We start from the raw sequence: 122,308 nt of genomic DNA, 5'->3' as shown, positions 1-122,308 counted from the left end.
TTAAATAAAAAATATTCTAATATTTGAGGGGTGGTTTCACCCCCTTAGAATTCGAGTTTCGAAAAATCCCTTCTTATCGAACCTCTACACCCTAAAGCTGTGCCTAAAGTCAATCCGTTTTCCAAAAATCAACTTTTTACGTCAAGCGCTATAAACAAGATCGTGATTAATCAATGACCAGATCTTTCGAAACACCCTGTATACTTTTTTAAAAAATCTTAAAATATGTGAAAATAACACGTGAACAAAATATACGTGTTTAAGCGTTTTTTCGGAAACTTGACCGTTTTTTAAGTAAAAAATATTATAATATTTGAGGGGTGGTTTCACCCCCTTGGAACTGGAATTTCGAAAAACCTTTTTTATCGAACCTCTACACCCTAGAATCAACCTGTATGTAAATTGAGCTTCTGACATTACGCTGGCTTGAGCAGGATCGTGATTAATCAGTGAGTCACTTAAGGATTTTATATATTAGTATAGATTCTGCCCATCTAGTCAGGGAAGATTTCGACATCCAAAAATGACAGAAAATATAATTTACCTCTGAATCATAATGACAGACAATAACTGTCATTGTCATGTATTCTCTCGTTGGGCATACTTTATATAATAAACTTACTAGTGATACTAGTTCAAAACTATACTTTTTATGTGTTATTTCGCCTGGGAATGATCGCATCCTGCAAAAAATAACTATTTTTGTAGCCTCCTTTCAATGGTTCCCAATAATATGTCTCTAATTCAAGTCCTGACGCAATGTCTGTCCAGATTTGTACACTTTGTATTAAACCAATTATGAAATAAGCAAGAAATAATACAAAACAAAGAAAGAAAAGTGCAAAAACTAAGAAAAATTCAAATCTGTCAAGAAAAAAGCCAAATCAAACTGACAAAGGTGTTTTAATATGGCTATCATAAAATTAGTATTTGGTTTCTTTTTTCGTCATGTATTATGGAATTTTATTAAAAGTCGTAATGGTTTTTTGATGTTAATAAATTTGTTGATGTTTGAATTTATTTTATATGAACCTATAATCGTTTTTAAGTACTTGATATAGATTTAATATTCTTTTTTTGTTTACAGCTGCTTGCAGTAGCATGCATTGGTCTTCATCACAAGAGCTCTACTGGCGATTGGAATATTGACACTCTATCTGCAGCGACATTTGGTGGTTTTGTAATCATTCTTATTGGAGGATTTGCAGGTAAATTCATAATTGGGGTTTGATTCTTTTTTGTGTAATTCTTGCACTTAGTTCATCTCCTAACTACTAGCCAATCGTGATGAGCTGCATAGATAGTATTGCACTTTTTTAATAGATTTATACTAGAGGCAGTTTCTACATAGAAAATCTTTAAATAAAGGGTATTAGAAAAAACAAATTTAATGCAAATGAAACTTAAAAAAACAATATTTGCCTGATCAATAAATTAAAACAATGATTTTGGACAAATATCGTTAACAAGTTAACATAAATATGATTTAAAAAGTTACTAATGTTAACTTTAGATTCCCTTAGCCCCCAAGTAAAACAATTAACCCCAGATAAACCACTTTTGTTATTACGTCATATACAGGGTGTTTCAAAACAAATGCGAAAAACTTCAGGGGGTGATTCCTTCTTCAAAATAAAGGGGAGTTTGCTTTATAAACGTTGGGTCAAAAGTCAACCATTAGGGAGATATCGCGGTACAAAGATGGCGGAAAAATAATGTTTTTATTTTTTATCTTGAAAACGAAAAGAGATAGACTAATGAAATTTTATGGAAGCATTACTGTTATGAACACACTCACTGGTAATTTTTTCACTTTTTTAAAATGAGTGGAAGGGGTTGAAATAAACTACCTCTATCATACTTGTTAACGAAATTTAAAGAAAAATCTTATCGAACACATGCAAAAAAAAATTATTTGGATAGTTTAGTTTGTTTAGAAACTTTTTTATCTCTTGTGTTTTTTTGATAAAACTCACCAATTTGAAATTAAAAAATAAAATGTAAAGCATTACATGTCAGGACAAAAAACATTTTTAGATTAAGAATCTAGTTATAATAACGATAATAATAATCATCTAGATAATAACCTATTGCAGTAGAGTAATGGTCAAATAAAATAATATTTGAAACATCCTAAAAAGTAACAGCGGCCGACTAGATTTTTTCCTAAAAAGATTACAACAGCCCACTAGATTCTTTATCAGAAATTGTTTTTTGTCCTGACATGTAATGCTTTACATTTTATTTTTTAATTTCAAATCGGTGAGTTTTATCAATAAAATACAAGAGATAAAAAAGTTTCTAAACAAACTAAACTATCCAAATTAATTTTTTTGCATATGTTTGATAAGATTTTTCTTTAAATTTCGTTAACAAGAATGATAGGGGTAGTTTATTTCAACCCCTTCCACTCATTTTAAAAAAGTGAAAAAAATACCAGAAAGGGTGTTTTCGTAACAGTAATGCTTCCATAAAATTTCATTAGTCTATCTCTTTTCGTATTCAAGATAAAAAATAAAAACATTATTTTTCCGCCATCTTTGTACCGCGATATCTCCCTAATGGTTGACTTTTGACCCAACATTTATGAAGCAAACTACCCTTTATTTTGAACAAGGAATCACCCCCTGAAGTTTTTCGCATTTGTTTTGAAACACCCTGTATATTGTGCTATTTTAATGTTGATTGATTCCAAAAATACGTACTAGTTCTATGTCTACGGAATATTGGGACAGCCTGTATAAGATGTCGCTCGACTTTCTAGAATTACCACTATCCATTTCTATTATTAGAACTCTCAAACTTCCTTCTCAGATGTTTTCGATTAGGCACTTTTCACATTTCCTTGTCTTATTTATATGATTTTTTATACAAAGAAACGAACATAATGAACTTATATTGTAAAATTTAAAATATCTAACGTTGGATTCTTTTTTTACAAGATACAGAGACTGTCCCAAATAAATAAAAAATATCAAAGTTGTATTTTTTTAAGTGGAACACCCTGTATATTATTACGTTTTTAGTTTCTACGATTAAAATAAAGGTAAATTTGATTAGGGTTTATTACACTTAAACTTTACCGTTTAGAAATATTTTCAATTTTGTGAAACTGCAGTAAAAATTTTAAGGCTTCATTTCTCCAAGGGTATCAAAGTTTTTAATACTAAATATTTACTGAAGTTTATTTATTGATCAGTTATAGTGTTACAATAATAAAAATGATACTACGTTATACAGAGTGTCTAAAAAATTATTTTAAATAATTTCTAGCTTTAAACGGCAATAACTTGTTTAATTTAAATGGAACGCCCTGTATATTTTAGGAGAATCAGATGCACAATTTAATTGTCTATCAAATTGTATTATATCATTTTACCTATCCCTTCATGTTTTCGTAGAAAATGCATTTTCTTATGATTTAGACCTCATTTATCAATATACCCATGGAATATTGACATTTTAGATTGTTTTTAAAGCAACAAATGTACAAAATGTACAGGCTATTTGCTTTTGTATGTAAAAAGAAAACTATTTAAATCTTTATAAAAGAGTATACCATTAATTAACTATACTACCCATTATTTCCGCCCAAATACTAATTAATTACATACGTAATTGTGGTCGTCAATAAATTATTCTAAATAAATGTGGATTTGAATCAGAAATCAATATAACAGTTCTGAAAATGAACGTCTCAGTTTTATGATCAAGCGGATTTTGATTTTGACAATTAAAAACTTGCTACTTTGATCACGTTAATAACGGTTTATTGTACTCATTATTCTGAAGTTCCGTATTTTACCATATTCTTGTAAAACATATCGTTTCTTTAAGTGTCTCATTCATATAAAATACTTATATCTAGATTATAATACACCGCGTGCATTTTTATTAGGTCATTTTGCTTTTCAGTACGTGTTGAGTACACAACAGTTTCGATAGTTTTTTTTAAACGAAGCTGTAATGGAGCTCATTATCCGACTTGTTACATAATATAAGATAAGGTGACCAACTATACTCATTTACTGAGTTTTGTACTCTTTTTTCGCAAACCGTACTCTTTTCAAATCCTGTACTCTGAAAGTACTCATTTGTATAATTTTATACTCATTTGTATGGAAAGAAGTTAAAAATTTGTATAAAATTTGCTATGAATATATCTAAGAATGGATAGTGAACTTTAGAGCATTAAATTGTTTCAAATGGACCCTTCTAAATAGTAAAATTGAATGGAAAGAAGTTTCTTCAACAGTCGAATTTGTAATGATGGAAGTAAAAGATAGTGTTATTAATGACAATTTTCTCTTTGAAGAGTAAATTTATATATAAATGGAGAAAAATTGAAGAAATGGAACGATAAGAAAATAGAACTTGACAAAAGATGGGTAGAAATCTTTCAGCATTTTAGAGTAGAACATATAATATTATCCCAAATGAAAGTTTAAAAGTGTTAATAGAAATTTCCTTATGTTGTCCAGGCACTAATGCTGCTGTTGAAAGGGTATTTTCAATGTGGAATAATTATTGGAGGAATGAGAAGTCGCAACTTTTTGATAAAACATTATTTGCCGTCTTAACAGTCAAATTTAATATGTAAAATGAAAGTTGTTCGGATGTGGCTACATTAATTATTAGACGAACATCCTCATTTAGCAAAAAAAATCCACCCCGAAGAAAAATATGTTTTTAAAAGAAAAGAAAATTTGTATCGTTTTTTCTTCTTTTTTTTCACCTATGAAATACTTGCAAAGTGTACTCTTTTTAAACAAAAAATAATTGGTCACCTTATATAAGAGAATAATCTGCCTAATGAGAGGATACTTGACAGTGACAAGCCTTGCCTGTCATTTAATTGACATGTAAAATGTATTTTCTGTCCTTTTTAGATGTCATCTGTTCCTTAGAAATCATCCCTACTTGCTCGTTAGACAGACTTTATCTAGGTAGATATGGAGTTTTCTATGTAAATGATCGGCAGGCTGTTAGTCGGCAGGCTGGTTATGAATAGGCTGTGGTCCATACATTTCAAACTAAATGTATTAAAATTTCGTTTTTGTATATTGTTTAAAATATTATCTACATAATTTAATTTGTTTCGCTCGTAAATATAATGGACCTATCTTCTGAAACGTCATTTTCTAAAATTAGAGTAAAAAAGTTTTCTGATACACAACAATAAAACAGTTTATCTAATACATTGAAAGAAATAAATCTGAACAAACAGTAAATTATTATAGGTTAAAGCTTCATTCCGAACCTCGAAATTAGTAGAATAAATAAGTGGTTTCCATTAGCGTAAGTTTCTTCCTCTAATTTCAATGTAAGCATTGAAAACGTCAAAATTAGGGGTAGGCAAAAAGTTAACAAAATATTAATTTTTTCCACTAATTATACTTTGATTACCATCGGTCAAGAGAAATTGTGGTTAGAAATAAAATGTTTATTGTTATACAGGGTGGTTCGAACTGTATTCCGGAAACTTCGGTAGCATATTCTGCAAATAAAAATAAGTAAAAAAGTTCGTATAAATGTAACATTGCGATAAAAAAAAGTAGTACAAGAATTAATAGTCCCAGATAGAACTCCTGGTCTATAAGGATATCGAGAAGTGGATATCGTCGTCACTATGAAAACAATACAATTATGTCACCTAACTTTTTAGGCGTTACCATGAATTTAGTAATAATTGGTAGGTATACGTGGCGAAATAAAAGTATAAAAAATTTACCTGCCTTTTAAAAATGGTCAAGTTTTCAAGTTTTAAAAATATTTTATTATAGATCAGCAGATTAAATCATATTTTGTTGTAGGTACTACTTTTTTTTATTGCAATGGTATGTCCTAAAATGCTTAGTTTCGAAGATACAGGGTGTAGATGTAGATCATTTTTATTTCGAGTTTTTTAACATGAAAAATTTGATTTTGATGACCATTTTGATAACTCTTACTTGTAGAGGGCGTCACCTACATATTTTTTACTGGTTTGAAGACTAATAACTTTCCGTCCGTACCAGTATAAAACAACAAAAATATGCATTTAAGACTTTTTCTACGTTAAAAGTCTCTTTCATGCATCCGTTGTCCGACGATACGTTGATACGATATTAATTTTATTGGCTGTATTTAAAGGCTTCGATTGGTTAACCGTTTCTAACCAACCGAAGTCTTTAAATTCATCCAATAACATTAATATCGTATCATCGTATCGTCGGACAACGGATGCATGAAAATCAAGCTTAATGGTTCTCGAGTTATTTGGAATCGAAATTATCAGTACCTGTCATCATTGATATAAATTAAACATGTTGACAAAATAGTTATTAGACTGAAATCATAAATTTGAAATATTTTTGTGCCAAAAGTTCAACAGATACAACAAAATGTATGATTAATTTAAAAAAAAATTCAGTCAAATAACTATTTACCCAACATGTTTATTTTTTGTCAATAATGACATATATTAACTATTTCTATTCTGAATATCTTGAGAACGGTTGCTCGTAGCGATTTCTACCAAGAGATATTTTTTACGCATAAAATCACGGAAATATGTATTTTTTTCACTCAGTAGATTTATACAGGTACGGACGAAAAGTTATTACTCTTCAAAACAGTTAAAACACATGTAGATGGCGCCCCCTACAGATAGGAGTCATATTGACATCAATATCAAATTTCTCATGTCAAAAAACTCCCAGACACGAATTTACATCCAAATATTGATGTTACTTCAGAAATCATTTTGGAAAAATCGATCTAAAAATGAAACTTTTACACCCTGTATCTCCGAAACTAAGTATTTTAGAACACACATTTATACGAACTTTTTTACTTACTTTAATCTGCAGAATATGCTGCCGAAGTTTCCGGAACATCCTGTATAAACTAATTATTAGTAATGGAAATATATTTATAGCAGTTTTTAGGTATATAATAAAATTATATAAGAGTTTCTTGCCTTGAACTGCTAATATAGAAATTAATTCCACGCTGTGTTCGACATAATGTGGATCAAACTGCTCTCACTACCGGTTTCGGGGCCCTACCCCATCATCAGGTGAGCATTTCATGGTGAGTATTTCCACAATTCCAGCATCAGGTGAGTATTTCCACAATTTGTCGAGCACAGCGCAGAGTATATAAACACGACTTGTCGTAAATGATGATGGGGTAGGGCCCCGAAACCGATAGTGAGAGCACGTTGATCCACATTATGTCGAACACAGCGGGGAATTAATTTCTATATTAGCAGTTCAAGGCAAGAAACTCTTATATAATTTTATTATATACCTAAAGACTGCAAGAAATTTATTTTCCATTATATAATTTGGGCTAGCCGAAAAAAGCCTTTATTTACTATCGATAGTTCTGCCTCGGTGGTACGAAAGTACTACCATTGCACGCAGGCCGCTATTTTTTTCGGACTGGATGCCATTTTTTTTCGATCATACGGTACTATCATAAAAAACTTCAACGTTAAAGTTAATACTTAATATCAATCCAAGAAGATATTTCATTTTCTTTATCTTGCAGGTTACCTCGTCAGTGCACCGATCAGCAAGAAAATCGACATTTTCTACAGTTTGGCAGGCTGCGCCCTCTTTGTAACAGCCGGCGCACTAAACATCAAACACTACGAAGACAGCTGGACTAAGGGAGAATGGAGGGACTACGGTTTAGCAAAAGGCTCCCTTGCCATCATCAACGGAGCCTTATTTTTGCTTGACGGTTTGATCACCTGGCGTGGAGACTTCTAAACTGCTTCATCTCATACTTCACCACATTTGTACAATGAAAATAAATATTTATATAAGTTACCCGCTGTAAGGAGGTTTGAAAAAAATACTTGTCTTTAATTCGCTTCCATACAATGTTGTATCTCTTTGAAAAGTAACAATCATGATAATAAAAGTAGTCAAGTGTTCTTTTTTAGGACCTCCTAATAATAAGGTGGGTGATCGAAAATGTAATACAAGTCACAGAAAGTTTAGAAAACATGTCTAACTATGTATATCAGGGAAGAACTTGACTTCAGTTGATATCCCAACAATATTATTTTAAAAACTACATATTTATATTTTGAACCCCGCGTTCTGTCAAGAAATGTATAGATAGACATAGTCAAGCGCAACTTGAAACGTTACTTCTGTGCTTACTGTGACGGTTTTTTTTCGAACATATGGTATACATTAAGTAGTGATATTTTTTTTCTGTACTATACAACGAAACTAAATACCATATTAATACTTTATTACAAATTTATTTAACAAAGTATTATCTAAAACCACTAATAATAAATAAAGGGTTCCAAATTATGTAGGTATCTACATTATTATAACAGTAATGTCTATATTTGTATGAAAATAAATTCAACGATCATGTGCAGTACAAAAAAAAATATTACTATTAACAGTAGTTTTAAGTGTTGCATTTTCACTAAAACCACACATTTTTATATGTAAACCTGAAAAAAGCCTAGTTTATAGTAACTTTTAGATCGATGTATTTTTTTAAAACCAACAAATGTTGTTGCAAGCTTTAAATAGACCAAAATGACTCTAATATAAAAACACTAAAATATACCTCATCTCTGTGCATTATATATAACGTAGATTTATGATATACAGTGCCTGTTGTGCTATATATATTTTTGTTATACATATATCATTTCTCTTTTTAAAAAAGAAAACAGCCTAAAATATATACATTCTATACACAAAAATTAATATTTTTAAAAAGATGTATTTTGTATTTATTGAAATCTCTCTATTGCTATATATGTGTTATTTAGGCTTTAATATGATATTTTTATAGATATCTAGACAATATGATATACTCTATTTAATAAACGTTTTTTATAACAATATATTATATTTTAGCACAGTGTTTTTTTAAATTCTTTTTGTAACAGTGTTCGTGTATTTTTGTCTAGAAAACTAAAAATAAAATTTGATGTATAGTCGTTGTTTTAGTAAAAATATAACTTGGAGTCCTTTTATTTGTGCCAGTGCCAAATTTCATTTAAATCGGACGATTTTTTGAATTGATTCATTGATGATGGGGTTTCATAGTGCACAAAACGTTGTAAAAATATCATGAAAAGATGGAGCTATTCGAGCCCCATCTACATTCCGAATTTCAACCCCCTAGCTCACTTAGGGTCCGAGTTACGACGCTCCGTTTTAATATCCGATCGTTACCACTTTTCCTCTCGCGTCTCGTGTGTCACGTCCTTCAATTTTTACTATCTTCTCAGCAGTGATTTTATAACGAGTTATAACTCATTATACAGTCTCAGGGCTTTAACAAATACCAGTATCTGGACGGCTCCACAGAGGCCAGCTCTCCATCAGCCGTACCAAAGTTCATGGCACGAACGGTCGTCGTCTCGGCGCACTCAGTGATAAGGTGTTCTGGTGTTTCCCCATTTTCCCCACAGAATCTGCATTCGCCGTTGTTTCTCAGCTTCAACCTACTGAGGTGTTTGATGAGGAGACAGAGTGTTCTGTTAGAAACCCCGTGACAATCCGAAGATTGTTTTTACTTAAATCAAGGAAAACCTTTGATTTTTCTCGGTCGTAAGTTCCGAGGAACTTTTTCGAGTGTCTTAGACCGTTGGAGTTGGAGGACACCCGTTTCAGGTTACGGATGGAGTCTTCCAGATACTTCAGTTCCGCTTTCAGTTGGTTCCCGCATGGAAAACAGAACGGTTCTATCTGGTCCAGTTAGCGGAGTGTTCGCTCCTTTTCTAGCTAGATCATTTGCTTTTTCATTGCCTTCTAACCCTTCGTGAGCAGGCACCCAGAGTAGGAGGACTTTCTTTTTTTTGCTTAATTTGTTGAGCTTCTCTAGGCATTCTTTGACCAACCGAATTGATGATTACTGAGTTGATCGCGTTTAGTGCTGCTTGACTATTGGATAAGATGGTTATTTCCCGTTCGATAGTTCCAGTTTTTGATAGTTCTGCCTGAAGCTTGCTGGGGTAGGTGCTCATTGGTGCGGAGTATTTAGTTTTCGGCCTAAATACTCCTATCCCTGGCCCTGCTTTAGTTTTGGAAGCATCAGTATACCACGTTATGGTATGGTCTATTACATGCTGAGCAAACGTTTCTTCTTTCCAATCCTTTTTATTACTCAATACTACAGTGAGGTGTTTCCCAAAGTTGTAAATTCTTGGTATGTCATCCACTGGGAGTTGGAGAAGTGATATATTCTTTTTGAGGGTGCTCCAAGCCCCTTACCTGAAAATTCTCCCAGTATCCCCGCTTTCCGTCTATGACCATTCTAATCATTGTCGTATTGACAGAACTACCGACGAAAATGTGCAGTGGAGTTAGGTCTAAAATGACCTTCACTGCTGCTGTTGGACATGTTCTCATGGCACCTGTGATGCAGATACATGCCAGTCTCTGTACTTTGCAGATGTTCTGCCTTGCTGTACGTTGCTCTAGTTTTGTGTTCGAATAAGCAACTGCTCCATAAAGCCTTTGTGGCTTTGCTGATAATGTTCTTAATATGCCTGTTCCAGAGAAGTTTACTGTCCAGAGTTATTCCCATATATTTCACTTCCTGTGATGGCAGTATTTCCTTTCCATCTAGATGGATTCTTTAAAGATTTTCAAACTTCGTTTTCTGGTGAATGAAATTTTATCTGAGTTGATGCTCAGCCCGACAGTCCTGCACCATCTCTCAGCTGGTGTGGATAATATCACACAAGGTACCTTCATGTTTCCACCGTGCAATCATGACTGTCATCTGCATACCCTATGCAGTGTATTCCCGCTAGAGTTAATTCTTCTAGTAGTTCATCCACTACCAAGCTCCACAGTAGGGGGGAGGTCACTTCACCTTGTAGAGTTCCTTGCGTTGTTTTAACAACTACAGTTTTGGTACCTATCTCAGCCTCTGCTGTTCGTATTAAGAGCATTTCCCAAAACCAGCGAATTATCGTACTGTTCACCCCTCCTGTTTCCAGAGATCGCTTGACCACCTTGTGAGGTATATTGTCAAACGTCCCTGCAATGTCCAAGAAGGCACCAAGCGCTGTTTTTTTGCTATCCAGCCTGTATTAGCTCGGTTAACTGGTACATAGCAGTTTCTGTGGAACTGCCCGCTCTATATACATGCTGACTATCGTGCAGTGGTTTAACCTTTAGATGATTTACTCTAATATGGTTGTCGACTACTTTCTCCATCGTTTTTAATATGAACGATGTGAGAGAATGATATATGCATATAGACATAAATATGCCTAAATGATTTAGGGTTAGCCCAGTCGGTTTTGCCTATTTTGGGTATGAAGATTACTTTCGCTCTTCTCCAGATGGTTGGTATATATCGCATCGCTAAGCTGCTTCTTGTAATGTTTAATAAATGGTGTGTAACTATCTTCTTACTCTTTTTTAGAAGGGCAGGAAAAATCCCATCTAACTCCTACATCGCTGTTTTATAAGGCTGAAAGGTGTCAATAGCCTATTTCAGTTTTTCTTCTGTTATTACTAGCTTGGCCATCTTCCAGTCTTCCCTGCGAGGATTGTGGGGTTCCTATGGTGTAGCTTCCGTCGGGATTCTTAGTGCCATGTTGGGGATGGCTTCAATATAGACGATGGCTTGTTGGGAATCTTCAATATAGACGAAAGAATATTGTGGTTCCTGTTAACTAAAATCAAAGCAATCAAAACACGATTGTCGAGACAGTTGCCTAACTTAAGAGTATGCGAATGTCATATGCAAATGCCAGCACCAAGTGCACTGCTGTCAGACAAAGATTGACAGACACAACTGTCACTCTGTACCGTTGGACATACTTATTTAGGGTCTTTAGGTTATTAAGCTTTCTTTACTTTGATTTGTCCATATCTTATATGTAAGATCTGAATTTATAGATTGCTCAGTGACCCATCATTAATACAGTTTATAGTTGTTGCAGGTAATGAATAAAAAAACAATTTTATAAGAAAAAAATATTTAATATTTTTTCAAATTCGTTGTATTTACATCTTAAACGTACTAATGGACAATATATTTACACTCTGTGTTTACATCACCTGTGTAACTTACATAATTTATTATAAATAATTTAGATACAATTGAATTAACTAGTTTTTAGCGTAAAGTTGCGCTTTCCTCTTCCGACTAGCCAGCATGTCGTAGAAGGGGTTGTGACTTATGCTTTGCGTCAGTCGGTGGATCCATTCTCGCCTTTCTTCGTCACTGCTCGCCGACATCCGGTAAACCGTGTGTTTCCCCTCGACAACTTTGCCCTCTGAATCAGTCTTACACGCCTGAAACATGAAAAAAGAAAAAAAGTAGAGACGGGTTGTTATTTATACCATCCTGGACACTTCATCAGGGTGGTCTGTATTTTAATGCGTGCGACAGAGAGCCCAAATAAAAAGCACCATACAGTGTTGCCGGTTTTTACGATTGTAGCAATGAAAGAATACAAGGACTAGTAACGCCCATATACGGGCTGCAGCAGAATTTGTGACCTTAGACGCCATTTTTTTGGACATAACGAATGAGTCATCAGCTGGCCATCAGCAACAATTTTATCGATTTTTAATAGTTGGTTGTTTTAGTGAACTCTGTATAAACTGTATTATAACGGTAAATTGTTCAGCTTTCAAGTGTAAAAGGCGCAATGATAAGAAAGAGCCAGGAGTTACGTTTTATAGGGAAATAAACAGTCCACTACACCTTTTTAGCGTTTTTTTTATTGAATTCGATCATTATTTTTCTGATATTATATGTACTTGATATGTGCTATACGTCGATACTAGTTTTGTACCTTTTGTTACCATTTTAATACGTTTTTTTTCGTAATTAATTAGTATGATACCACCAGATTTGAAACATGAAAAAAGAAAAAAAGAGGCGTAGTGAAAATATTTTTCAAAAATATAAATATCGCTTCAAGCGGCTATGTTAAGAAAAACATGTGCCACGGTACTGTTTGGAAGAATGGTCACAGTTTGGTCTCGAGTGCTATTTGTATTCTTTAGTCATTGGTTTGTAGGAAAATGTGTGTAGAAAAAAAGTATTTTAAAAACTTTCATGTATACTACTGAAATGAAGATAATATATTTAAACTAAATAAAATCTATTACAGCTGTAGTAAAATGAGTAACTAATGGTGAAAAATAAGTTCCAACTCTAGATGCAACATATTGCGTAAACGCCGACTTGTGCAGTTTGAAAGTTTGATGCAAAATCAGGCAATACCGCATAGAAGAAATTTATCAATCCAACTTCTATCTATTTTTGATATATTTGATTTTCCATTAAGCTGCCGACTTCACTGTCTTAAACACGCTCTACACTATTCGGAGAATTCTACGAAATAGGTTAAGGTCGCGTTTCGTCGCCTAATTTTGGTGCATTTCGGTTTATTTCCAGTTGTCTTGACCCACTTCGGTTTGTCTCGACCTCCTTTCGATTCTTAAAAGCGACTGAAAACTACTCGAGAAATTGCGCAGAAGGGCGTGGAAGGATTTTTTTTGCGTTTCCTGTTGTCTTGTTCAATTTCGTTTCGTTTCGAACTGTTTCCAAAAGGTAGTGGTATGTGGACCCGAGGCAAAGCACTTTTTTTCATAAATCTCAGTGGAATAAGTAAACCTAGACGTTTCTTAAATATCCGTTGTTACGATGATATTTCGTTAATTACATCCCGTTTTATGTTGATATATAGGTTGTTAATTTGTTTATTACTCGCGGCAAGAGCTTTATGGTTAAAATATGGCAACCTCGGCCATATTCGCGAGCGCTCGTCGAGAGACGACGCGACATAGCGCGACGGGACGAGTCGGCAGCTAGCTTAGTACTCATTTGGAATGTAGGCAGTCTTGCCATTCTGTTCCCCAATAAGTAACCGTCCAGTTAACAATCTGTATATTCCACAAGATTAATATTTTCACTTAGTCTGCAGGAATATAATTACGATATTTTTATTATTGAATTTTATTATAATGAATTAGTAAGTATATAAAATTGTATACGTTATGTTTGTTTACGCGGCCTTAATTGATTAATATAACAGTAGTATTTCTTGACAAGTAACACTGGCAATATCATCATTATATCGACCTGATTGGGAAAATTATTGATTGACCCGATGTCAATAAAAGTATGATCCACGGACATTTTTAAAAAGCAATGTTCTCTTATTGTTTTAAAACTGTAAAAGATACTTTTATATACAGGGTGTCTCAGAAATAAGTGCAAATATTTTAACTGGTGGTATAGTTCAACCTCAGAAACACGCCTATGTGGTTTTTTCACAAAAATTTTTTTTTTGAAAATTCCAAATTTTCTTAGTTTTTAGTTAAAAAACATAATTTCTTGACAATATGGCAACATCGTTATTAGATTAAATTTACAAGAAAGAAAATCCAGAAAAGATCCAGTGGTTCTCAAAATTTTAGCAAAAAATATTTTTTTTGGAAATTTTCAAAGTAAAATAACTCCGTTATTTTGGACTTATTTGAAAAACAATAAAGAGAAAATATGTTTCTTTTATCGAGAACTACCACCCCTTAAAATATCTGCACTTATTTCTGGGACACCCTGTATAATATAATAACATGGTTCGATATAAATCCATTCCAAAAAATGAGATATAATTAGACGACTTTCTAGCCTAGAATATTCAAAGAAACCAGTCTTATTCAAGTATTTCAATTTGCTCGGATAATGTCGTTAAATCGGTATGGGCAACAGACTGTCCATTTTCCGCGATCAAATGCCGCCTTCGCTAAAACAAGCCTTAACTCACCTTAATAAAGTCCGCTCCGCCGCTGGCGTACAGCTCGAAGCAGAACTGTTTCTGTCTGTCCTGGCACTCCCGGATTGATATGTTCTCCAGCGGTATAATACCTCTGGGCTCCTTATCCGTCGTGTACTCGAAGTAGTACAGGCAGTTGTCATTGAGGATGAACCACCGTCGCTTCCAGCTCTTGTAGCGACCGCCCTGCTTCCAAAGCCAGCCCTCCTTGTCCGGGTTGAAGAAGGTGTGCATCAGATCGTTGCCGTCGTCTTCGGGGATTTTGAACGGCTCGGCCTTGATGCTCTCATATAAACTCTGTAAGAATGGAACGTCTATTAACCATATATATGTATAAAAGGTAGATTAAGAGTGTGTTCCGTTAATATAACAACAGATAAACTAATTGTAAAACATTTTCCGATTCAAAATTCATCACAGAACTTCAATACGCTGATGACTGCTCTCTAGTTGCAAATACGTTACAAAAATTACAAGAAATGTTGAACACATATACCTGGGCATACGAGGCTTTGGGCCTTAAGCTAAACATCGGCAAAACCAAAATCATGTGCACACCCCCGGAAGATCACAACAATGCTATAAAAATCGGAGAACTATTGGAATATGTGGCGGAATTCAATTACCTCGGCAGTTTGATTTCGGAAAGGGCCAATATTGACTCTGAAATTCAGTACAGGATTAGCAGCGCATCAAGAGCATTCATGACTTGAGTATACAAAAAAGTAGTGATGGGTTGTTATTTAACTATCTGTTATTTTATAACAATTATTTAGAAATAACATAACGCAACCGTTACTACTTCTAAAAAATAACAGATATAAAATAACGACACATAGAGATCGGCCGCTCGTGAAACGAAAAGCGAAGTCGGCGCTCAGCACCGCCACGAAATTCTATGCTGCTCGAAGCAATTCCAAAAAACAACTAGTATGGATGGAAAACATGTTATTTCGTCAACCATCGATACAGGCGGCGAGACAACGGACAACGGAGTGGGGAATGCGCTACGGTGAATGTAGCTGCTTCGGTCGATGCCGTCGACGGTGGTATTGGGCTTCCCACAAGAGCTTAAAAATAATAGGATATAAAAAGAAGCAGGTTTTTGAAACAGTTGCGGGCATAACGCCTGGCGGTCGAGATAACAGGAGTGGGAAAGGAACGCTGCTGCATCGGTCGATTGTCGATGGAGCCTCGCAACGGGTTGGAGAAGCAGTCATTTTAGATACGTTGTTTTTCAACCTGTTACGAGCATAACAGGGTGGCGGTCGAGATAATCGGAGTGGGAAAGGAACGCTGCTGCATCGGTCGATTGTCGATGGAAGTTCGAAACAGGTTGGAGAATAACGCATCAGTTGTTTTAGATATATTGTTTTTCAACCTGTTACGAGCATAACGGGCGGAGGTCGAGATATTATGGCGCTGTATGTTTCAGTACGTTATTAAGTTTCAATATTTAGGTATTTATTTATTCTGAAAAATTTTCAGAATAATATTTTAGATTTTTTAAAAATGTATACAGGGTGTTTTGAAAAATCTGGCCATTGAAATAATGATTAATCACGATCCTGCTTAAAGCCCTTGACGTAAAAAGCTGATTTTTGGAAAACGGATTGACTTTAGGGTGTAGAGGTTCGATAAGAAGGGATTTTTCGAAACTGGAATTCTAAGGGGGTGAAACCACCCTCAAATATTCAAATATTTTTTATTTAAAAACCGGTGAGTTTTTTGGAAAAACTCTTAAACACGTATATTTTATTTCGTTGTGTTACATACTTTAAGATTTTTTAAAAATATATACAGGGTGTTTCATAAAATATGACCATTGAGTAATCACGATTCTGCTTAAACTGCTTGACGTTTAAAGCTGATTTTTGGCAAACGGATTTACTGTGGGGCTGAGATTCGATAAGGAGGGGTTTCTCGAATCTCAAATTCCAAGAGGGTGAAAACGCGCCTCAAATATTACAATAATTGTTATTTAAAAAACGGTTAGACTTTCGGGAAAACACTTTCTTGGACACGCATAATTTATTTTGTTTTTTTACATATTTTGAAATTTTTTAAAAAATCATACAGGGTGTTCCAAAAAGCTGAGTAATTGATTAACTACGATACTGCTTAAACTGCTCGACGTTTAAAGCTTATTTTTGGCAAATGTGAGAAAATTTTATCCAGTTTGTATGTTAATAGAAATTCTTGCTTTGCTTTATCATCACCATTACAAATTATTAATTCAACGCGAACGAAGACGCAGGTACACGCTAGTTTAAGTGTAAAATTAATTCGAACTCTAGTGTGTAGTTGGTTTACTTATGAAGAATATACTACACATTTTTTTATATTGCTATTTTTTGACCGCAAATGGTAAAACTATAACTAAGAGCTTCTCGCCCGTCGAGAGAGATGGACCCTGTACACTGCTACGCAATTCAGGATCTACGCGGATCGAGGGGCATGGAATGTATAGGTATAGACGAGTGGCGGAATTTTGGCTTTTTTTATATCGCAATTTGTAAACAGCGCTTATTTGTAAACAACCACCGTTTTTAGAGAGGTATTTTAGATAACAATCGATATTTAGAAATGTTTTGACACCCTGGAAATACTACCACCGAGCACGTCATTGTTGCAACTTGCAACTGCGTTAATACGCCTGGCGGTGACCGCCTCATACTCTTTCAGATATTTAGCAGTAAAATAAAGAAACCTGTTATTTTAAGCTGTTTTTTATAAATAACTATAACAGTTTCAACTGTTATCTAAAAATAACAGTTTTGCCCATCACTATCAGCGAGTAATGGTAGTATGTATGTAGTATCAGTGGCGTAGCAAGGCGGGGGCGGTGGGGGCGGGTCGCCCCGGGCGGCGGCCTTCCAAGTACCTACGGGGCGACAAAAAATTGTTATAAAGGCGGCGGACTGATTCTGTAGGGGCGGCAAACCTCTCTCTTAGAGGCTCTTCGCCCTGGGCGCACCTAACCCACGCTACGCCATTGTGTAGTATGTATGTAAAACATTTTCCGATGCGCGTCTTCAATCACATCAAAATTGACACTAAAGCCTATAAACCTGACTAAATGAAAATTTGGCAAAAATGTTTAAATTTGTGGTATAATTTAAGATACAGAGCAGCTCTTCATTTTACTTTATAGGGTAAATGATTGTAACAGCTATTTTATTTAGATTAGAGCTGCAAAAATTAGTTTAAACCGAATTTTATTAGCGCCATGTTGGTCACATTGCGCCGTGTTCAGCAACGTTATCGTTATTATTTGACAACAATCATAATACCAGTCATTATTTTGTATAATATCGTGCTGTTGTTGAATCTTTGTGAGTAATTTAAAAAAAAGTAAATCTTAATTTTACTTTTTTTTTTTTTTAGTTGCGGCATTTATTTATTTATTTCCTGACACTGTCCTTCGTTTTAACATTTTAGTTTTGTATAACGAGTTCGACTGTAGTCGAACATTATTCTTTTTAGAACCTCTTTTAGTGCGAAGTGTACAAGATAGCTTAATAGCCGTAAAAAACTCATCGCAACTTTATTAGACTATTTTGAACCGGAAAGCAGTAGTAATGGCCCTTTATGTCCCTTAAGTGTTGTTGAGAAGGTGAGTTTTGTCGATGCAAATAATAACTGTTTATACTTACAGCTAGGAGTTCCCTCGGGAGATCTTGCCCCTGGTTTATCCCCCTGTTCATGTTCACGAACTGTTCGATGGTGGGTTTCTCTTTCACGCTGGGATTGTGCAGACTAGTGTTCAACATAATGATGGCGAACGAAAGCACGTAGCAGGTATCGGAGTTTTCAAAAACGTTGTTCTCGCCTTGACAGTCGCAGTATCGTTTCGCGAAACATTCCATCATCCTGTCGATCTTCTGAGCTTCGCCGGGCAGTCGAAAACTCCATAAAAATTGTCTGCAACATAAAAAATAACAGATATTTACAACAGTCCGGCATATTAACTTTTACAGTATGAGTGAGATATAGTGGCGATGGCGTGGCTAGATAGAAGACTAGCCTTTATTGGTCTCAACCAAAGACATCTAATTAAAGGGAGACAAAACAATTTACATTTATCGCGATCACGAACCGTGTTCGAGTTCCAAATGTTATTATTGTTATTAATGTTTTTTGGGTACCTATAAAAACGTTAAACTAAATATTTGTATAGGTATATAACTTTAATTAATATACGTAGATTGTGCCTCAGGATTATACCCTTGAAACTATTTTTAGTTTTCTAATTAAATTATATTAAGGAAATTACAATGATAACTAGCGGCATCGCTGTGGATTCATCTTTACTACGAAATTGTCGAAATCTGTAGGAATTACGCTGACATTTGTCGTTTTCATTTGTTTTCATTCAGCTTATATTTGACAGCGCGCGGTTGTGAATTTTCTGCGGTAGTTGAAAGTTTTTGTAGCTTTTGAACAACTTTCTAATAATTATTAGTGTTTATTGCAAAGAAAACTATTTAAAGTACTTTTTAACTATCTACCTGTTAACTGTTCGCCAGTGCATAGTTTGTAAAAAGGTGGACTATTCCATGATACAAAGAATACAAGGTATGATATTGCGCAGGTTGGTCACTACGTCACAGGTGATAAACGGCACCATTGGTCGGCAAGCTCTGCGCGCCAATTTCAAATTGTCAAACAGAATGTGTCATCTGTGAAATTTGATTATGTCAAAATGTGAAAATAATTTTTCAAATGTCAAGCTCGATGATTTGACATAACTTTTGGGGTTATGTCCTAATTCTTCCCTATTTTAGGTCGTTTTTTATTAGTGGCAATTGAACAATATGGATATTTTTTTGTATGGCGTATGACGTCACAGGTGGTATGCGCAAACTTAACAAAATTGGAGCCGCTATCGATCATACCTTGTTTTCTTTGTACCATGGGACTATTCTAACTCGGAATTGATATTTCGACAGTAAGTGTCATTACGTTTTTTTACCTTTAGCCATGCTTACAGTAGCGTATTTAGATACTTTTAGTTATAAGTAGATTATTACAAAAATACGTATATTTTCTTATTTGTTGGCGCTTTCGATTGTGAAATAAAATTAGAGTTACCATCAGTTAGACCTCAGGCAAAACTAGTTATAATGAAAAATTGGTCTGGGACAATCCCAATCAATTTTTGATAAAATTCATCAATTTTTGATAAAAAAACATCACGCCACCGATAGAGCCAAATGACAGAAAGATAGACGAAACTCAACAGTGTTGTCATATTTATGTACGCATCTCTTTTTAACTCTCATAAAAGTGTCAAACCATGTATGATTCTGAAAAATTGAGTTTTATGAATGGAGTGTTCTGTCTACCCATTTAGATGTCTTTGGTCTCAACCTTGGAGCACCAAGTTGGCGGCTCAAGTTGGCGAGTCATCGAGGAAGGAGGGCCACGGTCCGGTCCACAATAAGCATTGACCTCAAATTCAAGAAGGGAATAGAGAAGAGAGAGATATATCTGTTATAGAACCGGGACAACACCGGTATCAGTTCTAAGGAGAGACCAAGTTAAAGAGGTGGAGAAAATGGAGATAGATTATCCAGCCTCCAGCTCAATGGTACCTCAGCCGAAGACAAGCTTCTCGACTGTGAAGGGCACGGAGAGCTAAACCCTAGCCGTGGAAGGGTGTATACTGCACACCCTCGTAGGAGGTAGATATCCACTCCTAGGAGGATGAACAGTTGTTCCAGTGTGAAACCAAACCTACAACAGGAAGATCGCCATGTATGATGAGTTATAGATTTTATTATGAGTTGTAACTTAAGAAAGGGGGACACAATAAATCCTTAAGGTCGCGACGATTAATCCCCCTTCCACTCATCTACATTCTATATGCCTCTAATTAAGTGTCTATTACGCTGTACTGTTTGGGTCGCTCTCAGGGGTCGGATAAAGCGGGTCTGTGTTGTATAAATATTATATTTCAGAAATCTGCCTACGGCTTGCCCGATCCTGTCGTGTTAAGCCACACCCAGAATTCCAAACATACGTGCTTTGATTAAGGCTTGATTAAGATTTGCAGAGCTTCAGCATTTGCCATAAAATAGCGAGCAATTTGTTACAAAACCATATAAATTATATATCACTGTAATCACAAAACTTCAATCTACTTCCGTACAGTAACGGAATTTTAAATTATGTCTTTATTTTCGAGAAAATTTAGTCCAAACATAAGGAATATTTTGTTGATGTTTAACCATCAAAATCTTAAAAATAAAAAAGTTGTCTAAAAATGTGCTACAATATGGATATAGTATTAATCCTTTATCTTTAATTTCCTACTTCATTTGTGTAAAAATACCTAACAAGTTTTACATAAAACGTTAAATGCCGAACGCTTATTTTGCTACTATGTCGGACCAGTGAAATGGACTCATAAGAGGGAAAAATAATAGTTCTTACCTTAAAGCTTGGACTAGAATTAAATCTTTGAAATCGTGGAGATCCACGAACGACTGCAGAACTTTTTCGTTGAAGTCGTTTTTCTCGCCCAGGTAATCCCCGATGGCTGTTTTGTTGAGGCCTTCGCCTTTGTGAAGGAACTGCGCCACACTTTCTGGGGTGTTCTAAAATGATAAAAAAAGTTAGTTATTCTGATATACCAAACTTTGATCGTGTCATCCCGCCTTTTTAGGACCACCATCGTAGAAAATTAAAAAAAGTAGCTTTTAACCTGTAGAATAATCTCATTAATTATTTTAAAATTCTTTATTTTCCTTTTTTGTATACCTGCAATTTCTCGAAAACTACACGTAGCATTAAAAAAGCAAGTATACTGGTAGAATTGGGGCATCTAATATACTTAAAATCAGTTCTAGTTTTGGCGGCACAGTCATTGTAGACCTGTGTTATTTTTTCATTACGATTGTTGATACAAAAATTGATATTTCTATTACTAAACAACCTTTCTCTCTCTGACATTTTCGATATTTTGTCGTATGACATGTCAAAATTTAATTTTTTGCTACAGGACTATTTTTATAACTATACTCTGTTTTTTTTCTCAGGTAAGATTTCGACAGACGATGACAGAAGAAAAGCAGATGACGTCCCATACCAATCTATTTATTTTACTAAAAAAAGTTTCTAATAATTTTTAAGTTATCTATGGATGGGTTTAAATATAAATCCGTCATGCGTCGTGTCTTGTTGTTTTTAACCAGTTTTATTGGTTTATTTAAAAAATGACAGATCGTATTTCAATTTTATTGGTTTGACGGAACGATGAACGACAAACGGACGCCGATGCGTATGAACTCGCCTTTAGATTTTTTTCATTTTTGACGCTTGTCAAAGTCTTGCCAAATTATAGGTTAGAATGTTGTGTCAACTTTTGTTAAATACCCTGCGTTTTGAAAGATGATGCATGTTGATTCGTATTATTACGTGTGTTTTGTGTCTTTTGAAGTCAAGTGTAGGAAAAATCGAGTGAAAATTAACTGTAGACCCGGAGCACAGTTTATGGTTTATACTCGCTGCCCAGGCAGAAAGTTTTATACACCAATGAAGTTGCCATCGATAAAGTTTGTATACCATTTCGTCGTAGATAAGTGCATCTCGTATATGGTAGAAGGATCAAACTAAACACATACTAAAAACTGGAGTAGCTGTAAAATATCGACATCACACGATAGGTAAATAATGGATTTTAGTACTGCAGAAAAATAATGTCAAAAGGTACTGGTTTAAAAAAATTAAGATTAAAGTTACTTAATCAACCTTTAAGGTATAAAATTTGGTAGGTGTTATTATTAATAAAATAGTTTGTTTTATTTACCCATGTTGTTTTATTTATTCCTGTGGAATATTACAAATTTGTATTTGTACATAAGTTATATTGATAAATATAATCATAAATGCGGGTAGTTTCATAAAGAACTTCTACTTTGAAATTAAAATGACAGACACATCTATCACTGTCAAGGATCTTCTCGTTGGACAGACTATAGCTCATCCGCGTAACTACGTTTGCCTCACCATAAACTGAAGTGAGAGCCTTTCCCTGTCTACAGATGACTGATTGATCGAGTGACCTCTACATTCTTGTTTACATTATGTAGCGCAATTCAATTACCTCGGCAATTTGATTTCGGAAAAGGCCAATATCGACTCTGAAATTCAGCACAGGATTAGCTGCGCCTCTAGAGCATTCTGGAAATTAAAAGACAGAGTTTTCTACAATCATGACTTGAGGAATCAATAATAATCCCCACCATGTTATATGGAAGCGAAACCTGAGTGCCATACCGCCGGCTAATGTGAATGCATTGAACAAGTTGCCTTAGACAACTGTTAAGAATCAAATGGTACCACCATGTCTCAAATGTATCGGTCCCTGAAAAAGTTAGCTGCGAGAACGCTGAAGCCATGATTACTAAATCCCGCTTAAGATGGGTTGGTCACGTATGCAGGATGCAAGAAAACCGTCTACCGAAATCTCTTCTTTACGGTGAGCTTGTAGACGGTAAGAGCAAATCGGATGAACAAATCAAAAGGTACAAGGATATTTTCCATGAAAACTTCAAGGGGACAAGCCTGCAGAATCAGTGGGAGGACGCAGCGCAAAATAGAACGCAATGGAGAAGAATTATAAACTCAGTTAACAACGACAAACAAAAAGCAAAGAGGCAACAAAGTAATCAGATTTTTGAATGTCCGGAGTGCGGAAGAGAGATAACATCACGTGTCGGGCTTTCAACAGCAGAAAAGCTCATGAAAGAAAACTCCCTGCGTAACCATCTTTTGATGCGTGTCAAATACTCGTCAGCGAGTAATGGCAGTAAGTAAGTACGTTACTAATTTACAGTGGACATCTATTATTACCAATAAACTATAAGTGTACGTGATATGAGCTGTCAATTGCGTAAGATGGCGGAGTTCCAAACTTAATTTTCTAAAAATTAATTTTCTGTAAAAAAATTTTCGATATTTTTTAGATTAAAAAAATCCCATGTCATGAATCTTTATCTGCGGTATTTGGTCATGTATAATAACACATGTTTATCTCTCCTAACCAACCGGAAATTGATATCAAATCACATTTTGCCTCTGCTTTTACTGAATTTCGATCTCGTTTCATTTACATTGTTTAGAATTAATTAGAATAATTTAAATGCTCATATCAACAAATTGATAGCATAATATAATATATGTAAATAATGAATTAATTTTACAGTATATTAAACATGCAATATATTAGGATTTATAGGAAACTAAATTTTAGTATGTTTTTGTTATAATTTTCGTCTAATTATAAACACCGATTAAGCACAGTCAGAAAGACTGTCAAAGCTATAGCTTATAGTCTTGTAGTACCTATAGGCTTGGTGCATTTTCCGCCGGTGCTGCCACCATCGAAGAATATCGTAAACAACTAGTATATCCAAATACACGAGTTTAAAAAGCGAGTATACGAAAAATTTAATAAAAAATTATTCTAGAAGTGTTAAGAAGTATAATTTGTGAAAATTCAAAAAATAAAAACAAAAAATTAAATATTTTGATATTTTCAGAAGGTCTAACTTGTATTATAATTTATTATTTCAGCTAAAAAAAAATTTTAGATGAGTTCAACTAGGGTAGCGAGCATAGTTTTAATCACCGGTTTCGCTAGTGGGGTCATAATCGGGGCTATTCCGGCTATAATGAAATTTTTTAAAGGTACATAATTATAATTTTAGACGATGCTTGCGATGACTGATAACTTGAGAAGACGCTGCATTCATCTGAAGGTGGTCCAGATGAATGCAGCGTTGTCAAGAGCGAAAAATACTCCAAAATTTAAGGATTTTCGTAATATTTATATAAAAAAATGTATAATCAAATAATATTTATTTTTGATTCATTGACAGATAAGAAAATTATTTACCTGCAATAATCCTTTTTCTATCAGGTACTCGATTCCTTTTTTAGGGTCCATATTGAACTTTTTCCGTCCTATCGACATCATTTTACTTTTGTTGCTGTTCTTCCCGTCCTCTCCAGAATCCAGGGATTCCATCTCGGATACGACCTCGCACAGATCATCTTTAAGTTGCTAGAAAGAGAAGAAAACATAATTACATAAAAAAATACACATTAAAATATACAAAATAGCATAGCAATAGAGTATAGCTTTAAATACAGATATTAAGAAAGGGGTATAATCCTATCCATTTATTCACGCATTAAAGACGGACAGTTCTGTTTGACGTTTCAATTGACAGATTTGAATTTGAATTGAAATTATGCGATTTTTTTTGCTTTTTTGACCTTATTTTGTTATTATATGTTATTTATTATTTATTCTATAACTGATTTCGTTTAGAGGTAGTAAATCTAGAACTGAAATTAACAGTGACATTTATTAAGAGTATTTACGTTCAATGTAATCAACCTAATTCATAAAATAAAGCGCTCTATACATGATTCATGAGTATAAAAATCTTTATTGGCTTAATTTCTTGCATAATTCAAAGAGAAGATTTTTATTATAGGAGCTATATTCTAAACTATTTCTTGATAATGATCCTGTTAATTGTAACATCGACATAAAGTTAACACCCACGTCGTTAGTTTAGATCGAAATACATAAAACAAACTTTAATATATACAGGGGGTCGATGTTTAAACGAAACTTCGTATAGACCATCAGAATACCGGGTACGTCTAAAAAGTGGCTTACCTCTATAACTTTTTTATTTTTTTCAGATAAAACGAGATTTGGTATGTTAGTATATGACATAAATTAGGATTGATTGACACATTCAATAGTTTTCGGTGACTTTCACCGGAAATGACTATAACTTTTGAATTTTAAATGACACCCTCAGTATTTTTTTTACTTTATTCGATAGAATGACATACCATATGGTATGTCAACTTTTGACATTTTCGCATATGGCTTATTTGAAACCTGGGGTTCATAACGACAATTTGACTCGAAATACCAAGTGTGTGGTATCAAATTATTCGTAAAAAAATGCTCTTTTCAAATATGCTAATGAGTCACCCTCGTTCTATTTGAAAGAATTGAGATATGATTAAAAATACGATTTGGGCATTTTTTAACCGGCCAGGGTAAGACACTAAAAACATTAGATGGTCAAATCTATTTTTCCAAGGCTCCTTGATTAAAAATTAGTGTTTTTAACACAGCCATGGCATTCTAGATTGAAATTTAAAATACAATTTGTTTTTGAGCGAATATGTCAAAAGTGTGTGTGTTGCCATATGATACGTCATTCAATTCAGACTGTCATTTTCTATCGAATAAAGTAAAAAAATATCTAGGGTGCCATTTAAAAATCAAAAGTTGTAGTTATTTCCGGTGAAACAGGGAGTGACCGAAAACAATTTAATACGTCAATCAATCCTAATTTATGTCATAATAATCTCATTTTTTTATCTGAAAAAATAAAAAAGTTATAGGGGTGAGCCGCTTTTGAGACGCACGGCGCGCCCGGTATAGGTAGTGTTTCGTCCTCTTCAGTAGGGCCAACTTGTTGAGGGTCTTTTCGGGTGTGGAATTAATGTACACACTGTTGTTTTTAGTATAACTTAACTTTAATTATGATGAACTAATTACGATAGTTGCCCTGAGGGAAACTGTAAAAAAATGTGTTGAAGAGTAAAAAGAGAGTTCTGAGCAAAAGAGGCTTGAAGAGCAAAAGAGTGTGAAGTGTGTAGTAACTGAAAGAACAAAAGAGAGTAAGGGCCCTGTCTTGCTATAGTATTTAAGCTACGAAAATGCCAGAGGCGTACAGTACAATTATTTATATATCCTTAAACCTAATATTCAGAGCAGTGGATGACACTGCCCTAAACTTACATTGTTTAGATAGACAGACGTCTACGACAGCTATTATCTGACAAACGAATCTAAAACAGCGGAAGGAATTCGGACAAAAAAAGTCGATGTTATCACGTTTAATTATAGAAAAGCAAAGTTGCTCGATATTACCTATAAATTGAATATATTTTAGTTCATTTCAGCATACATAATTATATATATGCTAATATGTTGACGTAGTTCTTATTGTAATAATGTATATTTATCTAATTAACTGATTTCGTTCATTCTGCCTATTATAAAAGGTAAAGTATTTCCTTAAGATAACGTCCGCTTAGGGTAAGCTGGCAACGCTGACAAAATTCATCATGGCATCCCGGATTCAACCAGTCTGATTGGTCGAGATTCTCGCACGTCTTGTTGCCATTACCCCCAACTTTATGCCCCTCTCTAGGAATAGTAGAAACAGTCACTACTATTGAAAAATCCAGTGGCGTTGTTATTGTATTGTGTTTTATATCTTTAACTTGATTTGTGTTTATTGTAATTAGTACACGCGTTTTAACAAATATTACTATATTTGGCAAATGACTAAACAAAATGTAGGTACATTTAAAGTAAAATAATATTATAAACTTTACTGGAAAATATTATACAAATTCCTGATATATTTTTATGAAACACCGCACGCTCGTGGATATTTTATGAATGAAATCGGTCATGATTTTAGAAAATTGCGATCCCCTTGCCGTTGCCCCGTTGTTTCAGATCCGTTTGTCAGACTGTATATAAATTTATGATCAAAATTCCCAATGGTCAATTTGAATTATATTGTAGGGCCGTTTATGACCTCAAAGGTATGAAGGTTTTTGTGATGGGACATTCCTAAACTAATACTACAAATTAAAATGAGGACGGGATTATAACAGTAGTCATGAACGAGATTGAGATCAAGCCAAGATCAAGACCCAGCATCCAAGACTCTTGCGGTCTTACGTTTTTTTTTCGCATATAATTTTATTTACATCCCATTTTTCATAGATTAACGATAAAATATAAAAAAAATAACGAAATTATTATTTACTTACTCCTTCCCTAAAAAAATAATAAAAACTGGTTTCTTCGAAACTATTCCCATCGAATATGTGATTTGTGGTAGCCGTCAACAATATGCCAAATTCTTATAAAAGCTATTTTGTCGAAACATACAACATACCGAATATTGCCGTATTAGTTAAAGAGTTCATCTAAATAAATTAAAAATCAACAAGTTTGTGTAGATTGTTTACAGCCTTCATTCATAAATAACTATAATTTTATTGTAGTGTTGCTCATTAAAAAGTCAGAAGAAACTGGATCATCCTGTAGATACTTTTCTTTGAAGTTAGATGTATAAACATCGATTGGCAAGAGATTAATTTCTGTTTAAATCTCCAGCGATTGAGAGAACCTAAAGCTAATTTAAATAGTAACGTAAGTTTGCTATATAATCTGATTAAATAAATATTCTATTTACTAAATGAAAAACCGTTAGATCTATTTCATCAAAGATAAGTAAATATCCAAGTACATATATAAATAATGTATAATATATGATATAAAAATTATATTAACATTAATTTTGAAAATTTACACAACGTTTCGATCAGATGTATCCCTAACCGTTGTCAAGTATAAACTAATAACTAAATTTTAAATCTGCTGAGCTTATAATAGCCCAGTCAAATTAGAAAAATCGGTGGAAAAAAATCCCACAGTTTTGAAAATGGTTTTAAATGATTTCTCTAGACTTGGGCTGATATGTGTCAAAAGTCCCCGAAGATAGACAATGAGCTCGAGGAGAGGGGAAGGGTTAAATGTCACTTTTATGACTCTTTTTAGCTTATATCTCAGAAAATATGACGCTTACGAAAAAAATGCCTATATAGAAAATTGAAGCTCAGAAAATTCTCAACAAAATTGGTTCAATGCATTTTTCATAGGTCTAACCTTTTAAGAGTTACAGGGTTGACAAAATTAATACTATTTTTCATATTGTATTTTCGCATTTAAAATCCTATTAAAGTCTAAATTTAACCTTTCATATTAATAATGGTACTATTAAGGGGTCCTTATATTATCTTGCAAGTCTTCATTGCATCGTGATTTTTTGTCTTCCGTTGGAGCGCACTAGGCTCATAAGACTTAACCAATAACTGCAAGTTAAAGATTAATGCATGCCTGCTTTACGGTAAAAAAAGTATACCACACAGCATGTAGCGCAGCTGCAAATATTGTAGAAAGTATCGAAAACCAAGAATCATGGTTTCTGGTCGATGATTGCTCAGTTGCTTCGAGTTGAAGATTTCTATCCCCGCCTGCAGTAGATTTTTCTAATGTTAAAGTAACACGAAGCTTTTGAGGCATTAGCATTTGAAGTCTGGTTCCCTGAGGTTGTATATTGCGATGCTATTCTACATGATTTCTTTCTGTAGATACCCAGTTAACGTAAGTGTAATATTTACGTGTCTGCACTACCCAATCCATTTCGCCAATATAGTATCAGTCTTTCCTCACATAATTTCAAAGAATCTTAGAAGCGCATATGAAAGTGTGATTTCTAAAACTTCTCAACCTACAATATTGAATATAATAATGATATCCACATACATAACATGAGTCCCCATATTTTAAATTATCTATATTATTCCACATTATCCGTTTTAGACAAGTAATTTGTATTCAATAAAAAAAGTGATATTAATTTACTATTTATAATAATGCATGTATCGCTTACTTTTTTAATTTAGTAGGTCCATCAAATTCTTGTTTAATTTTGTACAATATCGTATAATATATTATGAAATTTAAATTACAAGAAATCTACGTTATTAAAAATAAAGTCCATAACAGAAGACGGTTGATATGTCGAACACCTGTAGCAAAATCTCATGTCCTGGTTTGCTATTTATTTTTATTGTTATGAGATATAGTTTAAATGTGTTGATGTTGGTTAAATATATTTTAAATTATTATAAAATTCTGCATCTCTCATAGCAAATATTATTTTCGTTTTAATTGATGCTCACAGCTAGAATTTTTTTGCATTACAGCCGGTGCCTTTCAAAGCCTACTTATTTAAAGCGGGCGAATTTTATATACTCTATATCTCAAAGAGGAATCGAGCAAAATATCAAGTGTGTTATATTTTTGGAAAGGTAATTTTAAATGTTTTTTCAATAAATTAAAAATATACAGGGTGTCCCATATAAAAAATCAATTTTTCTGTTGATAACTCTTAAATTATTAATTTTAAAAAAATTATACTTAAACAGTTAAATTCTAAGTAAAAAGATGCTTTGGAAATGTTTTCATAGAAATACAAAATTTTCCATAGCAAAAAAGTTACAGCGATTTGTTAAAAATGCACATTTTTTGAAAAACACCCCGTGACTCCGAAACGGTAACAGATATTGATGTGCGGTTTTCACCATCATGTTTTTGATGAAAATTGAGCTCCAGCCACCGATATTAGTTTTCGTCTATCTCCTATAGAAAAGGGTGTTTCCATTTAAAAGCGTCGAATTTGACCCACCCTGTACATAATGTCGGTTTTAATTCTTTAATTACACAAAAATATAAAGCAAAATAAACGCACAGAAAACATTATCCTTGTTAACAAATAACTTGCGCAGTCAAGGAGTGATTTATTTGAACGCATCACGTTTAAAATTTATAAAATCACAGTATATATACTAAAAGTTATACTTGTGGTTATACTTAATACTTAAAAAATCTAATATTGTTGTGGACCTGTGCCGTGTGAACTCAGCCTTAGGCCTGGCCACTCGCCTATGACTCATACGCCCAGCGATGCCGACGTTCTAAAGGTGCGTATTCATTATCCGCACGAACGAACGAACGAACGAATGTTCGCTAGTGGTATGGACGGGGACCGTACGATAGAACCGCACGAGAAGACCGGAGGCATTTGTTGGCGAACGCCTTTGATGTACCGACTCGAAACGGATGGTCGAGCGAACGAACGAACGAACGGCCGCATGCGTTCGGTCCCCGTCTAAATATACCGCACTTTCATTCGTTCGTTCGTTCGTTCGGATAATGAATACGCACCTTAAGAACGAATAAGAATTGACTAGACAAATCTGGATTGTCTGTTTCTCTCCTATATAAGCAGACGCCGGGGCATAAGGAAGATAGAGATAAATAACCGATCGACGCGTAGAGTTACAATCGCCGCACTAATTCAAAATAAATTTCTGTTAGATAAATAATTAGATAAATTGTAAATAAGTTATAAATAGTACTTTAAGTCTTTTAATCGTTATTGTTTTTGTTAATTAGTGTTAAATAAATTGTGACTTTCTATCCACACGGAACCGACGAAAAACGTAACAATATCGTACTTCTTCAACACTATTTGAACTAAAAACGTGCAATGAAAAGAAATGTGTTTGTATGGATTTGGAATATGCCATTAATTTGATTTAGTATCCAAATTTATAAAGGGAAACCATAAGCTCGGGAACAAATATGTATAGAATAATTTTTATAGAGAATTTTGTCAGCTTTATTTTTATATATAGAGCGTTTTTCGGTAAATGTCATAGTTTCCGAGATATAAGCAAAAAAGTGAGAAAATTGACATTTAACTCTTCCCCACTCCTCGAGCTCATCGTCTATCTTCGGGGACTTTTGATACATATCAGCCCAAGTCTAGAGGAATCATTTAAAACCATTTTCAAAACTGTGGGAATTTTTTCCACCGATGGTCCTTTTTTTAACTAATTTGACTGGGGTATATTCACCCATGACGGATTTGAGTGTCGTCAAATGTGAGGTTGTCCGCTGAGGATGCCAGCGTTAGTACATTTAATAAGTGGATACAGTTGGGGGTTGTAACTTTTGGTGTTACAACAGCAAAATAAAACACTAATTCACAGATAAGTTATTTCATAATTCATCATTATCAGTCAATAAAATACCTACTACCCCACTAGTACTGACGGTGTAAAACAAATAAGTAAGAATGAATGGCAGGGCAAGTATGAATGAGTTGTCACTTCTATGTAGTTTTATTAGTCTCTGGTAAAAAATAGACTCACACGAGGTTCATAATCCAGACAATTTTTTATGCACACACTTATATGTATGGAATAAGTCAACCAAACACAGATGTGCGAACTTTGAAAACCGTTACTGTCGTTATATGTATACAAGTACATGTGTATATTGACCTTATGACTCAGGAATTTTTATTTGTACTGGCTTTTGTAATTCGTTAGTTTATTCCCAAAATTATCAGGAATTACAAACAAGCTATTCATTCATTTAACCGTCAATGAAAAATATAGAACACAATGGCGAATTACCTTCTTTACGGGCACTAAAATTACAGACTTTCTGGGAAAATTACAAAATAAGATCTCTCTAACCATTCAAAATAAATATGCCAATATAAATAATTCGTTTTAAAAATACCGAGTGTTGAATATTTGAATATTTTAAAACATAGTTTATTCAAATTAAACCATTTTCTATTACTTCTATAAAACTGATTAATATGAAACTTACTTTCACAAAAATTGAGTCTCTATGACGATAAAGCATTACCACAATATCCAGTAGGTATCCAAAAAATTAAAATTATTAAAAAATTTACATTTTTTATGTTATAATTTTGATTTAGATATTATCATCTTCACCTCCTGATAAATGATAATTTTTTTTATTAACTTTTGATACTTATCTATTGATACAATATGATTGTATTGATACAGTATTACCTTACCCTGTATATCAAGAACTTCATTAAATGACCTCCGGTAGCTTATAGACCTTATTGAAGATTTAATTTATTATGTTAATGAACAAAAATAAAAAAGTTAAGAGGTTAAAAAAAGATCATTACCAATAATAAAATATCGTTAACATAAACATTTTATTATTACATTAATAAAAGGTGACCAATAAATACCAAAAATTATTTGTTCAATGGCAAACTTATTAAGTATATTTCAAATTAACTTTTATTTGATTCATCAAAGCATTCAAATATGTCATGGGCGTATCTAGTCTTCATTTTGTGACTGATATTTGTAGTCAATTGTTTGTAGGCAATTTGTTAAGTTAATAGTTAATAGTTAAGCTTTTTTTGACATACTATGCACTATCCATCTGTTAAATAATAAATAACAATTAGAGATATCGTTATATTAGTTTAAATCTTGTACTAATCGTTATGATTTGAAATAAATATAAACGCAAAACAGGCTTCCAATATACAAAACTAATTTTCTATGTCTGGACATGTAAAAAATGTAGAAAATTAGCTGGCGTAGAAAATTAATTTTCTACGTGTAGAAAATACGGTAGAGAATAGAAAATTTTCTACTTACCCAACCCTGTACAAAATATTTTTAAAAATCGTTAACAAAAATTTAAAAAATCGAAGTCGTTAAGGTTAGAACGATCCCTGACAAATTATAGTACCGCGTGTACCAGTATACATAACAAAAAACCAATTTTCTTGTGTGTGTTTTTCGTAATGGTATTAGGGTGCCCCTATACAGCTGCATTTTCACACGACCAATCCCAACTAACGCTACCGAAAAAAAAAACAGTAATAATAGCACACAGCGTGCTCTAACAAATGACTCATTGTGGTGATTTCCGTTTGATACACTCCAAATTATGAGAAAGCAGTAAATTTCGTTCGAAATGACATTCATTAGCAAGTAATTTTCTTGGTGCCACTTGTCGCCGTACTAGTCATCGAGTGAATGTCTGACATTTATTAGAATAATAGAAAAAGTTTTAACTTTCAGTTATAAATAGCTCTGTATATTAATTTGATTCTGGCGTTCACGCTATTTCATATATTCATTGTTATTAAGACTGCTTTAATAATATGAATAAAAGGAGACAATAGATTTGTAATAATAAATGACATAGTTTAAATAAGCATATAATTTCAATGTGTCTCATGAGATTTTACTATCTTAAAATATTATTGTTCTTTTATTTTTTTACGAAATAGGTTTTTAAATTATATTAATGTCGAAATTCCTTGGCTCTCTCTCTTAATTAGCTGTTTTTTACAACGCACTAAACAACCGCCGGCGGTATTGATAGTTGTTAATGTGTTACATATATACAAAAAATACCGTCATGCCGCCGGAATGATATTTCTATATCTAAATATCGGTGGAAAATTGAATTAATTTGACGGCGGTATGTTTAACCTGTAAATAAATACCGTCAAATGGCGGCATACCGTATTTTAAACATCAAATGCCGCCGAAATCAAAACTTAATATCTTAGCTTAATAACTATTTTTTCATTTTTTGACTTGAATTCAGCTGTCGTTGTTATTTGATTATTGGAAAAAATTGTAAAACACTCCATTTTAAAATCAAAATATTCAAAGCAATCAGACGAGTAGGTATTAATCAAACAGAGACATTTGACAACAGTACCTGATCGCGGAACTTACGTTGGTAATAACAATAACATATAAAATTCGGTAAAATAACGGCGGTATTTCGCTTTTTTAAAAGTTATACCGCCGAACGCTTTAACGAAAAATAAAATATACCGGTATACCGCCGGTATTATTTATGTATTAAGCAAAATCCGCCGTACTGGACTGATTAAAATTGACCTCGTTTTTCATCGGTATTTATATTAATAAATACCTAAAACCATTACGTCTAACGGCGGTCTTCCTTTCGTCAATTATCTATACCGCCGGCCAGCGGTAATTTAGACAGTTTGTTTAAATAAAGTAATAAATTCAATAAATCGGGTTTATAATTAAGTTAAAATTCAATCTTTTTTATCCTACACAGACACAATGACATCATTTTTAAATAAAAATAAATAATATATTGGTAAATTATAGGCGGTATTTCGTTTTTTTAAAAGTATACCGCCGAACGATTTAGTAGAAGAATTAAAGTATACCGGTATACCGCCGGTATTTTTTATATATTTAGCAAATACCGCCGTACTTGAAAAAATTCCATCGTCGTTCGGCGGTATTCATATTAATAAATACGCAAAACCGTCTAACGGCGGTCTTACTTTCGTCAACTGTCTATACCGCCTGCTTTAAATTAATTTTAAAAATTAATAATATATACCATTGGTAAAATATAGGCGGTATTTCGTTTTTTTAAAAGTATACCGCCGAATGATTTAGCAGAAGAAATAAAGTATACCGGTATACCGCCGGTATTCTTTATATATTTAGCAAAAACCGCCGTACTTGAAAAAAATTCATCGTCGTTCGGCGGTATTCATATTAATAAATATGCAAAACCGTCTAACGGCGGTCTTACTTTCGTCAATTATTTATACCGCCGGCCGGCGGTAATTTAGACAGTTTGTATAAAGTAATAAATTCAATAAATCGGGTTTATAATTAAATTAAAATTCAGTGTTTTTTTATCCTACACAGACGCAATGACATAATTTTTAAATAAAAATAAATAATATATACCATTGGTAAAATATGAGCGGTATTTCGGTTTTTAAAAAAGTATACCGCCAAACGATTTAATAAAAAAATAAAATATACCGGTATACCGCCGGTATTCTTTATATATTTAGCAAAAACCGCCATACTTGAAAAATTTTTCTCGTCGTTCGATACCGCCGGTATTCTTTATATATTTAGCAAAAACCGCCATACTTTTTTCTCGTCGTTCTACATTTTTTCTCGTCGTTCGGCGGTATTCATATTAATAACTACGTAAAACCGTCTAACGGCGGGCTTTCTTTCGGCAATTATCTATACCGCCGGCGGTAATTTAGCCAGTTTATTTGAATAAAGTAATACATTCAATAGATCATATTTATAATTAACACAGACGCAATGACATCATTTTTAAATAAAAATAAATGATATATACCAAACTCCTGCTATGGTGCGACAATGAAGACAAGTCCCAAACACTCCTACTGACATGCTCTTCCTTATATTTCACTTTCTTCGGCCTCTTCAACGAAGAAAACCAATTGCTCACGTTGGTCATGGAACCCTTCTTCTCCCGTATACTACCGGTACTTAACTGATACGTCATCATGTCACTTATTTACACGGGGAACACTTTTTATCACAATTTTTTATGTATGTACGTATTTATCACAGACACGAAAAAAACACTTTGTAGTGTATGTATATTTGGCCCTCGCTAACACTTTCTTTTAGTGTACTTAACATAATCTTCATACACTGTCCTGGGCTGGCATTCTAGAGTCCGGAGTTGCATTTTTCCAAACTAGAGGGATTAAAATTTTTTAGTTAAAAAAACATGGAAATACAATGAAAGTGAGTACCACAAGGCAGTTCTATGGGTTTGTACGTGTCGCGTAAGAGTCGGTTTGGGACTGAGAGAGTTTTTGCTCGCCGCTGGTTGAATGGCTAATTCGTGAAATGGTATTCGTAGGTATGGTAAATAATGGTAGGTATGCGGGCGGGCGTCCTTGGCAAGGTCGTTCAAAAATTCCGGGTGGTTACCTTTAAATACACGGTGTCCATAAAAATATAAAAATTTATGGAGCCGTCTGAAAATGCTTCTTTCCATCTGTGTACTGGTGTTATTAGATCTTCACCTAACAACTCACCGACATTAAATTAAGTCACCAATTGATACAGTAATTTGTTTGTTTGCCGTTCTGAAAAATTCAGCCCGTTTAGCTAGTCTGACGATGAGGTATAGGCACCGAAACCGGCAACATGGAGGTGGTTGGTTTCCCCAATCCAAACAAACACAAGTTTTTGTTATTTTCAGTTTTTCATTGTTTGAGAAAGCTGGAGATTTTACAAAACAGCAGTTATATAGGAAGAAATATTTTTATTTTAAATATTACATATTGATTAGGGTTCAGAACCGGAAAATTCCGGTTCTTTCGGTACTCAGTAATAATAAATAGTATTGATGCTATCTCTTACTGTTCTCATTCCTGAAGTTATTTTGAAGTGTCTATAATGTTTATTAGCAATTATTGAAGTTTAAATATTTTATTTTATTATTTAGTACCTATAATATTGCTAAATGTATTAGTTATATTTTTTGTGTTATGTTTTTATAGGCATTTGCATCTTTAATTGAAAATGTAAGGTTTTTTTTTCAAATTTAGTTAAGTTGGTTTGGAGGTTGGTTGATGTTGTTTGATGTAACTTTTAAGCTACCTATGCGTTTTCGTTTTTTTCTCGTTTGTGTTTATATGTGTTTATGTTTACTTTTTCATGACTTTTGGCAACCCTAGATTAAAACCAGTTTTAATCATCTGCTGATGATGCTAACACGGTTAGCGAAACGCGCGTCCATTGCAAAAGCAAAAGTGTTTTGGTGTATTGTGGCGAATTAGTATTTTATTTTGCTGTTGTAACACCAAAGGCTCCAACCCCCAACTGTTAGCTTGGGTACCTTATGATTCGTAAGATAAGGTTATTCGTTTGAATTGAACATCGATGGATGATTTGTCACTTCCCAGCTAACTTATTTTAAGAAAAAAATATTTTCTTTAGGACACGGTGTACATATTGAGTTACTGTTACGGTATTTTCTATTCAATGAACCGATTGGCAAGCCCCGATTGTTTTTGCGCTCTCTGGCTTGTCTGAATTTAAAACAGCATTGCGAAACAAATCTTGCATTTCCAATCTATTCAGAATTTACGGCACTGTAAACTATCTATATCTACAGTTTCAATCTTTTTGCATTCTTGAAAATGTCAATATTTCGTCTTTTAGACTGTTTTACTACTTACCGTAGTTTACTACGGTAAGAATCGCTTCCAGAATAGAAAGTAAAAAAGTATTTTAAGTCGATGTTTCATTCTGCTGCTAAGGCTAATCTGGATGGGGCCTACTTTGTTTACGCGGAATCCGAACCGCGGTCCTCGGCCATATTACTGTCAATGGCCTACCGAAATGAGATGAACCCCATGCACATAACGGACAAACGAACCGAAAAAGAACGACCTTTTAAGCTGCTTTAAATGGGTGACAATAATTATACAGGGTTGTTCACCACATACGACACGGAGTATTGTAGCTAAACGATTAGATTTTTACAAATTGTAAGTTTTGGGTTTGTTAAAGGACTATTAGAGATACAATTTAAAAATATTTTTACAAGATACAGAGTGTCCCAAATAAATAAAAAATATCAAAGTTGTATTTTTTTTTAAATGGAACACCCTGTATATTATTGCATTTTTAGTTTCTACGATTAAAACAAAAGTAAATTTGATTAAGGTTTATTACACTTAAACCTTACTGTTCTTGAAATATTTTCACCTTTATGAATTGCAGTATAAATTTAAGGCTTCTATCTGAGGATATCAAAGTTCTTAATACTAAATATTTACTGAAGTTTATTTATCGGTCAGTTATTGTGTTGCAATAATAAAAATTATACTACCTTATACAGAGTGTCTAAAATTTTATTTTAAATAATTACTAGCTTTAAACGGCAATAACTTATTTACATTAAATAGAACACCCTGTATGTTTTATGAGAATCAGATGCACAATTTAATTGTCTATCAAATTGTATTATACCACTTCTTACCTATTCCTTCAAGTTTTCGTAGAAAATGCATTTTTTTATAATTTAGACCTCATTTCTCAATATACCCATGGAATATTGACATTTTAGATTGTTTTTAAAACAACAAATGTACAAAATATACAGGCTAGTAATATTATCGTTTCTAGTAAAACGATAATATTACTAGCCCATTTGTATGCAAAAAAAAAACTAATTAACTACATACTTAATTGTGTTCGTTAATAAATTATTCTAAATAAATGTGGATTTGAATCAGAAATCAATATAATAATAAGTTATGAAAATGAACGTCTCTGTTGTTATAAATAGGCATTTGTCGAAAAATTAAATATCATTTTTAAGGTGTTACTTTTTACCACACTGTCTAATACACATACATAATTCAGCTTTTAGTATTTGGAGCAATTATTATTAATCAACGCAAACAGTCCAATTAATGTAGTTTGAATACTGGAATCATATTAATTGGTCCTTTTTAACAAATATTTAAACAGTTTTTTTTTAATGAAATAAACGAACTATATCGACAATATTAGTATCTGTACTCTTTAAAAATTTGGCACATCTTTAAAAATAATCTAAAATGTCAGTATTCCATGGGTATATTGATAAATGAGTTCTAAATTACAAGAAAATGCATTTTCTACGAAAACTTGAAGGGATAGGTAAAAAATGGTATAATACAATTTGATAGACAATTAAATTGTGCATCTGATTCTCATAAAATATACAGGGTGTTCCATTTAATGTGAACAACCCTGTATTTAGAGGGACACAGTAAATCATAACCAAGGTAAGAAACGGAATACAGCCTTAGCATTTTCGTTAATTTATATTTATTCATCATTAAATTTATTTACTACAACAAATTACGAATGTTACAAGTTAAAGTTCATGTTATTGAGAAAAAACACATAAAGTGACCGGTTCTGTTAAATTAGTCAGGTTTTTCCCACGGATAGTTACTAAATAAAACGTAAAAAATACAGAGCTAATGTAACTAGTTATTTTAATGTTAACCATAAATAAGACAACTTAGCAGGAAACAAATTTATCACTAACAGGAAACAAATTTATCACTTTTACCACATAGGGATCGAATGGTCACTAGAAAATCAATCATATACAGTGGTGGCCAAAAGTATGGAAACTTTTTTAATTTGTCATTTATGCTGAGAAATTAAAATATGAAATAAAACGACTTATATAATCGTGACCTACAAATAATTTCCTACAAAACCTAATAAATTTAAATAAAAAATTACAGCTATCAAAAAATATATAAAAAATTATGAATATTTTCTTGGTCAAAAGTATCGAAACTTAAGAAGAATGTTTATTAAAATTCAAGATAATATAAAAATTACTAATATTTAGTGGAATATCCCTTTGAATTAATTACTTCTCTACATCTTCGTGGCATCGAATCGATCAATCTCGTACAATCTTTACTGGAAATGGCCGCTCATTCAGTTTTTAGCGCCTCCCATAATTCATTTTTATTTGAAATAGAATGGCTTCGAATTTTGCTATCCAAATGGTCCCATAAATTTTCTATGGGGTTAAGATCCGAGACTGTGGAGGGGCCAATCCATTAGTGGAACATTATGTTCATTTAACCAATTCTGAACAAACCGAGATTTGTGCTTGGGATCATTGTCTTATTGGAACAACCATCTGACTGGCATTTCTTCATCAGCATGAGGCAGCATATTCCCTCCTCAATATGTCTTTGTACAAAAAACGGTCCATTATCCCATCAATTTTAACATGAGGACCAACACCTGAGCGAGAAAAACACCCCCATACCATTATACCTCCCACCCCATGTTTTACTGTGGGCATCTGGTACCCTTATGGCTGATACGTGTACCTCTTTGGTCTTCCGGACATAACGTCTCCCGTCACCACCAAACAGTTGAAACTTGCTTTCTGTCAAGCTAAACAGTACAGTATTCCATTTCTGATAAGACCAGGTGAGATGATCTTGAGCAAATTTAAAGCGGGCCATCCCATTTTCTTTGATATTAGTGGTTTCTTTCACCGCAACTCTTGCAAAAATCCCATTGTCATCCAACCTCTCGCCGTGCGTGCAGACACTGATATTCCCCTTTCACCCATTTCTACTCGAGAAATGTCTGTAGATGTTTTTTTCTTTGGATCTCCCATTGATATTCTCTTCATTACTTTCATTGTCCTGTTGCACAACTTTCTTGGTCTTCCTGGACTTAAAAGCTGTTGAAACGTTCCCTGTTTTATTAAATTTACGAATTGTTTTCGAAACGGTGCCTTTTAAAATGTTTAAATTTTTACTTATTTGAATTTGTTTATAACAGCCTTGTATAATCTAACTATTTTATTTTTAAATCCGTAGAGAAATATTTAGACTTCCAGGCATGATGTTTATATTTATCTGAAGCAAATCGTACCGTTTATCAGCTTAAACTAAACAATTTTTAATGTATTTATTTATGGTTTCCATACTTTTGGCCACAAGAAATCTATTGTTCTCCTACAAAAACTGCTAAACAGATTTTTTTCGCTGTGTAATTTTTGGAATACTTTTATTTGCTGATAAGCTGTTCATTTATATTCCTGAGAGTTTAAGCATAGCAATATTTTCTGTGATATTTTAAAAAGTAAAAAGTTTCCATACTTTTGGCCACCGCTGTATCTACAGCTTGCATTTTCTTATACACGGTGTCCAAAATAAGAATGCACTTTAATAGATCTCGTATACCAGAACGAGATTAATAAAAGAAAAGATAAGAAAAAAAATAAGAAAAATTATTAATTAGAGAAAAGTTGTGCCTTACTGAACCCTACCTAATTATATAGGGTCTTCAGAACTACTAGCACAAAAAAGAATTTTCCTGATTTTGTTTTAATTTGTTTTTGTGGCTCAACTTTAAAAGATGCGACAATACAAATTTCACAATCATATTGCTAATTTTCTGGCTCTACGAGTTGATGTTATTAGATTTTCAGTCTGACCTTTCGCTTCCTTGATACCATCATCAACTTTATTTTTTCTTAATTTATTCATCATGTATCTCTTTCAGTTTACGATAATCCCAGGCGAGTGATTTTTTTATAGCATGGAACAGCATATATACTAATTATATTTCAATGAATAAATATAAATGATTCTAATAAGTAGTTTACTTCAAAATAGTGTCATTGGCCAGTACTAATGATATCCCAATGTGTATTTAATTTATTATCAAATACAAAATATTACAAGTACTTATTATTTCCATTAGCATGCATGCAGTATTATGATAATTCGCTAATAACATAACATGACATATCATTCTAAAAAATTCGCAGTGCGGATAAATATCTATTACTTCTTTAATAAGTATATCGGGTGTTGCATCGTCGGACGGGACATAGGAAATCCCATGTAAATTTTAATGGGGTCAATTATTGGCCTCCCTAATTATTTTAGAGAATAATTCTATTTAGGTTTATTGAAGAGCACTAAAACCCACATTCAAAAGAATAACTTTAGATATTTTTGATTAGCTCGTTTACGAGTTATCGCCCGATTTCTTTTTAAATATTTCTACTTCTTATTAATAAATATTATCCTTCTTATGGCCCTGTATTTACTTATGAGCACCAATCAAGGTAAAAGATAACTGTCAAATCTTCATTTGACAGTTGTCATTTCAGAAATTTACCTATTTACTTAGTGCTTTATTATTATTGAAAACTCATTCCTACATCGGAATATCGGAAATCTTAAAGATGTATTTATAAATACAAATTAATATGAATTAAAGTAAAATAATCAATTACAAGGTTAATTATAGTATTATTACAATATTCAATAACTTATTAATTTAGGCACTATTAAATTATTAGAACTTTAGGATTTAAGATGTTCAAATATTTCTCCATCGACTGCTAGACAATAACCCAGGCGATCATAAAATTCTCTTCTTACTGAAGTTCTTTTTTTTTTCCCTAGATTTTTTTTATTTTCCCTAGCGGCATCATGTAAAGCAGGTAAAATATGATTTTCGAGTAGTTCCAAATAATATTCTGCATTTAAATTTCGCGTAAGAAATAATGGCCCGATAATATTGTGTCCGAATATCCCTGCCCAAACATTTCTACTTTCTGTGGATATTGCGTCCTTGTTTCTGACAAACCTGTGTTGGTTTTCTTTGTTCCAATATCGATAATTTTGAACATTGGGTTCATTATTTAAGGTAAACGTGCATCTGTCAGTGTGAAACATGTTTTTTAAAAATTCTATCCGTGTTTGCTCTTTCCATCATATCAAAAACAAAACGCCTGCCGCAGTATTTCGTCCCCATCTCGTAGCTCTTGGTGCTTTCCATATTTGAAGGAATAGTATTTATGTCCTTTCAAAAATCAAGGAAACGCTGTAGTGTGATCTATTCCTATTTTCATCCCTCAAGTTTCTGGTGCTGATCTTTCCATCGTTCTCTTCCACGCACAATAAAACTTCCAAGTCGGTATCATTTCTTGCATCTTCTCTTTGTTCCTGCCTTGCTTCACATCTGCAGTTATTTATTAGGGTACCTTTGATCTCAAATCTCTGGATATTCCTTGCGATTGTAGATTTTCCAGGTATCCGTCTATTCGGATACAGAGCAGCAAACATATCCGACACCTTTTGATAACTATTTCCTTGATAATACCATTTAATCATCAATAGTTTTTCTTCGGTAGTGTAATTCATGGCTAATATTTTCGATGTAGGTATAAGTTTTTAATAATAATAATAAAGCACTAAATAGATAAATTTCTGAAATGACAACTTCATTTGACAGTTATCTTTTACCTTGACTAATGCTCCTAAGTAAATACAGGGCCATAAGAAAGGAGAAATATTTAAAAAGAAATCGGCGATAACTCGTAAACGGGCTAATCAAAAATATCTAAAGTTATTCTTTTGAATGTGGGTTTTAGTGCTCTTCAATAAACCTAAATAGAATTATTCTCTAAAATAATTAGGGAAGCCAATAATTGACCCCATTAAAATTTACATGGGATTTCCTATGTCCCGCTCGACGATGCAACACCCGGTATAATAGGAAATACGAGGGTAGTCTAAAAAGTGTCCCACCTCAAGCGTTTGATAGCTCTGGAAACAGGCTCTCTTTAAACAAGTTGCAACAGAGACACCTTAGACAACTGTTAAGAATCAAATGGTACCACCATATCTCAAACATATCAGTCCTTGAAAAAGCTAGCTGCGAGAGTCCTGAAGTCATGATTACTAAATCCCGCTTAAGATGAGTTGGCCACGTATGCAGGATGCAAGAGAACCGCCTACCGAAGTCTCTTCTTTACGGTGAGCTTGTGAAGGGTAAGAGGAAACCGGGTGGACAACTCAAAAGATACAAGGATGTTTTCCATAAAAACTTAAAGGGGATAAGCATGCAGAATCAGTGGGAGGAAGCAACTCACAACAGAACGCAATGGAGAACAATTGTAAACTCAGTTAACAACGACAACCAAAAAGTAAAGAGGCAACAAAGTAATGACATTTTTGAATGTCCGGAGTGCGGTAGGCAGATAACATCACGTATCGGGCTTTTCAGTCACAGAAAAGCTCATGAAAGAAAACGCCTTCCGTAACCATCTTCTGATACGTGTTAAATACTCGTCAGCGAGTAATGGCAGTAGTAGTAGTAGATAGCTCTAGCCCAAAAAGATACTACACATCATTAAAGATCAAGAAAGAGATCATACATCATTATTTGACACTTGACAAACTCAAGGCAGAAATCGCCGGAAAACAGCTACATCTGCAGAAGAAAAAAAAATGTTTCACCAAGATCTATTGGCATTACGCATCATCGCTATGGCGAAAATTAGCGAAATACAGTTAGCCTCTTCAAATCTGGATCGACTCTAAGAAGTGTTCTAACAAAAACAATACTGAGAAAGAGACAAGAAAGATATTTTTACCCCCAAGTACTGAACCACGTGCCGCTACTGTTCGTAAACAAGTATTTTACTGACAAGAATGCCAACTATATACTATTTGGACAAATTAAGAGTCTATTACGCTGTACTTTCGGGTCGCTCTCAGGGGTTGGGTAAAGCGGGTGTGTGGCCGAAGGAAATATATATTATATTTCAGAAATCTGCCTAAAGCTTAGCCCGATCCTGTCGTGTGAAGCCACACCCAAAATTCCAAACACACGTGCTTTCATTAAGGCTTGATTAAGGTTTGCAGAGCTTCAGCATTTCCCATAAAATAGCGAGCAAATTGTTACAAAACCATATAAGTTATACATCACTGTAATCACAAAACTTCAATCTATTTCCGTATTGTAACGGAATTTTAAATTATGTCTATATTTTCGAGAAAATTTAGTCCAAACATAAGGAATATTTTGTTGATGTTTGACCATCAAAACCTTAAAAATAAATAAGTTGTCTAAAAATGTGCTACAATACAGATATAGTATAATCCTTAATCTTTAATTTCCTTCTTCATTTGTGTAAAAATACCTAGCCAGTTTTACATAAAACGTTAAATGCCGAACGCTTATTTTGCTACTTTTTCGGACTAAAATGGACTCTTAAGGCACCTCCTTAAGTGCATCATTGGGAGAAGTGTGTACCATCGAAGGGAAATTATGTAGAAAACTACGTATTAACTATGTATTAATTTTCTAAAAAAAATAATGGTATGTAGGCATCATTGCGAGGCCGAATATTTTTGAAACCACCCTCGTAAACACTTACTTCAATGACTAATGCAGGTATTTTTAAATAGATTCTAGCTCATTAACAACACGACCGAGACCTCAAGAACACATTTTCGACTCGAGCGATAAATCATTCATCTTTTAAATTGTTTCCTATTTGGAAACGACATTTTTTAAGTTTATTTTTAGTTAATAGACTTAATTATATGAAATTTTAATATTAAAACATGTTCTAATGAATTCTTGGTTACAAATATTAAGTCGTCATAATATTTATGAAGAATTTGCATATTTCCTTTTTTGTTTTATTTAATTTACTTGGTTACAATGTTAGTAGACCCACTACATAGCTTTGACTGTTTTTCTCTCTTTGCTTATCAGGCCTTTTGGCGAATGTTCTACCACAGTTTAAGAGTCCATTTCACTGGTCCAAAAATGTAGCAAAATAAGCGTTCGGCATTTAACGTTTTATGTAAAACTGGCTAGATATTTTTACACAAATGAAGAAGAAAATTAAAGATAAAGGATTATACTATATCGATATTGTAGCACATTTTTATACAACTCCTTTATTTTTAAGATTTTGATGGTCAATCAGCAAGAAAATAAAAATATAATTTAAAATTCCGTTACAATACGGAAATAGATTGAAGTTTTGTGATTACAGTGATATATAATTTATATGAAGACTACACGGGAAAGACGGATTAAGTCCAAAAAATGGAAATTGAGATAACACTGCCATCTTATGCCCATCAAGTGTCCGTTCCAAAATAAGAATAATGTAACACTGAAATAATGATCTGAATCGTACTGAACTGAGCGTAACAGTTAGATTTCCGCCACTAGAGTAGTAGGAACAAAGAACTTGAAGGAATTGGACCGTTGTCTCTGTTCATACTATCTTTACATTTATTAATTCTGATGCTTTCATATGCATCTAATTGCCTGTAATTTGAGACTTGTTTAATTAATTTTAAATTATTAAGATCTATACAATGTTCTTTATCAACAATATGTTCGGCAACGCAAGATTTATCCGGTCTACCATATCTTATCTGAGCTAAATGTTCTTTAAATCTAGTTAATATTGATCTTCTAGTTTGCCCAACATATTTCTGATTACAATCTTTACAAGAAATTTCATAAATACCCGACCTTTTCAGTGGAGGTGTTTTATCCTTTGGATTACCTAATAATTGTTGTAATTTATTATTAGCACTATATACAAGTTTATAATTGACATTCTTAAAAATTCCTTTTAGACCGCGGGATAATTCTCTATCAAACGGTATCGAAAAATATTTAGACGTATCTTTCTCCACTTGAAAAGTCGAATTTTCAGAAATCATTAACCTATACCTACGTTTTCTAATTAATTTATCAACTAGTGAAGGAGAATATCCATTACACTCAGCTACATTCCTAATGTAATCTCTTTCTATTTCATATCTTTCGTTGGAAAGTGGGAAACTAAGTAATCTATGAACTAAGAAATTTAAACTAGCCATTTTATGTTCAACACTATGATGTGATTCATTAAGAATATATCTGCGTGTGGTCGTATTTTTCCTATAGACATCAAATTCCAGGCAATTATTAGTATTTCTAATAACTAATACATCTAGAAATGGTAATCTGTCGTTGTTCTCAATTTCATGCGTAAATTTAATGGAAGGAAAACGATTATTTAACTTAGAAATAAAATTATTTATGGTGTCTGAATGTGTGTCAAAAACAGCAAAAATATCATCCACATACCTAAACCATACTCTTGGAATAACATTGCATGAAGGTGAAATTTTGGTCTCCTTTGATGTATCTTCGTTGTTCCCAAGTGTTCCTATTCCACATACTTTAGGCTACTTGAAGGAATTACTGAACGCAAATGGTTTTGGTGTACTGTGGTGATTTAGTGTTTTTATTTTGCTGTGTAACACCAAAGGTTCCAACCCTCAACTCAAATTAAATTCAGGAAATGTTCTAGTGGAACCATAAGGGAACTGTCTAGTAGTGTAGTTTCATTTTATCAGAAACAAATCGCACACAATGCTAATAATATTAATAAAAAAATAATAATAAAAATAATATATAAATAAAAAAAAATATTAAGAAAATATAATAACAATATTAATAATAAAAATGAGAATAAAAATATATTTTTCTCTTTATTCCAGCACGAGTAATCCTCGGAGTAACCACATACAGAATTATTCCATATGGACTTGGATCACTTTTCCATTGAACCAAGCGAATACGAGTTTTATTTTATCTAACAAATTTGCTACAAATTATTTTTCTTTGTTTTGTCTGTTAATCAGTTAATGTCTATACATATAACTATTGATAAACACTTCTTATATTATTCGCTATATTTTATTATTTCTTTTCGTTTAGTCTTTAAAGTTTCAAAATCATTTATCTCAAAAGTAAGAAAATGTGACTTAGATCGTTTTTCCACTGTAGTCTTCATATGGTTTTGTAACAAATTGCTCGCTATTTTATGGCAAATGCTGAAGCTCTGTAAACCTTAATCAAAGCACATTGTGTTTGGAATTTTGGGTGTGACTTAACACGTCAGGATCAGGCTAAGCCTTAGGCAGATTTCTGAACTATAATATATATTTTCTTCGGCCACACACCCGCTTTACCCGACCCCTGAGAGCGAACCGAAAGTACAGCGTAATAGATAGCGATGGGAACTATCGAATGAATTAGACTATCGAATGGTTAATGAATGAATGATTTCAACTATCGAATGGTTTTATTCGAATAAAATCATTCATTCATTTGTATACTAAAGCATATGTGACAACCTCGCCGTGCGACTAAATGGTTATCGTTGAGCCACGACTATCGAATGCTTTTGATAAATGAAATTTAGTATTCTTCATTATTAGTTCTTCCAAATTTTTATAACTTCGCCGTATAAATACTGTGCTATTTTTGCGTTTATTAAAATAGTTAAAATACTAAAATAGTAGTTAATTTTGAATTTTATTTATTGACGATTGTGTGCATGTGCAGGTGGTCAAAATTTTTCCGAAAATTTGAGTGGTTTTCCATAGTCCGATCTTTCAATTATTTAATTTTATATGGTATATGGTCTATTTTTTAATGGGAAATTTTGAGAAGTAGCAATTTTTAAGAGAGATGAGATGAATTTACAATTAATTTTAAAAATACATATTTGTATTTTAGATGTTTTAATAATATGAATTAGTTGAACTTAATAATCATATTTAAGTAACGTGGTTAAGTAAATGGGGTTATCGAACTCAAACTATGGGGTGAGAAAAATAAAATGAAAGTTTTACACGTGCCAATTTAAAAAAAAAGTTAACGATGTTTGTATTTTGTTTATGCTAATACTCTTACATGTACTTTTTTGCGAAGAAATATTTCATTTATTTTTTAAAGTAAATGCCAGTAAAAGTAAATATAATTTTTAAATAGTAATATAAAGCACCTAATATAAATAATTTTTGATTTCTAATTTTTATTTATATTTTCCTTCCATTACACTGTATGCTTAGAAATTAATAAATGTTTATATTTCATGATTTTAAAATTTGTTGTTAATATAACAAATTAGTTCTGTAATTATTATTATTTAATAAACCAACGTTGCCACACACAAAAAAATTAGAGACTATATTATTTTTAAATAGGATCTAATATAAATAATTTTGACATCTAATTTGTTGTTTATATTTTGCTACTACTTAAAAAAAAATATTTATATTAAATGATTTTAAATTATGTTGTTAATAGGTATAACAAATTATTACTGTTATTATTATTTATTAAACCAGTCTTTGCTTAAAAACATTAAAAATTATTTTCCTACATTCAAAATAACAAGTATTATTGCAGTGTAACAACAGAATATTAATAAAAAAAGATGCAGAATATATAGACATACTATCCCTAACTAACTAAAGCCAAACAATATTCTTTGCTAATATCAACTAATACCAAAATATGGCAACAGCGCCCTTCACAATGTATTTTCTGTGTAAATACTAGCACCTCAATAAAAAAAAATAATGTGTCCTTATCTATATCTGACTCGGCAAAAAATCAAAGATGCCGGCTTCTTTCATAGCATTGCCACCGACCGCTGTCTGGTTTCTCGGAAAGAAACCTACGTCGCCGGGCGACAACTAAAATTCAGTTAATATTTTATTATAATCGATCCTGACGAATAAATGAATTTCATAAATGAATGAATTTTATAAATGAATGGTTTTTGCTGCCGAATTACTAGAATACAATATTTCAAGGCAGATGACGGATCTATTCGATAATTTTTATTCGAATAGTTTTCAACGAATGTTTTCTTACTAACTATCGAATTATTCGAATGAATTGCAACTATCGAATGTTTCGATAGTATTCATTCGATAGTTCCCACTACTAGTAATAGACTCTTAAGGAATTGTTCTACTATGAACTTTTTCGCTTGTCTGTGCCCTGATGAAATTTGTCCCCATTATAGAGATTTATTCACTCACCGTTTTGTGACCATTTATGTGACTTGATGATAAATCTTTCGTGTTTCTAACTGCATCATACTAGTCTGTGAGTATGACAAAAATTCTGAAGCCACTGATAAAGAATGAGACCATAAATTTATTACATAATTTTTCCAATTGTTATCATAACCACGCAACTTAAAATAGATTATTTTTTGTTTGCTGTCTAACAGAAGATAATATTCCTTTGTTGGTCTTGGAACGTTATGCAAACTACCGATAATGCCGAACACCTGGGATTTTTGCTGCGTCCAGTCATCGACAGTTTAACTCGTTTTAATGTATTCTAAACTACGTTTTCGCTATTTAGGAATAAATTAACACTTCATTGTCATTGACTAAATGGTTTTTGTAAATTATTTCCGAAAACCACTTTCGTATCATTGTTATTCCCCGAGAAACTAGAAAATTTATTATTATTTTAATAAAACACACTTTTAGATGTTTCTAATTCAATGAGATTAATATTATACCAATAATAATTTTATGTCAATTTTTAGTAAATGGCGTCTAGATATTGACCTTGCCAAAATTATAATCGATTATCATTCCTCAGCCGTCTATGACACCGTTTTTTTTCTCGATCATACTGTATATTTGCTATGGAGGTTGGTTTAAAGACTCTACAACAGGGGCAAGAAAATCTCTTTAAACCTTTTTTTATTTATAGGTTACTAGCGTGTACCCGCGTATATTATAACATCACCATTTGTAATGGTGATGTAATATATCATCACCATTTGTAATGGTGATGATAAAGCAAAGCAAGAATTTCCATTAACATACAAACTGGATAAAATTTTCTCACATTTATGTCAGCATGAGAAAAAACAATATGGCGATATTATTATATAACTTGGTAATATTTGAGGGGTAGTTTCATCTCGTTGGAATTTGACTTTCGAAAAATCCGTTTGCCAAAAATAAGCTTTTTACGTCAAGCAGGTTAAGCAGAATCGTGGTTAATAAATTACCCAACTTTTTGGAACACCCTGTATGATTTTTTTAAAAAATTTCAAAATATCTAAAAAAAACAAAATACTTAAATTATGCGTGTAGAAGCGTTTTCCCGAAAGACTAACCGTTTTTTAAATAACAAATATTGTAATATTTGAGGGGCGTTTTCACCCCCTTGGAACTGGAATTTCGAAAAATCCCTTCTTATCGAACCTCTACACCCTAAGGGCAATCCGTTTTCCAAAAATCAGCTTTTTACGTCAAGCCCTTTAAGCAGGATCGTGATTAACCAATGACCAGATTTTTCGAAACACCCTGTATACATTTTTAAAAAATCTTAAAATATGTAAAACAACAAAATAAAATATACGTATTTAAGCGTTTTTTCAGAAACTTATAAATATATAAAAAATATTGTAATATTTGAGGGGTGGTTTCACCCTCTTGGAACTGGAATTTCGAAAAATCCCTTCTTATCGAACCTCTACACACTAGACAACCTGTATGCCAAAATTGAGCTTCTTACGTTGAGTGGTTTGAGCAGGATCGTGATTAATCAGTGAGTCTCAGTCACTTGATTCTGAGTCTTCACAATGATTTTATATATTAGTATAGATTTGCAATTAATATATGTTTTTAACTGCTTGTTTTACTGCTGTTAAGAATTATTATTATTTACGGTTCAAAGTATTGTTATTATTAAATATTCGCGCAATTCTTTTTTTACAACAAATTAAAGTGCATGTGTTGTGTCACGATAGTTAAGCGTGATTTCTGTTAATCAATTATTATGAATAAGTAATATCTTAAAAAAAACTAATAAACAATATGCTGAAAAAAATAATGTATTTCGCTAGTAAAACAATAATTCTAAAAAATATAAAAAATATACAGTGTTTCAAAAAGCATGTGCCATCTCTCATGGAGAGATTACTCACGTAAAAATTAAATTTATTTCTAATATCGACATAGGTCCGATTCTGCTTCGTTTCGTAGCTACAGGGTGTTAATATTTTAATATTTTTTTGGTATATTATAATTTTCTTCCAAATACTTTTAGCGTTTTGAATGAAATTTTGTAGGTAAAAGTTACTATAAGTGCTACATATTTTAGTGCTAAAAAAGTAGCCAAGATCAGATTTACCAAGGACGTGGATATCATTGGAATATTTTTCTAAAAAAAAACATGCGCCCCACTTAATTTTTTCTCTTATGAGTAAAATTATACTTTGATATTTTGCTGATTTTAATCTCCTTGATGAGATAAACGCAATTTTATTAATTTGCTAATACTATTTATTTAAAGATTTTCTATATACAGGGTGTCTCAGAAATAAGTGCAAATATTTTAACTGGTAGTATATTTCGGCCTTTTTTTTGTGAAAAAAATTGATGAAAATTTTATATTCTTCTTCACATTTTTCGGCAAATTTTAAAAAACTTTTTAGTGCCACTTGTTTATTCACTTGATTCGTCGAATAAGCTGAAAAACCTCTTGAAAACCCCTTAATAGCCCGTCCTCGCCAGCGGTCCTCAAAATGTTGCCATTATTTTTTAAAATTTTCAAAGTTAAATAACTCGGTTATTTTCAATTTATTTTAAAAATTGTAAAGAGAAAAACTGTTTCTTTTGACCAGATCTACCACCCCTTAAAGTATCTGTACTTATTTCTGGGCCACCCTGTAGAAAGTGCCTCTACTAAAAATCTATTAAAAAAAAGCAAGACTTGCAGTAAGACCAAGTCCAAGATTGGACCCTGACCAATACCAACTTTAACTGCAAGATCAAGACCAAGATTGGTATTCGTCTTGCATTTGCGCTTTTCATCACTACACCTTTTCATCACCACACGGTTTTCTATAATATGTATCAAAAATAAGCTTACTTGGAAACCTTGGTACAAAAAAACACAGTTTTAATACACAATATGTTCACTTTTAAATTAAAGATTCGTTTACAAATAAAATTTAATGCCCTACCTCCATCTAGTCTAGTTAAATAAAGCTTCCAAGTAATGTTTGTATGAATTAAGAAAAAAAAAATGGCGCGAAACTCTGTCTGCAATCTGCGGCAACGAAACAAACTGTGCCAGCTGCAGGCTTCTCTACCTTATTAAAGACTTATAACCGGCAGTATGCAATTTAAACCAGCATAGTACTTAAGCCGTTTTATATTGGTGGTACCTACATTCATACCTTACAACACAGAACTAACAATAGGTAAAAAATAGCCTAACAAGAAAATTAATATCAACCGTACAAATTCATCTAATGGAATAAAAGACATTACAGACAATATAGAATTATTTTGTCCTAAACATAGACCTGTGAAAAAGATAGACAAATAGTGCTGCAACTAAAGAGGGGCTAGAGGGTGCTTATAGTCTAAGAGCTGGCTACATAAAAACCTTATCATCGTTACATGGCTAATCTTCCCCTAGGAGATGCAAGACCTTGTCGTTGGTGGGGAAGCTCCTCGTCAGGTGCTGGGTGGAATCCCCTCTAGCACTTGGCTTGGTCTAAGAAGCATCTCACTCATCGTCTTGTCCCTGACTGTAGTGTCGTGGCCAGGGAATTGCACCAAGACATATAACGATACCGGGCGGGGCTACGGACAGCCTCAACCTTGGGGCATCGGGGGGCACCCCATTGTATTTTACCCCTTACTTCTACATGCGGGGCTCTGTAGAAGTGGACCGACTGTCCCTAGCGACTCATAGGAACACTATGACATCTGATAATAATAGTAATAAAAACATCACCGGTGAAGCTGTGGGGAAACCCCCTAGCGACACTGGGAACAGTAACAATGAAAGTCCTAAGGGGCCAAACCCAAAGAGAACTACAGGAGAGGTGGCTGACACTTGCGTGAGACCATCCTCCGCAAGTGGCATACAAGCTACCACCTCCTCCAAGGGTCGGGAGCCTACCTCCTACCTCTAAACCCAACAGACGACACAAGCTACCGTTTCTTCTACCCGGCCTGGGTTTGACTGTGAGGGACACGGGTCTCCGTAGGAAGTCCTGGGACTGTATGATGAGTTATAACTCAAGAAAGGGGGACACAATAGATCTCTAAGGTCGCAGAGATTAACCCCCCTCCCACTTATTCTAATTCTACATGGCTAATTGTTTGTGTGAATTATCCTTTTCTGTAGCCATTATGAAATAGTCATGTCTGCCAGCGCGATCCCGGGGCTTAAAGCGGGGGCGGCCAATCGAAAGGGTGAAATTTTGACACTAAAAATGTTATGAGGTAAACTAGTTATAATTGCGAAAATAGCTTTTATTTGTTATTAAAAAACGTGGAAAATTGTTGGCAGACATTTTTCTAGTCGCTAAAATACCAACATACAACGCGAAAGAGGCATGCAATTTTAAAAATTATTAAAAAATGAAATTTGAAGAATGAAAAAAATTATGGCGTACATACATGCAGATTGGTGGAATTAACATTTATTTATTGTAAAAGCTGTATGCAAAAGAGCAGACAAAAAGATCGTGGCTAAATCAGATGCAGACAGTCATCAAAAGCGCGATATTACTCTAGCCCTTTCAGGGAACGCTCGCCGCCTCATCCATTTAAGTATAGATAAATCATGTATACGATTATATTATAAATATATTTTTTTATTATTTCAATAACAGATATCATATTTTACTATTCTGTCTCACGATTTGTATCTGACTCATCGTACTGCAGATCCTCGCTCTCGCAAACGAGTCTTCCTCTAAGTCGATATCTGCACCGTAAAATTTTTGTAGACTTACACGTATTATGTTTCAATTAATAACGCGGCGAGCGTTTCCTGAAAACGCTTATACAGTGTGAGTCTTAAATAAATGCAAATACTTTTAAGGGGATATATTACGACCCCAGGAATACGTCTATGAGTTTTTTTTTCACAAAAAAAGATGTAGAAAATCGTGCATTTTCGTTTCAATTTTCCTGTATATTTTAGAAAACTTTTTAAAACTGCCTGATTACCGCAAATTTACCCACGGTATAATTATTTCTTAACCTACCATGCTTGCGGCTTTAGTCTATGGCTACACACTAAAAGAATGGATGCAAATACAGAAAAAAACAGGTGGCTAAAAATAAATCAATTTCTTTTTAAATTTTGAAACACTATTTTCTCTCTATTTTAAACTCTCTATTTTCTAACTCGGTTATTTTGGACTTATTTGGAAAAGGGTAAAAAGAAAATATGTTTCTTTTATTGAGATCTACCAGCTCTGAAAATACTTGCTCTTATTCAAGATTCACCCTGTAGAGTAATACCGCTCTTTTGATAACTGTCTACCACTGATTGAGCCACGATTTTTTTGTCTGCCCTTTTACATACGGCTTTTAAAATAAATAAACAATAAACATCAACATTCCACCATAGAGTTAAAAATTAATAATTAAAACATTCGATGATTTTTTTGTAAAAATTCCATGCCTCTTTCAGCCAAAAGGCCTATATTTTATCTGCCGGCACTGTAGCCACGAGAAAAATGTCTGTCAACAATTTTACACGTTTCTTAATAATAAATAAAAGCTATTTGGCAATTATAACTCGTGTACCTTATAATATTTTTAGTGTGAAAATTTCACCCTTTCGGTTGGCCACCCCCGCTTTAAGCCCCGGGATCGCCCTGGCAGACATGACTATTTCACAAAGGCTACACAAAAGGATATTTCACAAGAAAAATTAGCCATGTAACGATGATAAGGTTTTTTATGTAGCCAGCTCTCCGTCTATTAGCTCCCCAATCTCAAAATCAGATTATATGTGGGTAGTTTAAAATTGGTTTTAACCTGGAATCAATATTATCTTTTAAGTGAGCTGAGTTCCCCAAAAGACTTGAGCACCTCTAAAATCACCATCGGTATCTAGTTGCGCCACTGTAGACAAACCATGATACCATTGATTTGTCTTGGGCACATTTACTCTTGATATGTCAACAATACGTCGACTATGAGGTAAATGTCGGCAATGTCGAGAATGACACAGGTGCAGGTTTAATGAAAGAAAATCACAACAATGCTATAAAAATCGGAGAAGAACTATTGGAATATGTAGCGGAATTCAATTACCTCGGCAGTTTGATCTCGGAAAAGGCCAATATCGACTCTGAAATTCAGCACAGGATTAGCAGCGCCTCAAAAGCGTTCTGGAAATTAAAAGACAGGGTTTTCTAAAACTATGACTTGAGCACAAAAACGAAACTTGCAGTGTACCGGGCAATAATAATCCCCACCATGTTGTATGGGAGCGAAACCTGGGTGCCGTACCGCCGACACATGAACGCATTAAACAAGTTACGACAGAGACACCTTAGACAACTCTTAAGAATCAAATGGTTATCCATCATGTCTCAAACGTATCGGTCCTTGAAAAAGCTAACTGCGAGAGTATTGGAGTTATGGTTACAAAATCCCGCTTAAGACGGGCTGGCCACGTATGCAGGATGCAAGAGAACCGCCTACCGAAGTCTCTTCTTTACGGTGAGCTTGTGAAGGGTAAGAGGAGGCCGGGTGGACAACTCAAAAGGTGCAAGGACATTCTCCACGAAAACTTAAAGGGGATTAATACGCAGAATGAGTGGGAAGAAGCAGATCACAATAGAACTAAATGGAGAAGAATTGTAAAATCAGTTAACAGCGACAACCAAAAAGTAAAGAGGCAACAAAGCAATGAGATTTTTAAATGTCCAGAGTGCGGCAGACAGATAACATCACGTTTTGGGCTTTTCAGTCACAGAAAGGCTCATGAAAGAAAACGTCTTGTGTGACCATCTTCTGATGCGTGTCAAATACTCGTTAGCGAGTAATGGCAGTATGTATGTATGTATGCATTCAAAGAGGAGTGATTGACAATGTCAGGAAATAAATAAATAAATGTGGCAACTTGACAATTTTTACAGCAGAGCTACCACCTGAAATCAGCGGGAAATTTAAATTCCAGTAAGTCCGCCCGACGCCGAATATGGCTATGGTTGGCAACAATGAATTTAAAAATCGCGACCTCGATGACGTAATTAAAAGTTTAATTGGTATCGCGGATAAGTTTGTATCTGTTTAATTGTCATCAAATATATTTATAATATTTTTGTCCTAACTCGATTGTTTGAATACTATAATATAAATGAATATATTATTATATTGTCTGTATGTAAAGCTTATTATAGACTTGCCAAGAATTGTCGTCACTCAAACTAATCTAACGTTGTTAAAAATATTGAGGTAATTTGTAGGTATTAAAACGAAAAAAAAGGCTAGATTTGCGTCAGAGTATACCAGAGACAATAAGGAAGTCATTTTTTTCTTTATTTTTAAATTAACTGCTCAGTGAACACGAAATTTTATAGCTAAAACATCAATAGTTGTTATATTCTTATTGTTACACAATATTTTTTTAATTATTCTAGGGTAATACCGTATGATCGAAAAAAAACGGCGTCCCAGTTGGCTTGGAAATGACGATCGATGACATTCCCCATATAATTTTACATATAAAATGACAGCGATCTTCATTTCATAGCCATCACTGACGCCGTTTTCCCCCGATTATAATGTACAATCATGGTACAATCGTTCACTATAATAATAAATGGTGATTATTCAGAGAATTAAGTAAATATAGAGATGCTTCAACATATAAAATTAAAGATTTGTTGTGATTATCATGATAATAATGAGTTCCTCAATAAGTGCCACTTGGTTTTAGCTATTGTCTAGTGATACCAATTATTAATAGATTGTAAGACCCTGTATATTTTACCTCATAATATTCAGATATATTTTAAACGCCGTAACAAAATCACACCAATTTTGTCAAGCGAGGCTTCAAAGCTTATCGCTCCAGATTGTTTAGACTACGTAAGGGCAAGCCGCGATAATATAAACAGAACGCTGGTCACGGCACTTAAAAAAATATATCTTAAGGCTCATAGTTTTTTTTATGAAAGACGCACACAATATCGGAGAGGTTCAGTTTAATATTTGCGTTGGCATTTAGTTGCTTTTGAATCTTTTATAGAAGTGGAGTGTCGGTAAATGTTAATTTAAATACGATTTAAGAATTAATTTAAATAGTTATAAAATTGTGACAGTGTTGAGGCAGTGTTAAAGATCCATTAAAGGGTGAGTTGATTCACTGAGTATGCATTCTCTACATGTTCTGTTTTAATTTTATAATTGATTCATTTAAGAGTTATTAGTTTAAAGAGTTATCTTCTTTGTAATGATTTGTTTGTATCTGAAACTGAAACAGACCTTTGCGTTTGGTGTCATTGCACATCTCAGTACAGGGTAAATATATTATTTTTAAGTTATTATTAGTAGTGGCAAGGGTTCACTAGACTGATGGCAAGTTTTCACCAGTTGTTTATAGAGCTAGTGGCAAGGGTTCACTAGACTGGTGGCAAGGGTTCACCAGTTGTTTAAAGAGCTAGTGGCAAGGGTTCACTAGGCTGGTGGCAAGGGTTCACCAGTTGTTTAGAGAGCTAGTGGCAAGGGTTCACTAGGCTGGTGGCAAGGGTTCACCAGTTGTTTAGAGAGGGCTCTTCGCGTTTAGTGCCGTAAGATATGTTTTTGGACATTTGTGAAGGGTGTTTTGCGTTTATTACCCGTTGTAACATTTTGAACTGTGATATTTTACCTTAATAATAAATATCAGGAATTTTGTAGGACCGGCATACTCACAAAAGATTTTTTTCTTTTCAGGCAAGTCTATGTCATGAACCATCCTGAACAAGAACCTGCCTTACCCATAGCCGTTCGAATTAAAGTTTGGTTTCTTTTAAGTTTTTGTTTATTTATTAATGATTATTTTATATTTTTTTACATTTATTAAATTCGATTAAAATTTAATATGCTCAGGCTTTTTGGTACCATAAGATAAACAAAGTAAAATAGATTTTTAAAACTGAACAATATTTATAGTCATTGAATAAAAAGACTAATTTCACTATGAAAAAACATCACAGGTAGTGACTTTTTTTAAGACTATCAAAATAATAGTTATTTTTTATACAAGACGATAAAATGGTATTTTATCGTCGACCGAAAAGATTAATGAAATCGCGACTGAATTAATTTCGGGAGACGATAATACAATTTTATCACCACATATTTTATTTCTGGTGTTTATCAACGACATTGCAAATCTAGACATTAGCGGTAAAATCTGCCTCTTTGCGGACGATACTAGTTTCACTTGGTGCGGCCCAGATGTTACGGCACTATATGATACTATATCCAGTGACTTACGCACCATTAAATCTTGGTGCGATTCTAATCTCCTATGCCTCAACCTTTCAAAAACTAAAGTTTTGTCATATAAAAAGTACTATACAACCTTTTGTACTTAATAACACCACTATTGACGTCGTGGACTCTGTGGATTCTTAGGACTTGTTGTGGACAACTCTTTAAAATGGGACTTGCACATCGAAGCCTTATCAAAGAAACTAAGCTCTGCCTGTTTTGCGCTAAGATCAGTGTCTAAGGAACTTAACTCATCAACCTCTAGAATGGTCTATTATGCCCTTTTTGAGTCGCATCTTCGTTATGCCCTTCCATTCTGGGGTACTTGCTGCGCGACAAAATTTGATCGTATTTTCAAACTTCAAAAGAGAGCAGTTCGATACTTATTGGGACTAAACAGTAGAACTCACTGCCAGAATTTCTTTAAAAATTTCAAAATACTGACTCTTCCTTCCTTATTCATTTTTGAATCCGTTTGCTTAATCCGCAAGCACATATTCTCTATTCCGGAAAGGCCTTCTCACAACTATCCACTTAGGAATGCGGAGCACGATATTTATCTGCCAACCCCGAGCTCAGAACTAGTTAAGGGCTCAATACTGTACAATGCCAAGAAAATGTACAATCATTTGCCTTCGAATATCAAGTCACTTTCATTCTTTCCCGCATTTCGCAAAGCTCTGAAATCATACTTACTGGAGAGAGCCCTATATGCGGTAAACGACTTTTTTGTTGATGTTTAATCATGAACAATTTAGAATTTTAATTTTAATATTTTGATCATCTCACACACTGGTTAAAGGTCTAGTATTTAATATTTTATAACTCTTGATTTTATGTTATTATAACATGATTTTATCCATTTACAGTTTTCCTTTTGTAAAATTTTCTAGATACGCCTGTGTTCTGCAATGTCCATATATGTTTTATTTGTAATTTTATGACGTAATTTTTTTTTTAATTGATTTGTATTGTATGACATTTTGTGTATATTTGTTTTTGTGCTTTTTTTGTTTTGCTTTGCCGATGAAGCTGTTTTGGCTTTTTGTACAATAAAGCGTTGTTTTTTTTTATCGTCGTGTATAAAACAAATATTTTTTTCCATAGCGAGTTACGTTTTAAAAAATATTCAGAAATTATTATTTTAAGAAATTTATTACGAGTAGAAAAAATATTGTGTTGGGTTGGCGTTGGTTTCTATGTAATTTGACAAATAAATAAAGTTGTCTCTTTAGTTGTCAGTTTTGAGTCAATATTTTTTAATTATCTTTCGTGTCGATTGGTGATTGAATTGGAGCAGGAAATGGCTCAAAACGATATAAGTCAATTACCAACAGATATTCAGGCTGAGGCGACAAACGCCATATCCAAACTACTTCCATTTAAATCCCGAATAACTTATGAAAAGGAATACAAAAATTTTCAAAAACGGAAGCAATTAAAAAACGTGCGAGAAGAAATAACGTTTTTAACCTATCCTCGCTGTTAAAGTATCATTTAATTTACCCTTGAGGTTAAAGTACTATTTTATCTCCTATTTTTGATAGATTTAAGGCAATTTTAACAGTTGCTATGGGAAAAAAATATTAAAAGAGATTTTCATTTGAAATAGGTACTCTTATTCTGAAGTAAAATTTCAATAAATATTCGTCAAGTATACCTACATCAAGCAATGTTAAAATTAATATAGCGTATAATTGTGCCGTCTAAATATATATTTATAAGCAAGCATACATTATTTGATCGATGTATTAAAAGCATTTTCATAGAAAGCTGCATGTTATGCCCACGTGCCTTGTCGATCGCAATGCTAATAAACCTTGTTTTTTTCCTCTACAAACAACTATTTTTATATATTGGAAGCGCACTTGAATCAGTCCGTATATCTTTACGTCACTGACGTAAAAATAAACTTATGTATGGAATTTATTATAACGAAAGGGGTGTCTAAAGCAGGAACTGGCAACGTCAGAAAAATAAGTTGGCCTAGAAGTGTTCTAAACTGTTTTTTAATCTAAGCGTTATGTTTTCGTTTTCTTCTCAACTACTATCTATACTTAATACAGGGTAGCCCATCGAAAACGTTCCGCAAGGCATAACGGCCAGGCTAATTTTTTTTTCAGAAAATCCAATAACACGTCAATTTTGTTTGTGAGGGGGACAACTTTTGCCCCAAAAATGATTGCAAAATCTTCAACCCTCTAAGCGGGGGTGTCATCCCCCAATTTTTTTCAAATGGAAAGGGCGGTCAAGTGGTACCGCAATGAAAAGGGCTTTCTATTCTCTATATTTTCCGGCTTAGTTTTTGAAAATCGGTCGAGTCATTGAGAAATTATAAAGGATTTAAATTTGAAAAGTTTATTTAAACATTTATCAGAGTAAATGATAAGGGTAAATTTCTTCGACCAATTTGCGGTTTTTTCTTATTATTTCTAGATGTTTACGCAATCAGGTGCGGTAGTTGCTAGATAGCTGTTCTGTGACTTATGCGTTGAGCTTCTTCTCAATATCGTTAAACTTTTTAACAATTATTATGTACTCACTTGCAGAAAAAGTGGAAATAATCGAACTTTATTTTAAAAATAATGAAGGTCGCAATCGGGTTGCGCAGATATTCAATGAACATCCTGACAAACACCTTTATGGCAAAATTGTTCGCGAGTTAGTAGCAAAATTTCGCGAAACTGGTTCCGTTATGAATAAAAAGAGGCAGAGGGAAAATCCTGTAGTAAATGAAGCTATGGAGGTATTCGTATTGGGCCAAGTTGCCATGGATAGTACGCTGAATACAAGAAAATTGGCCAATGAGACCGGCGTGAATCGTACAAATGTCCAAAGGATATTAAAAAACACAAGTTCTACCCGTACAAAATTCAGTTAGTACAAGAACTTAACGAAGACAATTTTGATCGTCGCTTGCAATTTTCTGAAACTACGAGTGAACGAGTGGCGAATGATAATAATTTCCTATTTAATGTGTTTTTCGGATGAGTGTACTTTCTTTTTGAACGGTGTAGGTAACCGGCACAACTGTCGGTACTGGGCTGAGGATAACCCCAGGGGTTTTCACGAGGTGCACACACAAAACCCTCAGAATTGAACGTGTGGGCTGGTATTTTTGGAAATTCTATTGTAGGTCAGTTTAACGATAATGAGAAGAACTTCAACGCACAAGCCACAGAACAGCTATCTAGCAACTACCGCACCTGATCGTTCAACCTTGTTGTGGCAAGTGAAAAAATGCGTAAACATCTAGAAATAATAAGAAAAAAGCAAAAATAACAAAATAAAAACACTAAATCACCACAATACACCAAAACACTTTTACTTTTACACTGGACGCGCGTTTCGCTAACCATGTTAGCATCATCAGCAGATGATTATAAACTAAAGTACAATCTACAAGTTGAGCTTTTATAATCATCTGCTGATGATGCTAACATGGTTAGCGAAACGCGCGTCCAGTGTAAAAGTAAAAGTGTTTTGGTGTATTGTGGTGATTTAGTGTTTTTATTTTGCTGTGTAACACCAAAGGTTCCAACCCTCAACTGTAATAATAAGAAAAAAAACTCGAATTGGTCGAAGGAATTTATCCTTATCATTGATTTTATTTTTATGATAATTTTTTTATTGATATTGATTACTCTGATAAATATTTAAATAAAGCAATACGTCAAATAAAATTGTAAAAAATAATGTTAATGACATGACAACACCATAACCACCATAATCTAAATTATTATAAACGATAACATTCATATTCACACGCTATTTCATAGCTAATAAAAAATGTGAATGTAAATTTAGGTTTTAGTCCAACTCTTTTAAACAATGTTGTTATTCAGCTCTAGTATCTCTTTGTCTTTTAGACAATATTTTTTCAAATTATCTTATAATTATCGGCACCAGTGACGCTTCTTCACAACAATTATCATCTGTTACAGATACATACTTATCGCAGAACTTCACAGTATCAAGGATGTTGATTCAACGCCCTATCATGTTTGCATTCGAAAAGAATAACAATATTTTTACACACATTTTATCCACAGAACGGACAAACAAAAGATATAGACTTCATCCAATGGCGTAACTAGTATTTTGTTCAAGAAGGAGCAAACATATACAGGGTGAGTTTCCTACGATGTTCTTTATGGGTATCTCGGAAACTACTGGAGATAGAGAGTCGGTTAAATGGAGAAAGAATTGCAGTTTTGTGGGGTCATAAATATGCGCCTTTCAGATTTTTGAAAAAGTTCAGCTTACTAGATATTTGGAAAAAAACAAATTTTGGCTATTTTAAAAATTGTCCCTAATTCCATTATAATCTATTTTAGACAAAAAAAATTCAGATAAAAGTTGTAGATAATTATATCCCTAATGAGATTGTGTTCTCCGATTTTTTTCTAAAGCCTGTCATTTTTGACATATGATACAAACATACGTTTTTTTTTAATGGAAACCATAGTTGGCCATGACTTCATAATAAGCGCCATTTTTTAAGCTTTTCAGCGATATAAGCTATAATATGTTTCTTTCACAAAATTACTGAGTTATAGCTAATTCTTATCTTTCTTGGCTAATTTCACTTAGTTAGCCATGGAAACAAGTTCAATCGTCGTTGCTCTCAGAAATGTGAAACTGTCACATCCAATCTTAAAAAATAAACAAAAATTGTAAATAAGAGTTTTTCAAATGAATAAAAGCGTGTAGGATTATTGGTTCAACTTTTCTTGGCCATACAGTTTCGAAGATACGTTGGCCGTTGACCGGTGAACGTTACTTACGTTTTTTAGAGAACGGTTTTTAAGACATGTTAGAAAAGTTAAATTTTGATACTAGCGCATTAATAGAGTGGTTCAAACATGACTTTTATTATAACACACTAAACCCCCCCACAATGAAAGAAATGTTAAAAATTATTTATATCATAATTATGTAGACTCAGGGATAGAAAGAGGTGGACCAATTGCATGGGTCTCCTCGGTCACTTGACCTGTCCATTTTAGATTTTTTTTATGCGGTATGGGTAACAACAAGGTTTACAAAAGAACTTATGAATTGAGAGAAGCACTCGAAGAGGCGAAACAGGAGAAGTTTAATTAAGTCGACCGGTCGTTCTGTGAGAATAGTTAGAAATTCAGTTTTAAAAAGATGCATTTATGTACTCAAAACAATTGCGGATTTTTTGAAAATTTTCTAAAATAACTTGTAGTGATATTATTTTTTAAGTTTTAGTTTGTGTAATGCAAATTGTAAAGAGCCGTTTAATAATATATTTTGTCTTTTTGTAAGTAATTGTTTGTAAAATTTTGTAAAATTTGAACCAATAATCCTACACGCTTTTCTTCATTTGAAAATTTTTTATTTACAATTGTTGTTTATTTTAATTTACAAAGATCGGATGTGACAATTTCACATTTCTGAGAGCAACGACGATTCAACTTGTTTCTATGGCTAACTAAGTGAAATTAATCAAGAAAGATAAGAATTGGTTATAACTCAGTAATTTTGTGAAAGAAACATATTATAGCTTATATCGCTGAAAAGCTTAAAAAATGGCGCTTTTTATGAAGTCATGGCCAACTACGGTTTCCATTTAAAAAAACATATGTTTGTGTCATAAGTCAAAAATGACAGGCTTTAGAAAAAATCGGAGAACACAAACTCATTAGGAATGTGATTATCTACAACTTTTATCTCAACACTTTTTGTCTAAAATAGATTATAATGGAATTAGGGACAATTTTTAAAATAGCCAAAATTTGTTTTTTTCGAAATATCTAGTAAGTCATGAACTTTTTCAAAAATCTGAAAGGCGCATATTTATGACCCCACAAAACTGCAATTCTTTCCCCATTTAACCGACTCTCTATCTCCAGTAGTTTCCGAGATACCCATAGAGAACATCGTAGGAAACTCACCCTGTATATCTAAAGCCCTGTCTATGTACAGGGTGTCCAATATTCCGTGGACATAGAACTACTACGTATATTTGGAATCAAAATAAGTTCATTGAACCCAATTTACCTCTATACAAAAGTGCTTCGTTTGTCTGTTAGAAGACATCAAACTTCAACACATTTAGCTGACTATACCAACAGGTATATGGGTAGGCTATAAAGATCGGCAAAAAAAAAGTTTTTTTAATTTCACTCAAAATGAGTTATTTGGTTCATAAATGACCTAAATACAAAATATTTTCATGGTGTCTGTCTGTCTGTTCGTCTGTCTGTAACACGATAACTCAAAAACCGCTTCACCGATTTTAACCATATTTGGCACAAAAATACTGTTGCGCCCGAGAATCTGGCCATTAGTTTTTGGTGGAGGTGGGGGGTTGGTAAGGGGGTATGGAAGGGGGTTAAAAATTTTAAAAAATCGTAACTCCAAAATTACAGTAGCCAGCGAAATGCGTTTTTCAATTTAAGATTAGGAATAATATTTGCAACAAAATTTGTAATAACATCAAAATCAGTCAAAGTCGCAGTTTTTTGAGATAACTGAAACTAAAAGAACTGCCTATCAACTTTTTATTAACATATTTTAGTATGGGCGGCTATACGCGCCTCCCGGCGCCAATTTTTTTTAAATAGTAACTTGGATATAATTTTTTTTTACTTCATTATTTAAAAGCCTATGTCCTCCCAAATGCCGATGCCGTCTACCCCAACATAGCTACGCCCTTGGCTGAGACTGTTAGACAGAAGAGAGCTCAGTTCACGTATATGATGTTCCTTATCAGCGGAATGCAAGTGACTTTATTTTCTCTATTTATAACTTCGAGACGAATGAAGAAGATATTGGATATATTTTTAACATCCTGCATTCTTGGTCTGACCGTAATCCACCAGTTATTTTAACATAACCTTCTAGGTTATAAAAAAAACTATGTTAGAAACATCATGTTTGTTCCGATGCTTTCACTCTCTTGTTTCGAAAATAGATGCCAAGGTTTCAATGAAGTTATTTTCCAAAGTGGATAACATTAAAAAATATTCAATTTTCCATCAAACTAGAGTATAGCCTGTCAAACGAGAGAATACATGACAGTGACAGTCAGTCATTTGTCTGTCATTTTAATGCACACGTAAATTGTATTTCCTGTAAATTTTTGGACGTCTTTAAGATTAAGGAAGGAATACAATGCTTGCCGAAATCACGAACCTCATTTTTGACAGTTCTGTTTGACGTTTCAGTTGACACATTTGAATTTGATTTGACATTCTGCGGATTTGCTATGCTTTTCCGAGCTTAATTTATGATATCTATTATTAATTCTACAAATTGCTTTTGTTTAGAGGTATTTAGAAAATCTAGAAGGATAGTTTTGTGTCAGAACGTAAATTAACAGTGACATTCTTGCGAAATGCATTTTTCAAATAACAATGAAGACAGTTGTTAATAAAATTCCTAAAAAATAGACATTTATTAAATATTAAACAGTTTAATTATAAATAGAAACACACCATTTGATGGCTAACATTAGAAAACCTAATTATAGTCTATTACTCAATTATATACTTTCATATTATAGTTTATATAATTACACTTTGCTGCCATCTATAAAAAAAAACACAGTAAATACATAAATGTAATAGATAACAAATATGTACAGGAAAAAGTGTGTTTCTTGCTTTTCAAATTTAAATCTATACTCTCCATTTTCTACTAAATTGGTTATTTCCTCTCTCGTATCATATTAATATAAAGAAAAAACCTGAAGAAACATATTAAATGCGCATTAGAAGCGTTCGTATACAGTTAACAAATGTTTAAATTTAACAACGTTATCTAGACGTACACTTTATTATTATGTTAATTATTTGAATTGATTTGAATTTAATATTTGCTACTTAAATTATACTTATACTACCTACAGGATGTCCCTGGCTCAAAGTGAATTTGAATTTTCTATAAAAATCTACTGCAACAGTTAGTAATGAGTATATGCAAAACTCACTTTCACTTTCATTAGTCTTAGTTCCTTCTAAAAATATTGACTACAAACCCATGTTATTTATATGTGAGGACGTCTTTGGATCTCTATATTAACTTATTTCTCTGAGGTATATTGACTGTATTAAGTTACTATTTCAAATTAGATTAAAGAGTATTAATACCGACATTAAACCTAGATACACAAATGTGACTTAATTAATCAATTTAAAAGTGAAATAGTCTCGGGAATAGTATCTCTTTTAAAGCTACTAAAAAATTATTGTAAAAGGACATAGCTATACATATACAAGAAACAAAATATTTTATGGGTATATGTAGGAAGGCAATGTGCATAATTTAAAATTATTTCCAAATGTATAGGGTATGTCAGAACGAAGATCCATACTAGAGTTATATATTTTTTCTTATGGAACACCCGGTATTTTATTTAATTTTTGGATTCTTGAGCCCCAAAAATGGCATTTATTATAAGTTTTAAATATGTTTAAATTCTTTTTGAGATATTTAAAGATATGTAAATATGCATACTACAATAGAATAGATTATTAACACCCTGTACATTACTTTTCAGAATTAATTCTTGTGCGGAGTTTACAGGTAGAGAAATAAACTTTACTGAAAAATGTTATTGCTTCCTTAAAATTATACAGGGGTACCAAAAATTGTTAATCTATTTTAAGGATTTATTTTATATAAAAACTTCGTTATTTCAAATACAACACCCTGTATTTTTTTAAATAAATCGAAGCAAATTCAAATGTTCTTTAAAACTACATTAGGGTTTCCTATACCTATCTAGGTCAGATTTTGAATAAAATGCGATTTTTCAATAAAATGGCAATCAATATGGCTGGTGTCGCCATGGCAATTTTCTAGTGACAGTTAGTAACTATTTTCAAAAGCGATATTAGTTTATGGACACTATTATTTAGTTATTTATAACAGTTTACTTAAATTTACCCAGAATAGTTTAATAAGTATTCATTATTTTATCAAGAAAAATAAAGCAATATCTGCTGGCGGAACGAATGGATATGTTACTAGTGATTTTAGTTTGTGAGGAAAATCGCAACGAATCAAGGGCTTATGCTCAAATATATCCAAATAGGAATCTTCCGGATATGCGTTCCTTTAAAAAACTACAGAGCTGTCAGTGTGGTTAATAAAAAAAACCTATTAGGCAGAAACCTGTCGTTGGAAGTGTAGAAAATGAATTTGGCGTAATTGGCTCTTTTATAGAAAATCTTGTTTCTATAGAATTTTGTTTCTATACATCTTTCCGTTTTCGTATAATCAACCGAGGCGAATGAGGTGGGCCACCCTGTATAAAAAAAGTATCACTGTGCTATCACAATATAAGTGTACAGGGTGGTCGGAATTGGTCTGTTTTAACAGAGAAAACCTATTTCCTGACCCTTCCCCTAGGAGATGCAAGACCTTGTCGTTGGTGGGGAAGCTCCTGGTCAGGTGCTGGGGGGAATCCCCCCTAGCACTTGGCTTGGTCTAAGAAGCATCTCACTCATCGTCTTGTCCCTGACTGTAGTGTCGTGACCAGGGAATTACACCAAGACATATAACGATACCGGGCGGAGCTACGGACAGCCTCAACCTTGGGGCACCGGGGGGCACCCCATTGTATTTTATCCCTTAGTTCTACATGCGGGGCTCTGTAGAAGTGAACCGACTGTCCCTAGCGACTCATAGGAACACTATGAGATCTGGTAATAATAGTAATAAAAACATCACCGGTGAAGCTGTGGGGAAACCCCCTAGCGACACTGGGAACAGTAACAATGAAAGTTCCAAGGGGCCAAACCCAAAGAGAACTGGAGAGGTGGCTGACACTTGCGTGAGACCATCCTCCGCAAGTGGCATACAAGTTACCACCTCCTCCAAGGGTCGGGAGCCTACCTCCTACCTCTAAACCCAACAGGCGACACAAGCTACCGTTTCGTCTACCCGGCCTGGGTCGTAGCTCCTCGACTGTGAGGGACACGGGTCTCCGTAGGAAGTCCTGGGACTGTATGATGAGTTATAATTCAAGAAAGGGGGACACAATAGATCTCTAAGGTTGCAGAGATTAACCCCCCTCCCACTTATTCTAAATTCTAATATTTCCTGACCAGATAGAGCAAAACCGACATAGATGTCATGGCTCATGGAGACACGTTTAATGGCATAAACTGCCTGTTGATATTTTCACTGCCAACTGAGATTTCTTCAGTCTTTTTGAATTTTTTACCATTTTGAAAATTGCCCATAACTTTTTTATTTCGCGGAATAATGAAATTCTATAAAGACGTTCTTAAGGCACTTTTTTAAGCACAATTCAGTGGCGTAGTGAGTTTTTTTCTATGATTGCTCTTTTTGTCAGAAATAATAAAATATATAATTTTTTAAATGGAAATCATAGTTGGCTATGAAGTTAAAAAATGCTGGCGTTCAACCATTTCGAACATTATAAACTTAGGGGTATCTATTTCTAAGAATGAGAGAAATATTAGGTTTTTCATCTTTGTATCGAAGTGTGCCTTGATTTTGTGTTGATCTAGTTGTCTAATTATTTTTTATCGCAATTTAATATTCTATATTATTATTTATCTGCATAATTAAAGACTTTTGAAAAAGTAAATTAACATTCTATATTAGTTTTAGTAATTACAATTGAAATCCATACAATAAACAAAGAACAAAGCTGAACAAAGTATTTTTTGAGTGACGAATATAGTTTTCTAAAAAAACTCATCTAAGATGTTCAAACTGAGTACCTCCTCGTTGAATACATAATAAACATCTTTTGCGCACAGAGTTACAGCGATTTATTAAGCGAACTGGTGTAATAAGTCCAAAAGCTTGCCTAGTAGCCTTCTGCAATTCTTCTCTCGTCCAATGGTTCTTCTCTTATATGTATATAAGGTTTTTTTAATTCCCCCCATAAAAAGGTTGAAGGAAGTTCAATCACAGGACCTAGCAGACCAAGATACGGGGCCCCTTGTTCCAATCCGATTCTCTCTAAATTCTTCATTTAATGGCGTTTTAATTGTAATTGGCAAAACTAATATAGAATGTTGATTTTTCTTTTCAAAAGTCTTTAATTTTGCAGATAAATAATAATATAGAATATTAAATTGCGATAAAAAATAATTAGGCAACTAGGTCAACAGAAAATCAAGGCCCGCTTCGATACAAAGATAAAAACTCTAATATTTCTCTCATTCTTAGAAATAAATACTATAACTGTATATCGTTGGAAAGGGTTAAACATCAGCATTTTTTTAAGTTCATAGCCAACTATGATTTCCATTTAAATAATTATATTTTTTATTATTTATGACAAAAAGAGCAAGCATAGAAAAAACTGACTACGCCTTAAGAACGTCTTTACAGAATTTTATTATTCCGCGAAATAAAAAAGTTATGGGCAATTTTCAAAATGGTAAAAAAAGACCCCGTATCTCAGTTGGCAGTAAAAATATCAACATGCGGTTTATGCCATTAAACGTGTCTCAGAAATCGAGCCCATGACATCTATGACGGTTTTGCTCTATCTAGTCAGGAAATAGATTTTCTCTGTTAAAACAGACCAATTTCGACCACCCTGTACAAAGAATACAAAGTTTACAATATGTTTCATACAGGGTGTCCCAGAAATAAGTGCAAGTATTTTAACTGGTAGTATAGTTCAATCCCAGAAATACGCTTATGAGTTTTTTTTCGCAAAAAAATTGAAAATTCGGAATTTTTTGAAAAACTTTTTGGATTTTTTTTTAGTTTTTATTTAAAAATCATAATTTCTTGATAATATGGCAACATAGTTAGTAGATTAAATTTACAAGAAAGAAAATCCAGAAAAGATCCAGTGGTTCTCAAAATTTTAACAAAAAATATTTTTTTTGAAGAAGTAAAATAACTCCGTTATTTTGGACTTATTTAAAAAAACAATAAAGAGAAAATATGTCTCTTTTATCGAGATCTACGACACCTTAAAATACTAGCACTTATTTCTGGGACACCCTGTATAAAATAGTTGCATAAGCGCGCGCATTCCTAATAGCATAACAATTGAAATAAACAACTAGAAATTCTAGAAAACTTTTTAAAGCAGTTTGGGAAAATCTTCTACCGACTGATAAAGATATTTGACAAAAGAAAATCTAAATTAAAAGATATCATAATTTTGTCTAACGAAAAATTAATTTCTATGCCAAAATTAGCCAAAATCGAACCCCAAATCGGCATAACTTAGGCAAACAATAACAAGTCACATACTTGCCGCTGAGTTATGGGTCTGCATGTGTAAAATTCAAATTTTATAAACTTGCTAGACTATATTTAAGCATTTTACTACCACTCGGCTACGTATATAATCGAAATAAACATTTTTATAGGTTAATTTGATATTTACTTTAGCTTGTAATCTGTGCCCGAAAATTCCTGTTCAAATAATTGCACCAATAAAATTTACGACATTCCTAATACATACAGGGTGGTCAGATATATTAGATTCTATTTGATAATTAATAGAAGACATACTTTGATTTTTAAGGTGTTTGTTATAGTAACTCAGTCCTTACCAATGATTTTCAATGAAAAATAATCCATATAGCAATAAAAAACATTAATCAGTTCCCAAAATAAACAAAATGGCATTTTTTTGGGTTTCTGATACGAAATTAAGATTTAAATTTTTAATGGCCAAAAAGCATAAACAAAAAGAAAATTGATAATTTTAATATTCCTTGTTGCCACCTCTAGCCCTTATGCAAGCTTCTATCCGCGCTGGCATGCTTCTTGTTAAATTATGCACGTTGTCTTGGGGTATGTTTTCCCATTCTGCTAATGCTGCATCAATTAGCTGTGCGAGATTTCCTGGACTGTTTCGACGAGCTCTAACCCTTCTTTTCAGCTAGTCCCACAAGTGTTCGATAGGGTTTAGATCTGGTAAATAGGCAGGCCAGTCTAAATATAAATGACACCTTCCGTTTCAAGACATTCTCTAGCCACTCTGCTGGTATGGGGAGGTGCACTATCGTGCATGAAATTAAAATTATCCCCATTTGCAGCTCTCCAAGGAGGAGATGATTGGTTCTAGCACCAAATCAACATATCTCCGACCCGTTAAAATTTGTTGAAGTGGTAACAATGGAATTTTTGCTCCCAGTATAATACCTCCCCAGAACATTACAGTTCCTCCTTTATATCTTGGTACAGGTTTGGCAGCCTGAAGTCTCGCTCGTCTTCCTGGAACTCTGAGAACCCGAATTCGATGGTTATCTGATCATAGGCCAATTCTGGTGTCGTCCGAAAAAAGAACATTTTGCCAATTCTCAGTTGTCCAGTTTTAATGCTGAACGCGTCAATTTAGCCGGTCAATTTTATTTTGCAGAGATAACTGTGGGATCCGTAACCCTCTTCTACTGTAAAACCCTCGTGCACGAAGCCTTTTTCTTATGGTTTCAACTGAAACGTTCACACTTGTAGCTGCCAGAAGTTGTCTTTGTAGCTCTGAATGAGAAACATTGGGATTTATTCTAGCAATTTAGCACACAAGGCGGTCTTGTTGTTCAGTTGTGACTCTTTGACGATTTTGTCTGGGCTTATCCTTGTATGTTCCTAATTCCAAGTACTTTCTATATGTTTTCGATACAACACCCTGTTGTGATTTAATGTCATTTACGTAGTTTCAGGACCTTTTAAAAACAGACGAAAGAGATTCCACAAATTTTGTGACATTATAGAAACACATCGTAGAAACAAGTATGGTACATATTACCCAGTCAAGTTTGTCTATTGTACCTATTATTTGTTTGGGATTATGACTAGCGATGGGAACTATCGAATGAATTAGACTATCGAATGGTTACTGAATGAATGATTTCAACTATCGAATGGTTTTATTCGAATAAAATCATTCATTCATTTGTATACTAAACCATATGTGACAACCTCGCCGTACGACTAAATGGTTATCGTTGCGCCACGACTATCGAATGCTTTTGATAAATGAAATTTAGTATTCGTTTGATTTTTGTGTGCGTCAGTGCATTATTAGTTCTTCCAAATTTTTATAACTTCGCCTTGTAAATACTATGCTATTTTTGCGTTTATTAAAATATTTAAAATACTAAAATAGTCGTTTTTTTAAATTGACGATTGTGTGCAGAAGTGGTCAAAATTTTTTCCGAAAATTTGTGTGATTTTCCGTAGCCCGATCTTTCAATTATTTAATTTTATATGGTATATTATGGTTAGGTTAGATTGCATTTTTTTAAGGGAAATTTTGAGAAGTAGCAATTTTTAACAGAGATGAGATGAACTTACAATTAATTTTAAAAATACATATTTGTATTTTAGATGTTTTAATAATATGAATTATGCTGGATTCAGAGTTCCGTAGCCGTAAGACGTAAGCCGTATCGTTAGCCGTAAGACTTAAGACGCAAGGAAAGCCATTCATAGTTGCCGTAAGACGTAACGATAACTTTAACGTTTTTAATAGGTTATGTTGTTGTTTGGGCTGTGAATGTTGTGAATAAAACTATAATACTCCTTATTTATTTTGTTATTATTAATTTAATTGAACTAAAATGGACACGGACAATTATATTTTCGTTGCCGAAGTGAAATCTGGTGAAATATCTGTGAAATATATTATAAAAGTTGTAGAAATGGCTACCGAGTACCACCGAACCTAGCCGACAACACCCGATTCGATAAGACGTAACGTAAGAATTAAAATTGGTTCATTTCTTACATCTTACGGCATACGGCTTACGGCATACGGAGATCTATGAACGCAATCATGTGATTGTGAAGGTCGATATCCCTTACGTCTTAACGATACGGCTTACGTCTTACGGCTACGGAACTCTGAATCCAGCATTAGTTGAACTTACTAATCACATTAAAGTAATGTGGTTAAGTAAATTGTTGTCGAACTCAAATTATGGGGTGAGAAAATTTAAATTGAAAGTTTTACACGTGCCAATTTAAAAAAAAAAAGTTAACAATGTTTGTATTTTGTTTAATATGCTAATTCTCTTACATGTAGTTTTTTGCGAAGAAATATTTCATTTATGTTTTAAAGTAAATGCCAGCAAAAGTAAATATTATTTTTAAATAATAATATAAAGTAATAAAAAGTAATATAAATAATTTTGATTTCTAATTTTTTATTTATATTTTCCTTCCATTACACTGCATGCTTAGAAAATTAATAAATGTTTATATTTCATGATTTTAAAATTTGTTGTTAATATAACAAATTAGTTCTGTAATTATTATTATTTAATAAACCAACGTTGCCATTTAGAGACTATATTATTTTTAAATAGGATCTAATATAAATACTTTTGACTTCTATTTGTTGTTTATATTTTGCTACTACTTAAAACAAATGTTTATATTATTAAATGATTTTAAATTTTGTTGTTAATAGGTATAACAAATTATAACTGTTATTATTATTTATTAAACCAGTCTTTGCTTAAAAACATTAAAAATCATTTTCCTACATCCAAAATAAAAAGTATTATTGCAGTGTAACAACAGAATATTAATAAAAAAATGCAAAACATATAAACATACTACCCTAACTAACTAATGCTAAAGAATACTATTCTTTGCTAATACCAACTAATACAAATACATGGCAACAGCGCCCTTCATAATATATTTTCTGTGTAAATACTAGCACCTCAATAACTCAATAAAAAAAATAATGTGTCCTTATCTTTATTTGACTCCCCAAAAAATCGAAGATGCCGGCTTCTTTCATAGCATTGCCACCGACCGCTGTCGGGTTTCTAGGAAAGAAACCTACGTCGCCGGACGACAACTAAAATCCAGTTTATATTTTATTAAAATCGATCCTGACGAATAAATGAATTTGATAAATGAATGAATTTTATAAATGAATGGTTTTTGCTGCCGAATTACTAGAATACAATATTTCAAGGCAGATGACGCATCTATTCGATAATTTTTATTCGAATAGTTTTCGACGCATGTTTTCTTACTAGCTATCGAATTATTCGAATGAATTGCAACTATCGAATGTTTCGATAGTATTCATTCGATAGTTCCCACTACTAATTATGACCATATAGTTTTGAGGGGTATCTTAGAACTCCTCTAAGTTTACTTATTTTCTTAGGTTCAACTGAAACAAAACTGAAATTAAAAATCCTATTGTCTGTCTGTATCAAAATATTTATTATTCATATGTAAAACATAGCCTGTAGTTAATGATATTCGTATTAATAACCCTTGTCGGTTTTCCTATTATATGTATATTGAAAGGATACGTTTATTTTTTTATTCGTTTATATTGTAAATTGTGTATACTTAACGTGTATTATAACTGAATAAGTAATTCTATATGCAAATTATATCAACGTACCAAGTTTTTTAGTATGAATCGTTGATGAGTCCATAATATTAAATGCGCTGATGCGTCGATTTGATGCGTACATGCGCGCATAGAGAGTATGCTACGGTTCGTTGATGCGATGCCGTAATTAACGCGGTTCGTCAAAGCGATTCGTTAGTTCGTTTGGAAATACGTCTACTGTTTTCGAGAATGAGTATGGTGCTTAAAGCCCTAATAAATAATTTCCAATTTTTTTTTCAAAAAATTCGCAAAAAAACTCATAGACGTGTTTCTGGGGTCGAGGTACAACACCCCTAAAAATATTTGCACTTATTTAATTCACTCACCCTGTAATAATAATAATATAGTTGAAAAGAAGCTGTCATATATGTAATATTTTTATTTTCTGTACATATTGTATCATACAATCGAAAAAAAACGGCGTCAGGGACGACTGAGAATGACAATCGATAATAATTTTGGCGAGGTCAAGCCCCAGACGTCGTTTATTTGCCCCGTGCTCTTCTTTATTTTTTAATGAGGTTTAATGCCAGTTGGCCTTGAGAAAGTCATAATTTGTGTTCATTGAGTAAAAAAGATTTTTAAATGGGGTAGTTTAAAATTCGAGAAAAATATTTTTTTGTAAATAGATTTGCGTGTCTGGAAACCATCTATCCTTTTTTAATCATTCTATAATTAGTGTTATTTTTTGATAAGTTTTATGTCAGTTTTTTAGTAAATTAAGTATAGAGAATGACGTCGCCAAAATTATCATCGATTGTCAATCTCTAGCCGTCGCTGACGCCGTTTTTTTTCGATCATACGGTAGAAAATTATCAAGAATTATTGTGTATCAAAATTCAACATTAAAATTTCAAAAATATTCATAGGTACAAGCGCGTAATATTGTTTGCGACATGAAATTTTTACACAAATTTGCATATGGATTAAAACATTAAAAATTATTGGAATTAATAGGTTTGGTTTGGCTAAAAATCAAATAAGATTAATAACTAATTAATATACTACACTATAAAACATACCCTGTATTATTTCTGTAACATATATTATATTACCCTGTAACATTTCCTTTAGAACCGTTTTTTTTAATTCATGTTATTTTTTTGTCCCTTGCCCTTTAAATTAGTTCCTATAACCAGCATATAAAATGACCATCAAAACATATAGATAAAAAAATTCTTCGCTTTAAATGAATATTAAACCCAGAAAAACCTTGTGGTACTTCACGAAACGACTTGAAACAATGAAATATATAAATGAATACAAAGTTACTCACTCATTAATGCAACAAATAGAAAGAATTTCTTGCTATTCCTTCCTGCTAAGAACAAATCAGTGTGATTTATTTTTTTTATTTGAACAGGAACCAAAAAACACTTTAAACTATAATATATCACAAGACGGCTTTAAAGTATTTTCCTGTAAAAATACTGCAACATATAGATGTAAAAATCAACCAACAACACTTATATAAAAAGGATAATCACGGGGCACACGATACAAACATAACCTAAAAACGAACGCACTCCTGCGAGGCCTGCTGCGAACTGTTTTATTAGCTTGTTCTTGTTCGAAAAATGTTATCGGCGTCTATACAGACAGATTTATTTATTCATATACTTATGTTCGCTAGAATAGAATACACAACACGTTGACATTTGTTTGCTAATTTTATGTATGTAAAATTGTACAGTTTAGCGCTAATAGACTATACGCACGGAATATTTAATATATTAATAAGTACCCGAAAAAATACTTTAAAAATCTAGATATCCCTCAAGGAAAACTGCTGATGTAATAAAAGGTAATATTTCGGTTCCTCTGTAAAGTAAATAAATATACACGGTTTTTCAATCAATAAAGTTTTTTTAGGACATATTAATTATTTAAACATGGTTTTAGTGCCAATAGTTCATTAAACGTTTTATAGGATCTATTTCAGATACAAATTTTATTTGTATCTGAAATTTCAAGTTAATGTTACTTCCGGGTGGGTATACTTATTTTGAAATAGTTTCATTTTCTAAAACATTTCCGGTTTAACCGAAAGTTACCGCCAAATTGTTTGTTTTAAATTGAACGCCCTCTATATTTAATGATTTTATAATTCTACATAAAACACTAAACAAATTTTCTGTACAGGGTGGTCCGAACCGTATTCCAGAAACTTCGGCACTATATTCTGCAGATAAAAATGAGTAAAAAAATTCGTATAAATATATGTCCTAAAATGCTTAGTTTCGGAGATACAGGGTGTAGAAGTTTCATTTTTATTTCGATTTTTTCCAGATTATTTCTGAAGTAACGTCAATATTTGGATGAAAATTGGCGCATGGAAGTTTTTTGACACGAAAAATTTGATTTTGATGTCAATATGACTCCTACTTGTAGAAGGCGCCACCATACATATTTTTTAACTGGTTTGAAGAGTCATAACTTTTCGTCCGTACCTGTATAAAACTTTTGAGTAAAAAAATATACATTTACGACGTTTTTTACGTAAAAAAGGTCTCTTGGTAAAAATCGCTACGAGGAATGGTTTTCGAGATATTTTTTGGAATCGAAATTATCTATAAATTAAATATGTTGACTAAATAGTTATTAGACTGAAATCATAAATTTAAAATGTTTTTTGTGCCAAATGTTCAACAGAAACTGTTTTATCATCATTTTTTCGAAAAAAAAAATATTACGTGTACAAAAAAAAAATATTAATTTAAAAAAATAAAAAGTTTCCAAATATATAATTTCAGATTTCAGTCAACTATCTACTCAACATGTTTATTTTTTGTCAATAATGACATGTATTGACTATTTCCATTTTAAATATATTGAGAACGGTTGCTCGTAGCGAGTTTTACAAAAAGATATAGTCTATAAAATGAATAACTCTGAATTTTGACCGTTATTTTTTACCCACATGGCAAATATAAAATCCCTCTGTCAAAAAAGTTGCTGATATTCTTTAAATTGGGTGCCTGAACGAATCAGATAGGTAATTCTTTTTTACTTTCGTGAAATAGAAAAGGAAAATAATACATAACAAGTGACAGTTCTTCCTCTTCTTGCAAAAATCAACACGAAATGTCATAATTGTCAAAAGTAAAATGTCATCAGCTTTTGACATTTCTAATATCAGACCAATGCCGTCTCCAATAGAACAGCCTCGGAGCGAGATTTATGACGTCACGCTAGTTAGATACTATGGATTAATAAATATGTTGTAATATACATGGAAAAAATAATTATTCCTCGTATTTTTGGTTTGTATTTTAAAAATGATATCGTTTACATGAAATATACATAATATACAGTTAATAAATACAATATATAAAATAATTATTCCTATATTTTTGGTTTGTATTTTATAAATGATATCGTTTACATGAAATATACATAATATACAGTTAATAAATACAATATATATATATATATATATATATATATATATATATATATATATATATATATATATATATATATACCTATTTATAGTAATAAATACTTTGGCAAATAAACTATGAACCATACAAATGCAGCATATGTTTTACAATATACAAATAATGAATAGGTACATAAGATAATGGGTAAAACATATTTTAAATTTTGGGGTTTGAAAATCGATCTAATTTAACAAAAAACATTCAATATCTACTAATAGTGATGTATTATTATTTGCATTCACAAAATTTATATGTATATTTTGCAAGTATCAATGTTCGAAAAATTATATTTGCAAATTATACAATATCATAGAAAAAAAGGCGTCAGCGATGGCGATGAAATAGAGATCGCTGTCATTTTATATATTGGCTGTTATTCGTTTCACAGACTGTACCTATGTTTTACGTAAAAAATTACGGAAATGTATACGTTACGGTTAAAGTCCGATGTCCCGTTAATGTCCACATTAACAGGTTAATGTTTGGGTTTGGTTATGTGTTTGGTTGTTTCGTTGTGTGTTATTCTCGAGATTAACCGGGTAATGTCGACATTAACCGGACATCGGACCTTAACCGTAACATATACATATAATAGAGAACAACGGCCTACGGTCGAATCGGCCGCTGCTGGCACGTATACGTAGACGTAAAATGAAAAGAATCTTTTACGTGTAAAAATATAACAAATGTGGCATGCGTACGTAAACGTTTACGTGTTTGTAGGCTGTGCCGTTGTTCTCTATTATTTTTAATCTCAAAACGATTAGAGATAGATAGATAAAATAAATAAAATATAAATATTAAAATTATATGTGAAAGAAGGTGTATTTGTATTCAAAAATTTTCAAAAAAAATCCTAACACCGGTCCGTCAATCACCCAGTATAACGACTTTATTTTTATGTTTTTATATTATATTTCTCAATAATTTACAACATACATTAATCATTAATTTATTAATTTCTAATGAATGCGTACGAACATTAGGATCAAAGTTTATCTAAGTTACTTTGCATAAATAAATTATATCTGCATGTAAATATTAAATATTTATATTCTTCTTTGGATTCCCTGTTTGAAATTTTAATCGCATAAGCGAAGATCAACAGCAGAGAATATCGAAAAAAAAACAGTGTGTGCACAAAGTGCGCATTTTTGAAGTGTAAAACTTCTTACTAACAGCGATTAAATTGAAGGATTTAAAAGACGTTTGAAAAAATGACATATAATGCTGTTTTAATATAAATATTATTTTCAATTTATTTCTGTACATTTTCTGTTTCCTCAATAGCCTGCAAATTTTGCAGAATACCAACAAAAATATATACTTTTATGCAAATGCCTTATAATGTTAACGCTTCCATTTATTTAAGAAGAGAAAACATTTCGAACCTAACCAACAATTCGTATTTATAGTGGTTTACAGTAATTTTGTTTAATTATACGAATATTCTCGTTGACTGAAGTTTGAAATATATATGACAATGTCCTCCAATGAAAATGCGAGTTGCTTAACTCTAATAATTCTAATTCTGAGCTAACAAATGAGCTAGATGCTTTACCTAGACTGTTACCAAACCAAACTACAAACTTATCATTGAAAATATGTATGAAAATTTACTTCCAGAGGATATTGGTACACAGGTACAGGGTGGGTCAAATTCGACGCTTTTAAATGGAAACACCCTTTTCTATAGGAGATAGACCAAAACTCATCGGTGTCTGGAGCTCAATTTTTGTCAAAAACAAGATGGTGAAAACCGCATATCGATATCTGTTACCGTTTCGGAGTTACAGGGTGTTTTTCAAAAATATGCATTTTTAACAAATCGCTGTAACTTTTTTTGCTATGGAACATTTTGTATTTTTATAAAAACATTTTCAAGGCACCTTTTTACGTAGAATTTAATGGTTTATGTATATTTTTTTTAAATTAATAATTTAAGAATTATCAACAAAAAATTTGATTTTTTATATGGGACACCCTGTATATTTTTAATTTATTGAAAAGAATTTGAAATTACCTTTCCAAAAATATAACACACTTGATATTTTGCTCGATTCCTCTTCGGGATATAGAGTATATAAAAATTCGCCCGCTTTAAATTAAGTGGGCTTTGAACGGCACCGGGTCTAATGGCAAAAAATTCGAGATTGTGAGCATCAATTAAAACGAAAATAATCTTTGCTATGAGAGATGCAGAATTTTATAACAATTTAAAATATATTTAATCAACATCAACACATTTAAACTATATCTAATAACTATAAAAATAAATAGCAAACCAAGACATGAGATTTTGCTACAGGTGTTCGACATAACGACCGTCTTCTTTTATGGACAGACGGGGCAATTTTTGAACATTTCTCGCGGAATTCATTAACTCAGTAGGGGTGAAAAATACCCTCTCATAACTGCTAAGTATTTCTAATTCTTGTCTAGATTATACGGAAGAATAAGGAACCTTTATTCTTCCGCAAATATATCCATAGGATTAGATCCATGGACACTAAGTCAGACGGCCTCGACGGCTGGGATCTTGGTTAGCTATTCAATTATTCTTGAAATTGGCTGCAAAAATTTGCTGATAACTTCAGCGTTCAGAGGCGGTGCGTCGTTTTGCTGGAAAAATATGTTTTCGAGTTCCATTAAGGGCATATCATCAATAAGGGGTCCAAAGCCTACTAGTTAAAAGTGGCGAACTTTTAAAAATTCTGTATTTCGAAGGGGATTATAACAAAATATGAAGTGTGCTATATTTTTGGAAAGGTAATTTTAAATTCTTTTCAGTTAATTAAAAATATAGAGGGTGTCCCAAATAAAAAATCAATTTTTCTGTTGATACCTCTTAAATTATTAATTTTAAAAAAATTATACTTAAACCATTAAATTCTACGTAAAAAGGTGCTTTGGAAATGTTTTTATAGAAATACAAAATTTTCCATAGCAAAAAAGTTATAGCGATGTGTTAAAAATGCACATTTTTGAAAAACACCCCGTAACTCCGAAACGGTAACAGATATTGATGTGCGGTTTTCACCATCATGTTTTTGATGAAAATTGAGCTACAGACACCGATATTAGTTTTCGTCTATCTCCTATAGAAAAGGGTGTTTCTATTTAAAAGCGTCGAATTTGACCCACCCTGTACAATATCAAGTTTATTATAATGATTTTTTTAGCTTTAAATCAAATTATTTTTTTTAACTGAAACTTTTTTACTAATTGAGGCATTGACCTTAAAAAATGTATGTAATCAATCATGGATTAATCCTTGTCTTGTAGGTACTTAAAAAACTGATTGTATAATAGATAGGCAAGTAAGTAGTAGTACAGGGTACTTAAAAAGATAAGGTATAGAAAAAAATGTTTTTTTAAACAAGCATATTTCAATCACTTTTTAAATAGTACAGTAGTGATTTTTTTGTCAAATACTTCCTTATTAAAATTAGGTAAATCTTACACAAATTTAACAAGTTATTATGTGCCTAACACATACATAATATATATATTTGACTTAAACAAAATAAACACGTTGTGATTAAAAAATGGAACAGATAACTTGACACAGTTGTTTTTTGATCAGACACTAAATTTAATATACCTCTCTATATGTATTTCAAAATCCATACCTTCAAAAATACTTGTATAACAATATTATCTTAAAATAAACTAAAATGTTACCATAACACAGTTTTGATCATAATGAAAAACCGTTTATCATATCAAAAATAAGAATTTCAAGCCATTATTTCTTTTAAGGCTTTAAAGGTAAAAAATAACTTCACTACTACTTTTATGTGACTACTAATGTGTGTTACTCTATACACATTAGCATTTTACAACTATTTGCTAAATATCTAGACACCAAAATAATTGAAATACCTCATAGTTAAATGAATGATTCAAAATGTAATAAATATTGATTGAAAGAATATAACTCACACAAGGAACTACTGCATTCCTTTTGTTTTAGTAATTCATTCCCTACATGGATACAAATCTCTCTGAATATCTCTTGTATCGGTTACAATTACCCACTTACCTGTATTTGTAACAAAAGATCTGTTTTCTTTCTTCTGATTTCTATTAAGATTTTCTGTTGTTCTTGCGTAAGGTCTAAAACAATATGAGCAATTATTAAAACTAATATTTACTTTCGATTAATATTAATATTTACACCTTTAAAAAAATCGTATGCCTTACTCTTTTTGAGCACAGAAAACATGAAGAAGTTTTGTGATAAATAGTAATTTAAGAAGGATGACTTATTACAAAATTAACAGGATTGAAGAAGTTTTGAAAGATTATGTCAAAATTTCACATAATTTTTTGGTTAATACAAGATTTGGGCAGAACAAAAAAGAACAATAACTGACTAAAATAATAGAATTACTGTATCATGTAGAATATGAATCATTTATTTGCGAATTTTATCTGTAAGCGCTGGGCGTCAATAAAACCATACTCAATTACAGAAACTTTTCCATTTTACATATTATACAATATATTTTACACCATTACATACAACTAACTAAATTTCCATGATATCCTGTACGATCTTTTCAACTTTTATGATACAATTTAACAAAATATTGCTCATTATTTACATCGAACTGCTCTTGACATTAGCCTATAAAAACAAAATAACAACACACCTGCAATATTGAACGTATCCAAGCTGGTGCCGTTCGCCCCCATCTTTAAAACATTTAACATTTCGTTCGAAAATCATAAAAAAGTACACCGAAAGTCATTTTGTTATTAAAAGAATAATTTTTACAACAAAATACAAGTCAATATAAAGAAATAACCGCCATTTTGGACCTTTAAACGTCATCACATTGACAAGAAAGTTTATTTGGACATTTGAACTACTAACCAAGCTTGGTATACAACCAATGACGTCATAAGAATTTTAAATTACATTTTTGAGGTTACAGTAACTTTAACGAACTCTTCGCGATCATTCCTGATTCAAAACAGTTTTATTTTATTTTAACTGGATTTATTCGAGTGAAAACGATAAATAAATAGTTCAAAATACATCAGAAAAAGGAAAAACTGCTTGATCTGGACAAAGTAAATCCGCTACATAGCAAACAGTGCCTGCAGTTCCCTCGTAGAGACTATAAGGATTATCCGGTGTTCTCGCGTTAGTTTGAAATGTATCGGTGATCATAAATTGATAGAAATATACAGCCATGGATTTATATTTGATATCTCCAGTTAACCTGTAATAGAGAATTAATATTAGATTGATCAAAACGTTTGTGTTCGTGTAATAATTACCTGTACATTATTAAGAATACATAACCATTTCCAGCGATCCCATGGCATAATCCAGGTCCTTTCTTCAATAAGCCTTTCTTCCATATCAAGTGTGCCATTTTCTCACATGATTTTAAGTATTTTTGGTCATGGAAAATGAGATAGGCTTTAGCCATAAGGTAGAATATACCTTGAAGAAAAATGGATCAAGTATTTAATGTAAATATGTTGTATTTATTGTGATACCTCCTGCACCATGACACCAATGGACCAACTTGGCATCATAACCGATCTCATCAGTTGCTGCTGGAAAGTTTCCTAAAAATCAGTGTTAATAATACAAAAAATATCTAGAAATCTATGTAGAACCTTCTTCAGTTTGCAGACTTAACAGATAGTCGACAGATCTTTTAATATCAGCCTGATCTCCAGGATTTTCTTTAAGGTATCCAGGAACAGATAAAATACTTTGCAAAATTGTACTTAGACCATGAGCAGCACCTAGATATTCAACCTAAAATAATTTATTGAGTAAGTAATAATTCCCAACTACAAGGGCAGTCAGAAAAGTTTCAAACTGAACAAATCTTTATAATTGAGTTAAATCTGATATACCTGATAGTAAGAGTACATTAACGGACATGGACTCTGATGTCTTATGGAATAATCTCTACCAGATTTTATCATTGTTTTGCAAAGTTCAAACAGATCATCTTTTGGTAAAGCTGTATTTGTTTCTTTGGAAAGCCATAGAGATCCCATAATATATCCTATATTATAAAGGCTCATTAATAATTGTTAAATTAATGGTAAACTTCTTGCCTGCTCTGCCGACAAAAAGCTCATCAGAACCACAATTAAGAAAATTTGGATTTTTACAATATGCCGCTATCTGATGGTACAAGTTCTTGTAGTTATGGCTTTGACCTTCATCACCTGTTACATGATATAATACAGAAGCCAAAGCGAAAACGCCACAAGGTCCAAGTATAAATGATGGCAATTCCTAAAAACGATGGAGAGATAATTTTATAAATCTCAAAACATGGTTTGAAAAGTTACTTTTTTGTTTTGTTGTGATTGCTCAACCAAATTCAATGCTGGCTTTAAGTACTGATAAGCTTTGGTCAAAAACAGTTCCTTTTCTGAACTTAGTGCTGGTATACGGCTTAAATGATAAAACATATATGAGATACCAGCTGTACCAAGATACAATCCATCACCTACAATATTCAAGAATATATTAAATAGATTATATTTATGTCAATGTGTCAGGCCATTGACAAATAGCTGTATGAGGGTTCAGTCTCCAAGTTGCTAGACTTTTTGAAAAGAATAGGAGAATGTAACGTAAGGATCAGAAGAGGACCAAAATAGATCCGAAAAGGTCGCAATGGAACAGGTCGATAGCTACCTCGCAGAATCTATTATTAATATATTACTTACCAGCATTTCTTTCATTTGCTGCTATGTTTGATTCAATGTCAGATACAAGTCTACCGATGTATTGCTTTACTTGCTCTTCAGATGCGTTAATATTTTCGATTTGTTCGTAATTCTCGGCTTTCGGGTTCGTAAAATATCTTTGACGCGAACTCATTTCGCTTTTGCTTAGCACATTCGAAAATTTTCGTATGAAACGTCGAAACCTTTCAAAAAATTGAAATTTAAGCGGTGCGACAAATATGTCCTGGACAAAATTTACATGCTATGAACTGTCAATAATGATTCGTGATAATTTACAGGAGAATGCACATTTCCTGAATAGAATTAACAATATTTTTATATCATAAACGATCTCGTAAACAAATAACAATTGATTTGTTTTGTTTACAAAATTCTAACCTGTCTTCTACTGACAGCGAGCGATTTTAACTGATAGAGGGCGCAAATCGCAATTTTGAGATTTTCGAGACAGGAAGATTTATTGGAGATTTTTACAAATATTATGTTTATTAAATAGAATATAAACATAAAAAGGGCCCACAGAAAGGGCCTATTAAAGGTTTAAGAAAAAAGGTAAAATCAACAAATTAACGAATGACCATAGATAAATGAAACAAGTTTAGATTGGAAAGTGCCACAAAACATCCCCCTTTAGAACTTCGTCTGTCATGTTAAGAAATGAAAGTAAATAATAAAGCGCCTCTCGTGTTTGTTCGCACTCAAAAAGTTTGTACATTTTTACTTAATGTACATTTTTTTAATTGTAAAGTAATATATTACATTTAAATTGAATATATTACATAACAATTATGTCAATTACAGGATTACTAGCTTGTTTTCTAACATTTTTTAAGTAAAACGAATTATAAAATTTCAATATATGTATATTTGTCGTAGGTATAAAAAAAGTAAAATATAAAATGGCTTACTTACATTGCAATAAAACTTCCACATTTAGGTTTGCAATCCAAACGCAATATTTCTATTTCACAAATAAAAATATCCGACAACACTAAAATCACTGAAACTTCCGCGGCTGACAACGAAAACTGAAAAATATAACGGCACTTTTTGTTTTGGACCTGCATATCAACATTACGCTGTACTATTATGTGTTTGTTGTTGAAATAATATAAAATATCTAATTATAACTTGTAAATTTTAATATTTTAACATGATCATGATTTTAACTACTTTTGACAATAACTAACTTTTTGTTATCAAGATGACATTTTAGACGGCAACTGACATATATGTCATAATATTTGAATCTTAAATATGTATGGAATATAATTTATAAATTACTATAATGCAACTTTATACTAAGAAAACATTTATACATTCACAAAATACAACAAAGTCTAATAATATAGTTTGAAAACAATGAATATTGAATTAAAATTGAAAAAGTTAAGCGCGACCCCTTGTGTCAAAATTAGATGATTAAATTTTCGCAATTTTTACACCATTTAATGACCCGTGGCGCCTCTAGTGTTTGTTCGGGCGGTTGGTCTTTTACTCCCGCTTATGGCCATTAAAGAAAAAGTTCTAAAGGGGGATGTTTTGTGGAAAGTGCCCATAAGCACAATGTAAACACTATTTGGCGCTATTCTTGCAACGGTCGCGACCCAAAACTTTTGACAATTTCGGAGCGGTTCGGCTTTTTCCGGAACTATATCGCCAAATATGGTTTATTCAAATTTATTATTATTTTCGTTTAATTTTATAAATAAAATACAGTGTGTTGCATACAAGAAACTTTATTTTATATAAGGACGCATGTATGAAATAACTATGAAACATTGAAAACCGACGTTATGCCACGATCCACGATGGTTTTTGCAGTTCACAGTTCACAGCACAGCTTTTTAAGTTTTTAATGCCACTTTTTCACAATTATCACCGGTTGGAGTAAATAAAACTTGAATTAAACTCACAAGATAGCAATAAATACTTTGAAAATGGACGCTATAAACACTTTTCGGAATTTCTTTAATGAGAGCCTCTGATGAGAGCGGTTTAGATTTTGAAAGATTATTATGCTTTTTGAAGATTCTGACTTTGACAAGAGAAAATTATTTCTGCTTTTGTTTGCCGTTGTTCTTAGCGACCGCTATAGCAGCGCCAAATCGCGTATAACGGTCGCGACCCAAAATAATTTCGCGACCTAAAATTTTTACGGGCTTTCCAATCTAAACTTGTTGCATTTATCTATGCGAATGACCCTGATAGCAGGGTTCGGAAGTAGTTAATTAAGATGTAATTTACCTGATTAACTACGTGTGTTTTTCTTCAAAACTACGTTTTTCCCGTTCATTAACTACATGAAAACTACGTTAATAAACTATGTATTGATATTATGAATATTTTTCCTTTGTATGAGGTGTAATAGAGATAATATGATGTAAATATTATATTTAAAGCCATATTTCTTCTGTTTTCTTAAATACATTATGTGTTTTTAAAGTATATATATAACATGTAGTTTTCCGAACCCTGTCTGATAGTAGCTGTTAGTGTAGTTATGCAACTAAACTTACACTGAATCAATAATTTGTTCTCTATGGGTTAGCTCGGCAAAATTCAACCCTAAACATAGTTGACATAAGGACAAGAATAAAACTGAAAATATATTTTGTTAATGCAAAATAGATGGGATCTAGAAATATATTACTAGCCATTATTTACTTGTTTAAATGTTCTATTTTTGTATAAAAATTAATAATTTGGGGATGTGTGAATTCAATAAAACAAAGTTATTTTTTTTAAATTAATAATAGAACTTTTCTTTAACATTATCAAACGCACAGTAAGAAACAAGTATATCAATATAATAAGTAATATAAAACATGTAACATATATTAATCATCTTCATAGTCACTGAGATCTAAATCTTCCATATCCTCAGATGTGATCATTTCCATTATGGCTCTAGAACACACAGTTATAGTTGCTTTATAATAAAATATAATAAGTAATTTAAATGTAACATTTAATAAGGTAGAATTAGTGTTGTAATAGATAGAATATTCCCATTTGTTACAAGGGAACATTCCCTTATAAGCAAATGCATAAACACGAACGCGCATGTACATACAAGAATTAAAGAGAACGTTCGCTATAAACACTTTTTTAATATTTTTCTAAAAATAGGCGCATATACAGGGTGAGTTTTCTGCGATGGGTCTCTTGGAATCTGCTGGAGCTTTGGAGAAAGAATACAGTTTTGTGAGGACACATATATGCGCCTTTTGGATTTTTGAAAAAGTTTATAGCTTAATAGATAATTCAAAAAAAAATTCGCCATTTTAAAAATTAAAAAAAATTAAAAGTTTTTCAGATGAAAGTTGTAGATAATCATATTGTTAATGAGAATGTGTTCTGCGTTTTTTCTAATGCCTGTCATTTTGACATATGCTTTTTTTCAATAGTTGGCCATGACTTCATAAAAAGGGCTATTTTTAAGCTTTCCAGCCATATAAGCTATAATATACATATTTTATTTCTTACGAAAATTACTACGAGTTATAGCCAGTTTTAATCTTTTACCTGCAAATAAACATGTTCAGAAAGAAGATAACGTAATAATTTTTTTCTTCTTTTTATTCTAAACGTTTTCAAAGAAAAAAACGCGAAAATTCAGAATAAAAATTCTGAATTCCGGGAAACTTCCTTCAAAAACAAATTCTTGAGCATTTTACAACACTAGATAGAATTATTAATAAAAAAACAAAAGAATACAATAAATATATTTGTTTCGCTCGACCAATGCCTTCTATAAAAGATCAGCCTACGGGCGGACTTTTGTTTACTTCATCAGCTGTACATACTTAGATATTGGGTTAGATTCTGTATTCATATTTTGTCGGTTGATTTTTGGTATTATTTGTTATTGTAGTGCAAAAAACTAATTATTTTGGTGTTTAAGTGACATAAAGTATTACCAGATATATGGTTACTATGATGGTCACTCTGTTTCTCATAAAAAACACGAAATATTACACGTTTTGTTAAGTGCTTTAATCTAAAAGTGCCCATAAATTTTTATTTATCCTGATTTTTGTGTGGGTTTTTTAAGACTCTAACAATTCATCAATAAAGCTTAAGTGGAGTGTGTTTTTGGTGCTATGCCTCATCTTTGTTGTGTTCCTGGTAGAAAGGATAGTTATACTAGGCAGCCTAAAGTATCCGGAAGAGCAAGAAAAGTGGGTACGAGTTATAAATCAAGACAATTCTATTGAAAATATCTTTAATAAATTTAAAAATAATATTCTCCCAGGATGGTATTAAAGAAAACTGGACAATTATGTTTATTTTATTCATATTGTGGAATCTCCACTCCATATGTTGTTGGTTCAGCTTCGATAGATTCAAACACGTAAGATAAACACGTAAGTAGGTATTATGATCTAGGAAAAAATAAAGAATATGTGTATTAAAGATCATGAAAAAGATTATTATTTTGAGTTCAAAATTAAAAAATATTTTTGTAAAGACAAGAATGATAAGGTTTAAAAGAAGAATGTGTTTTTGTTTGATAATATAATGTATGTAAAGCATAACATATATTTGTTCAGTAATTTTTACTGAATAGTGTTGATTATTTATAATACCAAATTAATATCAAATATTTAAGTGATGGCTGAATACAATATGAATAAAATAACAATAAAATTGGTATATTTGCAATACAAAATTAAGTTTTAAGAATAAAGATGTTACTAAAAGTACTAAGAAATTCATATTTCTTTGTTTTAATTGGTCTAATGTTATTTACATTTTATGTAAAAATTATACAGTATCATCGAAAAAAATCGGCGTCTAGTTGGCTTGGAAATGAACATCGATGACATTCCCTAAATAATTGTACACATAAAATAATTAACTAGAATTTTACAATCTTGGAAAATTTGATATTCTTGAACCTTGTTTCTAAATATTCTAAATTTTTTGATTTTCTTGGGATTTAGGTTCGGGAAAAATGCTGATTAAGTTTTCATTTGGTTTTTCCTTATTTTTATTTGGTTAAAAAAAAACGTTTTGGCTAACATTATAGCCTTCATCAGTGTTGTGTCATATGAAAAAAATAATGTCGAATATAATCCAAAAAATTACATATAAAATATTCACACCACGCACCACATAATGTTTACTGCGTACTCCATAGTCAATGTAGATAGTTTTAGTGTTAAGAATAATAATTTTAAAAAATATGTGTGGTCATCTTTTGATAAGTTTATATTAGTTTATTAAGTGCAGTAAACGTTATGTGGTGTGAATATTTTATATGTCATTTTTTGGATTATATTCGACACTATTTTTTTCATATGACACAACACTGATGAAGGCTATAATATTAGCCTTCATCAGTGTTGTTTTTTTAAACCAAATAAAAATAATGAAACCCCAAATGAAAACTTAAATCAGCGTTTTCCCGAACCTAAAAATTCCAAGAAAATCAAAAATTTTAGAATAACTTTACATATAAAATGCCAGCGATCTTCATTTCATTGCCATCGCTGACGCCTTTTTTTAGATGATATGTATTGTATTATTTGTAAATATAATTTTTCGAACAATGATACTTGCAAAATATACATATAAATTTTGTGTATGCAAATAATAATGCATCACTATTAGTTTAGTTAGATATTGAATGTTTTTGTTAAATTAGATCGATTTTCAAACCCCAAAATTTAAAATATATTTACATTTTACCCAATATCTTATGTACCTATACATTATTTGTATATTGTAAAACATTTGCTGCATTCGTATGGTTCATAGTCTATTTGCCAAATTATTTATTACTATTATGTTGTAGTTATTAACTGTATATTATGTATATTTCATGTAAACTATATCATTTTTAAAATACAAACCAAAAATCTGAGGAATAATTATGTTTTCCATGTATTCTACAACATGTTTATTAATCCGTAGTATCTAACTAGCGTGACGTCATAAATCTCGCCCCAAGGCTGTTCTATTAGAGACGGCATTGGCTCGACGGGCCATAGATGTCTTAGAAAAGAAATAATTACTGATGGGAAAAACCGATTAATTTCGATAATCGAGTACTCGAGTTTCAAGCGATTGCAATAACCGAGTGATCGCTCGAGCGAAATATCACTCGTATTTGAAAATACGGGTTTTCGCCCGTCGCTTGTTGTAAGTACTCGTTAACGCCAAGCGACAAGCAGTAAGTTGCGTGCGCAGGGCACATATTCTTTCGGTGACGAATGGCAAGTAGCAAGCGACGAGCGAATCGCTTGGTCGCTTGATTTAGTTTATTTCAAAGCATTGTCGATGTAGGTCGTAAAATTTTGTCCCTCAGATACGCAACGGACGGAGTCGTATAAATTTGCTACCTGCAATGTATGTAGAAAAGCTTTTTATCGAGTATGTCATTTTAAAATCGGATAGCTTGCGTTGCGTTCGTCGTTCGTAACTCGTCACTGGCATCGCTCATTCATAATCGAGCGATGTCGGTTATTTCAATAATCGAGTACACGGGCGAATTTTCGCTCGAGTTATTCCATCACTAGAAATAATCGATAATTAACAAGTCTAAAACTGCACGAATCAGTAATACTAAGACTATAAATGCAATCGAAAAAAATAAGACAATATTTACCTCAAGACCATAACTTCAGATGAAGACACTGTCCAATCAATTGGACCAGGATGCGAAGCTTTATGTTCTAAAATAGAATTGATGCGATTTCTTAACTTGGCAATGACAGCAGAGGTACTTTCACTGCATCTAAATCGCATGGTACCGTTTATGGAAACGCCACTAAAGTCACTTTCGTGAATCCTGCAAACGAAATAAAACAGCTCATTTGTATTATATCTAGAGGTTCCTCATCCACGCGTTGCTGTGGCTAAGAGCTCGAACACGCTGACGACCAGGTCGCACCGGCCAGGCCGCTGTTGCCGCTAAAGCCATTAAATCAAATGATACAGCGCACACTAACGTCACAGAATATACACCATACAGAAGCGACAAAGAGCTTTGAATAGCATTGGTCAAATGGGAACTAATTGCGTGACGTCACGTTTGACATCCGTGCGCCTTGAACAGCATTTCACACTGAAAGAAAATTGTTAGATTTTAATAGAAAATGATGAAAGGCAGGTTTATTTAATTTTTAAAAACTAGAGGGATTTAAATCAGTATTTTTATTTAGAATTAAAAATAAATAAATAATTATGAAATATATTTTTTAGTCTTTTATGCATAATATCTAGAAATAATTATACCTGCGGTCGTGAATTTTTTTTTGGTGTATAATTCTTTGACGTCACGTTTGACAGTTAACCAGCATTACCCCCTCCTAAAAATTTTGAAGCAAATCTCTTTGTCGCTTCTGTATGGTGTATATTTTGTGCTAACGTCCTGGCCGTCGGTTGGTCGTTGCGACCAGTAGACTGCACTAAAATATTATTATTTTCTGTCGCTTGTTGTCGGTTTTCTTCCAAATTAATAATTTTTCAGATGAAATCCCTCCAATTCAACGCACAATATTTTATTTTCTATAAGATATAGTGTTTTAGTGTAGTTTTTGCACACGTGCAGAAAATCCAAAGAAACAGTATGGACTGGATCAAAGGGAAACTTAAATCTAGTCCCTTTTTTTTATCAAGGGTCGATTCTAGTAAAAATTCAAAACATTTTTATATGACATACTCTATCTATAGTTGGTATGATACCTGTTTTTTTTACCTGTACAGTTTTTCTACAACCACTTGTTGTTTTTTTATTAAATTAGTTTTTTTAGTTGTATTGTAGTCATGTACAAGGAGGACTACTGTATTTTAAATATTATATCTAATTTAACTTTTTTCAAACATGGTTCATTAGACTATATTTCTACTAGGTACATTATTTTTAAAAAAAAATAAGAGTAAAAGTAACTTAAACATTCATAAAAATAGAAGTATTTACTGTTGTAGATTCACAGTAACAATAAAAAAGAGGAATTTATATTGTAAACATTGAAATAACTGGAAGCTAAACTTTCTACCTTATATTTGGAGCCAGTGTCTGACGACCTTTTTTTTAAGATGGCCCTAATATGTTTACTTCTAAAGTCGATAAGAGCCATGAGTAGAAGTCCATATCAGTAGAAAAAAGAAACAGAATATCTCCCTTTTTGGCGGTCGCGCGTACACAATGCTTTTTGTTCGGCCTATTTGTTCTGCTTGTTCGTGCGCGCTCGGTTCGTTCGGGCTAAAATGCTCAAGTTTGGACGCACCTTTAGGAACAATACTGTTTTTGTCCTTTATTGATATAATGCTGAAAATCTCACGAGTTACAAGTCTCACTCTACACATATTAAATTACATAGACGTAGGATGTAGAATATTCTGTTATGAAACGAGTGATGGAATAGCAGGCATAGCGGATTTGAAAAACATGGAAATAACGACGTTATCGTGTAGTCGGGGTTGGAGATTTTACTTACTCCATTTACCACACCAGTATTTATTAAGGAAAAGTCCAAGAATATTTTAAATGCATTATTTAATATTAGAACATTTAATAAGCTTATGAATAGCAGCTTCGCTTTTTAGTTAACTCGGATATTTTAACATTTCTGAAACTTAATTCTTTCTGAAACAATATTTTCTAATTGGTAATCTGACAACTATGTTGAAATTGGTCGTTCATCTGGCCGCAGCTATAAACGCAATATATCGGGCTAGCCGACGCGACGGCGCGGCGACGGTAGGTCGTTGCGGCCGGGTCGTCAGTGAGTTCGAGCTCTAAGGCCAGTGACAAGTACCTGGTATATTGAAATTTAGGTAAATACCCAATTTTTAAACCCGGTATATACTCATATGCTCAATAAATGGTATATTGAATTTGGGTAAATACCATTATACTGGGTATATATCTAATCATACTCATGTTTTTAATTTAAGGTTTTCTTCACTTATCGTTATATTTTGGAAAATTCACACAATATCTTTATAAATTATAGCATATATACTATTGTAAAGTTTCAATAAAATTAATTCGGTAGTTTTTACGTTAAAGAGTAACAAACATACATACAAACTTTTTTAACAGGATTCTTACCTGCAAAATTGATCTCCGAAAAAGACTAGCGGCAAGGGATAAACTATTGTAGCGTCGTGGATGTACAATGACGACGACTTCAAACGCTGGTAATACACGACTAAGGAATTTGTTACAGCTACAGCACGACAGAGTATGGATTTGGGATGGAACTTCATTCTTTCATGAAGGACGGACCTCAGGAATAATGGTTTCCCTAATTTGTTCGTCCTAAGGAAAAGTATTTGATATAATGTGCCTTTTTTATGAGAGTTAATGTCTAGTTACTTATTCAATGGGTTAATGTCTTGATAAGCTTGTTTTCATTGCTTTAGTTTCAACCTATTTTTTTTGTTTTTCTCTGTATTTTTTGATATTAAAATTGAATGTTTTACAAAATATGTTATTAATAGGAAACAACGTTTTTAGCAGAGCTTTATTCATACCTTTTCTACTCGTAAATAAATATACCTTTTCTACACGTAAATAAATATACCTTTTCTACAAGTAAATAACTAGACCAGATTTATATTATAAACGGTCGAAAAAAAACGGCGCCAAATCGGCTGGGAAATGACGATCGCTGATAATTTTGAGAAGGTTAGGTTAGGTTAGGTCTAAATGTCACTTACTTGGCCCGTACTCTATTTTTTAATGGTGGTTACAGCCAGTTGGCATTTTTATATTGAATAAAAATCATTTTTAAATGGTGTTGTTTAAAATTCGTTAAGGTTAGGTTAGTTAGTTCCCCAGCAGTCTCTGATGCCGGTTTTTTTTCGATCACACGGTATTATATCTCTACATCTATGATACTTGCTTCATTATGGCAACGTTGGGATACAAGCCCGAACAAATGACGGCCTTGACCAAACTCAGGTTGTTGCTGTTGAGATTGTTGGCTTTGCTTCTTGGATTAGGGTCAGCAATAAACTTCATGTCGTAGAGGAGTGTGGCGAACTGCTTGCGCATGTCTGTTAGAAGACGTAGGATGGGGGCGCTTAGAAAATATTCCCAGCAGAATGCTGAGGGGTTACTCGCTGTTTCAAATCCCCTAATCTAAAATCGGAAAAATTCAAGGAACAAAAATTATACAGAAAATTATATTTTAAATAAATTAGGTTTCGAACTGCGCCATCTGCGCAATTGACAGCTCACGTCACGCATAATTCAAATCTATACAGATATTGAAATATTTAGGAAATATTTGAATCGAAATATATAAACAAAAATATTGAGAAATTGAGACAAATGAAAATATCTGTCAATTCGATTGGATGGCTCAAAATAAAATAAGGAACAAAAAATGAAACTTACTGCAAAATGCATCACAAGATGATCGCTATTGCATCTGTTGGCCAACCTGTCCTTGGCTCTGTCAGCTGCTCCTTGATCGGTTGCACTTAATTGAAAACCATCTTTAAAATCTGAAAATTTTGTTTATACTATTTTTTTATTATTTACAATGTTTATATTCTCCGATATGTGCCAAATTGAAAATTGCAAAATTAAAAACGATTTTATAAGATCGTTCGAACAAGTATTCTGATATTTTTAATTTGTAAAAAGGCATTTTATTAGTTATAAAATCTCATTACAGCACGACACACTAAATCATAAAGACGTCCAAATAAAACCAGAGATATAGAGGGGATAGCTTGTAAATTTTTAGGTGCAAGTTAGAAACACTTGCACTTTTGGTAAAAATAAGTGGAATTGAGTTGGTGTTCGACAGTGGTCGCGCTATTAGAACTCTGCATTCAAAAATCAAATCCATTAGAAATAATTGGTTGTAGTTTTTTTTTTAACTTTCTTAATATGTCTGCTATATTTTCACCGCAGACAGTATGTGAAAATCTTTACAAATAAGAAAGTTACACGACTGCTGAAAATTGCTATGCATTAAAAGTAAATGGACGGTTTTTTTTAAATTTTGAATGAAAAAAAAAACAAACCTATCGAATTTTTCTCATTTAAACTTGTATTAAAAGATCCGAACCTCAAATTAAAAACAACGTTTCAATATCTAAAGTGGTTTTTGAGTTATTATGTGTTGTGTTAAAAAGTTAATTTTTTGAAATTATCGTGATTACTGACGTTTTCTTTTATAAAAAATATGGATACCCTAACGATATCCTTATAATTCCATTTCAGATGCTCAGAAACATATATAATGATCAAGTTATCTTTTTTCAAAAAAAAGTCTTTTAAAAATAAGCGGTTTGCGATACTTTGCTTGATAGGGAAAGGGGCACCGTCGCATTTCTCTTACTCCGATTTAATAAGATCCCTATGCGATTTACTTCCGCCATGTAAATACCGACCCAAAAGTAAGAGTTGCCAGCATGGTATAAAACCATGTATAAAACCTCAAAGCGTCAGTGAAACGTGATAACCTGCTAACTCGATTTTTTACGTTAATAAGTTTTTTTATACCATTAGAAAGAGAAAAAAATACTCTATAAGTAGGGAAAGCAAAGATATTTTTTCCCATTAAAGAAAATTTTTTATTTTAACTCAATAATATCTGCTAACTCCTAGTGATCTGAAATAGCCACCGAAATGCTGCTATCTCCGTAATTTTCGTTACGATCACGCTAAAGCAAACTCACAGATTCTTAGTCGTATTTTTTCGCCTTACGTTTTGGTCAATTTTTCCCTATTATATACAGGGTGACTCTTAAATAAGTGCAAATATTTTTAGGGTAGTATATTTCGACCCAAGAAACACGATTATGAGGTTTTTTGCGCGAATTTTTTTTTGAAAATTTGGAATTTAAAAAAAAATTAAGATTTTTTATTTTTTTTTAATTTTTATTTTAAAAACATACTTTGTTTGTAATATGGTAATATAGGTAGTAGATTAAATTTACAAGAAGGAAAATCCAATGATTCTCAAAATTATAGCAAAAATTGGAAATTTTAAAAGCGAAATAACTCGGTTGTTTTGGATTTATTTGAAAAAAAACGGTAAAGAGAAAATATTATGTTTCTTTTATCGAGATTTACCAGCCCTGCACAAATTTGCACTTATTTAAGACTTACCCTGTATAGAAATCAGGGAACTACCCTAATGCAAGGTAAACCAATGCAATGCAAATTCCATAATGCAATGCAAAAGCAAATATTGTTAAGAATAATAATTATTCTTAATTCTCATTAATTATTAATGAACTATAAAGCAAGAACAGTTAACCTAATAGGACTGCTCATTCAGCCAAAAGTGTCCGCCAGGTGCATGCGAAAACTACTCGCTTTGTGACGTCATTGTAGCCCTTGTCATGGTTATTAGTCCTTATCCGGCCGTTACCGAATGCAAAACATTCATTATTTAGTTTATTTATTTAAACACCTTATATGTATGCAGTATAGAAAATTAACTGTATAAATCGTATTAAATACTCGGATAATACATTTTTTAAGAAAAGCAGTTCCCAGCATCACCTTTTGCAAGCATTCTTTTTAGAGTATTTCCATATTTTGCTTTAAAATAATTAATAAACAAAATCGTGGGCACTTAGTATTCACTTTGTCACAATCCACAACACAATTGGAAATTTTAAAAGCGAAATAACTCGGTTGTTTTTGGATTTATTTGAAAAAAAAAACTTTAAAGACATTTAAAATTGACAAAATCGAGATTAACTCAGCCCTGCTCAGCTTTTACTTTTTATAAGTTTCACCATAGGCAAGAAATCAGGGACACTATCCTAATGCAAGGCCACGAAGGCAATGACAATGCAATGACGTCACAACTGTCATGCTGAAGCGCGGGAAGGGGCGAATAATACGTAGTATGAGGATGAGCAATCCTATTATTAACGTTCTATATAAGGGCCCCCCTAATAGTTATCTATATAATAGTGACCCTGCGTCGATCCGTTCTGTAAATACGGGGTATCCGTAAAGGGTAAGGGGAAAACGAAATTTCTATATACGAGCAATTCATCGGCGTGCTATAAATAGTTTAAATAACATTACTTACTTGTACAAGAATTTCCATAATACCTAATCAGTTTTATTTTTTTCAACGTATTTTCACGTAAATGAAACATAATTTTTATAAAAATTAAAAAATAAGGAGAAAAGTAATAAAAATTTAATAAAATCACGCACAGTCTTCCCAGCTCGGTCTACTCTACCGTTGTATAAAAATTAGGATAAGCATGGAAGGATTCTACCATATCTTCTAAGAATTATAAGTTTAATTTTTAAATTATTTTCATATTCATTAAGTCCAAAATTCTGCTACTTCAGTTCTTTAAAAATGCAAAAAATTTAAAATTTTCATTAAAAATTTATTCGTTTTGGACTTGTATGTTTTGCTTTTTAGACCGACGATATTATAAATATATGGTTATGAATATCATATTTTTTAAATTTAATTGATTATTTATAAATCTGTTTGGGTAATATTCATTCCCACTTTTAAAATTTCAAACAATAAAGGTTGCTATCTCGAGAAGTATATTTTTATTTCTTATTTCTGCAAGACGAATATCTGCTATCTCCCTATTGTATCGGAAAAAAATGACGTAACACGAAATATAGAGTTTTATTGTTCCCCAGCAAATAAAATTCTTATCTCTTTATCATATTAACGCATCAAAATACTTCACACATGTGTACATATTTTTTTGTACTGTTTTTTTGCTCTCCTGTAACATTAGGAATAATGGACTTAGCAGTTTATCACGTTTCACCGACGAAAGGGTTTTTGTCCCATCCATTACGCCGCAACCGCTTCACCAATTGTGATGATTCTTTTTTAAATGAAAGGTATATATTTGCAGATTGTTTATGAAGTATTTTTGTATATTCTTTAATGTATATGCCGACTACACATTCGGAAAATTGCGTAACAATTCTATCATATTCGCAGGCACTAGAAATCTTGCGTAGTGAGAACAAGTTTATAGTGTTAAACAGAAAATGAACAAAGGATTGGACTAGAAGTAATGCTACTAGATTTTTTATACTACGGTTTTACTGTAAGTTTTGGAATGAGAAACAAACCTAATGCAGCGGCTACAGATAAAACAGGATCCAGGCAGTTGAACAGAGCGCCCATGATGAGCATTTTGGCACAGTGAGCTTACCGGTAGTTTCGCCATGTGGAGTCCCAGCGGAGTGAGAGCTTCATCTTCATCGAGGGCCCCCAATCGGGAGAGAAGAGTCAACGAATTAGTCACCGAAATTGGTTCAGGAGGATCCATTAGTCTGCTCAAAAATTCTTGAGACTTATCCTTTTTAAACAGTATCCGACTTATAATTTAGTAGTATAAGGACTATTTAATACATCTATGGAATATTAAAACCTACTTTATTAAACTGTAGTATTAATATCTCAATATATGTGTATAACAAGAAAAAAATATTGATAATATTAAAGACGTGACAACATAGGCTGGATGAAGAAAGGTCGGTCGACTGTACCCAGAAGTAAACATGTGTACAAAAAATATTGTTTGTCCGCGTTGAGATGTAAATAGTGTAGTCTATATTTTATTTTAAGTCTATGGTACAAACGTACAACGAGATTGGGCATAAAATTTCGAAAGATAACGTAGTAGAAGTCCTCCTAAGAGGTGAGAAGGAATTGAAAAGTGTCAGCAGACTAATGGCGAATATAATGAAGGAAAAAATAGAGGAGGAAAAGTATAGTCACAGACAATACATGACAATACATACTTGCGTGTTTCTAATGGTTGAACTAAACAATTAAAATATTGGCACTTTTTAACAGACACACTGTATATATTAGTAGGTAGTTTAATTATAAGGAATGCAATTTTTTTTTTTACTTACTTGCAACATTTTTAATTGGAGAATGACACTCTCCAGTCGTTTTCGTAGAACTTCCGGTTTTTGAAACCTGTCAAGCATCTCGTAACGAACTTTACTGATCAAATGATAACATACACCTGCTTGTACTCGCCCTGCTCTACCTTTACGTTGTGAAGCGTTCGCCCATGTTACCTACAGACAAATATGGCACTGCTGTAACTAAATGTAGTATAATAATCCCATTTTTGTAGCAAATAAACCATAAACATGTAAAAAAGACATCTCCAGATGTCCTCTAATTTCCCCTGAAATTTCTCCGAAAGGATATTCACAATAGCTAAATTAATTTCACAATTTCACGTATGTCTGCTATAGATAAGCTCATAATTGTGAATGGTCACCAAAAAAATTATTGAAGATTTTTTTTAAATGGAAAATACAATAATACAGTTATTAAACTTACCCTTTCAGGTTGTAACGTTTCAATACCAGTCTGCGGGTCCACATTTGACATTTTTATAAATCCACAATCTATGACAACAGTGACATCGTCAATAGTAATTGATGTTTCCGCTATATTTGTTGCTATAATTATTTTCGTCGTTCCTGTAAATATAAAAATAAAAAATAGAGACTTATGTAGTGAGATTTATAAAAATAAAAAATAGAAACTTTTGTCATAAACTAACTATTTAATCAACAAGTTTTTTTGCAAAAAACTCATGGGCCTACCTCTGCTGTGGGTCAAAATTATACTACCAGTATCCACAGACACGTGTATTCAATACTTAGAAACTGGTATCGTTAAACAAATAAAATGTGGGAAATATGTTTTTACTGCCCCACGTTGGGCGCCAAAATGTAACAGAAACTTTCGAAAAATAAAAAAAAATCACTAATTTTTTAAATATTACCTTGCGGTGCAGGCAAAAATATCTGTCTTTGCTCTGTTGTAGGCAGTTGAGAGTGCAGAGGAAAAATTTTGTATTTGTAAGATGGGAATTGATAAGACTGCTCCATTAGTTTCATGAGGCCTTGGATTTCGGCGAACCCAGTCACGAACACTAATATAGCACCATTGATTTTCTCCTGAAATGTATCTAATAGTCAGTGAGGTAGCTAGAAAATTTTAGTCCAAAAAGTAAACGAGTAAAAGTAAATTTTACCTTTTGACAGATATACTTCAGCAACGCAAAAATCAATTTCACGTTCAATTTTTCACTCTCGGGCTTGCGTAATTCGTTCAAAACATGTCTAAAAGCAAAAAAATACAGTGTGCCTCAAAAAGTTCACAGGAAATGGGATCAGATGTAATTCAATCAAATTGAAAAAAAATTGTATTTGGTTGCGAACTTTTTGAAAATAACTGTAGAAAAATGTGAACTTATAAATTATAAACATACAGAATGTGGATAACGTAGGAGGTGGCAACATTGCATTCTCTCGAATATATAAACAAATTTCCGGACACTGAACAAGCGGCATTCAAAAGTTTTTCAATATTTTTCGGAAAATGAAAAGAAAAATATAAAATCCCAGAAATAAGTGCAAGTATTTTAACTCTATAGTTCGATGCCAGAAACACGCCCATAAGTTTTTTTTGCGAAAAAAAAATTTTGATAATTTTATATTTTCAACATATCACAATTTATTTTAAAAATGGTAAAGAAAAAATATGTTTCTTTTGGCCAGATCTATCAGCCCTTAAAATACTTGCAGTTATTTCAGGGACATTCTGTATTTACCTGTCATACAAATTTTCCGACTGAAGCTTGCGAATGTACGGTTCTACGTAATCCGTTCGATCTTTAAGTACTGCTTCAGTTTCTTCCCAATTCTTTTTTTGTATCCATATTGGCGTGTGGGATTCCTCAAACACAAAGCGCGTCTTCTGAAGAACATCCTCCAAAAAATACTCTTGTACCGGATAAGTGAAACCAGGAATATTAATGTGGGGAGCATTATTGTAGTATCGGGAAAATGCTTCTGCGTTTAGTGTTGCGCTCATGAGTATAATCTAGAATTCAGCACAAAAATAGAGTCTTTCTCAAGTAACTTAACAAAACATTTTAAAGTATAGATAGATAGATAATAGTTTATTCATTCCAGTAAAAAAAAATACAAATAATGTTTATATGAACGAGGAACCCTAAACAAAGAAAACAAAATATAATATGCTATTGAATGGGTAGAAAAAAATAACATAATTTCCTTAAATCTAGATATATCTTAGATCTACAAATACATTTTTTTTAATATTCAAATTAAAATCCACTTCCGACGTCGAGAGCAGCCTTTGAGCTATCTAAGAAAAAATTCTGCTTTAGTTTGTTTCTTGGCAAGTTTCTAATAGCCATGGGAAAAGAAATGTAAATTTTTACAGCGTTAAATTGTACATTTTGATGAATAAAGGTATAATTACATTTTTCTGATTTTAAATTTTTGTACAATCTTGTATCATGATTATGATCTCTATTGCATTCTAAAAATAGATCTTTCTTATCACTTACAAATAACACTGATTCCATGACATAAATACTAATAATAGTTAAGATTGTTTATGTTAATAAAATTAAATAATGCATTTTTTTATCTTATATATGAAAATAAGTATAGAGAACAGTATCTTTTAGAAAGCTCATATCAAAACAAATATTTTGTTTTGATATGAGAGAAATCTAGTTTGACTCATATTTCGTAAACGACAGCTCCCAACGAAAAACTAGTTATGTCACTGGATTCTACCTGAAAAACTATATGGAAATCAGTATTCGCCTTTTCCATAACTTATAAAACAACCGAGATATGAATGGGGTAGAAAAATGTAACATTTTCAAATTCGCCCTGTATTTCAGAAACTAAGAGGGCTAGAAAAATCTGTATGCAACATATTTATTTAGTTTCATAAAAAAGTAGCATAGTGATGTGAAAACCGCAACTTTGTATCTCTACTTATAAACGAGAAACCCTGTAAAACACGAAAATGGGACACCCTGTACAAAGTAACAAAAAATCTTACCTTCAAATCCTTCCTAAAACGTATTACATCTTTTAGAACGGTAATTAAAAAGTCCGATATCACATCTCTTTCGTGTATCTCATCGATTATCAGATGGGAAACACTGGCCAAAGATGGGTCTGACTCCATGAATTTCAACAACACTCCTGTTGTACAATATAGAATCGAGCCTTTATCTCTAGGAGCTATCCTAAAAATTATATCATATTATTTAAATAAATTATTTTAAACATTAGAAATTGGTTTGTATTAACTGAAACTTACTTTTCTAATCTAATCTGAAAACCGACACTGTGTCCTAACTTCTCGTCTCTTTCTTCCGCAACTCTTTCCGCTACTGATATAGCGCTTATTCTACGTGGTTGTGTACACACTATTTTGCACACGGACCCTTTCATATGTTCGATATGATCGTCTAAAATGAACTGGGCAACTTGCGTCGTCTTGCCACAACCTTTAAACAATATACTCTTATAATAAGAAGAGATTCAGTCATATTGAATATAAAGACTAAGGTAGGAGCCTAATATGATTCTTTTATAGGTTTGGTGCATTTCCGTTCGTTTCAACAAATTCCGACCGCAGCGCTTCAACGGCAGAAATCCGAAATTATCAATATGTATTTCACGCCGCCGCACAGTGTAACGAAATCGGGAAATGCGGGACATTAGCCCAAAAAATAAAACATTTAATTCAACTAGTTTTTTATATAGATGGATAAAGGACGTCCCAGAGCTCCACCATGTGAGATATTTCTTGAGTTGACCTCTTAAGGAGGGCGCGCACTGCATCGGATCGGACCGACCAGCAAAAGCGACTGCGACCATCGTACATATAGACGGCGCCGGCGCAGTGCTTCGTCCCATGGACAAAAATCGAAAAAAAAGTTAAAATTTACTAATATCTGAATATGTAATTTTATACTTATAGCAATGTTCAACCATCCTGTATATTATTTTTCATAAACAGCGTTTTTTTGTTAGCAAATATTTTCACTAAAAATAAATTTTGCGATCATTATCTTATACAATGAAAAGAATAACATTCATAGTAGTTCTGTATATGGAGTTAAACGTAAACGAGTTAGTACGTACTTAATTGAAAGCCACTATGGATATTGTTAAACAAGGTATATACTTTAAATTTATTTCTAAACAAGTTCGTGATTGTTTAGTTTTTATTTATTTTTTAAGATGATTCTTAAATGGGTATAAAAATTTCACGTTTTCAAACTTCAAAAAGGCATATCAAAACATATCGTATTTATTGAATATTTTTGTTGTCATATTCATACACTTTTAATTTTTGTATAGTTCACCTGCGTCTGCTTGCGACGAACTTTATTTTATAATACTTTTCAGATGGAGTAAAATTGATAAGCAATGCCGATCTGGTTAATACTTGGCTTGATCATAAGGACAAAAACTCAAAATTATTTGTATTTCAAAAAATGTGTTCTTTATTAGATATTGATGAACCCTCCAGTCAAATGAGACCATTTGAGCCTGAAAAAGCCCACTATTTTGGAGCGAAACGTCGCATAAAAAAGTTTCCATCTTTCAATTTATTATAAAACTTCATACCCAAGAAAACGAAAAAATAATATATTGATATGGTCTATTAAAGAGGGAACTATTAACATCCGAACCCCTCATACCAACAAAAAGAACAGTAACAACGCGAAAAAGTAACATATTAGAAACTGATGTACAGAAATATCATATATGTGAGGATATTTCATCTACCTGTGATTTGGATACTATAAATTTGGAAGATTCTGTCAGCAGTGATTCTTCTGAATCAGAGTAGTTACGATCTATGCATTTTGTTGTCCTAAAGTAAATTTATAGTATCTTCAGTTTTCTTTAATTAAATATAGCATTAATGTTTCTTTTTCATTAAAGAAAAATATTTTTATCTTATATTGGCTTATATTGTAGGAATCATGTTCTAATGTTATTCCAATTCTTTTTTATCACAGGGATTTATTTAATACTTACACCGTTTTCATACTATAAATTATTATTTCTTTAGATGGAACACAGCTCCCACATTTTTATTATTTATAAGATTTTTTTTTTTCATAAACGTGGGACTAAGAACATCATCATTTAGTACAATGAGAGTACTCATCATTTGTGTCAAATAAACCTAGTTTGAATAAATCGCCTACAATAAAAGAGAAGTTTTGCATTTTTGTCCTCTAGAGCCATATGTTCGAAGCATTGTGCGGCGTCCACTAAAACATTTCGGCCTGTAGAGGCCAGATTCCTACCTCTACCTATCTACGATAGTCGAGTCACCGCCTTCGCCGTTTCTAGCCGGACTGGTACCGATTCAGTGCGCGTACACCTTTAGTCGGGGAGTTATGGCGGGTTAAAGTTATAGTTTCCTTAATTTACCAAATCTGTAGAAAAATTTCATAAAATGAAATTTATTATTTTCAGAAGTGATCGATTGAGAAGATTTCATGTGTTGTTCAATTCCAACATTTTTTCCGTAAAGAGAAGTCTTTTACCAACAACGAACCTGAAAAAAGTCCCAATTTTTTTCAAGTCTTGTTTCTACATGTTTATTATGACTTTCAAAAAACGCTTACATTCGCGCAAGGTTACATATACAAAATATCATAGAGTGAACCTTCTAGTATACTGTCACATATAAATTTCGTCCACCTAGATCCGAACCTGGAAGAAAAAAATAAATCTCTTCGGCAATAATTACGTTTTCCATTGATTCGACCGTAGTTTGGTGACACGAAAGAGACAGCAGAACTATTTGTTTCCCTTTTACGGTTGGTATTATATGCCTTCAAGCATTCATATCACAGAATATACTAACGAAAAAGATTCCTTGTAATAAATCGGTTCCATTTTCGTAACGCCATCTCTCGACATAGCTGACATTATAGGTTAGCCAAAGGGGTGCGGGGCCGGGGGAATTGTAAAATACGCTTTTTAATTATTTTTATTCGCTATTTGTAATTTTATTTTAAAACATATTATGTGAAACAATCACATAATATGTCTTAAAAATAAAATTACAAACGGAAACAAATGGAATGAAATAATCTGAAAATCTACAAAGTTTATTGATAAAAAAAGTTAGGCTATGCAAATTGATAAGTATATTAAGTATAACCTCTTCGGTATAACATTGTTAAACAAACATTAATAAATCATAACATATCAGATCATAGAACTAAAAAAAGTACTATTACATAAAAACAGGTGATACAATACTTCAAAATTAATTTTAACATAATATCAAAAACCGAAAATCAAACTGCAAATACAACCACACTTATCACAACAGAAATTAACACACACTTCCACGGCAAATGTCCAAGAAAGACTGATCATTCTGATTGGTCCTGGTCCGGTCGTAGCTCACGTCGTATTGTCGGTAAGCAAAATCCCTGTCCAAAAATTTGACGATCAGCGCCATCATCCGTCATAATTGGGAAACTTTTGCTGGAACCATTTTTAATATTTCACTTACATGGCCCTGATTCATATGCTTTTGATTCATGATGCAGATATCTGTGAACGTTTTCAATTTATACCCATCGGCAAAATGTCCGAAGAAGCATCTGAATCAAGAAACAAAGAATTTCGATCGTTCTGCCAAAATGTTTCCAGGGAGAGTGGTCGTAAGAAAACTATTGAAGATATATTGCACAACTTATTGAAATATTCAGATCCTCTACTTTCACATCTGCAACCAAAGCACTCTAAAAATAAAAAAGTAGACTTGTTTCCAGAAGCGAAAGGGCTCTTGTATATGGATGGGGAAGAAATTGAGAATGATTTTTAAGCATATTTTATGTAAGTGCCTTACATATTCTGTTATTTTGGAATAATATACACCCCACATAAATTATCGCATCACTTATTAATTTGGAAAACTGCAAAGTATTCTTAAATTCTCTTGGTTAACAATAATCTCAAAAGTTATTTGCATTAATAGCAACTTGTTAAGGAATGGAAAGTATATCATAACTCAGGCAGACCTTAGATTTAAGATTTTCAAATAAAAATGTTTGAAGTGTTTCAAGAATAAATACTAAGAAAAATATAAGTGATGCGAAATTTTGCGAGGTGTGTATTATGGTTTCCTTTGTTGAAGTTGAATACGTTTTTTTCGCATATTATCATATTATTTAATACTGTTAAAAGATATTTGCCACTTGTGTTGTTCTCTTTGTTCTCAATGTTGATTGAGTTTTGACATATTAGCGGGAGATAAATGATTGTTCGACAGTAATTTGATAACGTTTTTGGTCCATAAGAGCTATAAACTCTTCGTAAATAAAAAAATATACCTGTAAAGTCCTTTTATAAAACTTCGTATTTTTTTTGACCTTCCATTACGCCTTTTTTACTGTTTTCGCCCTGTAGCAAAAATTCCTAGTCGTATTATTTAATTTCTGTCAAAAAATTTCAGCAAGAATAGTGATAACTGAAGAAAAATACCAATGTCCCACTATTTTAGTTTTCGTTACACTGTGCGCCGTGCCGTCCCGGTTGCAGTTCATGTCGATCGCATTAAAATAATATTGAATCATGGCTTTGTCATAATATATAAGTATTTTAGTTTTTTGCTAGTGCAGTTATTGAGGCTATAAAACAATCAGGTATACGAAGTTTTCGTGATGTAACGCTGTTTCGGGTTTATTGAATCATGGCTTTGTCATAATATATAAGTATTTTAGTTTTTTGCTAGTGCAGTTATTGAGGCTATAAAACAATCAGGTATACGAAGTTTTTGTGATGTAACACTGTTTTGGGTAGTAAAAAATAAGTGAAAAAGAATTCGAACTAGGCGTCGTGTTGTGGTTGTGACAATTTCAAATGTTAATAAAACTGCCAAAACAATGTTAAAGCTTTAAGGAGAGCGTAATTAGGGTGTTGTTGGGTGCAATAACATTCAATAACTCAACTTTCCCGGATATTCAACTCTCCCGAAACAACATTTTATAGCTTCATAGTTTCTCACACCGATTTAATCAAAAGCAAAAATGGATTCAAGCAGTTCGACGAAACAAGTGAGTAAACAAAGTGCGCTTTACATAATCAAAAAATTAAATAGACATAATATACTATAAGAGGATAAAATATAACTTCTAATATTAATGGTATACTTTTTTTAATCTACTAGTGATTAAATCTTTTATGAACATCTTCTAAAGTTATAATTATGTACCTTTAAAAAATTTCGTTATAGCCGAAATAGCCCCAATTATGACCCCACTTGCAAAACCGGTGCGTAAAACTATTCTCGCTGTCGTAGTTGAACTCATCTTAAAAGTGTTTTTAGCTGGAATAATAAATTATAATACAAGTTAGACCTTCTGGAGATGTCAAAATATTTACTTTTTTATTTTTATTTCTAGAATTTTTACAAATTATACTTCCTAACACTTCTGGAATAATTACACTAAAAATTTATTTTTAGTATACTCGCTATTTAAACCCGTGTATTTGTATATATCAGTTGTTTACGATATTCTCCGATGGTGGCAGCACCGGCAGAGAATGCACCAAGCCTATACTTACTTTGTTAATTTAAGATACTCAAATTTTAACAATTTGTTATTCAATTCAGGACCAAAACATCCAAGAATAAATGGTCAGAAAACCACCAGTTAGTCAAAAAAATGCACAACAGTCAATAAATTTTATCAAAAACAAGACAGCACAACGCCGATAATACGATTTTGGTAATAATATTCTAATTTTATAAAAGGATTTCCCAACGATGGCATAGTAAATAACCAGTATAATGCCAGGAATATATCAGGAAGATATCTACAATATTCCCCAATGGGTGTATACCAGGTATACACACAAATTTTATCTACCCACCTAGTTTATTTTCACAACAAATAAAAAAATCACAATCACGGAAAGGAACTCTTACCCTTAGTCTTTTTATTCAAAGAAAATAATTAATATAACTTTTTACCTGTTTCCCCACTAATAACGACAATCTGGTTGTTATTAATCAAATTTAAAATCTCTTCTCTCATGCTCATTGAAGGTAGCTTTTTCCTTACATTTAACATTTTCTCATACGATGGTAAACCATGTTTACCTTCTAATTCACCATAAAATACCTTGTCCAACTTTTCATCTTTATTAATAATACTAAAATCGTTCAATTAACTTAATAATTCACCATACATATAACAGTAAAACTCTATATAATACTTCTCGCTTATACTTGAATTCAATTTGTCCATGATACTTCCACATATATGTCTTAAAAATTCACTTTTAAAGTTTGTATCTATATCTTCTGTATCCATCAAACTATCTGATTTAATGTGTAACAGTGAATCAATGTGGGATTTCTTATTATCAGAAAGTTTAATCGTGGCAAGCTAAAAGATCAATAATAGAAATTACAGTATTGAAACTTCTCATTAATATACTGGTTTTTTATCTGTTGCTTTTTGTCTTAATTCCAGCTTTTCTTCTTTACGCTTGAGCCGTGCTTCTTGATCTATACCGCTTGTGTCAGCAGCCCTCTTAAGCCTATTTCTGTTAGCGTACCTATAATGTGATTATTCGAATGTAAGTAATAAATTTTGTTGAAAAATATACATACCATAAACCTATTTGCTTTCCTCTAAGTCCTGGAGGAGGACGATCACTATTAGAGGAACTTGCTTCGTATTTGTGCCCGAATTTCGAATCATGGGTTTTCCTTTGCCGAAATTTATCACTCATTTTTGAATGAACAGAAAATTAAATAATGAAGTAGCTGCTTCTGTCTTTCTAAAGTCGTTCTTGAGAACGTACGGTACGCTAACTGAAGTTTTATTGAGGTATTAATTAAAAATAACGTTAATTTATTTAATATCCAAATAACAAAATCAGACAAAATTACCAAAACAAACCTACCATAACCTCACTTTAATCGTGGAAAGTGGAAAATCAAGGTCATGGCCGTCAGTGAAATAAAGCTAAAAATATAGATCTGCAACTCTGTCATTCGGTCAATTCATGCGATACTAGCGCTTTGGTGCCAAGAAAGTGAATTAAAATCCAACTTTTTACCCCCGCTTTGTATTCCCGCCTTTTATTTGAATTTTAATCTGAATAATATGGAGATATAAATCTCTATCTGTGATAAAATTAATATTTTGATTAAATAGTGCATTTCAAACATTTTTGCTCATAATAATAAAACATTAATATATTTTTGGAATGGAAATGAGAACAGAAAATCTACTGGGCGAAAAAATAAAAAGTTCATTAAAAAAACTGCAACTTCAGCATAAAAATATATTTGAATCGCTTTGTATATATATATAAAAATATCTATTATTAAAACGTCGTATTGTTTTATTAGATTAAGATTATACAGGATGAGTCTTAAATAAGTGTACATATTGTTATGGAATGAATGGTATATTTCGATCAGACTAAGACGTTTATAAGGTATTTTTCGCAGAAAAAAATATTTTTCAAAGAGAAAATCACTTATTTTAAATTTTCAAAAATAGCTTAGCTGTTTTGGACTTATTTGAAAAACGGTAAAGAGAAAATATGCTTCTTTTATCTAGATTTACCAGCCCTGAAAATATGTGCATTTATTTAGGTCTCACCCTGTATAACAGTTACTATGTCCGGCATATTTTAAAGAAATATTAAGATTCGGGATTGTGAGCTTATTAAAAATTAAAACAACATATTGTTTAATATATTTATATTTATATTTTGTCTTTGTATACAGAAACATATATATATTTTTTCTAAATGCTCATATAAAACTTAAAACTCTTTTTAGAAAAAAAAATACAATATATTATTGTTTATCAACAGAATAAATAGGTATAAATGAGTGGTGATCATTTATTTATTTATTTATTTCAATAATTTAAAAACTCTAGAAATTAAAAGTAATTCCTTATCAAAACTATATAAAAAAAGATAAAACAAACAATAATAAAATCTAAAACAAAAGAATAAAAAATTATTTACATTATTAACAAACCTAGGTACCTATGCTTCAACTCAAGAGGCTGTGATGAATGAATAATATCGAGAAAAAAAAGGCGTCAGAGATGGCTTGGAAATCAGATTGCTATCATTTCGAATGTAAAATTATATGGGGAATGTCATCGATCGTCATTTACAAGGTAAATGGATGCCTTTTGTTTTCATCATATACAGTATTACAGGTATTACTATAGTATTAGAATCACAGCATTAGGATTTCTTCCTTTGGTAAAGACTAAAAACCATCGTGCATAATAAACTGTATGCAAAATATTTTTAATTGTTTCGACAAAAATAATTGTTAAAATAGCAAGGGGTTAGCAAAATTCCTGTCAGTGCCAAAAAGACAAGCACCAAGCATGTCTTCAGATGTGGAAAGATTATAATAATGTTTATAACAATTAGACGCTTATTAGCTGCGATCTGTTTGGCTGAAAGATTAATAATTTAGCAGTAATTAATTATGTAATTATTACTAATGGATATTACGGATATTACTGTAACTATGGGATGGTTCAACCATTGTAGGTTCTCTCTGTAACCTCTTGTTTATTTCATTTCATTATGCTATAAACTGTAGACTATATAGGATGCGTCTTAAATAAGTGCAAATATTTTCAGGGCTGGTACATTACGATTAGCGATGGGAACTATCGAATGGTTACTGAATGAATGATTTCAACTATCGAATGGTTTTATTTGAATAAAATCATTCATTCATTTGTATACTAAAGCATATAGTGACCCACGATAAGATTATTATAATTTTCTCTTTCCCGTTTTTCAAATAAGTCCAAAATAACCGAGTTATTTTACTTTGAAAATACCGAAAAAGAAAATGTTTGCTTAAAATTTGAGAACCTTTTCTAGGTTTTCTTTCTTGTAAATTTAATCTACTACCTATGTTGCCATATTATCAAGAAATTATGTTTTTTAACCAAAAACTAAAAAGAAATTCCAAATTTTCAAAAAAAAATCGATAAAAAAAACTCATAACCGTTTTTTTGTTTGTGTAACCGTTGTCGAAATATTAATGAACTACCCCTAAAACTATTTGCACCTAGTTAAGACCCACCCTGTATATGATTCGATATTTTCACCTGGTAAGGTTTTATTTTATACTAAAAATCTGTATTTAAAACTTCTACTTGGTTTTAAGAAACCATATGGTCTTTTAGCTTTATTATAGTATTTTTTTTGTAAAATTGAACATCCTCTGTTTTAAGTACATTTCCAAAATTTTTACAGAAATATTCTTCAAACAATATTGACGATAATAATTGTTAAAAGAATAATTTTCGACATTTTTATTCTTCAGAATGTATGTCTCTTTCTAATATCTTTTCTTAATAATGTTTACAATTTTGTAATTAGTGAGTACGAATAAATAGTGAAAGTTATCAGAGAGAATCAGGGTTAAGTTTCAGTAACGTTTTCTTTATTCTTAAAATCGTATGTCTGGCTGATGGATTCGTATTCCAACACTCATCAAGTAACTTCGTGATTACTTTAAGTATAGGATCATTCAACCATTTTTCATTAATCTCTGGTTTACTTTCTTTCACTATACTATAAATCGCAGACCACGTTTTCTCCTTATTCGATATTGTATCTTCATAAGGTAACTTATACGATGTACCTGTTACCAAATCTTCTATTTCACATCTATTCGCCATCTCCCATAGAACCAAAGAGAAGCTATACACGTCGGACATCTTAAAACTCTCGAAGTTCCTGGCGTCAAACGTTTCAGCAAGTATTTCAGGAGCTAAATATCGAAACTCGTTATTATAGTAGTCTTCAGGAACATGAATTTTATTCTGTGAGTTGTCGTATTTAGCTGCCTTCGTAAAATCACCCACACAACATTCCTTGTCTGCCTTTACAAGGATTGATTTGGTGGTGAGGTTGTTGTGGGCTATGGCAGGTTTGCCCTTGCAACCTGAAATTTCCAGGTGAAGGTAACAGAGTCCCCTGGCGAGGCTTCGCGCCAACTTGAGGAGGTCGGCTGGATTTAACTTGTTACGTTTAAGGTATGAACGAAGAGATCCCAGCTCGTGGTATTGCGTGACTGTCAGAAACTTTGATGATGGTCCTGTACCTGGAAGAAAATATATTGTCATCGTTTAATTTAGAGGGGTACCATCTTTAAACATTATCATTTATTACAAATAGAATGGACCATTGAAAATCGGTCCAGCCGTTGAGTGTACGGCTCAGATTCTATGGGGAAAGTGGGAAAGGGAAAGGGAAAGGGAAAGGGAAAGGGAAAGGGAAAGGGAAAGGGAAAGGGAAAGGAAAGGGAAAGGGAAAGGGAAAGGGAAAGGGAAAGGGAAAGGAAAGGAAAGGAAAGGAAAGGAAAGGAAAGGAAAGGGAAAGGGAAGGGGAAGGGAAAGGGAAAGGGAAAGGGAAAGGGAAGGGAAAGGGAAAGGGAAAGGGAAAGGGAAAGGGAAAGGGAAAGGAAAGGGAAAGGAAAGGAAAGGGAAAGGAAAGAAAGGGAAAGGGAAAGGGAAAGGGAAAGGGAAAGGGAAAGGGAAAGGGAAAGGGAAAGGGAAAGGGAAAGGGAAAGGGAAAGGGAAAGGGAAAGGGAAAACGTTAAAAACTAAGACAGATCTTGCTAAGGAGCTTACAAAATCACACCACAGAACACTTCATAACTGAGTGCGCCGATGCAACAACCATTCGTGCTATAAACTTTGGTAGAACTGATATCAGAGATGGAGAAGTAATGAACTAACTTCTGTAAAACCGTCTCACATACTGGCTTTTGTCAAAGCTCTGAAGAAAACTCAAGAAAACTCACAATAGATCTATAAGGTCGCGGTGATAACTTTCCCCATCTACAATACCATTTTAAAGCATTATTAGTTACTACAAATAGAAAGGGATTAAACTGAGATAATCCAAAATTGTCAAAAAGAATGCATCAAACTAATTTAATTATTTAGACAAAGTTTAGAGATTTGAGGAGTTTATATACAGGGCGTTTCATAAAACTTGTGCCATCTCTCGTGGGGAGATTCCCCATGTAAAAATATAAATTATTTTTGTTATCAACATAGGCCCGATTCTGCTCTGTTTCGTAGCTACAGGGTGTTAAATTCTTAATAATCTTTCGATTTATTATAATTTTCTTCAAAGTATTTTTAGTGATTTGAATGAAATTTTGAGGGTCAAAGTGCTACATATCTTAATGCTAAAAAAGTGTCGATAAATTCATCAGGGACGTGCATATGGGTTTTCACTGGATTTAAAAAAAAACATGTGCACCACTGACTTTTTTTCTTTTGATATCAAAATGGTTTAGGCCGTTTAATGTCAATTAAAAGTTATCTCTTGATATTTTGTCGAATTCGGTCTCCTTGATGAATTAATAAAATGAAAATAAAAATAAAATTAATAAATTATATATTTTACCTAATTTATTATTAAATATTATTACTATTAGTTATTACTTTATTAGTTCAACTTAAAGCAATTTAAAATAAAAAAAATAATGGTATTTAAGATAATTACAAAGCACCTAATTTTAAATAGTTTTAACCTGAAATTCTAAATTATGCATTTCCATACTCATCTTTATAGAAATTCTATTTAAAGGCCTTTTCTTTTAATCGGCATTAAACTGCTTACACTATTTCGCTAACAAGAGGAAAAAAAAGTCGGTAGCATACATGCTTTTTTTAGAAAAATATTCCAGTAATAACCCATATGCACGTCCCTGGTGAATATGTCAACACTTCTTTAGCTTTAAAATATGTCGCATTTATAGTAACTTTATTACCCTCAAAATTTCATTCGAAACGTTAAAGGTAGTTGGAAGAAAACTATAATAAATAATCGAAAAAACATCAAGATTTTAACACCCTGTAGCTACGAAACAAAGCAGAATCGGACCTATGTTGATATGAAAAATTAATCTTATTTTTACGTGAGGAATCTCCCCACGAAAGATGGCACATGTTTTTTGAAACACTGAAACACCCTCTATAAATTCTTACCTGTAATATCAGATGCTATGTAGCCCAATATGTTTTCATGCCTCATCAACACCGTTTGATAAGTTTTTGCTTCCCACTTCCATTCGTCCTCATATTTCTTGACATACATCTTTACAGCCACTTTTTCGTCCCTCCAACTTCCTATCCAGGTTTCGCCATATTTACCTTAAAACATAAACAATAATAACATAGACATATTTTGCTTATTATTAATCAACTCGGAATTAAAATAAGGTTCAAAGAGACAGGGGGAGGGGGCAGTTTCCGCACCCTAGCTTGCTGGTTCATGCATAATTTCAAAAAACTACTGTGTACTTGCAAAATGATCTTAAATAATGCTTGTGCTGGAGTGCTTGTTTAAATGAATCATCAGCTTAGAAAAGTAGCCATGGGAATGAGAAATTTGTATTGTCATATCTTTTCAAATAGAAAATTAAAAAAATAAAAAGAAATCGGATCCCAAGTAACATAAATTGTTTTTTAAGGGTTCTAAGAGCAGCTGCATCATCAAATATGGTGATATAGCAGTTTTTAAAGCAGGATTAAAAACTGAAATTCAGTTTTTAATCATCTGCTGATGATGTTAACATGGTTAGCGAAACGCGCGTCCAGTGTAAAAGTAAAAGTGTTTGGGTGTATTGTGGTGATTTTTTGTTTTATTTTGCAAGGAAATTAAAGATAAAGGATTATACCATATCCGTATTTTGCCACATTCTTAGACAATTTCTTTATTTTTAAGATTTTGATAGTCAAACATCAACAAAGTATTTCTTATGTTTGTGACTAAATTTTCTCGAAAATAAAGCCATAATTTAAAATTCCGCTACTATACGGAAATAGATTGAAGTTTTGTGATAACAGTGATATATAATTTATATGGTTTTGTAACAAGTTGCTTGCTATTTTATGGCAAATGCTGAAGCTCTGCAAACCATAAAATAATTAACTAGAAAGAAGTGTCAACTCTGTGTTAAATCGTATAAACACGATACGCCACCGAAAGCCTTCGTTGTCGTCTGGAGAACTAATTTTCCAATTGACAGGTTGACATGATAAGGACATGATGGCTTAATTTTCATTTCCGTTTCCGGTTATTCAATGGCGGGCCCTCTTTCAGTTCAAATGTATTTTGTATTTTTTCTTTTCATAAATAAAACCAAAAAATAATTTATTCACATATATTTATTTGAAATATGGAACAACGTGACTAAATAAATATAAAAATATAGAGGATTGTATTGTTTTAATACCAATTAGTTAATTATATGCACTTTTAACGTAAATTAGTTAAGGTATAAGCATGACTTACAGTAATTTGTAAATAAACACACCTATTCGCAGATTTCAAGGACAGAAAACGGACACAGGAACATGAAAACGGGAGCCTTATAGAAAAACCTGAAAACAGAAAAACAAATTTTATTATACTAAAATTAACAATGTAAAAATATCAATAGGTATAAAATATAAATATACTGTTTAAAAAAAGCGTCCATTATTCCCAAAGAGACCTAGCTTATAAATCAAAAAGAAGCAAAAAGAGACTTTTAGTCGGATAACATAATCAGATTATCAGTCCGATTTATTGCATTATTGACAATAAAAATCGCACTTACTGGAGATAACTTATGTTGGCTATAGTTAAAAATGATCTTACCTTGATGTAAATTGTTTCCATTTTCAAAAAAATCGCCGATCAAAGAGATTATAACACCATTTTCTTGCATCTAAAAAATGTAAAAACAGTGTTTATTTACTACCTATTTTTCATATACATGGGACATACCTACTACTGCAGAAACGTCATTTTCTCCAGGATTCTTCATGTAATATATATTTTATATACTTTATTACCTTTATATTTATAAATTTGAGCCGAAATATTAAAATGAACTTCCAAAACGAAACTAAACGGAATGAATTAAAATGGCGTCGAATATTTTCTAATTTGTTCTAGAACAAATCTGAAGTTGTCTCTGAAACTAAAATCTGTCAATTCTAAACTGTGAAGTTAGACAATAGTTAGACAAAAACAATGCTGTCCTTGTCTAGGCGGCCATGCTTGTCGTGAGGAGAATGACAGGAATGACACATAATGACTGTTTCCAATTTTCCTATTTCACTGTCACCCCCCTGCTGCAAACCTTAATTAAAGCACGCGTGTATTTGGAATTTTGGGTGTGGCTTAATACGACAGGATCGGGCTAGGCCTTAGGCAGATTTCTGAAATATAATATATATTTCCTTCGGCCACACACTCGCTTTACCCGACCCCTGAGAGCGACCAGTAAGTACAGCGTAACTACAGACTCTTAAGTTAAAAAATATTTTAAAACTTCCTTAAATTGTCTTATTTTTCTAAACAATTACCTGATGCAATTTTAAGATCCATCTGAATCTGTTTGGAGACCGTTCTTTGCACCACTCCCATCACTGCAAAATCCAGACTCGTACTCGACTGGCTGCATTCCACAACTCTGTCACTCATCTCTTTGTCCAGGTACGTAGTATCCGTGATATTGATGTCGTTTTTGTTAATTTCCTTGTTCTGCTCTTTCTTCTTCTTGTGCTTCTTCTCCTTGTGTCTGTATCTGAAGTAGACGGCCAGCGAGATCGCTATAAACACAACCAGGCTGACTGCTATCGACGATATGAGAACTCTTAAAGTTTTAGTGTCCCACGGAATAGGTCCCGTAGGTTTTTTGACGTTGATAACTGGCAACAAGTGTTTGTTGCAGTTATCGTACGTGTCACAGCATTTCATAATGTTCTTCTGGGCGGTTGAAATCAGTCTGGAACGACACTGAAAGAGAAATTATCATACATTTTTTTGTCTCCTAGATTTGTCTCGATCTCCTTCGCCTTCTCCTAACTCCTAATCTCACGTGGGATTTTTCAAAATTTGTATTTTGAGTATACCGGGTGCGTCTCAAAAGCAGGGCCTATCTTACCATAAGGCACATAACGCCCGGGCCTTGGGCCCGGTGGTCTTATTTTTATTTTTGTTTTTTTAATAATTTTAAAAAATAAATAAACATTATTATATTAAAATTATATCAATCTAAAGCTTATTTTATTTAATTCTATTTTCCTTATCAGAGGTAACTGTTTTTTTTTTCTGCTATGTAAATTTACATTTGAAATTATGAACATTTTACAACCTTTAACAGATACGTCTACAAGAAACCGTTGATGTTCTTCTTGTAGACGTATCTGTTTTAAAAAAGTAAAGTGTTCTCGAATAGTTGAATTTAACTATTTTAAATAGTTTTTTTCTTTATTCTTTGTATTTTTTTGCTACCGACGACGGAAAGAGATAACTTTCCGAAACGTTAAGCATTTTTTTCTTTGTTAGGCAAATTTGTATTACTGTAAACATAACTTCTGACAAGCAGCGCCCGTTTAGGTTTAACGCCAGAAGTGTTTACAAAAAATAACTATTTTATTTTGTAGATTTTCTTGCAGTGCAGTGGCGAAATACCCATAAAGGATTTTTTTGGAGAGATGAATCCGCCACATAGGTATAGACATTTTTTAAAGTTTATAGAATATACTTATTATGTAAGAAACTTTACAGAATATACTTATTCTGTAAGAAAGTTTACAGAATATACTTATTCTGTAAGCTTTGCCAATACTTACGTAAAAATCTACCATTCCATTGGGCGGAAGACATCCGTAAGATAATTTCTGTTCGACTTCATCGTCTTGACCAATGCGCAGCTCCACCGACGTAAAGCACTTGCCTCCCGGTTTCGTGTGGCACGTGCCATACTCTCCCTCGGGACAATGGTCCTTACAATAGCAAGTGAGCTGTTTTCGATCTTGTAAGAACAATACAATGTCACGATTTTCAATTTAAATATATGTCATAATGTGTAAGCTTCATTCAGAACCTCCCAATTAGTGGTGTCGATTAGTGTAGAAGTTTGTTCCTCTTATTTTAATGTAAGCATTCAGATTCAGAACATCAAAATTAGTGGTAGTCATTTTCAATTAGTAGAAAAAGTTAACAATCTTTTGACTTTTCCACTAATTGTACTTCAAAATTTGTGAAGAATGTCTTTTTGGCCTTTGATTATCATTCGTCAAGAGTTTTCTGGTTAGAAATCAAAAGTTTATTATTTTATAAGCTAAATATTAGGCTAATTATTATTATTATAAGCTGTCTATCGCAAACTTTTGCTAGGATATTTTATTAATTTTAGTTGTGTTTTTTAGACGTTGTGAATGATCGTAAACTAAAAACTGTAAAGTGTAATTGAAACCACTAATTTATTCCACTAAATGAACCACTAACTTTCTGAATGAAGCTAAAGTCTGAATTATACCGGGTGAGTCTCAAAAGTGGCTTACCCCCTATAACTTTTTTATTTTTTCAGATAAATAAACGAGATTTTGTATGTTAGTATATGACGTAAAGCAGAATTGAATGGCGTACTCAATTCTTTTCGGCCACTTCCTGTTTCACCGGAAATGACTACAACTTTTGATTTTTAAATGGTACCTTCGGTATTTTTTTACTTTATTCGATAGAAAATAACACCCTGAATAAAATGACATATCATATGTCAACTTTTGACATTTCCGCTTAAAACAAAATTGTATTTTAAATTTCAATCTACAATGCCATGTCTGTCACAGTATATCTAACATTAATTTTTAATCAAGGAGTTCTGGAAAAATAGATTTGATCGTCTAATGTTTTAGTGTCTTGTCCTGACCGGTTAAAATATGCCCAAACCGTATTTTTAATCATATCCCATTTTTTCAAGAACGAGGGTGGCTCATTAGCATATTTTGAAAAAGCATTTTTTTACAAATAATTTGGTACCACACACCTGGTATTTTGAGTCAAATTGTCGTTCATGTTGCAAAAGTTGACACGTGATATAGTGTCATTCTATTCAGAGTGTCATTTTATATCGATTAAAGTAAAAATATACCGAGAGTGTCATTTAAAAATCAAAAGTTTTGGCTATTTCCGGTGAAACAGGAAATGACCAAAAACAATTGAATACGTCAATCAATCCTAATTTATGTCATATACTAACTGACAAATCTCGTTTTCTTATCTGAAAAAATAAAAAAGTTATAAGCGTGAGCCATTTTTGAGACGCACCCTGTATAGAACTTTTTATATTCCAAATTACAAATGACACAGTCCAATTTAACTTGTTGCTCTGTTTGCATAAAATTGGACGAATTTTAAAAGAAAATGATTTATATGTATACCGGGTGGTTTTCAAAAGTAGCTCACCCCTATAACTTTTTTTCTTTTTTAGAGAAAAAATCGATATTTGGCATGTTAGTAATCAGGATTAATTGACGTAAGTATTCGATTATTTTCGGTCACTTCCTGTTTCACCGAAAATCACTGCAAGTTTTGACTTTTAGTACTCTATAGGTTTTTTTTAATAAAACATATTTTTGTGTCTGGTAACGTCCTATTTATTTTTAATCTTTCTATAATTACTGTTAATTTTGACAAGTTTTATGTCAATTTTTAGTAAATTACATCTAGAGATTGACCTTGTCAAAATTATCATCGATTGTCATTCCGCAATCGTCTTTGACGCCGTTTTTTTCGATCATACGGTATTTAATAGATATTTTAAAGAAATACTTACTTTGTTCTTCACCTTCAAATACAATAGACATCACGAATGCAGAAAACAACACTGAGTTACAAACAAATTCGCTAAAAACACTTAAGATTTCTTAACTGGAAATCAACAAACTAAACAAACAAAATTTTCGTTCCAAAAATTCGTCCTCAGGCCTCAACTCCAACTGATGGGTCAGTCCTGGGTACTATTGCGTTTCAAAATTATCTCCATAAAAATAATCGTCAATTTTATGGCACACTTTACGCGCTAATCCTATCTCAAGTGGTTTTAACCCCCGAAAAACTGTTTCACAGGTACTGCAAATAGTGCTGGGGACAATAAAGGCAGTACCTTTCTTATAATTATTAGAACGATATTATGCGATATTATAAATGGGAAATTGTTAATGTTAACTGGGGTCTCCAGGTATAGACATGCGGGGTTTCTAAATTTCACTAGCCTCGATATAAGTTAAAATGTTTCTTTTAAATAGTAATCGTTTTTGTGTGTTGATTTTTTTCCCGAATGAACTTATTTGCTATAAATATGAATTATTTTTTATATTTATATTAGGAATGGGAATACGATACTACTAATAATATCGATATGAGGTCTGTTCCAACCCGCCGCAGAACCGTCACCGAACGATCACGCTCGTGCGCAGTAATTCAAATGTGTTCCAACCGAGATTTGACGGTTATCGGACGTTCCTATTTGCGTACCAGTCTACCTTGGGATCGTTTAATTACGATTTCGGAACGGTAATTTCGGTACATGGTCTAAATTGAGGTTGACTTGCGCATTAAAGCATATTGGCAGGGATTATCGATTTTTAACAGCCGATTCTGGTCAGGCGTCCGGCTGATGCTTCTGTCTTGGTTATTTTTTACGAATTCGAATACGTGTGCGTTATACTTTTGCTTGTGAGTTTGTGTGGAGGAGCAAATCGTTCGGAAATTTTAAATTGTACACTCTCATAAGTATCTAGATAATAATTAAGGATGAGTGACGATGGTATGATTGATTTCTTTACCTCCACTTCAGATAGTGACAATTCGGAGTTGCTGCCTAGTGAAAGGGTGAAAAATGAACAATATTTAGGTAAGCTTTAATCGTATTTTCTTGTTTCCTCGAACAAAAAAAACCGATTGATACACGCACGCTTGACACTTTTGACAGTTCCGAAAACAATTCACAAAGCGTTCCAACGTTGATACTTTTTGCACCGTCACGAAACTATTCGAACTCCGAGCATGCTAACAAAGTGCAAGAAAACCGATTCGAATAGGTTTGTTTCGAAACGATCCCGAAATGCTGGTTGGAACAAACCTATGGTGTTGCAGATTTCAGAAAAATAAGTAAACATAGAGGCTTCCTAAAAAAATTGTGTGTGCACTATGTGCGCATATTTGAAGCGAAACTTCTTACTAACAGCTATTAAATTGAAGGATTTGAAGAATATGTACATATATTTCTTTATAAATGGTTTTTATAAACTTCAAAAAATTAGATTTAATATAAAACCGTATACTATTCTAGCTTTATAATTTTATAATGTTTTTTTAATTTTTATTAAAAAACGATTATTCTCTACATCTATATCTCTGACTATTACTAACTGCTACTAACCAACAATTTGTTTTGTATGGTCTGTAGTCTGTTTTTGTTTAAAT

At 32.5% G+C, this 122,308-nt stretch overlaps 6 protein-coding genes across 9 annotated transcripts; 1 reads left to right on the top strand and 5 right to left on the bottom strand.

Moving 5' to 3' along the window:
- Positions 1-1,087: 1,087 nt before the first annotated feature.
- On the top strand, positions 1,088-8,962 carry LOC115884731 (the record flags this gene model as incomplete). The annotated part of the gene is given in 2 exon segments (XM_030903383.1): positions 1,088-1,208; positions 7,537-8,962. Coding segments are annotated over 2 exon segments (345 nt in total), but the record flags the coding sequence as incomplete, so codon positions are not given.
- Positions 8,963-11,951: 2,989 nt separating this feature from the next.
- On the bottom strand, positions 11,952-83,292 carry LOC115884727 (cytohesin-1-like). 4 transcript variants are annotated; one of them, XM_030903373.1, is made up of 7 exons: positions 83,088-83,292; positions 82,475-82,548; positions 24,690-24,857; positions 21,224-21,387; positions 18,442-18,709; positions 14,777-15,082; positions 11,952-12,287 (listed from the first exon to the last, which is right to left on the bottom strand). In XM_030903373.1, the coding sequence occupies exons 1-7, from the start codon at positions 83,146-83,148 to the stop codon at positions 12,102-12,104; spliced, it is 1,227 nt and encodes a 408-aa protein (XP_030759233.1). In that variant the 5' UTR covers positions 83,149-83,292; the 3' UTR covers positions 11,952-12,101. The 4 variants fall into 4 exon arrangements, with proteins under 4 accessions (XP_030759233.1, XP_030759234.1, XP_030759232.1 ...); XM_030903374.1 differs by lacking the exon at positions 83,088-83,292 and adding an exon at positions 82,612-82,758; XM_030903372.1 differs by lacking the exons at positions 82,475-82,548; positions 83,088-83,292 and adding exons at positions 35,508-35,876; positions 76,263-76,557.
- A 145-nt stretch (positions 83,293-83,437) lies between these two features.
- LOC115884726 (lanC-like protein 3 homolog) lies at positions 83,438-85,642 on the bottom strand. The gene is given in 8 exon segments (XM_030903371.1): positions 83,438-83,663; positions 83,722-83,890; positions 83,947-84,018; positions 84,070-84,214; positions 84,316-84,470; positions 84,523-84,706; positions 84,763-84,923; positions 85,147-85,642. Coding segments are annotated over 8 exon segments (1,266 nt in total). The 5' UTR covers positions 85,301-85,642.
- Positions 85,643-87,902: 2,260 nt separating this feature from the next.
- On the bottom strand, positions 87,903-99,447 carry LOC115884729 (ATP-dependent DNA/RNA helicase DHX36-like). Its single transcript, XM_030903377.1, has 6 exons — positions 99,227-99,447; positions 95,528-95,637; positions 95,031-95,269; positions 94,235-94,444; positions 91,784-91,966; positions 87,903-88,077 (listed from the first exon to the last, which is right to left on the bottom strand). The coding sequence occupies exons 1-6, from the start codon at positions 99,288-99,290 to the stop codon at positions 88,008-88,010; spliced, it is 876 nt and encodes a 291-aa protein (XP_030759237.1). The 5' UTR covers positions 99,291-99,447; the 3' UTR covers positions 87,903-88,007.
- Positions 99,448-99,949: 502 nt separating this feature from the next.
- Positions 99,950-109,927, bottom strand: LOC115884725 (ATP-dependent DNA/RNA helicase DHX36-like). Its single transcript, XM_030903369.1, has 13 exons — positions 109,911-109,927; positions 109,629-109,832; positions 109,453-109,573; positions 109,229-109,401; positions 108,984-109,165; positions 103,281-103,470; positions 103,017-103,206; positions 101,743-102,014; positions 101,164-101,251; positions 100,912-101,086; positions 100,461-100,603; positions 100,019-100,189; positions 99,950-99,961 (listed from the first exon to the last, which is right to left on the bottom strand). The coding sequence occupies exons 2-13, from the start codon at positions 109,748-109,750 to the stop codon at positions 99,950-99,952; spliced, it is 1,839 nt and encodes a 612-aa protein (XP_030759229.1). The 5' UTR covers positions 109,751-109,832; positions 109,911-109,927.
- A 2,116-nt stretch (positions 109,928-112,043) lies between these two features.
- On the bottom strand, positions 112,044-121,100 carry LOC115884728 (bone morphogenetic protein receptor type-1B-like). The gene is made up of 5 exons (XM_030903376.1): positions 120,657-121,100; positions 118,669-118,850; positions 117,397-117,829; positions 115,027-115,191; positions 112,044-113,126 (listed from the first exon to the last, which is right to left on the bottom strand). Exons 1-5 carry the CDS (start codon positions 120,685-120,687, stop codon positions 112,426-112,428), a joined length of 1,512 nt encoding a protein of 503 aa, XP_030759236.1. The 5' UTR covers positions 120,688-121,100; the 3' UTR covers positions 112,044-112,425.
- Between the last annotated feature and the right edge of the window lie 1,208 nt (positions 121,101-122,308).

Source organism: Sitophilus oryzae, unplaced genomic scaffold (genome assembly GCF_002938485.1).
Source record: "Sitophilus oryzae breed Bouriz unplaced genomic scaffold, Soryzae_2.0 scaffold_347_pilon_pilon, whole genome shotgun sequence".
NCBI classification, from domain to species: domain Eukaryota; kingdom Metazoa; phylum Arthropoda; class Insecta; order Coleoptera; family Curculionidae; genus Sitophilus; species Sitophilus oryzae.
This window is presented reverse-complemented; position numbering and strand designations above follow the sequence as displayed.

Excerpts from the sequence above, each read along its gene's own strand:
- LOC115884727 (XM_030903372.1), bottom strand. The coding sequence starts at position 35,681 with ATGATGACGTATCAGTTAAGTACCGGTAGTATACGGGAGAAGAAGGGT. Across the intron at positions 21,388-24,689 it reads TAGAAAAAGGATTATTGCAG|AACACCCCAGAAAGTGTGGC; the intron begins GTAAATAATTTT and ends TTATCATTTTAG. Across the intron at positions 12,288-14,776 it reads GCGGAGCGGACTTTATTAAG|GCGTGTAAGACTGATTCAGA; the intron begins GTGAGTTAAGGC and ends TTCATGTTTCAG.
- LOC115884729 (XM_030903377.1), bottom strand. The coding sequence starts at position 99,290 with ATGCTCATCATGGGCGCTCTGTTCAACTGCCTGGATCCTGTTTTATCT. Across the intron at positions 95,638-99,226 it reads ATCTGTAGCCGCTGCATTAG|ATTTTAAAGATGGTTTTCAA; the intron begins GTTTGTTTCTCA and ends CAAAATTTTCAG. Across the intron at positions 91,967-94,234 it reads TTCGGAGATCAATTTTGCAG|GATTCACGAAAGTGACTTTA; the intron begins GTAAGAATCCTG and ends TTTCGTTTGCAG.
- LOC115884725 (XM_030903369.1), bottom strand. The coding sequence starts at position 109,750 with ATGAGTGATAAATTTCGGCAAAGGAAAACCCATGATTCGAAATTCGGG. Across the intron at positions 102,015-103,016 it reads GTTTTAGGAAGGATTTGAAG|ATTATACTCATGAGCGCAAC; the intron begins GTAAGATTTTTT and ends GCTGAATTCTAG. Across the intron at positions 100,604-100,911 it reads ATTTTTGCCTGCACCGCAAG|GAACGACGAAAATAATTATA; the intron begins GTAATATTTAAA and ends TTATATTTACAG.
- LOC115884728 (XM_030903376.1), bottom strand. The coding sequence starts at position 120,687 with ATGTCTATTGTATTTGAAGGTGAAGAACAAA. Across the intron at positions 118,851-120,656 it reads ATTTGAAGGTGAAGAACAAA|ATCGAAAACAGCTCACTTGC; the intron begins GTAAGTATTTCT and ends TGTTCTTACAAG. Across the intron at positions 113,127-115,026 it reads CATAGCATCTGATATTACAG|GTACAGGACCATCATCAAAG; the intron begins GTAAGAATTTAT and ends ATTTTCTTCCAG.